The 137,500-nt window shown below is 43.0% G+C and overlaps 13 protein-coding genes across 14 annotated transcripts in view; 5 read left to right on the top strand and 8 right to left on the bottom strand.

Annotated features, from left to right (window-relative positions):
- The window catches only part of heg1 (heart development protein with EGF-like domains 1), a 12,254-nt gene extending 5,582 nt beyond the window's left edge, over positions 1–6,672 (bottom strand). The window contains exons 1-4 of the mRNA XM_080839388.1: positions 6,242–6,672; positions 1,108–2,781; positions 750–863; positions 146–268 (exon numbers count right to left, since the gene is read on the bottom strand). Coding sequence (XP_080695514.1) covers positions 146–268; positions 750–863; positions 1,108–2,781; positions 6,242–6,536 — 2,206 coding nt within the window. The 5' untranslated portion in view covers positions 6,537–6,672. The remainder of the gene's footprint in view (positions 1–145; positions 269–749; positions 864–1,107; positions 2,782–6,241) is intronic.
- Positions 6,673–7,329: 657 nt separating this feature from the next.
- On the bottom strand, positions 7,330–29,082 carry slc12a8 (solute carrier family 12 member 8; the record flags this gene model as incomplete). Its single annotated transcript, XM_080839655.1, has 14 exons — positions 7,330–7,501; positions 8,498–8,558; positions 9,226–9,343; positions 9,444–9,541; positions 9,717–10,347; positions 11,572–11,718; positions 13,187–13,274; positions 13,550–13,637; positions 14,463–14,576; positions 21,429–21,660; positions 23,694–23,885; positions 24,300–24,446; positions 24,604–24,769; positions 29,006–29,082. 14 exons carry the CDS (start codon positions 29,080–29,082, stop codon positions 7,330–7,332), a joined length of 2,331 nt encoding a protein of 776 aa, XP_080695781.1.
- A 1,546-nt stretch (positions 29,083–30,628) lies between these two features.
- Positions 30,629–34,654, bottom strand: znf148 (zinc finger protein 148; the record flags this gene model as incomplete). The annotated part of the gene is made up of 6 exons (XM_080838617.1): positions 30,629–32,224; positions 32,804–32,922; positions 33,074–33,157; positions 33,355–33,478; positions 33,646–33,771; positions 34,301–34,654. The coding sequence occupies 6 exons, from the start codon at positions 34,652–34,654 to the stop codon at positions 30,629–30,631; spliced, it is 2,403 nt and encodes an 800-aa protein (XP_080694743.1).
- A 4,047-nt stretch (positions 34,655–38,701) lies between these two features.
- snx4 (sorting nexin 4) lies at positions 38,702–50,833 on the bottom strand. Of its 2 annotated transcripts, XM_080838377.1 has the most exons (14): positions 50,733–50,833; positions 49,700–49,824; positions 46,661–46,799; positions 46,209–46,358; positions 45,432–45,479; positions 44,811–44,866; positions 44,460–44,532; positions 43,971–44,032; positions 43,664–43,729; positions 42,320–42,409; positions 41,215–41,314; positions 40,475–40,620; positions 40,102–40,216; positions 38,702–39,843 (listed from the first exon to the last, which is right to left on the bottom strand). In XM_080838377.1, the coding sequence occupies exons 1-14, from the start codon at positions 50,820–50,822 to the stop codon at positions 39,796–39,798; spliced, it is 1,308 nt and encodes a 435-aa protein (XP_080694503.1). In that variant the 5' UTR covers positions 50,823–50,833; the 3' UTR covers positions 38,702–39,795. The 2 variants fall into 2 exon arrangements, 1 of the variants encoding a protein (XP_080694503.1); XR_013968645.1 differs by lacking the exon at positions 38,702–39,843 and having other exon boundaries at positions 40,105–40,216; positions 40,369–40,620.
- An 887-nt stretch (positions 50,834–51,720) lies between these two features.
- tgfbr2l (transforming growth factor beta receptor-like) lies at positions 51,721–60,466 on the top strand (the record flags this gene model as incomplete). Its single annotated transcript, XM_080839654.1, has 7 exons — positions 51,721–51,778; positions 55,773–55,923; positions 57,341–57,543; positions 57,844–58,706; positions 59,067–59,208; positions 59,539–59,666; positions 60,092–60,466. The coding sequence occupies 7 exons, from the start codon at positions 51,721–51,723 to the stop codon at positions 60,464–60,466; spliced, it is 1,920 nt and encodes a 639-aa protein (XP_080695780.1).
- Positions 60,467–62,329: 1,863 nt separating this feature from the next.
- Positions 62,330–73,664, bottom strand: osbpl11 (oxysterol binding protein-like 11). Its single transcript, XM_080838670.1, has 13 exons — positions 73,296–73,664; positions 72,854–72,922; positions 72,548–72,723; positions 72,316–72,395; positions 71,544–71,732; positions 70,296–70,494; positions 67,940–68,085; positions 66,939–67,079; positions 65,966–66,422; positions 65,560–65,746; positions 65,081–65,263; positions 64,685–64,838; positions 62,330–64,278 (listed from the first exon to the last, which is right to left on the bottom strand). The coding sequence occupies exons 1-13, from the start codon at positions 73,412–73,414 to the stop codon at positions 64,195–64,197; spliced, it is 2,184 nt and encodes a 727-aa protein (XP_080694796.1). The 5' UTR covers positions 73,415–73,664; the 3' UTR covers positions 62,330–64,194.
- A 4,048-nt stretch (positions 73,665–77,712) lies between these two features.
- lmln (leishmanolysin-like (metallopeptidase M8 family)) lies at positions 77,713–84,938 on the bottom strand (the record flags this gene model as incomplete). Its single annotated transcript, XM_080838266.1, has 17 exons — positions 77,713–77,846; positions 78,465–78,675; positions 79,579–79,709; positions 80,059–80,218; positions 80,460–80,592; positions 80,890–81,000; positions 81,100–81,176; positions 81,410–81,517; positions 81,684–81,801; positions 82,021–82,115; positions 82,389–82,494; positions 82,786–82,964; positions 83,644–83,761; positions 83,915–83,997; positions 84,141–84,171; positions 84,284–84,381; positions 84,807–84,938. The coding sequence occupies 17 exons, from the start codon at positions 84,936–84,938 to the stop codon at positions 77,752–77,754; spliced, it is 1,986 nt and encodes a 661-aa protein (XP_080694392.1). The 3' UTR covers positions 77,713–77,751.
- Positions 84,939–87,083: 2,145 nt separating this feature from the next.
- On the top strand, positions 87,084–90,216 carry gpbar1 (G protein-coupled bile acid receptor 1; the record flags this gene model as incomplete). Its single annotated transcript, XM_080839653.1, has 2 exons — positions 87,084–87,135; positions 89,168–90,216. The coding sequence occupies 2 exons, from the start codon at positions 87,084–87,086 to the stop codon at positions 90,214–90,216; spliced, it is 1,101 nt and encodes a 366-aa protein (XP_080695779.1).
- A 2,361-nt stretch (positions 90,217–92,577) lies between these two features.
- Positions 92,578–96,715, bottom strand: LOC308366014 (keratin, type II cytoskeletal 8-like; the record flags this gene model as incomplete). Its single annotated transcript, XM_080839649.1, has 10 exons — positions 92,578–92,585; positions 92,903–92,946; positions 93,042–93,262; positions 93,420–93,545; positions 93,740–93,904; positions 94,020–94,115; positions 94,677–94,737; positions 95,061–95,269; positions 95,854–95,970; positions 96,677–96,715. The coding sequence occupies 10 exons, from the start codon at positions 96,713–96,715 to the stop codon at positions 92,578–92,580; spliced, it is 1,086 nt and encodes a 361-aa protein (XP_080695775.1).
- Positions 96,716–96,742: 27 nt separating this feature from the next.
- LOC308365464 (keratin, type I cytoskeletal 18) lies at positions 96,743–100,343 on the top strand (the record flags this gene model as incomplete). The annotated part of the gene is made up of 8 exons (XM_080838892.1): positions 96,743–97,150; positions 97,306–97,388; positions 97,649–97,805; positions 97,904–98,068; positions 98,166–98,291; positions 98,634–98,887; positions 99,280–99,314; positions 99,990–100,343. The coding sequence occupies 8 exons, from the start codon at positions 96,743–96,745 to the stop codon at positions 100,298–100,300; spliced, it is 1,539 nt and encodes a 512-aa protein (XP_080695018.1). The 3' UTR covers positions 100,301–100,343.
- A 365-nt stretch (positions 100,344–100,708) lies between these two features.
- Positions 100,709–109,439, bottom strand: arpc2 (actin related protein 2/3 complex, subunit 2). Its single transcript, XM_080839555.1, has 10 exons — positions 109,245–109,439; positions 107,866–107,900; positions 107,416–107,528; positions 106,549–106,594; positions 104,507–104,693; positions 104,146–104,239; positions 103,621–103,747; positions 102,905–103,005; positions 102,518–102,618; positions 100,709–101,118 (listed from the first exon to the last, which is right to left on the bottom strand). Exons 1-10 carry the CDS (start codon positions 109,316–109,318, stop codon positions 101,097–101,099), a joined length of 900 nt encoding a protein of 299 aa, XP_080695681.1. The 5' UTR covers positions 109,319–109,439; the 3' UTR covers positions 100,709–101,096.
- A 5,608-nt stretch (positions 109,440–115,047) lies between these two features.
- Positions 115,048–117,574, top strand: cxcr1 (chemokine (C-X-C motif) receptor 1; the record flags this gene model as incomplete). Its single annotated transcript, XM_080839648.1, has 2 exons — positions 115,048–115,054; positions 116,481–117,574. The coding sequence occupies 2 exons, from the start codon at positions 115,048–115,050 to the stop codon at positions 117,572–117,574; spliced, it is 1,101 nt and encodes a 366-aa protein (XP_080695774.1).
- Positions 117,575–119,415: 1,841 nt separating this feature from the next.
- Positions 119,416–120,447, top strand: cxcr2 (chemokine (C-X-C motif) receptor 2; the record flags this gene model as incomplete). The annotated part of the gene is made up of 1 exon (XM_080839647.1): positions 119,416–120,447. One exon carries the CDS (start codon positions 119,416–119,418, stop codon positions 120,445–120,447), a length of 1,032 nt encoding a protein of 343 aa, XP_080695773.1.
- Positions 120,448–137,500: the final 17,053 nt, after the last annotated feature.

Genomic DNA, 137,500 nt, shown 5'->3' with positions numbered 1-137,500 from the left:
TGTCTGTGTGTGTGTGTCTGTGTGTGTGTGTGTGTGTGTGTGTGTGTGTGTGTGTGTGTGTGTCTGTGTCTGTGTCTGTGTCTGTCTGTGTCTGTGTGTGTGTGTGTGTGTGTGTGTCTGTGTGTCTGCGTGTGTTTCATCTCACCATCGGTGCACTCGCGGCCATTCTCCAGGTCGGAGCCCAGGGGACACTCGCAGCTGAAGGAGCCGTTGGTGTTGACACACGTGGAGCCTGCAGGGCAGGGGTTAGTCTCGCACTCATTCACATCTGGAGGGGGAAGAGAGGATGGGGGGCATTAGAGGAGAATCACTATCAGACAGACACACTACTCACTACTCAACACCCAACAAGTCAGTGGTCAGACCCTGGACATTGCATTGCAGTGGAATGGCTGATGGTGAGCCCACCCCTTTATGCAACTTCTTGAAATACTTTGAATTCCTTTCCAGCTTGGTAAGGGTGTGCAATGTCATATGCAGTCCCATTCACTCCTATGCAGTCCATATTTGATTTAAATCCAAAGCAAAAAGGCAGATCATATATGGGATGTAATTAAATTAAATTAATTAATTAATTAACCATTCATTAACAATTCATTTAATACCAACAATACTTCAATGAAGAAATTCATTGAAACATTGAAACTGTTCATAAATAAAATGTAACGTGTTCATTTCGTAACGTTTAATAACGTTTAAAGTACTGGGGCTAGACGGTTGTTTGAAGATTGCGGCTCTCTGCAGCTCACCCTTTGTACACGTGGGTCCAGTCCACGCTGGAAGGCAGACACAGATGTCAGTGTTCCCAGCGTGCCTCACACATGTGCCCCCGTTGGCACAGAACTGCGCGCCACACGGACGCCCTGAGAGAGAGAGAACAGGATATAAGCTCCAGAGCTCCAGAGCTCCAAGGTCGATTCAAAACACAGAACCTCGTGAATCATTAATACTGACTGCAAAGGTGTCAATAGTTATAACACCTAATATCACACCAAGGCGATATGGAAATGTAATGTGGTAAGTGCCTCCTCAACAGTCTACCCATGCTATGAAAACACATTGTGAGAACAGCCGAGCGGCATGAAGTGGTATTTCTGGCAGACAGACCTAAAACGGGCGTAGTTGGCTTCACTTCCATCTGCGTGGTGGTCGCTTCGGGCTGGGTGGTGGTTGTGCGGCCCTGCGTGTGGCTGGCCGTGGTGCGTGCCCCTGGGGCCGTGGTGGGGGCGCTCTTGCTGTAGGAGGCAGTGGTGGGCCGGCCCTGGGCCGTGGTTTTGCCCGGCGTGGCCGTGCTGGTCTCCAGGTGCAGGGTGGTCACGTCCGTGGAGATGTCCCCGTCTCGGCCCACCCCCGACGGGCTGTGTGTGTGGGGGCCTCCGGTCCTGGAGGGGGGTATGTGCCGCGCCGGGGGGGAGGGTGTGCTCGGGGGTGGCCCCTGCGTGGTGTCTGTGGTGATGATGGTGGTGCGCAGGGTGGAGGTCTCCGCTGTGGTGCTAGGCTCCAGCTGGTGGGTGGTGATGGGGATGGGGGAGGTGATGGGGGTGGTGGTGGTGGTGGAGGTGGCGGGAGAAGAGGTGCTGGTGGTGAGGGCTTCTGTGGGAACCCTCTGGGTGTCCCCCTCCGTCTCTCCCCCCCTCTCTGTGTGCTGTGGCCCCTGTGTGGCCGGCTCCGATGCCGTGGAGTGCAGCACCTCGCTGGGCTCCTCAGTGGGCCCCTCAGTCTCAGGGGTGAAGGGCTGATGGCCCGACAGGAACTTGAAGAGCGCGTCCTCCACAGAGGTGGGGTCTCCCCTGGCTGCAGGAGAGGCTGTGGTCAGGCCCAGGATAGTCGTCCCCTCCTCCGTGAGAGGCTGGACCCCGTCCGTCTCCTCGCGTCTCCCCGTGCTCATGGAGCCGGTGGAAGGCTCGGACGACAGCCCGTCATCGAGGACACGCGTGACGGTCCTCTCTCCATCCTGCTGGGACGTTCCCGTGTGGCCGCTCTCCGAGGACAGGAACGGGGGCGTGGACGACGCAACGCCGCCCCCCTGCGACGGGGTGTGGGACGCCCTGCCGCCGTAGGTGTGGCTGGTGTCCGTCACGTCTGTCCCCTGGCCTGTGTGGTTGACCACGGTGAGCGGAGGCGTGGAGCTGAAGAGAACACCAGTGTGGCCGGATGTCTGCTGGAAGCCCCGCAGGGTGATGTTGGGCTGGCCTGTCTGAGACTGTGTCCACGTGGACAGATCGGGCCCTTCGGTCTCGGAGGGTCTCCCCGAAGAGCTGTTGGTGGTGCGTTGGGAGTCCGAGGTCGCGGCGGCCGTCAGTTCAGACCCGGTGGATGTGGCGGCGTGGCTGTTACTGGTCCCCCCGCCCTGGGCGGTCCCCTCTACGCTCCGCCCCCAGGTGAAGGCCTTAGAACTGGGCTCGGATGAACCGGAGTCCTCTGAGGTGTACGGAGAGGTGCTGTTGGAGGTGACGGACAGCAGGGCGCGCTCTCCAGCTCGGGTCATGGTGGACGAGACGTACGTGCTGTCGGTCTGGGAGGGGGCGTCGGGATCGGGATCGGGATCTCCGGTGGAGGGCCTGCTCACACCGGGGGTGTCCCGAACGGTCCGTGCATCGAGGGAGGGCCGGTGATTCTGGGAAAATCTGGGAAGCAGATGGGTGAAGTCTGTACGCTCTCGCTCTGTGATGGAGTCGGAAGTCCGAGTGGTGCTGGAGCTCATGGATTCTGTGGCGTGGTCGGTGGTTGTGTGGTCAGCGGTGGCTGTCTCTGGAGAGATGTAGGACTTCTGCTCTGTGGCTAAAAGACAGAGGGATGTTAGATATTAGAAAACGTTTCATTCTCCAACCATCTACCAACTCAGTAGTCAAAGGTAACTATGTTGACAGACATCGTTTTAAATTACGTTGTATTGCATCCTAACCAGAAGCAGTATCTTGTTTGCTGACGGACTGTACTGTTCAGCAGACATGCCTGTTATGTGCACAATAGCCCACAAGAGTGTGCTTGACACCGTACAGATTTAGCAGACATCAGAGATGGCAGGAGAAGATGTTTTCAGAAGTGGCTGCGGATGTAATGATTTTGGGTGGAGAACAATTGGCAGCCCAGCCTGTCTAAGCTAACAAAAGCTTGGGCCCTAAAAATGGAGGTGACTTGTTCCTATGGGAACAGCAGCTTCCTTCCTTAAGCTGACCTAGCAGAAGCCGACACTACAATAATGTCAATGCCTGCAGTTCATACACATGAGATAATTTCATGATAGGACACACAAGTATTATAATTGAATAAAGACTGCATTTTATAAACTTACAAAAGATAACTTCCTAAGGGAATTATTTAGAACTTAAAGTGACTTATTTCAGGCAACCCACATACAGATATATACTTTTGTCCAAAATATAGATATGTTATAGTATATATATACAGTACATAGAAAAGCATATTAATATCTATAAATAGCATATTAAGTTGATGAAGCAGACGAAGCACACTGACACATGTAACAAAACGACAAACTTCTCTTGTCTGAGTCAATGGTCAGTGTTTAAATTATGTCACTACCCAGGACATTTAAAAGTTAAACAATTTAGGGCTATATTCCTAGCTACTTCCCAAATGTTAAGATCTTTCATTTTATAAACAAAAGATAACTTCCTGAGGGAATTATTTAGTACTTTAAGTGACTTATTTCAGGCAACCCACATACAGAGATATACTTCATGCAAATGAGAGTTGTTTTGTCCAAAATATAAATATGTTATATATATATAGGCCTATATAAACAGTACATAGACAAGCATATTAATATCTATTAATAGCATATTAAGTTGATGACGCACACTGATACATATAACAAAACGACAGACTTTGTCTAAGTTTACCCTATATGGTCAGTGTTTAAATAACGTCACTTCCCAGGACATTTAAAAGTTAAGCAATTTATGGCTTCATTACTTGCTACTTGCCAAATGTAAAGGTCTTTCATTATTAACTCCTCTACAAATTCAACAAAGCACCAATGTGAAAAGCTGGCATTGTTTGTTGTTTGGTGTTTTGTTTTGGGTGTGTCAGGGAGGGACAGCAGTTTATAGCCCAGTGCCCTCAGCTTGGACTGGGGAGAAGCAGAGGATGTCATGCAAACCTCTCACAGCCTGGCATTCAGTACACAACCAAACAGTCAACAGTCATCGGGAGCGTAACAGAGGGACAATTAATTCACCACCGTAACCAAATGCAGATGTACCGTAGGCGGACACTGGCTTGCCACGGTTTGCGCGTGGTAAATCAACTTTCTGGATCATTACCTGAAAACTATATGGCCAAGTTTTTGTTCCGTTTTGTATTTTGTTTGTTTTGTTTAAAAAATAAAATAGGGTGCATGAAACTTGACTTTTTTTCCGATTAGGCCTCGCAACAATAAAGTAACACAAGTGTAAAAGACAGAAGTGGGACCATGACATCAGGATGCCCTTTAACATGTAGAATTATTAGCAACAGCACAGTAATGCAAAACAATTGTATGAGTCATACAGAATCTTTTTATGCGCCCCAAGTGCAAGCAGAGATATAACTGAGCCAACTCCAGACGTTACACGGAGGCCTATGACAGGGGGTCGTGTCTTCAGTGAGTCTCCAGGATTCCACATCAAGTTAACCGGTCTCTAACTGAGACAGCTATTGATTATTAGGAATCGTCAAGGCTGGCAAATGCAATGCGCAGTCTGATCAGCGCTTATCAATTTGACTGAGAATGCATCATATTGTAGAATAGAAATAGAATATTTCAATGTGTGTCATAGAAGTTATAACAACTTATCTAAAATACAGTCTGTATTAAATCTCCACATCTATTCATCAATACGCCTTTGATGGTGAGTTTGGCATGCTTAATCAGTGCTGAGACACTAGTGACCTGACATCACGTCTGAGCCCGGGCTAAAACAGAGCTTTAGAAAGTGATCTATGAGCTTAAACATTGAACCAAACTGGCCTTTAATATGGCAGTTTGGAGCGACACATCCAGTAGGACATCTTGCAGGCTCTGGCTGGGACAGATGACATTTCCCAAAAGTGGAATAGCTGAGTTGGAATGAAGTCATTGGCGTCCGCTTCTTATTCTAGCAATACAAGACAGACTCCAATATTTGTTTAAGATGTCATCCGTTTATTGCCTAGGAATTCATCTCAGTGGTGTGGACAGGAAGACAAATGTGTCCTGGAAAAACGTATATTTAACGGTAGGCTACTTTAACCCCCCACCCTCCAGTAATTCTCTAATGAACCTACTCACAAATTGAATGTGACGGCATCTGTTCGGTTCCATTACTAAGTCAATTCCAAAGTTGAAAAGGTAATCTAAAGATGACAGTTCATTAGGACATGCCAGTAATAAGAAGCAAAGCCTTTAAGGAGTGTATGTGATCCAAACTGTGCTGTGGAATTCATATATGCAACTGATTAAACCTCGAAAACCTTTTCTTTTGAAGTCCATACCATTCTTAGAAATATCCTAGGCTATTAGATTTCACTGTCTGACCATGCTCTGTGTAGGCTACAATCAATATTAGTAATATTTGTTGTATTGCTATTCATAATCAAGTAATAAACAAATGAAATGCACCAGCCTCCTTTTCCATCTCAAGAACATGAAAGTCTTACAGGTGGGGAAAATCCCTCCACTCCCAACTGTACTTTCTAATTCACCGACACCCACATTTGGATGTGGGTTTCTCTCTTTGAAACCATACTTTACTTGTAAAAATGTCAAAGGGGAAAACACTGTGTTTGAACAAGAACTTTCCATGTTTGTAGGCTGCACCCTAACAGGTGGATGAAGTCAGAGCATGGCCACAGTCACACCTGATGGGAGACCAACATTAACTTTCACCAGAAGCATCTTGCCCAATTAGATTTTTGTTTCAATTTTGTTACATGGTTTGTATTTGTTTTTAACTCTTTCAGTTTGAGGCGGTTCATTAGCCACAAGCTGTCGACCTGAACAATAACTCTACGATTTAGAAGACGATCTATAGGGAACGTTGTACATTTAAATTGCATGTATTTTCAGTAATAGCGTCCTAGCCCACATTGTTAAAAGTCCTAAAAGACATCTTCTCAAGCCAACAACAGACAACAGAATACTGCATTCAATGATTAAACCTTGAGGGGCAGCATGGTTTTCGGCCTTGCGAGGACAAGTGGCTAAGACAGTGATGGACAAATCCTAATAAATGAATGATCCCGCCGAAGTGCTTACCCGATTTCATTTCGGTGTGGAACCTCTCAGAAAAGTCCCGAGGAATATCTGTGATCCCAGCCAATGAATCCCCAAAGTTTGTGGAGGTTCCTTTAGAATACTCAGTTATGGAAGTAATCAACTCCTTTGGCAAAGCGGTTTCAGACAAATCAGTAGATACTGAAAAATAACTTCGCGAGTCCAGTGTGGAGTCCGTAGCCGTTCTCGGAGTGGAGGTTCCATCGAGACATTTTAAAAGAGTGAAAAGCACTACAAGTACGAGATGGTCTATGACTCTCAAAGTACACGTTTCCATTATAACGACGACCGTGAGGCGGCGGACAGCAAACTCTTAATAAGCAAAACGGCAAAGTGTCAAGGTCCACCATCGGAAACTGGGTTCTCTGTCAATTTAGGATCGCAAAAATCTCAGGATAACTTAAGGAGCCATTTAGCGGTATAGCGGGATTTATTTCAATGCACGCTTCCAGAGGCTGAATCAGAAGCCCGTATCACATCCGAAACAGCAGACTCCTCCCCCAGACACAGACGATAGCGGTTTCCACCCAATTCCGCTGTAGGCTACTTTCCTCAGTCCGACTGCCTTGCGATTTATTATTGATGGTGAGGTCTACCATAATTTACTTGCATTGCGTAGGCCTATTGTAATCTGCAAAAACAAGCAAACGCAGAGTACTTTACTAGCTGGCACTTGTCATAGTCTTTCGTGAAATAAACTAGGCCTGCTCTAGATTGGAAAGCTAATGACCAGACTGTCAAAGTATAAAATAACCTTGTATGGGCTACAGATGAATATAAAAACAGAAGACTATCACAAGTAGCCTAAACACCCAAATTGATGCCAGCCCCACTACAACACTACCTCAGGTTATTGTTATTATTTCAGACTTGACAGTTGTGACATTGTTGCTGTGTGTGTTAATCCAAGAAAAACAGTGTGTCATTTAATCAGACCAATTCACATTTATCTTTCAAAAACAATGAAGGACTCCAATTCTGACACTGACCAACATAGATATCTTTGCCAAGCTTTTAATAAAAACCTGTGATATGATTTCACCCATCTCAAGACTGAGGATGGTATAAAGTCAATTGAGCTGAGAACGCACTGTTTGATCAGAGCTGGTGATAAAGGAGGAGTGGTGGTAACGGCCACGGGAGGCAAAGTCGGCATTTTCTTCTGTCAGCTGCCTGGTTTCCATGCCAATGGCTGATAAAGAGGGTGTCACGACAATCTGGTCCTGGGGGCTCTGTCCTCTCCTGAAAAAGATGCCAAGGTGGCCAGCAATCAGTCACAACGGGCTCAAAGCGCCACTCCCTGGATGGGTGGTCAACCACACACACACCACATCACGACAGAACTCTTATTTCGGTCTCCTTGGTCTCACCAAGCCTACCAGAACCCAAAAAAGCACCGGCATCTAAAGCAGATCTGGTCTGGATCCAAATCAGTACTGCTGTCAGCTGCTATCAGGGAGTGATTCTGTGATTCTGGCAAAAGATTGTTAATATTTGAGCTCAACAGCCAATTCAAATTGTACTATTCCCTTCTGTGGTCTTAAAGCAACACGTTGATTTGCTGGAATTATTTATGGCTTGTTCCATGCCATGTGTACAGACGAGTTTAAAAAAAAAAAAACTTTTTACACAGAAGAGTCAGCTGGATGACCACTAGGGGTAATTAGTTAAACTGGACCAAAAGTGTATGGGATAAGAAAGGTGGACTGTGCCTTTAATATATTATTTGTGTATATATTTACAACTGTATGTTTATACAAGAGCTTGACTGCTTGCTTAATGACTCGTGATAGTGTATTACCTTTCAACCAAATCCCTTTCATTATACAGATTCATATTACACATGGCATGTTAATTGATTTTAAAGGATTGTTGTACTTTTTTGTTCTAGTATTACATACTGAGTAAACATGGTAGGTAACTGGGGACTTATATAATCAAAGCCGTTCTCAATTGACCCCTGGGTTTTATAACCTCATAATCACTAAGGAAACTCTGGTGACATTTAATACTGCCAGGGCATATATTTGAAAAGTACATATTTGACAGGCGGACAAAGCCAGAGTAAAAGTGGAGCTCTTGGTCTGCTTTAATTTGCAGTTGAGCAGTATAGAGACAGGAAATGGCTTAATGAGGCAAAGCAAAAAAATAAAGCCATTAATCTAACACTAGACAGTTTAAGAGCTTCCTAAAAAAAACTAAGGCCCAGGGTATAATGGCATCTGTTCAGAGGCTTACCTCCATATGCTCCTCAGTGAAGACCTGATCCATTTGAAAAAACTGAACCGAGCAGCAGCACCTGGGACCAAAAGAGGGAATTGGTGAAAGTGAAAAAGTAATAATAAAAAAAAGATTTTAATACCTCTATGAAGTGTAAAAATACACAAAGCTTCCCTGTCAGCAAGAATCTGAATTGAAATAGTCAAAGCACTTGATCATAATATGCTGAATGTATGTCATATATGCTATAATTGCTATATTTATGTTGTTCTCCTATTATATAGATGATTCTTATGGACTCTTAAACAAGGTCTTTTCCATTTCTTTCCCATACTATAGAGCAATATATGACTTGCCCTCTAGCTACATATTTGTGTATGAACGCAACATTGACTTATTTAAGCCCTGACACCTGCGTGCCAAAGGGCTGCCCGCGGACTGGAGTGGCTTATGAGCTGGATCTTCCCCACTGCTCTAGTCAATAGTCAGAGGGGAATGCATGGCATTGTGGGAGGATTACATATCACAGAGTTGCCAAGCCCACCCAGCAGCTGCAAAACAGGCACGACTGAGGCGGTCACTAGAAAAACTTGAATTCTCTGGAATCATCCTGTTAGCTGTAATGTCGACTTGACTAAGAGAGAGGAGCTAAATGTGTGGAAGAATTATTTCAAAAGGAAAGTAAAGAAACGTATCCAGAAAAGCCGCTCACTTGAGTATCTTGCAGCCCACCTATATTGACCTACCTATTGGCAGCCCCGGGCTTACATTTCCAATGTAGAGGTAGAGAATTAGAGTAAGTAAAATATTCAGCAGGGCATAGATCCACTGAATTACAAACATGATCATAATGGAACAAACCGCCTGTAGAGAAAGTGGAGGCATTTATTAGGGCATGTTACGTAAGAGCCGGTAAAAATCAATAGTTGAGTAATCTGTGATCCACAGCCTGAAGCCTACTTACTCCCATTAAGGCAACCCAATGGTTGCAAAACATAGCGTAGCATGAATCTGGCATTGGTCTTATCTCCGGCTCCTCCAGTTTAGGTTTGTTCTCAGACTCTGTCAGGGGAACATAAAATAGCAACAGAAATGATTTGGTCACTTTCAAATATTTTTCACAAGCTCAAAAGGCAGTTTTCACACAGCACAGTTTTCACACAAATATGTCTCAGACAGTGTGCAAAAACACAATTAAGACTATGTATAATTCCTTTCATATAACTAATACTGTTACCAGTATTTCCATATTGGTCTTCGGGTGAACAGGCCATATCCTTTTCCACCGGGTTATTTGGTGTCTCATGCAATTTGTCATGATCTGGCAGCTGGGTGGCATCTTGTTTGGGCAGAACTGTCTGTTGTGTTGGATCTCTCTCCTCTCTGTCCTTCAGGGCGGTGGTGGTTGTGCCGTCCAGGTCCACCCCAAAACTGTCCATCAGCGTTTTCTTGGCAGGCACCTTTGACCTCTTGTCCCTGGACCTGGGGCCTGGCGCGGAGGCTCTCCCCCCTTCGGCCAGATCAGCGCTGGGCAGTGGAAATATCTGGTCCATGTCCTTGGTGAACTCCAGCAGCGTGCCGTTGCTCGCTTTTGCGATGGAGCGGGACTCGCTTCCATAGCCTGGGTGGGTGGTTGCCATGAGGGGCTTCCTTCTGCTGGGTTTCTCGGTCAGGGGCCTCGTCCTCTTGACCTGGAGGTTGTAGCTCATGGCCACACAAAAATAGGAGTAGTCAATGACGCTGTAGGTCAGCATGAAGTTGATGGTGACGATAGGAGCCAGAGTGTTGACCTGGCCTATGAAGATGAACGCCATTGAGAGCAGGCTGGTTAAACAGATGGCCGCCACTGGAGTCTTGTTGGCACCTTTCTGTAAGTGACATAGAGGGAAAATATGCATAGAGTCTGAATATATAATTTATTTCATTATTGAAGTGTTGAATGGCAAAATGGCATTGTTTTTTTAATGGATGGATGGATATTAATTTATAGCCTGGAATATATCATTTATTTCTTTATTGAAGTGTCATGAGGTGAATGGCAAAATGGCCAAATTGCATTGCTTTTTATAATGGATGAAGGATTATGAAATTAAATAAGAAGGGATGCTTGTATATTGTGCAATAGCGTGTTTCAGAGGGAAGAAAAAAATTGCTGAAATCATAAATTGTTTCTGCCAATCAGTGTTCTGCAAATCGATGGGTAGGCTTCCAATTCAAACAATCAAAAAATGTTCCTCCTGAACTTTAGCAGTGTAAACATCACCTAAGGCATTTTGTTCCACAAGGCAGGCAGCCTAAGGCCCTTTCCAAGTCCCCGACATCCAGACGGAGGCTGTCTATAACTGCAGCCCCCGACAGGCTCAAACTGCTGGCACACTCTAGCTGGACTGAGCTCCAACCTGGGCTGGCCCTGTGCTCACTTCCTGCATTTGTTCTTGGGCTTTGATACGGGGCGAGATGTCTAGAGCCTCGCTGCCTGCGGCCCTCAGAGAGGGGGTCAGACAGTGCTCAGGGCGAGGGGAAGGGCGTGTTGCTTTTTAGAAAAGGCACAGTAGTGTCACACTCTGTTCCTTGATGTTTGTCGGGTGCACTCTGTCACTCTACAATTAGAAGCCTCTTTATTTTTGTGGCCTGTCTATTCCTGACAGAAGCATTAGGAGCTAGAGGACGTCTCATTAATCAATCAGAGAAAACACAGCATTGTGAAAGGTCACACGCCGTTGCTGCAGTTCTCGATAAACCTGTAGGCTCAAATTAAGATTCCCTACATTTCCCTTCAACAGATCTACTACTACTACCACCATCACTGTTATAGAGGCAGTTACGTAGTTTATCGCTGTATGAGGTTTCATCCTGGGAATATAAGAAGCACTGTACTTCATCTTACAATTAAAATCTCTGTTCGGCGCATTTATCACTTCATTAGAACTCAATCGTTCCATGCTCGTCAAAAGGTAATCACTTAGATATTGCTGTCGATTAGGCATAGCTTTTCACAACTTATGCAAAACGTTTTTCCCCTCATAATTAATGAGAGTAGGATTAAGCTTTCCCACATGTGTTCTCTTTGGAAAAAAAAAGGTTCCACGCACCCCATGTGCGAAAATGCCCAGGGCTGGAATGACTTTCTCCTGAGCGATGCACTGGAGGATCCTGGGTGCCCCGTACAGGCCGCCCATGCATGAGGCCAGGGAGGAGATGTAGAGTCCCAGCAGAAACAGGAAGCCCACCAAGGAGACCTGGGAAAAAAACAAACAGAGAGGGGAAGAGAGTGCAGTGGGCTACACCCTAACTCAGTTCCGCTCAGCCCTTTGTGGAAAGAAAAAGTTATATTGTGTTGAAAATAAATCAACTGAAAGAATGTGTGATATAACAATGTCTGCTTACTGTTACGAAAAATGCTACCGTTTTCTAACTCACTTAAATATATGGGTTAATGCTCAATTTCCAACTAAACAATACTGTGATACAACACACTTTAAAAACACACAAAAACATGTTCCTGTAGAAAAACATGCATTTTCCTGCTGAGGAGCGCAGTTGTCAAGGTTCGCTGACTGACCATACCCTCTCAGCTCATAACTGAGTGAGACCACACTTGTGGTCTGTGGACAGAGGGACAGCTGTGGGCAGCCCGGACCCAGGCTGCAGGCCTCCTGAGGGGGGGGTCACACCCCAGCTGGGCTCCAGGCTCATCTGACACATTCACACCAGCTGGACAAATGGGGTCCACACAGCATGCATGCCTTGGACCAGAGCTCTCCTGGGGCCTGGTCCACTGAGTGTACGTGTATGAATGAGGGGACTGAAAATATGGATCTATTTGGCTTGAGCAAAAAAAGTCATGGCTTATAAGAAACTTTTCATTCAAGGCTTGTAAGAAACTTTTCTTTAGCTTTTCCTCCAACCATTCGAAGGTATAAACAATAAACAAGGCTCCCTCACTCCCCCAAAACAAACTAGATTAAAAACCACTCGTAGAGCGCAGACCTCCGCCAAGGACAGTAGTCCATTTATGTCAATAAATCTCTCACTTCTCGCAATGTTAAAGTGAAAACAAAATTCCTGGATCCTCCCCTTGATCCAAACCTGCTTCTAAAATGTAATGGGTTCATCCTTGGCCCATGCTACACCCCTTTGCCAAGTTCCATGTAAATTGGCCAGGTAGTTATTTCGTAATCCTGCAGACAGTCAAACAACGGTAATGAAAACAACCTCCTTGGCAGAGTTAATGAGGATAAAATAACAATGAGCGCTCTTCTTTATACACAGACTGAAATATTAAAGAAAGCATCTACCATGTCATCCCTTATAGATTTGCCATTCACATCCTTTTAAAATGAAAGAGAAAGTGAATACATAGTGGACATGTCTAGAAATGTAACAATCACATTCCTTTAGCAAGGGAGAAGACCACAGCTATGCTTTGGCCTATGCACAAACAGCAATGAAATGGCAAGTAGTGAAATGGGATCCTTCCACATGTGTCAGGCCGCATTATCCGCTGCTATGGCTCCGCATTAGGGAGGTTTTGACTGTACAACAGGTGTGGGTGAAGCCTAACAGCGGTAGCCGCGGTTGTTGAAACATGAAGAGCTGTGTTGCAGATACCCGGCGGAACAAGTACAAGCACATCCCACCCAAAATGACAGCTGCTCTGGGGAGAGTGGAGGGTTAAGGGTTAGGGTTTGCACTGAGGTACAGTACCTTTTCAGCTATCAAGAAGTCATTGTGCAGGGCTTCTCTGGTGCAGATGGCTCCCAGCAGGAACACAAAGACCAGATACAGGAACCACCTGTAGATTCCCACAGACCAGGAATTAGAAAAAATTAGGAAAAAGAGCCTTCTATTATTAGACAGGTATGAAACAAAAATGGCTACCAGCTCATGGCAAGAGGGGATGATAAGATTTAGGGGTTTTAGAGATAAACAGCACGGAACATCTACTCCAAAGTTGTTTGGGTTAGTATTCAGACCTTGGACAGGACTGCCATTCTTATCTACAGTTGAGAAATGTAAACAGCCCTCGCTGTCTTTCCTAAAGCTCAGGTACATGAAAGAGACCCTCACGAAGTACAGATGGCGGACAGTGTTCCCACAGGGATGTTCTGCTCGGGGCGCTGAAGATCGGAGCTCATGTTGAAGCCCGCCATGACACCTACAAATCAGAGACGGAGACAGCAGGGATAGGCGTTACTGTCTGAAATGCATCCTGACCCAAACACAGGGCACTTTTTTCCCAGCCTCCACTGCAGACACCAGCCTCCCTGTTCCAGGGTGGTGACAAATTCACTCTCCATGACCTTCATCATGAATATTTGTTTGTACAGTGGAAAGACAGAAAAATACAAAATGATCCCCTTAGGGTCTGTGTATGTATGTGTAGAGTACAAAACTACAATCCATGGGCCTGACACATTTATGGAGGCATTTTTGAATGTGAAAACACAACTTGAAAGGGACAAGGCAATGATAACAGAGGAAGCAGGGATCTTCAGCTTTTTTCCTGTGCTGAATGACTAGGCTGGGACGCGAGGAAAGCACTGGCAGGTCTCTCCTCATAAATGTCATGGTAACGTGACACTCTGGTGACTGAGCACCATTCCAGCGAGGTACCTGCCAATAAATGTGAGGGGGCTAAGAAACGCTTCCACAACAACAAACATGTACAGTATCTGAGAACAACAGGGACTACATTTATAAACATTTAAAAAAAAGATGTTTATTCATTACAAAGAATTGTTTTTGCCAGGATGGTCAGGAGACCAAAGATAACACATACATCTTTTGTAAAAACATCAAGAGACTTTTGTTTGTCTTCGAAATGTATAATGTTTAATTATGGCAATAAACAGTATACATCCATCTTCAATATATAGCTATAGCGTCAATTATAAAAAACATTCCACAGATGAGCTAGAGTACTACTCTGGTGGATTGTCAGATGTTTATAAATTACTCCATATGAAAACAGTCACGTCACCTGTGGCTGCTGGGAAGAACACCCCAAACACAGTGAAGAAGGTCTCTCCAGATGTGTAGTCCGGCAGCAGATTTTTGTGCAGCAATTTTCCTGAGTATCCGACAAACCCATGCTCTGCAAAAACACAGTCAAATTAGCCAAGCACAAAACCCCTCAACCCTTTGGAGACCCTTTAAGCCACCCCAACGTTTACCGTAAAAATCTGGCCCCCCAATGACCAGACTGGACACTCACCGGCCCCCAGGTAATTTGAGTTTGAGACACCTGCTTTAATCTGTACATTCATTCAATTCAGATTAGTTATCAAACTTCTTTTGAAGGACAATGGGTAGATTCTAAAATGCATTCAATTCACCATTTATCTCAATGCAACATGATGTCTTGAATTTTGTTTAAATATCTCATGGCCCTCTACTCATCACAATCCACATATGAAACGCAAAATATATGATACCATGACAGATGATCAGACTTCTCACAGCTTCATGAGGAATTTACAAACCCAATGAGCCAACGTCTACTGAAGCATATCCTCTTCCTCTGCTACCATATAGGTCGACACTGTACGTGCTAAATACTGGGGATGCACCAATACTGATACCAGTACTGGATCACGGGGTAATACTGTACTGGTATATCAGATACCATGCACGGATAAAGTGTTTTGGTTGCATAAGAAGTATGTCATATTTATGGTTTTGTGCGTTCTTTTTTTTTTAGCTTTCTGTTTATTTTTGGTTGGAAATAGCCTCCTCGTCTGAAAAAGGGCATCTCTACTAAATACTGTAATAGATGTGACAATACAATAGGACCAAGGGCAGACCAAATCACCCCACCTCATAGGACTCATGCGAGGGTCAGAATTAAACAGAAGGCTCCCTTGGCTCCTCATGGACCCTCAGTTAGACACATGTTTGGTGCTGCTTGTGGTAGTGAAATAGTAAAGCATGATTTCACACGAAAATGGTATATATAATGTCGTGGAACATGGCGGCCGACACCCCCTTCTGACTGCTGACTGGCTGTCCTCCAGACTCCTCCGTGGGCCGGGCCCTGGGTGTCCGCTTCGGACCGGCACGGCCCCTTACATAACTGTCCAGGGGGATGGGGGCCCCCGCCAAGATGCGTGCAAACCAAGGGCCGGGCCCTGACACCCGGGCGAGTTCGCCAAGTTCAATAGTGCGGTTGTGCCGATCTGATGCAGGGAGGGCTGCTGCCTCCGCTGCTGCTGCACAGAGCTCTGGGCGTGTTCACAGGCAAACAAAACAGGCCTCAGAACAGGCGCCCGCCGGAGGACCATTTGCACAAACAGCGGTGGGAGATATCACCGCAGTGCTGGGCGTGTGGACAAAGGCAATTTGTTAGTGAGGTCCCTATGGCTGAAATGATGCTGTAGCTCCGCACTGCAGGTAAACTAAATGATACGACATGATGTCATGAAAGAAAAGACTAATGCATGAACAAAACATTCCGCACAGCTTGCAGTAGACTTTAAAAATGTCTACTCTGATAGAAGCGAGTAAAATATATGTCTGGTCTGGATTTTATGGTTCACTCCAACACAATAGTTTTCCTCTGGATGCGCCGAGCCGAAAGCTCTGGCCAGCAGAGACAAAGCGTTAATCCAGAAAGAGTCAAATCTGGGCCCGCCTGTGCTAGAGAGCATGAACCATTTCCCTCTTGGTTATCTTGTGATGGGAAAGAATGTGTTCTCTCAGATTAATGACATGTTTATCCAAAAGGAAGTCGCCACCCTTTTCAGAAGCCCAGCCTGTTCCTACCCTTGCAAGTCACGGCACTCAGAGACGCTGCTAGCTCGGGGCCCGTGATTGTGGCTGAGGATCAAGGCCTGCCTACTCAATGCACTGCCAAAGGCAAGGCGAATCAGGCTCTCACTGCACTGGCTTATCCTAAGCCATGCCTTTCTATCAGTCACTGCAAATACTGACGAGTATTTTCCACACGAGATGAAATACATACACTTTCAAATAACTCTTCTGGAAAAAGATAATCTACGTAGTAGATGGCGTGTAACACCCACCAACGTAATAACTTCCCACCAACGTAATAACCCTGCCAACGTAATAAAAAAGTGTGCATTTCAGACGTAATAGCCCGGCCAACGTAATAATTTCCTGCCAACGTAATAATTCTTGCCTCCTGCCAACGTAATACACAGCTTCCTGCCAGCGTAATACTTATTACGTTGGCAGGAAATTATTACGTTGGTGGGAAGTGTAACACCCACCAACGTAATAACTTCCCACCAACGTAAAAATCCTGCCAACGTTATAAAAAAAAGTGTGCATTTCAGATGTTATGGTCCGGCCAAGCTTGAGAAGTCTTATATTTTGTTACATTTTGTCCCACCAATGTAATACATTTGATCATCAATAGATTCCACTGGGTAGTAAGTTTTTATTTGTATTGAAGGGGCAAAGACATGTCAGGATTCTCATCTCTTATCTGACACATTTAACCATACAGATATATGCCTCTTTTCCACTGTTTTCTGGTAGGCCTTCGATTGTGCAGGCAAAATGAGCGTTTGTGCACAAACCGCCTTTAAGATAGCCTATTTAACTTTGTGACCTTAATTGACCATAGGCTACTCAGCACCCCCTCAACATCCAAATGACTCGAAAATGGTTGGAATCGTTTGTGCTTCGTTTTTATATAATTTAACTTTTAATTTTTTGGAAGTAGGTGACGCAGCACCCCGTCAACATCCAAATGACTCAAAAATGCTTGGAATTGTTTGTGCATGTGTGTGTGGGTAAAATTAACGTTTGTGCACAAACCATTTGTATGTCACTTTGTTTGGTTTTGTCATTTTATTTATGTTAAGTCCTAAAAGTTAAATATCTTAAAGACGGTTTGTGCACAAACGCTCATTTTGCCTGCACAATCGTGCACAAACGACGCACAAACGAATCAAAATACTTTTATTCATTAACTGGGCCCTGTTTCTCGACAGGTTAGTTGCTAACTAAGTAGCAACTTAGTAAGTTGCCAATGGGACATTGCATTGCAGCCAAGTAAGTTGCTAACTTAGTTAGCAACTAACCTGTCGAGAAACAGGGCCCTGAATTAGGGTTGCATTTGCATGTAGACTTTGTTGCCATCTAAGTTAACTTTGTTGCCATCACTATTTCTTTGTATTATTGTTCAAAACTGTATAATTAAATGTGTCAGACAAGAGATGAGAATGTCATTGGGAACAAAGTCTTCAATACAAATAAGAGCTTACTGCCCAGTGGAATCTATTAAGCAAATTATCAAATGCATTACATTGGTGGGACAAAATGTAACAAAATGTAAGACTTCTCAAGCTTGGTCCAGCTATTACATCTGAAATGCACACGTTTTTATTATGTTGGCAGGGTTATTACGTTGGTGGGAAGTTATTACATTGGTGGGTGTTACACTTCCCACCAACGTAATAATTTCCTGACAATGTAATACTTATTACGTTGGCAGGAAGCTGTGTTTAACGTTGGCAGGAGGCAAGAATTATTACGTTGGCAGGAAATTATTACGTTGGCCGGGCTATTACGTCTAAAATGCACACTTTTTTATTACGTTGGCAGGGTTATTACGTTGGTGGGAAGTTATTACGTTGGTGGGTGTTACACTTCCCACCAACGTAATCATTTCCTGCCAATGTAATACTTATTACGTTGGCAGGAAGCTGTGTATTACGTTGGCAGGAGGCAAGAATTATTACGTTGGCAGGAAATGATTACGTTGGCCGGGCTATTACGTCTAAAATGCACACTTTTTTATTACGTTGGCAGGGTTATTACGTTGGTGGGAAGTTATTACGTTGGTGGGTGTTACAATGGCGGAGTACATCTTTTGCTGCACATTCATTCGAATAATACTACAGTGATTTGAGGTCAGGGATTATATATCATTTGACTCCATGTCTGATCTTTTTTGACCTTTTTTGACCAGATCTCAGATCAGATTTCAATTAGTAAAAACTCAATAGAGATTCCAACAGAACTGAAAATCTGGTTGTATGCCAAGTAAAGTGAGAGTATAAATAGAATTTTTTTTTTTAAGATATAGATCAAAGTCTCATGAAGGTCTGCTGCAGCCAAACTACTGTGTGTGGGTCTTGTCAGTGACTATGGACAGGCCTTCTCCCTTCTGTGGCCTGCAACATTATGTATCGCACAGGGGAGTATGCAGGGAGGGCTGGTGTCATGGAGACAGTCTTTTGTGACATGACTTCAAGCCCACTATTTATAGAAGGAGTTCGGATCGGAGGACTTGGACCAGGAAGTGGTGATGTGGAGGCTTCAAGAGGAGCGCTCCAATCAGCTTCCTGTCTTTTTCTTTTGTCACGGTCCAAATATGTGGGTGAGCCCGGTTAAAACCCTAAACCCAAAACCATGAACACATGTGAGCTTCCTGTTCAATCTGAGGGGTGTCAGAGCGGCGCGTGTTTAGGTCGTACCAGTGTAGGTCCGCAGCAAGTCAAATGCATATACTCCATATGTGGACACACACACAGTGAACCAAGCCTGACAGAATATGGCTGAATGAAGCAGTCTTTCCTTGGGAGGATCATAAACTCTCTAAGGTCTGCAGCCGTATTTATAAAGTGAAGGGACTTAAAAAAACAGCCTCCTGAAATAAATGTGACAGTTTGACAGTTTGAATAGAATGCTCTAGAACAGTGGTTCTCAAACGTTTCACCGTGAGTACCACCTCAGAAAATATTTGACTTTCCAAGTACCACCACAATAGGAGCTAAAAGTGTTATTACCTCATTGTAATGCCTGATCAGAAAAATGAGCATGGCTCAGATAAATAACAAACTTAAATTATTGGGATCTAGTTGCTTTAATGATTTTTTTTATATATTTAATGATTAATATCCAAGTCATTAAAAAGGGGAAAACTGCCTGGGTACCACCAAGAGGGAGCCGCGTACCACAGTTTGAGAACCACTGCTCTAGAACACCATAAACAATAGACTTCTACTTTCCCTTACACATTTCTTAATTTTCATGACATCTCGAGGGTAACCACTTTGCTTTCTCATTTAGACACCAAAACCACAGGAAGCCCTTGTCATCATGAGTCAGTAGCTACGCATCTATGTGAGGTGAGAAGGGGAAGCACAATCACATTATGAAATGAAGGTGGCTCTGGTTTTTATGGTTTGCGAAATGGATGAACCGGGAAACAACTCTATTCAACATCCCAACCGCATACGCATAGTTAAGATTTAGAAACTGGGTGTTTCGCTGTGGTGTTTTGTCAGTGATTCACATCCTTCTACGCTGAATTTCAATGGGTTACACCAACACTGTATAACCGCTATCTGTAGCTGCTTGACACAATAAGCTAAACATACGGCCAACCATAACTAAACTTTTATCCTTGTTATTCAGATGAAGACAGACTGAAGACAGACGTTGGCTTTCCAGCGCCATCCATTAAATATTCACACCATTCAAAGTACTCAGGAGCTCTCGCTGCTTCACAAAGTTCCAAAACGTCCACAGTCCCATCCCCCAACCTTCACATAAAGACAGAGAAGATGGCTTTAATATCAACATGATGGCAGTAGTCACACACAGTTCCCTGAGCTGACCGCCTGGCCTTGACAGCCTGATTGCCGGCGTTATCAAACTGTAAACACATCTGCCGCGGCAGCTTCGTTTTTCCTGCCACTGGCAGGTAACCCGCCCATGCGGCGCTCTGCCCATTGCCGAGCAGGCTCACGGCTCACTGGCCGGCCGCCAGCGGTGAGCTCACTCCGAGCACAACCAGGCCTAATTGGAAAAACCTGGAGCGTCCCACAGCGTCCGTCCCCTCTGCTTGTGGAGCACGGTGTGGGTCTGTGGGTTCCTGGAGGAGGGGAGGCGGAGGAGAGGGCCAGGAGGGGTGACAGAGGGACGTGCTGGGGTAACGTTACGTGCAGGGCAGCAGGACCACCCTGGCCACCCCACTCCGACCACCATCCCCACCCCCACCCCACCCACACCGCTGCTGCTGCTGTAGGCTGAGCTGCAGTGCTCTCTCTCTCTCTCCCACTCTCTCTCTCTCTTTTCTTTGCCCAAGCCTCGCCATAGGGAGGAACTGCCCTCATGGAAGGCTCTGCACAGAACCCTGGACAGGAAGCTGATAATCAGGAGAACAGGAAGTGCTGGAATCGACATCCTGAAGGCGCGAGTGCGGGGAGTACATACTGGCCCTGTCTGAAACATTCTGCCCCTTCCTTCAGCACAAAGGGCTTCAGAGTAAACAGACCACGGGGGCTTTGGGCGCCCCCATCACGTCTCATATACTTCCCCTCGTCTCCAACTCAGAACAATGCCACAGAATCCACTCTCTCCCTTTGTGGAGTAAATTACTCTTAAAGACCCTACAGATACTTTAAATAGCACATGGATTTGACTCAACGGATTTGGATATGAATCACGAAGGGACTAAATCGAAAGTACATTAACCATTCAATTATGAAAGGTGCTATATAAAACAGTTGACTTTAAAACATTTGAAAGCACATTCATGGATTTCCCACAATCATCAAGGGACACTTTGGCCACAACTCCAAATAAAAAAACTAATGAACAGCATGAAGCAGCCATACCAGAAAGACACAATCATGTAGACCACATTAAAAACTACAAAGTGAAAGTACAGAATAAGGCCCACAGGCTGCTCTCCAGTGGACAGACTTAAAAGGAAAATGTAATGGAGAAAAAAAAAACAGCTGTTTTGTGATCCCACAGAGACACCTACTGGTCAACAAGGACCGGAGGTTATGGGGGAAGACTTGAATGGCTAAATCCATGGAAGCCATGTAAAAATCCAGTGATTTCACTACACAAACTAGTGTCTTACCCTACATGTGTTTAATCGTGACACATATGCAAAAACAGAACCACTTGCTGAAAATCTACTGAAAAAAGGTGATTAATTCTGACAAAGATGGCCACCGACCTGGATCCAAGTGGGAGAAAGTTCCAATAACAAAGTCCAGAGTGGATACTGCAAGTATTCCCAGCAGCACCAGCTGTAGTCGGATGATCCACTTGACTCCGGCGAGGTTGATGCAGAGCAGACCCAGCAGCACAGCCACAGAGATCCCCCGCACCACCCACACGCTCTTCAGGGCCAGGACCTCTGCTATGGACTCAGAAAAGCCTGTGACGTACATAGCTCCAGCCACGCACTACAGGCCCATAACACACAAAACATTGCAGTCATACAGCTACAATGTCTGGTATTTCAATATTGATTGTGCAATATGTGTGTATGAATTATATGTATTATGTATATATACAGCCGCGGAAAAAATTAAGAGACCACTTCAAAATTATCAGTTTCTCTGGTTTTACTATTTATTGGTATGTGTTAAAGTAAAATGTACATTTTTGTTTTATTCTATAACCTACTGGCAACATTCCTACCAAATTTCAAATAAAAATATTGTCATTTAGATAATTTATTTGCAGAAAAATGACAATTGGTCAAAATAGCAAAAAAGATGCAGTGTCTTCAGATCTCGAATAATGCAAAGAAAACAAGCTCATATTCATTTTTAAACTACACAATACTAATGCTTTAACTTAGGAAGAGTTCAGAAATCAATATTTGGTGGAATAACCTTGATTTAAAATCACAACTTTCATGTGTCTTGGCATGCTCTCCACCAGTCTTTCACATTGCCGTTGGGTGACTTTATGCTACTCCTGGCGCAAGAATTTAAGCAGCTCGGCTTCTTTTCATGGCTTGTGACCATCCATCTTCCTCTTGATCACATTTCAGAGTTTTTTTTATGGGATTCAGGTCTCGAAATTGGGCTGGCCATGACAGGGTCCTGATCTGGTGATACTCCATCCACACCTTTACTGGCCTGGCTGTGTGGCATGGAGCATTGCCCTGCTGGAAAAAAACACTTCTCAGAGTTGGGGAACATTGTCAGAGCAAAAGGAAGCAAGTTTTTCTTCCGGGACAACGTTGTACTTTGCCTGGCTGAGGTTTGTAAAAGACCATAAGGATTGAACCAAAGCGGACTGGAGGGTCTCCTAGTTTGTCTTCTCTGATGAGTCCAATTTCACAGTAGGTGCAAGACTCTGTGGCTTGTAGGCCTCTCCAGGTCTCCGTCTAACCATCAGACGACCATGTGTTGGGCAAAGCTGAAAATTGGACTCATCAGAGAAGACGAACTAGGAGACCCTCCAGTCCGCTTTGGTTCAATCCTTATGGTCTTTTACAAACCTCAGCCAGGCAAAGTACAACGTTGTCCCGGAAGAAAAACTTGCTTCCTTTTGCTCTGACAATGTTCCCCAACTCTGAGAAGTGTTTTTTCCAGCAGGGCAATGCTCCATGCCACACAGCCAGGCCAGTAAAGGTGTGGATGGAGTATCACCAGATCAGGACCCTGTCATGGCCAGCCCAATTTCGAGACCTGAATCCCATAAAAAAAACTCTGAAATGTGATCAAGAGGAAGATGGATGGTCACAAGCCATGAAAAGAAGCCGAGCTGCTTAAATTCTTGCGCCAGGAGTAGCATAAAGTCACCCAACGGCAATGTGAAAGACTGGTGGAGAGCATGCCAAGACACATGAAAGTTGTGATTTTAAATCAAGGTTATTCCACCAAATATTGATTTCTGAACTCTTCCTAAGTTAAAGCATTAGTATTGTGTAGTTTAAAAATGAATATGAGCTTGTTTTCTTTGCATTATTCGAGATCTGAAGACACTGCATCTTTTTTGCTATTTTGACCAATTGTCATTTTTCTGCAAATAAATGAACTAAATGACAATATTTTTATTTGAAATTTGGTAGGAATGTTGCCAGTAGGTTATAGAATAAAACAAAAATGTACATTTTACTTTAACACATACCAATAAATAGTAAAACCAGAGAAACTGATAATTTTGAAGTGGTCTCTTAATTTTTTCCGCGGCTGTATATATATATATTTGTTTAAGGCATATTTCTTAATAAAATAATACTTTAGGTAATGAAATTTGTCATTAATATTAAAACTATTATTATAATTTGATTGTGTTTTCATTTCAATTTGTACTTTTTAAATGAATACTTTATATTGTTGTTTGTTTGTTTGTTTGTTTGTTTGTGTGTGTGTGTGTCCAAATAGGTAACACTCAAAATCTGTCACTAATAACCGTAATGGGCTGTATTAGAAGACAAAAGTAGCCTTTAATAAGAGATCCTGATTTTCACCATTCTCACCTGACCAAACACGTAGAGAAGGCCAACGGTCCCTCCCACTCGCCGTCCCAGTACCGTGGAGATCATGGAGTACACTCCCCCACCACCCACCCTGCAGCGCTCACACACCCCGAGCCCTGACATCACAGTCACCAGGGCCACCAGCACCACCAAAGACACCAGCAGCATGCCTAGCAATACACCAGCGTTGCCCTGGCAACAAGATGGAGATAATAGCGTTAAGGCTTACTTTATTGTCTCAAATGACATTAAAATGTCTTGGATTAAAGAGCCGCTCAAAGTGCATAAAAAGGAAACAACATATGTCAAGAGGCAAAAAAAAAAGGTGGCCCTTTGCAACAGTCATGCTGTCACTTACTCTGCCAGCCAAGAATGTTTTGTTTTGTTTTTGATCAATGACAGATCTTTAAACGAGGTGAAAAAGGCTCAGTTTTACCATTTTAGTTGTTGACAATTTGGGAAAAGATGTAATGTAAATACGTGCAGTCATAAGTGATTTTATCATTTGAAAAGCCATTCATCTAGAAATAGAATAGAGCTTACTGAAGATTACCAGCATTGACTGCACTATTTGCTCTTTCCAACCGGTCACAAGTGCAAACTCACCACCAGCCATCCTGTTCGAAGGAAGAGAACTACACCAAAGATGTTTATCATACAGGTGGTGAAAACACCATCCCACGTGCCAAAGAGCACAGGCTCCCAGACAAACAGTGTCACTTTCCACCATGGCTGTGTATGACTCTGAGACACCTGCAAAGAGACAAGACACAATTGTTTTCCATCCCATATTCCCATAGCGGTTTCATGGCGAACAGGACTATCACAGCGAGCAACTCAGTATCAAAATCTTAAGAACAGACCCTGTAAGTTGCCAAAGGTGGTTTATGTAATGTTACCATATTCTGACCTGGGCATTTTCATGAAAAAGATCCTGAACATGGCTAGAGGCACTGCTTCTCCTTGAGTCACTGTTGCCATCCCATGACTTCAGGGGGACATTGTTGTCCTCAACAGAGGGCCTGGTTAGGGTCCATGAGTAAGATGGGTCTTCCATGGAAAGCATTTTAGGAAACCTTAACGACAGACATTATTTAAGTTCGAAGGGTTACCCAATACCCGCCTTTAATAGTTAAACATTGCGTAACTGTTCTGTTCATTAAGCAGGTAGTTTATCGCTCCAGTAACAAACTGCAGTCATGTGACTACCAGTTTAGTTAATATTTTATATTGAAAAAGGAATGGTTTGCTATGGTCACCACCATAAACACCATGCCTCGTTGCTCACTTGTCAAATTAGACTTAAGACTGAACAAAGGAATTGTAACAGGCTACGAGAAATGTAGGCTTAACATCTACATCTTTTCAGAAAAATGTAAACATCCTATTCACCAATGCTTTTCAAACAAAAAGACAAACAATCTCTATTCCTGTCTGCCTTAGCAGTCAAGCGGACCATGACAGGTGCATGGGCATGGCATGACCGTATGTTAATTAGGTGGTCATGTGATCAGGATACGTGTCGGGATGTTTATGACATTTCAATATCAGGGAGAGCAACTCACTAATATAGTCCTCTTAAAAGTAGCTAACTGGAAACAACTAGGGTCTTTGACGTTTTAATGAGGCAGCAATGTGAGGACATTAATGAAATGGAGCACTAGTCCAAAACATAATTTCAAACATAACCAGCAGCATAACCATCATTTTATGCTATTTATTCGTAAAATCTATCAGACACGTTTTCCCCCAAAACTTCCTAGCAAATGTTCACTTACTTCACGTCAACAAGAGATCACTGCCATCCTCCTCTTCTGACGTCTCATTTGCGCTTCCTTAAGTGAGGATATTAAAAATATTTTTTAAAAAGCCACCCTAAATTCCTATCTTTTAGATAATAACATTTAGCTACAAATGCACTGAAGAGCAACAAGCTGGTGTGTTATCTTGTGCGCTATTAAAAAAAGTATGCGACGTGTTCAATAATAACGTCATTAAACAGATTTTAGTTCTGACCAATACCTACCAAGGTGTGTTTCTATCCCTCGAAAAGTCACACCCCAGCCATGTGGTTGTTAGTTTTGGCCAACCTTCAAATGGGAGGGCAGGTGCTTGTTGGTCATGTCATCATAACCTAAGAAAAATTACACCAAGCCTATAACGAAGAAGATTTAGCAGAGGCATCCTGTTCCTAAATCACAGGAAACCACGCAGAATTTAAACAGAATCCTACTATATAGGAAGATTATTTTTTTTTTTTTTAAACCTCACCTCAAAGAAGCACCTCACTAGCTTTTTAATCAAGTTGGAGTTGCCGTTTCTTAAGCCACGATGTTTACAAAAGGAAAGCCAAAGGCTATTGACATAAGGCAGGCAGAGTTCAAATTCCTTGACACGGCCCGGGTAAGTATGAAAGACCAGGAACTACTGACCTTTCAAGCGGACTGCAGGCATATAAAACGAATTTATAAAATAAACAACCAATGCACAATCATTTTGTTTATATTTGGAAAGACAAAGTAACACACAAAAAGACAATCAGAAACCCAACAATATTCAGTTGAAATCAATTTTCACTTGTCATACAGTACACATAATATTGCATAAATGTAATGGTATTCTAAATGAAATAATTCAGCTACAATACAAATATGCATACATTACATACAAAAATATAACCAGTGTACAAAAACTGACAGATCAGGGGACATGCAGCTCCCCAGGAATGGAATATATCAGAATGTAGGCATGAAAAGGGTTAGGAAACCTTTCAATTTAAATGGAAATTTTCAAAAAATCTCTCTCAACATAACTGACACTAACTTTCTAAATTATGGTTACTCTGTTCAAAGTATGCGAATGATCAATCACAGGACTGTTGAATTTTAAATGTACAATGACTTTTACAAGCAGCAGTAAAATATCTCAAATATCTCACACAAGGTAGGCTATAGGTTGAAAAGAGGAAAAAGTTACATTTTTGTTGTTCACTCTCTACAGACCAGAAGTTATTCTCTCATCCTCGCTCATTTGAAGGGCACTTATGGTCAGAACTTGGCAAAAGAACCAAGTTGTTTTGTGGAGCAGAAATTGTGATATGACATTGTATTGGCATAAAACAATGTCTTATCTTTCACATAAAACTCTGAAGCACTTGATTTTCCTTCATGGTATGCCCTCTCTTGACAGTTCTTTAAAAAAAATAAAAAAAAATAAATCATTCTTTAAAACAATTTTTTTTTTGCTGCATAAAAATCCAAAATGGCCAAAATCAACAGTTAGCTGAGGATTCTGCATCAAGAGTAAAATTAAATCATAGACATAATTGCCCAGATAAACTCTGACTTCACTTCTCAAAACACAAATTATTGTTCAATCATTTAAAATACAACAGGTGGTCTATCCCAAAATGATACTTGGTAATAATCCTATGCGAAAAAGAATCAAACATGATCACTTATTGCTGACAGATGTTTGAGAGAGTTGTGCCAGATGTTCATTAAGAGGAGAAAAAAAGGCTGGGCCAGGATCTATAGCTTCATAAAAGTTAGCAAATGTATTACCAGCAGATATATCAGCACATTACCACCATGTTACATAATAATTATCCAGCTTATTAAGTAATGAGTTACCAAATCATCATCATCAAATAGAGATGAAAACTATGTTCTCCTTTCTGACAGATCCCTGGTTGATTTATCCACATCTCTGGAACAGTAAGCCACAAATATAACAAAGATGCAATGTGATCTATAGCAGACTGATAGCTAATTATCCCCTGATCCAATGAACCATATTTAGAGAACACAATCTAGGAGGTTATACAATAAAAAATACACTGAAGATCCAAAATGATTCTGTACTTTCCCAAAAATACTGTTCTCTAAACAAGGCTATACAGTTCAAAATGTACAATGTATTTACAGTAGGAGCAAGCTTTCAATCAAAACACCATCAAACAAAGGAATGCTTACACAAACTGTGAAGAATAACTGCAGTTCAAAGTGAAGGTGGTTTTCCCTGATTGTCAACAGAACTTGGCTATTGAGAATCAAGAAATATCACCACCATGTTTGGCTTAAACCAGAAATCTAAACGTCACAGCATTAGATAAACCAGACAGCACGCTGGCAGTTTCATGCAGGTGACCCATTCTGCCACGTCCATAACCCTGATGTTTGCAAAGGTATCCGTAAGGCACACCAGAATATAATATTTTACCTACATGATGTAACCTTATGTTGACAAATGCTCAAACTATCCACTCGCATATTACAGCTTATATATGCAAATAAGCAACATGTCAGTGTTTTGGAGGTGACGTGAAGTTCACCATTGCATGGAACTGCCCAGATTTAAAAGAAAAGAAAAAAATATGCAATGTAATCTACATTTTCAAATGATCATCTCACAAATACAAGGATTGGAGTAGCTATGAGCACAATACATAATATTATTCTCAAAGAGCAAGTTAGAATAAGAGCACAACAGTACCAGACAGGGGAAAGTTCATGCACTGGTCAAAATCAAACAACAATTATAAGCCTGTTCTATGAACATTACTGTGTGGAACATGTTTAGTGAAATGTATATTGTACACTATTCAAAAACAATGATTTCAACATGATTTTTTGTTGTCGTTTTATATTTGTGCCTTTAAACTATCCAAACATCTTCTTTACTTACTAGAAGGCCACTATGCACTGCCGAGACGAAAGCCAACCATGTCAGACCATATTTAGGGAAATCGGGAGGGAAATGATGACCCCAAGAGAAGTGCATCAGGTGAAATGAGCACAGGACATGGCATTATAAGAAAAAAGTGCTTTAAAAACAAATATAGAAAAGAAATGTAACTAGTAAGCTGTGCAAGTCCCAAGGACACTGAAACTTGAGAAGCTTTAGCTTTACAACCACAAGTACAGAGTGCAAAAAAGTGGACTAGTTTTAACCATCCAAAGGGAAAAGCAATTCAGAAAAGAAGACGGTTTACACACTGATAGACTAGTGACTACCTCACCTCAAGTCATCGCTCTTTCCACTAATCAATGATACATGATGGTTTCGGATTATCAAAATTCATGATAAATGACAGAGACTCAGGTCAATCAAAACCTGATTACATATCACATCTCAAGTTCCAAGTATATAAAACGTCAGGGGAGGTAATGTAGACATTAAGGTTGTAATATGACAACATCTTCAAAAGACATTCCCTATTATGGAAAGTGTGCAAAGTTTATAACATTTGGATTGGATCCACAGACTGCATTCAACTGCCAACATTCCCAAGATTCCTTGAGGTATAGTACCTTTTGATTTTCCCCTCGTTGTAGCCGTCACTAGTTTTGAAAAGATTAAGTTGGTCTGTATTTACAAATGTGTCCATGTTTGCAGAGGTAAGACACTATTTGCATGCAACAATCTCTCAGCCTGACAAGTTTAAGTTCAATGTGCAAAAATAGTTTCGGATATCTCGATTTATGTTTAAAAAACTATACATTTGGGCTATTGGTCAATTGAGTTTGTAAAAGGGATGACTCGCATAAACAGCGCAATAAAAAAGGAAAATTAAGTTTAAAATGTCAATCAACTTAACTTACAGACTCAGAGCCCATATAACTATCTTGAGATGGCTGGCATTTTAGATCTTCAGATACCATCTTAAAGCCATACCTAAACTGGACCCACATTACAGTTTAATGAGAAGCTGGATTCATAGGGGCAAGACCAGTGAGCCTGTACAGGTTTCAAAAGAAACACCTCTTACTCACCGTCAACCAGAGGGCAATATACAAATTTACAGCCATTTTTTTTTTTTTTAAATGAAAATATGAAACGTTAGGTTGAACTACTTCGATGAGTCACATGTTCAACTCCGGCGACATTTTGACATAGCGTGCGGCTTCCTTGAGACAGTTCCTGAAAATGCTGCATAATGAGCATTTGTCACAGACATTAAACCTTACTTGGAAAAAAATGGGTTTAAAAAAAAAAAAAAACTTCAAATTGAATGCCAGTAGAGCTGATGTTATCTGTTAAAATTGATTGCATTTGTTTCAAAATGTCATATTGTTACTGTAATGTTAATCTCCTAACAATGTACCATTTATACTTGGCTGATTATAGTTAGTCATTATTAGCATTATGTTATACACAACAATTAGATGACATATTGAAAAGAAATAACAGAGGAAGAAGTTATCTAATACAAGCTGAGAAAAGAGCCAACAAAAATATCTTATTCCTGTTAAAAAAAACTAGAATCTCTGATCGAATCAGAGGCTAATTCAATTGTAAGTGCCATAACAGTTTAACTGAAATACATAATTGTGTACATAATTAACAAGGACCTTTCTAGAAGGGGTGCAGAAAATGGGGTCTCAGAAATACTGAAAGTGCTTGGGTCTACATGTCAAAAACAAAGACCACTGTACTAAACCCATTTCTGGCATGTTTCACAGTCAGTCAGTGCTTACCCTACACACTTTCAGTACCTGACCCAAAATGTTATACCTATTTTTCCTAGGTAGCCCATCTTCAAAAGCTTCACTAATGACAGGGGTTGATGGAGGCACTCCTTGTTTGAATTAACAAAGCTTAAGTTATTTGGCTTCCCCTTATTTTTTACACACTATGTTATATAATAAAGTATTAATATTATACTTCAAAAGTGCTAGAAAACTGATTCAATTCAAATGTGTAAGTACTGTTTCTATCTGTGCCAGTAAAGGACTTTTTTCTCATGATCAGTTACAAGGTGACAATGATAAAGAATAACAACACCTAAAATGAAGCATACATTGGCAAAATACAAGAAATGAATGTTATAAAGTGCCTTGCAAACAATTGAAAAATATGTATATATGTGTATCTATATATATATATATATATATATATATATATATATATGCACATAAACACATGTCTTCCGATCAGCCAAAGGTCTGGCTGCTTGAATGATCAGGGGAAGAAGTCATCTGTGTTCTGGTCTCCGTTACACTAACCAGCGGGAACTCTGAGAAGTCCGCTCCTCCATGACTTCGGAGGCTGACCTGACCATTGGCAATGCTAAACTGGGAAGAGATTCCAGAGCGAGAACTCTGGAATTGAGAGCGGAAGTGCGGCTCAAACGCGGCGATCTGAAATGTCTGGCTGAGCCCCTGAGCATCTGTCTTTTTTGACGAGGTGACCTGCTCGAGAAAGTCTTCGGTGGGAGACACGGCAGACTGGTTAGTTTCGTCCCCGGAAAAGGAGAAAGAGTGCTGTGAGTCTCCCAGAAGAGCAAAGTGAGGCTTCTCCATGGTGGACCTAAGCGGAGAATTCAGGCCCGACCGGAAGCGGCTGGGTGAGGTCAGCTGTTTGTCAGTTGAGAACAATGGCTGCCCAGCCAAGCTTGGGCTGTCCGTCACAAACGTAAGACTCTGGTTGTTGAGATAGCTGTCGTTCTGACTGGTCCTCTCCAACGCCTGCTGTAAGAACTTTGAGTACTCGTGCAGGAGACTGGACTTCTCAGCTGGTGGGGCCTGTGTGCTGGTCCCGAGAGGTTCTGGCGGGCTGCTCTCGGACATGTCAGACGAGTTGATGGATATGCTGGAGGTGACCTCTGTGTCCGCCACGCTGAAGGAGATCTCGGGTTGCCCGTTGGTTTTGGTGGAGTAGTGGTCCAGCAAGGTCTGGAGAACCTCGTCAGGGAGCACATTCTTCTCATGGTTCGACTTGATCTCCACACTCATTGGCTGCGGCTCCAAGATGGTAGCAGGAACGGTCTCATCGATGACGCTGGCCACTGCCGCCTGGGTGACGGAGGGCTGCGAAGCGATGCTTCCCACGTTGAGCGCGTAGTCACGACTGAGGTTGGTGGCCGCCAGGTAACGCTTCTTCTTCAGGAACTGCATGGCATCGTCGTAGTTTGTGCTACTCGTCGCTGGTTTGGGCTGTACTATCTGAAGGGTGTCTACCGACTCCAAGTTGTCCACATCCAACAGGCTTTGTTTGTCTACGATCTCAAACGTGTACCTGGTGACTTTGCCTTCCTCAAAGGTAGACAATGGTGACAAGCTCTGCGGCTGCTCCAAAGCCTGCATCAGATTTCTCTTACTAGGAACCTTCTTCAGGAGCAGTTTCGGAGGGTTAATTTCCTCAGGGGACACCTCTCCAAGATGCCGGTTGTCTGGAGAGGAGTCAGGGAGCTCAACGGAGTATTCCGCCACTACATACTCGTCTTTGACTTTTGAAGTCACGGCATACAGTGGCAGGCTCTCGCTTTTGGTCAACCTTTTTTCTCCCTTCTCCTCCATGCTCCCAATGCCATCTCTGTCTGTGAGAATCGTGGCAGAGCCGTGGGTCTTCTCGCAGGATTTCTGTCGTTTCTTCTTTGGCAGCGAGCACTCTTTCGCTGGGAAGGAAAAGCTCACTGTCTCGGAGGTCCGCAGCAGCCCCTCTTTAGCGGCAGCTTTGTGTGCTTTGCGGTCCTTGTTCTCGTGGCACATGCGTCTGTGCTTCAGGACTCGGTCCGTTCGGGAGAAGTACTGAGTTCAACAAAAGAATGTGAAAAACAGTGTCACAACACAACCAATGCGAACAACTCTGCTATGATAAAAGTAAGCTCTGTGAGGTTGAGTCTTGTGTTGCATTTATCTGGTTATTTATAATTTGTGCTATTTTATACTCTCCCCAGGTGGACTGAAAAATTCATCGTCTGTTCTATATTATTCCGAGTAGCCTGAAATATCCTATTCAGGACAGCCTAAAAGGTTGCATTTTTCCCATAATGCTTCAGCATTCTCTTATTACACGGCAGTGAAGATTTTTTTGTAATTGGCTGGAAGGTGTTCAATCTTTCTGAGTTAACAGACACCTAGCAAGCAGATCTGGTCAAAGGTTTAATTACCATTCTATATCAATGAATGAATGACAGAACAGTCTCAGTAAAAACGGCTTATTGACAAACTGCCAATCTATATCTTTACGCCGCTTCACATTATAGAGTTCTTATCCTCCACCTTGTCCAAAATGTTCTTATATTGGGACACCTTGGCAGTAATTCTCCTTACATATACTGGCTCTTGAGTCTAGTGCATAACATAATAAATGAATAAATAGATTACCTGATGGCAGTAGTCACATTGATAGGGCTTTTCTCCGCTGTGTGTTCTTTTGTGTCTTTCCATGTGATATTTCTGGATAAATCTCATCCCGCACTCATCACAGCGAAAAGGCTTCTCCCCTTCAGTGCACAAAACATTTAGTAGCATTAGCATACGCACCATGAAAGAACATTGTTTCATCATTTCACGTCAGTAGTTGCAAATAGGGCACAGTGTTAAGTTTGATTACTCAAAATGGATTTTCAATTTCGCACTATATTTCAACCATACCTGTATGAATCTTCTCATGCCTTTGAAGTAGGTACTTCTGAATGAAGCGCATGTCACACTGAGCGCACTGAAATGGCTTCTCTCCTGTTAGAAAGCAAATTCATCACAAGGTGAAACTCACTGCAAACAACAACTTCCCAGAGCAGGTCATCACAGTGTCCACTGGAATAAGGGCCACACCCTATCTTAGGTTCCAGCCAAGAGCAGAACTACAGAAATGATATGTAGCTTGAGCCATATCAGACAACAGTAGCTAGGTGTTGTGGCAGTATTGGTCTGACCTGTGTGAATGAAGACATGTCTCTGCAGATGGTAGTTGGTCCTAAAGGCTGCGTTGCAGTGCTCACACACGTGGGACTTCGGGCTCTGTAGCCCTAGTGATCCATCTTCATTAATGGTGAGAATCTAACAAATATATTATAAAATAAAAATAACGGTAGCCGGGACAAATCAAATACAGTATGACATTAGAATAATACCTGAGCTCTGCACATGTGCACAACAGCGCTTAAGACTGCTAACTAAATGTACTGTGTGCAATATATAAAGAGCTTTAGCTTAGCAGTTAATACCTTAGCTGGGGAGCGCTGCTTCCTTTTTTTCTTCTTATGACATTCCGAAAGGTCCCTTCCCTGTTTCTTCTCTTTCTTGGTCATCAGCAGCGAATCAGACAGCTTCATCTCCTGCTTGATACTCAACTGTTTACAAAGCAAGTTGTTTATCCCATTAGTGCACTGACAATTACACACCTTAACAGTAGATAACATGCAACTGATGAGTTCTTCATTACTGCAGAACACTAGAGAATATCTTTGCTGCAAAACAGTACAGAATATCCTTGCTGCATTCTCATTATTGCCCAACAGTTGCCTTTCCTTGGATATGCCTTTATTTTTCCTCAGTAGCATTGATACTATCATTCCATTCTCTCTGATGGGTGAATCCCTAACTTTTGCAAGGCTTGTACTACATGGGTTATCTGAATAAATGGAAGGAGGAGTCCTGTGCTCAATTCAGAGTGTATGTTCACAGGCATGTGAAGAGTGTATACCCATAGGCATGTGCAAGTGTATACTCACAGACATGTGCAAGTGTATACTCACAGGCATGTGAAGAGTGTATACTCACAAGCATGTGAAGAGTGTATACCCATAGGCATGTGAAGAGTGTATACTCACAAGCATGTGCAAGTGTATACTCACAAGCATGTGAAGAGTGTATACTCACAGGCATGTGAAGAGTGTATGGCAGTTTTGGAGGAAGCCTTTGGGAGAACTCAGGGTCTTCCTCTCCATCATTCTTAACCGTCTCCTCGTGGACCATCAGCTCATCGTGTGAGATGAGGTGTTGCGTGCTCAGCGTTGCCTCTGCTAGGTCCTCATCCTCATCTTCATCCTCTGCCAGCAGGGGGTGGTTGGCCAGTGCCCGCTCACCCATTGGCATGTCATCCAAACCACCGCTGCCGCCCAAACCCCTGCCATCCACTCCTGTGCTTCCCAGGGCTCTGGAGGAGTGGTGATGCAGACCTGCCGGCCCACTGCACTTCAACAGCATCCCATCCAGTTTCTCATCGATGTTCATCTTTGACAGCAGGAGAGGAGGATTTGGGCTAAGATTTAAAAAAAAATATTGAAATATTATGTCTATTTAAGCATCAATACTTTTTAAAAAAGTAGATAGGCCTACAAACATGAGCAAAGGGGGAAGTGTGATAAATATCACCCTATGTCTTGACTAAAGATGGACAATGAAAAACAAATAATAAGAATAACAATTGAAAATACAAAACTAAATTAAAATTACTGACATACCTACATACTTTCTGTAGGGCCAAGGCCTTTCCAAATCCAACCCACAGATCAATATGGATGATCAGATTTTAACTCACATACAAGGCCTAAAGAGGGATGGTTTACTCGTGCACGTTACGCATCAGTGGAAGATTTTTTTTTTAAACTGTACGCTGTATGCTGACCTCGGTTTTAACAGTGCGAGATAAAACTCGGTCGGAATTCGTGATGTAACGTTAACTGCGCTAGCTTATTGCTACTGCTATATCAACAGCTTCATTTGACAGACGCATACAGTTAACTACACGACACAAACACCAAACATTTCAAGCTGTGAATGCACGGTAATGACAGTGTTATAAAAAAAAAAAAAAAGCACTGACGAATGATGGCTTGAGAGGGCAACTTCTGTTCCATCCACGGCCCTCACATTTTAATACTGTCCAAGATCAGGCTGTCTAACGTTAGCTAACTCGCTATTCTAGATAGCTAAATTAAGTTAACATGACTCAACTAACGTTACTAAGCGTGACGGCTATCGACTTTGGCAGACTTAACACATCTAAGCCTGTCTCTTGGTTAGAAGGCTAGGAGGCTAACAGTTGGACGATTAACGCTAGCTATCTTAATACACAAGCTGTTGTTACCTGTGACACATACGAGCTAAACTAGCATACTACAATCGATTGCAATGACTAAATGTGCCTGATAGTAGCCAGTTTAGGGTTGTTGGCAGATTGACTGAGCGCTTGTCATGCATACACGGCAAAGTGTCGAATGTATTTTTGGCAAGCAACTTTCGGACGGGTATGCATTTGTTGCAACTCCGTGTTATTTCGCCATGACTGCAGAATTGAACAACTTAAAGCTAGCTACCAAGCTAGAGAACTGTTAGCCCACTAGCTACCTGTCTGTGATAATGAGAAGGCCTGATCAGTCAAACTGTACCGAGATTAACGATTTGAAGTCCAGTGATGACTTCGAAACCAAAAGCCAAATTAGGCCCGTGTACTTAGAACATTGCACAAATATTGTAAAAAATGCATCTTTACTTACCAACACCTGCTATTACTGGACCGGTAGGGTCATCATGGTCTGTTTGCAAAAGTTTTTGTCGCTGTGACAGCCAGAAGCGTAGCGTACCTTGCTAGCTCCCTAGCTCACTGCATTCCTTCTCCAGTAGTTTTCAGTGGTGCATCATGGGAAAGTGGTTAACGCAGTTGCTGCACACAGCTCTCCTGACCACAAGCGGCTAGTAAATGGTGAGTTGCAGGCTATTACAAACAACATATGTAGAGGCATTTTTAGGCGACTCTGGTTGTTTGGACGAGATAAAACGGACATCTGAAAGTGAAGCATACGCCGCGACAGGTATTTTTGGCAATAGTCATCCATACCTGTCAGCCGCAATTTGCTGTCCAGAAAAAAATGTGACGGAGTCACTGTGAGAAAATGGGGATTACTCTGTTGAGCGACAGAGCACCCTGTTGCCTCGATGAAAGATGTGGTCAAGGGACCAGAAATTCGGGATTCCCCTCATGAAGCTATGACCACGTTGACATACGAGTTTGTTTAGTGGAGACAGATAATCAATTTTGTCATGGCGTCAAATGACTAAAAAAAATTACACATCACTCCACACAGTTTGCAACGGATACGGATGGCAATGTTTCGAATAAAGTAGTAGGATTTGGCTACAAACTATTCACACTATATCCCTTTTCTTTGTAACAACCTACCCTCAAGCTGTGCTGTTCACAGGGATGACACAGCTTGGCCTAATGTAGGCAATGTGGTCGTTAGTACTGAACTGATTGCACCCGGTAGACTAAATCAAAGTGCCTTGCTTGTATGTGACAGCACTAAGCTCACAGCAGAGACTCAGCCACATAGTGCATGACATGAAAGTCAAATTAAAGCAACTGTAAAAATAGCCCACAAACTTTATCCCGGGAGAGTATGATCTGCTTTAAAACTATGCCACCTATGGCTTGGCGGGGAGAATGGCATTCCAGCTACTCCCATGAGGGCAGAATGTTGTGAACTACAGTACAGGTGTGAAGTGTTTATTTGCATTGGGCAGTTTTGAATGGAGAAACACATTTTTTGCACGCTCAAATTTATATAATTTTTAGAGAATGTATTCTCCTGCAGAGAAAAAACAGTTTTTGAACCCGAATGTTGAACGTTCAACTTCCATTGCATGTCTACCACCTAGAATTTCTCTCACACTCCCTTGCCGTCTCTTTGTGCGCGCTCAACTTAGCGTGCACAAGCTCAGCCAATCACAGAACAGAGACAGTGTATCAAAACGAGCGTAAATCTGACCCACAGTATGACCAGTTGACTATTTTCGTCAGTATTTTTAATGTGTTCTCATGTCACCTTACCTTTTATTATTTTCACATGATCTGTCAAATATTTATTTAATAATATCCATCTATAGTAACGATCCTTTGCGGGATTTTTGTTGTTGTTGAGCAATTGTAAAGGTAACGCAATGGTAATAGAGCAAGGACAACTACGCAACAATCCGTGTGCGCTTCCGCACGCCAGTATTATCAAGGCCTTGGTCCACTTTTGGGTTGTCGTGTGCTTGTTCATTGTGTCTGGAAAACACTCAGTGCATTTATGTTTTGCAGTGGAGCTTTTCCCCACCCACGTTGTAGCTTTGTCTGATGGACAACTCTGGTAACTGGTAATTATCAACGAATATGGAACATTTTCCTGCAGCCCTTTCTCATTGTTGCTGTATTGTGAAGCTACTTTGTTGTATAAAGCTGTTGACATGTTTTGTCTAATGTTTTTTTTATTATTTCTCTGAAAACAATACTAACATTATACACATGGCAAAAAGATGACAGCCTGCGTTCTGAAAGAACGGAAAATGGATGCCTTCAACCATGGAATCATTTGAGGATAAAACCTACACAAAAAGTCAATAATAGACAGCTACCCGTGTCTAAGTACTCTCCAGTCTCCCAAGCCCACGGATATTCCGACCACATTATTACACCCTGGTGCTGGCTTTGTAGTGAACGCATAGGCCTAGCAGCGCTGCAGAGAACACAAGATGGCAGCATTTGTGTAGCTTCTTCCACTTGTATGTGTTCTAGAAGGCAGGGTTTTTTTTTCTAGATGTTTTTTGTTTCTTTGTAATATGAGAATCAGCGACTCTTGAACTATATTCTTCTTAAGATAATGGTTCAGATTTCATCCTGATATACCCTCCACATTTGTGTGATTGTGGTGTGATTAAACAAACCAGCCAGGATAGGAGAGGAATTGAGCCTGAAATATTTCTTGCTCAGATTACCTCAGAGAGTTGTGGTTGATTTAAAAGCAGGCCTGCATGTTGCTGTGCACATGTGCAGTGGAAAATCCATGACAACCTTTTCTCGCTAGCGTCTATTTATTTTTCAGTTAACTGCAAATATAAATGCTGTCACCTTATGGCTGTAGTTTCACTGTACTTTTGATGGCAGTATATGGTGATTGCTCTATGTAATAGTTTGTATTCTTTGGGAAACATATTTTAGAAATAACAAAAAATAACTAAATGTAACATAGTGCATAAATTGCTGTGAAATCACGCTGGCCACAGCAAGTTACACACGCGGCACTTTACTGCGGAAATTATTATATCCTGCCATTCCTGCGTGACCTTCCTGTTCCTCCGGCCAGATTTATATCAAAACACTGACCCACCCATCCATCACAAATGACAAATCTGCCATTCATGAGCAAATATGCAACATTAGGTCTACAGGGAAAGAAAACCATAAACAAGTTATAATTTTTCCATTTAATGAAGCCATATAAAAGAAAGTTTGTGGTTTCAAAAGTGTGAACGTTGTGAAAGTGTGAACCAAACTGGTTAAAAAGTACTGTAAAAAGTACTTAACGCTGTGGTGACGAATGCCTGGCAGGCACACTCTTTTGGCAGTGGGCGAGGATGGAGCGGTCACCTTCGCCTTCAGTAAGGCTTGAGGTGAACAGGGGTGTTTGTTGAGGCTTGTTAGCAGAGTGCGGTCCGGCTTCGCAACACTCTCTTGCGACTGGATGTTGGAGGACTTAACCTTTGCTTCTCGCATAGATCCAGCTCTGTTTTCTCAGGAAATCGGAGACTGAACATTGACTCCTCTGTACAGGTGATTAAGATCACTTTACACCCCGGTCTAATTTCAACGGAGGAGATGCATTCCAGATGAGGTGAAAAACATAGAGCAAAAAAAGCACAGGGAATAGTGTCGAGTGGAATTTCACCAAACTGTTATCTTTGACGAGCGCTCCAGCCAAAGCAAGGCAATCACTACCAACACTCACAACGGATGAATCGAGTCATTCAGTCGTGTGTCAGCGCTGCCAATTCTGTGAAAAAAAAGAGACAATATGGTGCAGAATAGGAAAATGCTCGGAAGAGTGTATAATAAAACATCAAAAAAGGAATGATGAAAGCATGAAAAAAAAAATATATATATGACTTGTCACCCAAAACAGTTGGATGACAATTCTGAAAACCTCATAAAAATCTAGAAGATAATAGAGAAAGGCCACTTCAGGCATGTGTCCTCATTATGTTATCAAGTCCTTGATGTTTGGCAAAAGAAATCTTGTAAAAAGCACTTTAAAGTGGCTATTAAAGGAATCGGCATGGGTGGCTACTAAGGCATCTGGTTAAATTAAGGCCACAGGCAGCTTTGGCAGACAATAAATAAAACAATGGATTTTTTGCTTCAAAATTATTTTCTCATTCTTAGTGTTGAACATTAGACAAAAAGCACTCATGCTCTGCGCTCTGGGTGCTGTGCTGTGTTGTGTTGTGAAGGTCCCGGGTAGTGGATGCTGGTGCCAATCACCATGGCAGTTCAAGGCGTACAGGTGAGATGGACTGATCTCTCAGCAGTCTGGTCTGGAATGTACATGGGAGCATCACATTTTGTTGAAGCACTCTTTTGCATTGGTCCACACTTGTATTCCCTGAGGAGGAGAGATAAACCACACAGTTGTTGTTGAAGGAGAAGAGAGAGAACTGGCGTTTGCTGGCATAACTGCTACAAGATCTGATGTTTAAAAAACTTTATTATTACAACAAGTTAAGATAATAAATGGGCTAAAGAGAACGACTGCTCTTCTTTCTATACATATTAAATGTGGGGTGTGTAAAGGTATAGATGAACGACTGCTCTTCTCTCTGTACACATTAAATGTGGGGTGTGTAAAGGTAGACTCGCCCACCTTTTTGCACATGCTGATCTGCATAATGGCGTAGCTGATCAAAGCCTCCTTCAGGTCATGGTTCTTCTGATCCTTAAACCTCTCAATGTCCAACCAGGCACCTCTTACAAACTCACTGGACAAGTGGCACAAAACATCTTTTAGTCCTTGGCTTAAGCCAGTGACAACTTAATTAATTGAGTGTTTGATCATTCAAACCTAACTGAAACAATAACATGTAGAGCAGCACACAGTGTAAAAGCAGCAGTGTTGATAAAGGCATGTTACCTTTTGAAAAAACACAGCTGGGCTCTGCCCACATCTGTGGGAATCAAGCAAGGTGGAAAGTTTTAGTAACTCGAGTAAAAGATGGAAAAATGAGGTCTCCTCTTACTCGCACTCCGTGTTCTTGTCTTTGAGGGACTCCTCATCCTCCTGAATCTGCCCTTCCAGAGCTTTCATCTTGGCCTCTCTCTGCTCGGGGGTCTCCTGGCCGAAGAGCTTACTGGTCATCCCCTTCAGCGAGAAGGTGCGCACCGTCTGCACAGGGGGAGGGAATAAAATGAAGAACAAACAACTTCGAATTCCTAAAGTTATTTCCTCCCTCCCCCCTTTATGTTTCACACTGGAATCTCACTGGCCTGGAAGTAAAGCTCTGCATTACGGAGTTCAGGATGTGAACCCAAGACCCATATTCTCCTGATCTAAAAGCATGTGTGACTCAGTGGTCTCAGTGAGTGGGTGAAACAATACTGAAGGTAAAAACGTCAGACAAGAGAGACCATTCAGACAATATACCTATTTAGACAATTAAGACCACATTCAAATCAACTATATTTCTGCTGATGTTCAGTATGTTCCTACATAAATGGATTCTAGACATGACATCCTGTTGGCTTTACCTGAGATTTTTCTGATTAATGTATGTACAACACCAGCTTTCTAAATAATATTTTTTGAGGCATGTGAAATGACTTGGGTTTATAGAGACTGCTTCTCTGTATCAATGTGTACCTCACTCTCCGAGTGAGGAAAAAAGATGTTGAAAAACCATATTGCTTTCTGTAAAGTTTCCATTTCCAGCGTATGGCTCATCTCTTCCCTCTATGAGGGCTCCCACAGACAGACACGCACCCCTGTGGCGAGCTCCTCCTGCTGCTGTTTCTTGGTACTCAGGTCCTGTGCTGCCATCTCCAACTCAAACTGCATCAGCTCATGCTTCCTGCACACCGCCCTGAAACAAACACAGCCGATTGGACAAACCAGTCACTGTACAATCTGCCAATCACACACAAAAACAAATACACACACAAAAACACACGCACACACACACACACACACACACACAAAACAGATTGCAGATGTCCTATACCACCAAAACACTGGCAATGTTCTTTTGACAAAAGTATGTTGTGGGAGTCTGTTTATGTCATATAATACAGAGAGGATTACAGAAAAGCCAAATTGCAAATCTGCCTCCACAACTAATGCACAACGCAGAGCATCAGTGCTTGTAAGAGACTTCATAACACAGTTATGAATGGATTCCAGTTCATTTAAAAGTACATCCATATGCCCCAAAGATGCATTGATAATGCACAGCCACAAGGGAGGCTCTTGTGCTGTAATTAATTGGCTGGAGGGATTTCATTTCAGATGGCAACGAAGCAAGGGGTCTGGCACCATGACCGCCCAGTGGAGCCAACACCACAACCCCAAATCCCTGGCAGGAGTTGTGGGGCTTGCGTGAGGAGGAGTCCTCTTATGACAGCAGCAGTCTAAGACCAGCGCTGCCCCTGGAATTCTGGCTGCCAGTGGGGATCCACGGGCTCCCCGGCGGACCGCTGGCCACTTCAAGGCCAGGACTCCTCCATTTCCGCCCGCTCAGGCAACCATGACCATGGCTAATCAGGAGCCCTGGGCTCGGGGCAGGCCGATGAGCACCACCACCTCTACAAACAACTCGCCCCGTTGTCAAAAACCCTCACTGGGTTATCAAAACAAAACCTTTTTTTTTTTTTTTTTTCATGCTGTTGTTCACAAAAAACAGCAGTTTTAGCTTAAGTAAGGCCAGTGTGGAAGAAAATAAGAAATGCAAGGATGTAATTACATTGATGTTATTATCTAAATACCAGGAACTGCTTCTTGAAAACAATGTTAAAGTGAGGCTATCTAGTTACCGGTGACTTGTAAGGCGCTACATGAATAAATGTAAATGTAAACCCCTGTCCAAACCTACCTCAGAGCCTCAGTGTAGAAGAGGTACTCCTTGAGTTGGTCCGCATAGTGTTCCTCCTCCTCAAGGATGTCATCCACTGATGCTGCATAGCTACAGTAATAGAACATTTTGAGTTATTGCTCAATGGACGCAGCTGGGTAAGACATTATCAAATATCTACTGACGAATACAGGCTCTTTTAATTAACAGGGCTGTTAGCCAAAAGGAAAAATATATATATATCTCCTGTGTTTACAATAGAAAACCCTGTCAAAATAAACTTGTAACTCTGTTATACATCACAGGTTTCTCTTTCTCTGATGACTAAAACAGAAAGTGCTAAAGACAACAGTGGGAGACCACAATCTACAACAGTAATGACAATTACATTCCTGACGTGTTTTTTTTTCTCCTTCGGTAAGTGTGACACGTGTCTGTCAAATGTCCCAAGGGCATGTCAGCGAGCTGATGTTGACGGACAGGCTGCTTTAAAGGCTGGTGTCCGTGGAGACGCACAGCTGACGCAGCTCTCCTTCAGCAGCCCATGGACCCGGTGCCCTGTGACCCCAAGGCAGCGAGAGAGGCAATCTGGAAGTCATCACAGAGCGTCCCAGATCGGGGTGGGGGGTGGGTGTGGGATGGGGTGCAGCCAAGAGAGGTGGGGGTGTGGACAACGTAACTGTGGCAGGCAATGCGCCACAAAACGCTGTGAATCTCTGAGGCCGTTATTGCAGCCGTTTCAGGGGAGTGAGTTAGGTTGAGGGGGAGTAGTAGGAGGCGGTGGGGGGGGTGTTTTGGTCGTTTGCCAATCAGGCCCAAAACCCAAAACCTCCCCAGGGCCCCCCCCCTAACCCCCACCCCTTTCCCCAGAAACCCTTTTAGCTACTTGTTACCAGAGACCCTCTATCCGAAACCTTTCGGGCTTTCAAACCACTCCGGCCCATGTGTTTTACAGCTCTGGACAGAGGGCACGCACATGTACGGTCAGCCAGGCGGGTGGGGGGGCTGTGGGGGTGAAATCAGGCAACACCTTTATTTTTCAGCTCGCTTGATGAGGTCTCGGAGGGTAATGGGAGAACCCGACAGAGGGAGAGGGCAGTGGTCGGTGGAGGGGGGGGGAAATACAGTGAAAACGGTTGCAACACGATCCCGCACTAATCCTATCAAGGTTGTTCCAAAACATCATCAAAGTGACAAAGCAAAGCTCCCACCCAATTCTTCCCAGTTTGATTTTTAGTGAGTTAAGGAAGTTAAGTGGAGTTATATATACTGTGCATATATAGGGTATGCATGTTAGGGTGTACATGTTGCTCTTTTTTTCAGTGTGTGTGTGTGTGTGTGTGTGTCAGTGTGGGAGAAACTCACGCGTCCATGTGATGGCCAGCACTCTGCAGTCCATCCCCCATCTCTTTCTCTATGGCACTCCACTCACTGTCAAGCAAAGACAATCAAAGCAACTTCAGCAGTAGCCCCAGCCCAGAGCTCACCATTAAAGCCATGACGCTACAAGAGGATGAGGCACGTGGGCAGAAAGCCACGCTATCACCTTCAGATGCTCATTAGCCATTGGCTGGTGTCTGATTACATAAGTAATAAATCACATCAAACACGCATTTACAAATAAGTGGCTGACTGCATCATCGTCATACATAGACAAAGGCTTGACTCCCACCTGAAGACTCTGCCGTAATTCCCATGCACTTTGTATACTCCATACAGGCGATCAGCTACCCTCTAGGGTGGAGAGCAGAGGTCAGTGTGCGAAACCCAAGAGCGAGCATGTTTTCATAGAGCCCTGTGCTCAAAACTGCGGCGGTGTGCAGAAATATGATATAATGACTCCAAATGACAACAAAAAACTGCAAGCTTGTGGTAGAATCCTAAAAAAAAGCACTGGGCTGCATGTTTGCCAAGAGGCGTTACACGCTTCCTCCCCTATCCCTGAATTGGATTTTGACACTTAAAGTGTTTTGCATGTTTGCCGTCTGCTGACAACAGACTATTATGCTCCAAAATAGAGAAACCACTAGGAGTGGGTCTGAGCATCCGCGTGTGTTTGTGTGAGGTGTGCTGGTGTAAATGTACTTTTGTGTGTGTGTGTGTGTGTGTGTGTGTGTATGCTGGTGAGGACCTGTGGTGCTGGGCAGCTGTGTGGACTCACCGCTCGAACTCGCAGCAGCTGGGAGATGACAGACTGCAGCTCATCGCTATAGTGCTTCATTTCAGCAAACCTCCTGCAACACAGGAGAGGGACAGACAGAGAGACAGACAGCAAGAGACAGAGTGAGGGAGAGAGGGAGAGATAGACAGAGAGAGAGAGAGAGAGACAGCAAGAAACAGAGTGAGGGAGAGACAGAGAGAGAGAGAGAGAGAGACAGGGTAAAACAAAGGGAAAGAATGAGAAAGAGAGTGAGAGGAAGAAATGACACTGCATCTTGTTCACCAAACGCTGAGCATTCATCAAGTACACCCCGCACTACTTAGAGGGGTTTCGAAGGAGCGAATGACCTACTTATCTGGGTTTTTCACCCGGAACGTCGCATTCAGAGCCTTCAACCTTGAATCCGCCTAGGGAGAAACAGGAGTGAGGGGGGGGGGGGGGGGGGAGGTGGGGGGTATGTTAAGTGCTCATGAATATTTTGATTGCACTTCTGAACTGTTGAACTTCTAAGATTTCTCTGAAACAACATTTTAAAACTGAGATAAGTGTCCGCACACAACAGTGCTGCCATCACTTTTCCTAACCCTAGTCATTGGAGTTCGTTTCTTCACACTTTTACCTCAACTGCTCTAGAATAGAATGCCTTCACACGATCATCATTTACTACCCTGGTACACAAGCAACCACAGACACACACACACACACACACACACACACACACACAAACACCAACCACCCCCTTGCATGAGACAGCATGGGCATGACAAACTATTGTATGTATGTAAGAAACAGTTGATGAAAAGTAGCAGGACAGGGACATACAAGTACCATGGGTTTGGGGCGACAGTAGGTAGAGAAGTCGCCTAGTAATCAGAAGGCTGCTAGTTCGATTCCCTGTCGAAGTGTCCTTGAATGACTAAATGTAAATGTAATGGGTTTGAAGAGAGTAAAGCAAGAGTGCTGATGGAGTACCTTTGCCTGAAATCCTGTCTCAAACACCATTTCCTTCCAGCCGTTTTCCTGTGGGGCGACACAGAGGACAGTGGCTTGAGTTTGACAAAGACCATCACCAACATGACAGCCCCTTCAAAGCGGGCCACTCGAGGAAGCAGCACACAATTGGAGCGCGAAGGGGAGATATCAACCGAGTGAGGTTATTTGGTTTTGAAAGTCTTTGAAGAAGCACGTCATCCCAGTTCAAGACTTCATCCTTCCTATAAGCAAACAAAGACTGACTAGGGGTTTATAGAGGTAATTCTGACACAGTTACAGTATAGTCATCCCAACAGGGGAAAGTGTGTGGGTGTGTGTGGGTGAGTGTGCGTGTGAGACACATAAAGAAACTGTGTTAGTGTATGTGTGTGAGAGAGAGAAAGAGAGAGAAAATGTGTGCATGCGTGAGAGAGAGGGGAAAGTGTGTGCGTGTGTATGTTTGTGTGTGTGTGTGTGTGTGTGTGTGTGTGTGTGTGTGTGTGTGTGCGAGAGAGAAAGAGAGATAAAGAGCGGGAAAAAGGCAAAAGGTGTCATTTTGACAACTTTCAGAGAGAGCCCAGGGGTAATGTCCTCCATGAGTAATTGCTGTTCTGGCCAGAGGGACATCCTGTCCACTTCTATGTACAGTGCGTCTGGCTACTGCTTTGTGTTTGCTTAGGGTGCGGGTGCGGGTGGGGATGGGGGCTGGCCTTCACACTCTGATCGGAGGAAAGGGCCCCTTCAGCGGACACCGAGGCTGCCGCGGCTCGCACCTACCTCGGTGAGGAAGGTGAAGAAGACGTTGTCCGTGGACAGGATGGGATGGGATGACACCCGGAGCAGGAAGTTCTCCAGGCCGACCCGGCGCCTCTCCACAAAGTCCGGGTCCATGTTATCTGCCGACAGCTTGTGCCACACGAACTCCGCCTGGAAATGACCAGAAATAAAAAAAAATTAAATGAGACAATGAAAATGAGAGACTCGTAAAGCTTTGGTGCAAAAATGTGACACTCTTTAAAAATAAAATAAAAATAAAAATAGGAATTTAGAAATATTTAGGAATGTCATATTTATATGTTCATGCAAGAATGTTATTATACATGCTGCAGATAATTGTAGGGGTCTTTATATGATAAATAGAATGATTACATGTACATATAGAAGATTTACAAAGACTGTCCATGGCACAATTAAGTACACTGTTCAAACAGGAGGTTGATTTCACTCACTCGCTTTTCTGGAAGAGGAGGGACAACCAAGTGGGGGTAGGTAACGAGTAAGAAGTTTCGGAGGATCTCAAATTCACTATAGCGTCTCCACAGGGAATCTGGAGCGGGGTTGGTCCCCTCAGCGGCAGCATCCGCCGGGCTGTTATGGGGGGGGATAATTATACATTAGGATTCAGGACAAAAAAAGAAGATCTCCTTAACCTCAGTAATGTTTTCATGTAGGTAATGTTCAGAATTTTTGTACCACAATTATTGTTGATGGGTTAAAGATGGAAAGTTATAAATTACAAAAAACTATAAGAGAAACAGATGTGTGTCATGCTTTAAACAAATGCTCAACCTCACATTAAAACCCAGCCAACATAAACAGAAACGTGGTCTGAAAGTTCTTTAAAAAGAAATAAAGCAACAAACATACAAATAAATAAATAACCACACATTTCATGTTACCCTCACCACCATATTGGCTTGTTCAATATTCAATCATTTTGCTAATAACATGAACTACAAATGTAGGTCTCCTTCTCATGGAGGACGGCTTTAAAAGTAATCACAACACAGCGCCCCTTTATTAAAAATAACTCCTCTCTGAAGGAGATGACTCAAATTCTTCCATGGCCTCTGCCCCCAAACCTTCTCCAAAAATATTCTCCGTTAATTGCCAGCACCAGATAGCATAATCAAAATGTCAACATTAATAGTCAAGTACGGTCTCTGTAAAACAACGCATTGCCAAACTGCGGTGGTCTGTTGATGTTACCATCATCCATTTGACATTGCAGGACAATATTTCAGTAGAGCATACCCAACTGCTGACTGCTGAGGTAAATATTGGGCATAAAATGTTAACCTCACTTTTTTTGTTATATATTTTTTTTTAAATCACCCCAAATGAAAATACCCCCTGTGCAGGCTCCAGAAGAGCTCTCCGGTTACATTGGCTGGGGGAGCAGCAGACCTCCGAAGCGGCCACGCGCACCATGCCAAGAGTTAAACAGCGACTATCTCCATGAGCCACCCATGCCAGGAACCTCGGGCAGGGGCAGACTCAAGAGTGCACTGGAAACATATGCAGGCTGCTGTGGCCAGATAGACGGGAATCCCAAAATCAATAAAAACATCCCACTAAAACATGGAGGCACTGCAGCTTGCACTTAGGAAAGAGTGAGCCTTCGTCAGATAGGGAGAGAGGGAGGAAGAACAGTGGGCGTCATAAGGAAAAGATAAAGGATGGGATGAGGAGCGAGAGAGAGTACTGAAGAAAGAGAGAGAACAGAGGGTGAATGAGGGGAGAGAAAGATAGAGAGAAAAAGTGAGGAGAATGGAGGACAAGTTAAGAGAGCGAGAGAGAGAGAGAGAGAGAGACAGAGAGAGAGGGAGAGTGTGGTGGACAAGAAAAAAAGGGAGGGAAGAGAGGGCCTAAGAAATAGGAGTTGTGAATACAGTGGACCTGAGGGAGGAAATGAGAGCTCATAATGGTCTCTACACTAATAATCCATGCTGGAATCACAAAGGGGAGCGCGGCTCCACCGACGCTGGGGGGCATTCTCCAGCCCAACAGCGGGACTGCATGCTCTGAGCCTGAGCCTGCGTCGCACCGCGCTCTCCTCTCCAAGACCCGTGGTAAACAAAGACCAGTTTGCGTGTGTGTGTATGTGTATGTGTGTGTGTATAATAGCATGCGCCTTTCGGGTCCCAACCAAAACATGTGTTTCCTTTTACGGGATAGGCCAACAATACAGCACTGTGCTCAGCGCTCTAAGCAGCCCGACACTGGGACGACTCTTTCTGGTCCTCTGAGGTGCTGGGGAACCCGAGGAAGGTGAGGCAGGCATTGTCCATTCAGTGTTTATACACACACACACACACACACACACACACACACACACACACCTCTGACAGATACAGTTACTGTAATGTTTTTTGAATATACAAAACAGGGGAGCTGATGCAAATCCTAACGCTCATGTTCCTACATAAAGCCAACAGTCACCACTGCACAGTACAGCAGGAAAAGTAGTCATCTTTCTTTGCGTACAGCAACTTCACCTTAAGCTGTTGCATAAAAGCTGTTGTTTGAGAACAGGGATTGTCTCTGTGGCTGTTGTGTTGGCAAGCTGTTTTCAGTCATTACTTTCAACCTTCCCATACTAAGGGGCTGTGTTTTCGTTTCAGGGATGCCTCATCTTGGCAGAGAGTTAAGGATCAACTCATTATTGATAACATTTCCACCGCCTACGTAAACACGGAGAAGGGAGTATGGCGGGGATTTCTTTTTTTCCTTCTTTTTTAGAAGTGGGAAGGGGGAGATCCTTCTCTCCAACTCTTGTGTTAAGTTTCACAGCTCCAGCACAGGGCTGGAGCAGCTCTGAGTACAGCTTATGGCCTTTTCCTGACCTCTGCTGTCGCTGCTGTGGGCGTAGCTGGGAAATAAAACTGATGTTGTCGATAGGCAGGAATATGATAGTCACATGGTCTCAAGCTTGTTTTATTTAGGAGTTATAAAACATAGAGGTTGCTTCTCTCTTTTTTCCATCTGATGATTTTTTTTTGTCCCCAATCAACCTTTCCTTTCTCTGGTCCCAGTATCAAACTGATCGTAGCTGTCTGAGTGTCATCCAGATGGAAGAGGAAGTTCACAAAGGGAAGCTGGCAGCTAAGTGGAACACATGTGCAATTTTGTAACATAATGACATAACTATAACTTATTAGGACATAAAGTTTCTTGATGAACATTTGATTGGTATTTGAAGCTGCTTTTAAGACGTGTGTGAACACTTTTTTGAAGTCTTTAAATAGAACCCAGATAGCACATGCTTAAAATGCATAACCTACATGATTTTAAGGTGTGCCCCATTTAAACTAATGTACACACATTTAAGGAATCATTCAGGTAAGGGCAAGGGGAGTCACACAAAAGAGATTGCATACGTATTGTATTTCCTTTGACACACCTTCTTAGGGAACTTCATTTTCAAACCAGAAAGGCTACAGTTGCTGCTTTACATGTATGTGTGTGGGTGTGTAAAAACATTGTACCGTGTCTCGATGAGGTAAACAGTGTAGGTCTCCTGCATGTTGACGGCATTCTTCACAGTTCTCTTTTCTGCTTCAGCTACATTGATCTCCATCTTCCTAAAAAGGACCGTCCCCTTTTCACCCATCTGGTGAAAGGGTGGGGGGTGAGGTGGAGGTCAAGACCATTTCAGTACTTGTATTCACGTAATAATTAAACTTATCATATTATAACTTTAAATCTCATTAAATGGGCAGACAGTCGCAACATATTAAAAGTAAAATCAATGGGATACAGCCGTTGTTCATTCTGCAGCTCCCCACGAATAGATATAGACAGGGAAAGCGCCGGGTGATTCGGCAAACTGTGTACATGCGCACCTGGTCATGTTTAGCCAAAGAAAACAAGGATAGTTCTGACAACTCACAATACTTGTCCACATATTTCGGGAAGCAATATAATTGACCATTGGTGGTGAACCAGTGTGACAGATCACGAGATGTCTACGTCAGACTTTATGTGTTACATTTTTGGCAGAGCCCTTTTGTTACTTTCTTACGTATAAACGCCTTAACAAAAAAGTAGATGAAAAGCGTATGTGAAGAACAAAAGTCAACGGCAACTTTACATAGATGGCACATCCAAATACACTGCTGGCTAGCAAACGCTCAGACTTTGGAGATAGCAGATAAACTCGGAAGTTTGTAGTCTCTCCAACTTTGTTAAAAGTCAGTTGCAGCACCAGCAATTCACATAATTTAACTAGCTTAAAGTGACTGAATGCAACTCGGACGCAGTGAATTTTTAAAACAGAAAAACTCCTGCTCGTAGCCCAAGTAAGAAAGTTGATAACAACAACCAAAGCTCAGCTGATCCGGTTGCGGCTAATAAACATTGGCTAACTAGCAGCATCGAACTTCGGATGGCTACGCAACTCCGGGGACTAAAAATGGCCTGGCAGTAAAGGAAATCGAGATATATAGCATTGGACGTCCGCATTCAAGTAGCACGTTAACATGCCATTGTCTTTATCGGTGGTGTATCAGCAAAGTTTACCGTGTTTTTCATGTTGTTTTCTATCTCCCCAGGAGTGAGGTCGGTATTTCCAATCACCGCTACTTCTTCGCTTCCCGTATCCGCCATCATTCTGACTTGTGTCCACCTCACCGCATGCGCAGTTCTGATTTAATTTCCTTTCCTTAAATCATAATTGACACCTGGTGATTTGTAACCATTGTCGTTATAAGCTATGATACGAACATATAGGTCAATAATCAGCCCTTGCATTTGTTTTTCGTGTTAGTATGTATTTCCCTTTCTATGTTATCGACTCGGCTTCACATAGTTTTTAAACTATGCATCTCAAATAGTCTTTCCTGCATTTTAATGTTTAGCATCTTTTCAACATACATAAGTCACCACAACCTATCACGCTTTGCTGCTATACGTATGAATTGTTCATTGAGCTTTCTGACCTTCTGCAGCTATCAACCTTCTTATTTTGTATTAGTTAATTAGGATATCCTATTATTCTTATTCTTTTTATTTTTATTTAGCCTAATTCTTAATTTTTAACCAAAGGCTTCTGGCCTAATCAACTAGGTAGCCTAACGTGTTTATATATTTTTTATTTTGGTGCTAGTAGGCTAAGGCTTAATAATTTAGAACCTACATTACCTATTTACAAACATTTGACAAAGTTTGAAAACAAATTGATTTGGCATTTGAAAACACCCAGATCATATCCGAAACTAAGTAGTAAACATTCTAAACAAATCTGCGTTCGTGCAATCGTTTTGAATTTGTTATTAATGAACTCCAGTTCCTGGGCGGACCCTAGCTCTACACAGCTGGATTAAAAACATCTGGATCCGCCTACACGGAACTCCTGCCAAAAATATTCTGCCCAAGAAGCTGTTGTCGCAGCGCATACTGCCTTAATACATGTCCCCCCGACAATATCCTCTCAGTACATTAAGAAAAACTAAGATTTGCAGTCACCGAAAACTTTGGAACTTTGTCTACATCTTTTTCTGTCATGATTATGGGACGCAGGCGGTGGAGTCGTTTCGCTCTCACATCTGTTCTCCTTATATCGCTCTGTGAGTATTACAATTGCTCGCCTCGCTCCGTCTACACTTTTTTAAGTGTCCATTGTTTGTAGGCTTTTGCTGAGGTGGCTTGGTGTAGCCTATCCATAAACTAGACTACAAATTTAAAATTGACCAGGCCTAGACGATTCTTTTAATACCATTTGAGAGAACGTTTAGATAATCTTCGGTCTTTATGTAGGCTAAGCTTCCGAAAACTATTCGTAAACATTTATGAAAACAAATAGCCTAAAGCCTATCCCATATGGATTACCTTCGCATCATTCCAAACGTTTTATAAATTAAAGGCAGTCATCTGGTAAAGTAGCGTAATCTGACAATTCCAGTATCTCAGAATTCCAACCATTTCTGATAGAGTAAAAAAAAATATTAGAAAGTGTGTGCACAAGAGATAGCCTATAGCAGAGTTTTCCCGTGCAGAACAACAGAAGACAGTCCAACTGTATTCAAGCACGCTTTCATGGGGCCTCATAATAATATGACTGGTGAAATAAATTATTTGGGAAGCAGGGAGAGGATTTGGGCCTTGGTAATCTTCACTCTCTCTTCACTCTCAACTGTATTTTCATTAAAGACAACCGTCATGCGTCAGATGATCGAACCTAAAAAGTTCCCTAATATGCAGGCCTGGTTTGGTTGACGATTATCAAGCACTAAATATAATTCATAATGTGTGATAATAGGCCTATGTTGTATTAATATCTAGAGCTATCTATGAGCAATGCGTTAGAAATGCTTTTTGTATAGCTTCACGATCTCAAATACAAGCTCAGCCTACTGATGGAAAATAAGAATTTACATGCCAAAATTCCATGCCTTGTAAATGTGACATTTCGTTTGTTTGAATAAACAAACTAAATCCTTAGATAAAATGGAAACAACAGGAAGCAGTAGGCCCCCAATTGCACAATGTACAACTGTAAACAAATTCCAAATAATTCTAAATTAAACAGCAAATTCGTATGTATGCAATACATGTATTTATGTTTTGTCCATATTTTAAAATGTCATATTTTAAAACTTTTTTCTAATAACACTGGAGTTAATGTTGCTATTTGTATAGTCTAGATGACAACCTGACTGACTATAAAGACAGATATTTAGCTTGAGTCTAAAATACATAAAGGCCAACCAATATCTTTTCATATGCATGTCACGAGCTATTTAATGTATATTAGTGCATGTAATGTATTTGTGTAACTATTGTGTACTGAATTTGTCCAGAACTTATGGCTAAGGCACCAAACCATTAGATCCTATGATTTGATACAGCACAAATGTGTACATAAATATAAACAAATTAAGTCTCACAAATCACGAAAGGATTTGAGCCCACCAGTGGACCCTTTAGCTCTGTTGACTGAGAAGCAAGAAAAAGACGCATTCAATCACATTCAAATGTCAGTGCCACATGTCATGGAAACTTCATTCAGGAAACCCATAGTGAGGCTTCAAATGATCACTGCTTGCAGGGACACTTTCGGTGTGGAGGGACTGAATGGAGGGGCTGCATGCATGCACAATACTGAGACATGTCATACTGTAGGATGGGCTGGGAACTCCCTTTCCTCACAAAATATCCCAGAATCATTTACTTTCCTTTTAGAACCAACCCCAATCTTTGGTCTTTTGAGTCTTACTCTACAGGCGTCACAAATCCATGAGTGTATTTTTTTATAGTTTTAAACAAACGCAGAAGTGCTAAGTGACAGAACAGAAGGGCAGTGGTGACATGTGCTTGGTGCCAACCCTGCCACCATCACCAGGCACAATGGCAATATTGTTTTAATTCAAAGAGAGGATATGATGCTGACAATCCTGAACACACTGTTGTGCGTGTGTGTGTGTGTGTGTGTGTGTGTGTGTGCATGTGTGCATGTGTGTGTGTGCATGTGTGTATGTGTGTGCGCACGCGTGTGTGTGTGTGTGTGTGTGTTGAACCTCTGATTGGCACTCACCGAGGACAGACACGTCTTGTGTTTATCTCTCGGCCTCCTTGAGGCAGTTCCAAGAGCTTGGTGTCATCTTGGGGCGAGGGTAGAGCGTGGTACTCATGGAAGGGAGGAGAGTGTTTTGTGTCAGGATAAATGGCCATTGATTGTTTGGCATTAGATAATAGTGCATTGCCCCAACCATGGCAAGCACTACCCCTTCTTTTGTTGCTCTTGTTTCAATTTGGCCTCTCCCAAAGATACCGAGGGGTGTGCATGAGTAATGGCAATGAGAACATCGACCCCTCTCATCATGAGGAGTGAGCTCATCTTTGCACCCCTGGTTTGGGTTCAGACGTTTAAACGGATTGATTATTAGCGTGGAAAATCTGGATGGCAGCGAATATGTGAGTGCCTCCAAATTAAACAGTCTTTGCCAAGCAGAATATTCTCGTAGTACTGTTGCTGGTTTATTTAGCAAAACACGTGTCAGGAGTTGTGTTTGGAGAGAGAGGCCTAAGAGAGATGAAAGAAACGCCACCCAGTGGTTGCATCCCACAACTGCAGTCTGTCAGACAACAGCTGGCTCGGAATGAAAGCAAGAGTTCTGATTCTTTTTCACTTTCCTATGAAAAGAATAAAGCAGTAGGCCCTTTCTGTTTTCCTTCACTTAGTGTGACCATCCTAAACACACAGTTAAAGCCATAGGGAATGAACTGCTTTCCAATCCAGATAGGGATTTGAGACATAGTATTCAATTTCCTTTACATGAAACCTAAACATACCTTATGGACCATGGAGAGTCTTGATTTTCCACAGAGAAAAATCACGATGCCATACTGTGTCTTTTTCTATTTCTCCTGTGTCTCAGTCAGTAGTGGCTCACGGCACCAAGACACACCTAAATAACAGCAAACGTTGCTCAACAGGAAAAAAAGCGAATGAATCCTGCCCTGCATCTCTAGGCCTCCCGTAAGCATACAGCCTTTGGATTTCCCATAAGCACAGAGGGGCTGTGCTTCAGTCTTGGCTTGGGCGAATGCTTCTGGCTTCAATTTATTTCTGGAGCAGTCACTGCTGATTTTAATTACTTTAAAGTTTGCAGAGGGGGCTTTTTTTGCTTATCCAGCCTTTCCCCTCCTCCTCCTCCCCCTTCTCTCTTTGTCTTTTTTTTTTCTGGTGTATATTTTGATGGTTGGCATTGACCAACATCTGGAAGCCTTTGAGAAATATGTGTGTGTCGCTTCTTTTAATGTTTGAGTAGTTTCTGTGAGATCACCATGCTCTTCGAGTGAGGAAGGAGAGGGAGATAAAAAAGGGGGTCATCTGGTTTCAATCAACAATTAATATTGTTGTGATGTGGCAGCATAAGGATAACAGAGGCAAGATGCGTGGGAAGGAATGCACACACTACTGCACCGCACCACAGACCCCACCCTCTCTCTCTCTCTCTCTCTCTCTCTCTCTCTCTCACTCTCTCTCACTCTGTCTCTCTCTCTCCTTCTCTTTCTCCCTCTCACAAACACACACACACACACACACACACACACACACACACACACACACACACACACACACACACACACACACACACACACACACACACACACACACACATTAGTAGGAAACAAACTCACGTATTATTTGTCATCCAAGTCCACTCAACTATTTATACATTCCAGATGGACCACTACACCCAGGAAGGCTAACCCTAAATACTAGCTTGATTGCAGATGCTATTATGACTTTTATCCCTGTCACTATTTCACACTGCAATCATCCTCATTTTCTTCATTATGGTATTACTGTTAACTGGAGCCCTTAATCAAGTGAAAGGCTGCTATATTGGCAGGAGGATCATGGTTCTCTTTTCCAAAACTGGAGGCTTAAAATCACTGACCTTTGGCACAATTTTGAGAACAGAGTTGACGTTATTTTAATCCATACACTTACAATTATACTCCAAATTGCATAATATATCTTCTATTCTTTCTTTTATTTGTCATGTTTTTCTTTATACCCAATAAGTATTTTTGTACATGTGTTTATTTCAGTTGCTGAGGTCCCAGCGTTCACACACATAAGGACAAACTTATGTAAATGGTGTGACTACTCCAGCCCTGTGTGTGAAGACAATGTGTGTTCAAGCAACTGCAATCTAACATCCTTCTGCAGTCTGTCTGAGGAGGTGTGTGTGGCTATCTGGTAAGTTTACCATCTAGCTATTCACATACATTGGTATGTAATTACCATCTTGCAACAACCACTGCAGTTAAACAAAGCCTTTAATAAATGTAAATACATGTAAATATTATTTCATCAGTTATGTTGCCACTGACTTCATAATACTTGGTTAAAATAATAAAGAATAGAACATAATTGTAAAAATTACGCTGCACTGTAAAATGAGCTGAACTGCTTCTCTTCACTTTTACAATTAGCCTCAAGCTGTCCCTTCAGCCATCCTCAGAACTAACCAGACACACATTTGTTCAGAGACAAATATAGTGAGGACGTGCTGTTTGCCTGTTTTTAAATTGAATGAGAGTAAGTTGAATTAGACGCATATTTGGTCTGTGCTTGTTATAATGAGCTCCCTTTCAAAGGATTTCCCCTAAGACAGTTCCACCCTCCGGGGCCTGGGAGGAACGTTTCTGTGAAGTTAATCAAACTGACCTCTGAGTGACTATTCCAAAACAACTGGGTGTTGAGAGAGCTGCTTCTCTGGGGTGGGGGGGGGGGGGGGATGGGGATGGGGGGAGGCTTGAAAAACGAGAAGAAGGAAAAACTCCCTTTCTGTGGTAATAGAAAGCAAATACTAAACATATTTAGCAGCATCAAACGAAGGGGCTGATGGGTGAGCGGGGCGCACATGAGGGCTTCCCCTTCTCGGGTTTCCTTGATATGACATGGCTGAGGCATGACTAACTCTGCTTATCTTCGCCAGAGCGCATACACAGAATTTACGATAAAGAAATACAACAGTAAATCACGAGAGATTGTCTAATAAAAATACCTAGCCAAGATAAAAACAGTCACTTTTATAATGTTTCTGTTTATACTATTAAATATCATGTCCCTTTTTTGCTGACTACAAGTCTGACGGGTGCCATTACCCGAAGGTTCACAGCAGTACTGCACTTGTGTAAGAAACTCTTTGGGTGGATGTGAGACTGCCGACCTCTCTCCCTTTGGCCCTGGTTATTTAAGAGAAACTGCTGTTTGGGATCATTTTCAACAAAACATCAAATGTAACCTTGCAAAGTCAGTAATATGTGGAGTGTTGTGGATAAAAAGATAACATGAACTAGAGACCCTCTAACTGATTCAAAACATTTTCAGTACCAGTTTTTGGTTTTGTGCATTCATATTCATTTTTGAAATTGTGTTCATCTAATGAGAGTATGAAGGCTATATTTTGTTTCTGTGTGCCACACAGAAACAAAATATAGCCTTCATACTCTCATTAATTCATAGCATGCACGTTAGACATGAAGAACTTCAGTTATTAATAGTAAATATTACAATAGCTATTAAGTTATTAATAGTTAATATAACATTATTAGCATAACGTGAAGTGTTCATGCTTGTGTGTGTGTGTGTGTGTGTGTGTGTGTCACAGGAGGAAAGACAACGAGACGGTGAGTGTGCGCACACTGTGCCACCACCCTCAGCAGGCGCTGGACAACATCGTGCTGACCAACTACTCCTCCACAGACTGCACCATGCTGCCCCAGCCCTCGGAGGACGGCCTGCTCTTCGTCTGCGGCTGCGTCGGCGATCATGAGTGCAACGACAAACTCATCTTTGACAAAGGAGCCCACGGTAAGGAGTCTGCTGATGACAGTACACTTTGCTCTGGAAGTCCACTTTGTGATATTTCAGTGTGGGATTTTCCTGGTGTGGTTGTACTGCTTCACCAAAATGAACAAACGCACAACGTTTCAGACTGATGCAATAAATAAATAAATAAATAAATGCAATCAATAATGATTCAATATTGAATTTGTTCTCTTCAGTCTGTTTCACCTTCTCAACATACCAATGCAAATGTTGTTAATAATATTAACAGTCACAATTAAATCCAAGAGCATTAATAGTAACTGTTGGTGGTTTGTTTTGCAGGCTACTCAAAGCTCAAAAGTAAAGACGTGATTCCTGTGGTGGTGATCAGTCTGGTTCCTCCATTGCTTGTGGCTGTACTGGCCACGATTGCCTTCTACTGCTACCGTACCAGGCATCTCAGCAAGCAGCCCAAAGACTGGGCTCCCAAGCGCACCCACTACCAGTCTCTGGACCGGCCCGAGGGTCGCTCCGGGTGCAACGGCAGCTACCCCGGCAAGCTCACCCTTCTCGGGGACGACGGCAACTCTGACCTTTCCTCCACCCGGGCCAACAGCCTGAACCACAACACCGAGCAGCTGCCCATCCAGCTGGAGGCGCTGGTGGGGAAGGGCCGCTTCGCCGAGGTGTGGCGGGCCCGTCTCAACCACAGCGAGGGCCAGTACGAGTCGGTGGCCGTCAAGATCTTCCCCGCCGTGGAGTACGTGTCCTGGCGCAACGAGCGCTTCATCTTCTCCGACGCCAACCTCAAGCACGAGAACGTGGTGCAGTTCCTGACGGCGGAGGAGCGGGGTGGTGGGGGCGGCGGTGCGGTCGGAGGTGGTGGAGGTGGAGGCGCCCCCCAGAGGCAGTACTGGCTCATCATGGCCTACCACAGCCTGGGCAACCTGCAGGACTACCTGGCCAGCCACGTGCTGAGCTGGACGGAGCTGTGCACGCTGGCGTGGTCGGTGGCGCGGGGCCTGGCCCACCTCCACAGCGACACCACGCCCTGCGGCACGCCCAAGGTGCCGGTGTCGCACCGGGACCTGAAGAGCAGCAACATCGTGGTGAAGGACAACCATGAGTGTGCCCTGTGTGATTTTGGCCTGGCTATGCGGCTGGATCTTTCGCTCACTGTAGATGACTTTGCCAACAGCGGCCAGGTGAGAGAGATGGAGGCACTGTATTGTAGCAAGGGGGATGCTATTTTGGTTGTGATGCCCTTTAAGTTTTGACAACATTATTCCATAGCCTGTTGCTGTAGTTTCTTACTGCCTGTAACTTTACTGCAGTGTCCTTAGCAGTTAGTGTAATGCTCAAGTACAAAGTTTTAGTGATCCCAAGCTGATTGATTTCAAAACAAAAGTAATCCATACAGTTTACTTAATGTCAACTGCAGAAATATGACATTGGAACTTAAGATAAGACACGTAATCACAAAATGATTATGTGGTTTAAAGTTATTGATCTTTGATATCAATAGTTTGTGTGAAAGTGCATTTCTGGCTGTGTCCATCTGGCAGGTTGGCACGGCACGCTACATGGCCCCAGAGGTGCTGGAGTCTCGAGTCAATCTGGAGGACCTGGAGTCCTTCAAACAGATGGATGTCTACTCCATGGCCCTGATCATGTGGGAGATGGTGTCTCGCTGTGAAGTCATAGGAGGTAAAACATAACCTGAACCTAAATAGACAGAGTCAACAGAGTGTAACACTTACCAAAAATAGGGGGACACATTCTAAAATATATGTTAAACTTTTGTTTTTGTGTGAAGTGATATGTTATATAAGTGAATATAGTAAAGCAAAACATGTCACGTATGTGTACAGTGCAAGGTATGCTGTATTAATGTATTGCGATCCCTGACTCACGTTAGTATGGAAGAAAAAAAGAGAGACATTATACAAACCTGCAAAGGGTAGTCTATAAAAAGTTCCACGTGCATGTATTTGACTTATTATGAACACCAGCGCTGTCTTTATTTCATCGTGACAGAGGTGAGGAGCTACGAGCCACCCTTTGGCTCCAAAGTGTGCGAGCAGCCCTGCGTGGACAGCATGAGAGATTTGGTGCTGAGAGACAGAGGCCGGCCTGACATCCCCACCAGCTGGACCACACACCAGGTAGGTGGATCGTGTGTCCTGGACGGAGGCCCAGATTGAAGGCAAACGACCTGTAACACACATGATCCAGCGTGTTTCCAGCATACCCAGAAGAGTGCATGTTTATTTGATTGGATGCAGATCCGTATCGCAAAATGCTGTGATGTTTTTTTTCCGTGATATCCAACGAGAACGTTTTTTTTTTTATTTTTTTTTTTAAAGCCAACGTTAACCGATGCTTATGCGTATAAAGTTACAGAGGCTACATCATCACATGATATCACGTGTTTCCAGGACTGAACCCCTAACAGATTTAATTTCTCGAGTCAGAAAATGCCACAGAGGAAAACCTTAAGTCTCATCAGCCCCACCGACAGAAGCACAGTGATTACTGAAGCTACATTACTCTCTTTGACTCTCTTGACTGGCCCTTGTGTGTCCAACAGGGGATGCAGCTGCTGTGCGCCACCATCACTGAGTGCTGGGACCACGACCCGGAGGCCCGTCTGACGGCCCACTGCGTGGTGGAGCGCTTCAAAACCATGGCCCAGGACGAGGAGGAGAGCAGACTCCTGAGCTCCATGATAGACAGCACCACAGACCACCAGCAGCAAGAGGAACCGCAGCAGGAGCAGCAGCAGGAGCAGGAGCAAGAGCAGGAACAGGAACAGGAGCAGGGGCTGTCCGTCTCGTCCACCCCTCCCTCCCCCCGAGCAGAGCGTGACACGGACACGGACACGGACAGGGACACCCCCTCCCTTCTTCCGCTAGTCTCAGACACGCAAGCCTCAGAGCCTTCAAAGGCACAGGCGGAAGTATGACAGCTTCAGAAGAATAGCAGTGACAATTCAAACGATTGGACTATTTGGAATATGGAACTTGTTTGTATATTGGTTCCCACGACGGAGCTGGCCTCCGTGATTTTTTGTTTTGTTTTTGTGAATTTGTCTGCCATGTTTTTGGTTGATGACTGTGCACTTCTCATACTTTCTGTGCCACTGAAGGAGCCCCCGTCCTCTGTCAGAAGTGATAGAGTATATACTCTTGGGACCAAGGAAAAGATACTGAAGTACTGAAATCCCTGTGCATCAAACTATTGTTATGTAATTCATCCCCATAGGACCCTTATAGTGATGCATCTGATACGAAACATCTCTTCCTCATCTTAGTAACTCACCGCCATAAAATGGTCGCATGAAGTCAGTTGGTTTCGGTGTGACAGAAACTGGTGAGATATAAGCACCCTCTTGAATTCTAAAGGTTCTCGGGGCTTGTTTGTCGAAACTCTACGGCTTGGAGATGTTTTTCAAGTCTGTTTACCGCACACTATTTCCTCATTTGAGTTTTTCCACAGCCTTCTCCGAAGCCACGAACAACGCTGTAGTCATCTGAAAAAGTTGGAGCGGTTTTTGAAGGCTTTCAATTTCATTAACCACAGGCAGTAACTGAAAATATTTGGGAAAGGAACACAACTCGAGCTGCTGAAGTTGAAAGAGATGAAAGAGAATCAAAGAGTATTTTATTGCTCCTCGGAACTGATCAAGACTTTTTTTTTTCTCTCTCTCTTCTGGCCCCTTTCCAGTGTTCATGTACTTTATTCTGAGCGGTTATGCACTACGCCTTGGAAGTGGATGTTTTTTTTTTATGTTTATGCTTGAGCTCAAAGACCTAACAATTTTAATTCGTAATTATAAATCTCGTAGAATTCTCCGAAGAAATTTACGATGCAATATTTTAAATTATACTTAACATAACAGGACATAAAAATGACCTGGACTTAAATAGACATTTGTCAAGATCACACTAAGGGTCCAAAAGGAAGGGATCACTTTATGGTCGGCAGTGAAATCAAATTAAAGGACCCTGGGAAAAAAAACCTCTGGCTGCTGAGCTGTCCAAGGCAGACAGGAAGAGTGACTTTAATCCCTGCAAACTCAATAACGCTCACCCTGTTAGACAAAATGTAGAGGCCTTTCATCAGACCTACCATGCAGACTCAATCCAGCCAGTTACACTGATTGAATGAAGCTATTAAGCGATTTGATACGATCAGTCTGATGAACTGACATCTCTCACCAGTTCAACTGCAACCGGTTTTAATTAAAGGAGGTGTGACAGGACTTTGTATATTCCTATGATGGGGATTGGTTTGACCAACTGACTAGAATATTGCCAGTAAATCTGAAAAAAAAGGAAAAACCTCTATGACCGAGTCTAAAGTCTAATCAAAATTTAGTAATCTGTGTTGTCAATTATTAGGCCAAAAAAGAGAATTGAATGTTTTCTCTAATTGTGGCCATTAAGAGTTCAAACCATGCACTGATAACATTCTATTTATTGGGTAAACTTCCAATATGTACTGAAGAGCATTCCATTTGCTAGTGACCTGAGGAAAATCTGACACAAATCTATGAGGTTCTGTGAATTCTGATGAAGGACCAGATTTTATGAACCTAATGAGCCACTGTGTTGTTATTGTGAACTGGTGTCACAAATGTATGGATTATATATATATATATATATATATTATATATGCATATTCATCTCATAAAGTGTTGTACATTAAATATCAACTTGCTTTTGTGAGAATCATTTATTGGACGACTCATAGATGTCACACCCAACTACTAATCAACCAATCGAAATGAAAAACCAAATAAGAAAAACAGAGACAAGAACTCCTCAACAAATATATTAGCAATTTTATTCATTCATCAGGATCTCAGGCTACAGGGAGTGTTGTTAAAATATCAGTGCAATTCACAGCTCAGCAAGATATACAGGTCGAATGGAGAACACAAAAAGGGAGGGGGGGGGGGGGGGGAGAAAAAAAGGTCATCATGTCACACCTTACAATCCTGAAGTAGAGAGAATGCATCCTCAGCTCTAAGGAGCCCAGGAGGGATAGGTACACATAGACGGCGGGTGGTTGTGTGTGTGTGTGTGTGTGTGTGTGTAGTAGGTACCTCTCAGTTTGTACTATCTCATGAGAAAAACTGAGGGGGAGAGATGGAGAGATTGAATGCGATGGAGGAGTGGGGTTGGAAGACGAAATACAAATAAGGCACCACAAGTTTCTCAACATCCTGCTTTCACGCCATGTGTTGCTAAACTGGGAGCAAGCTCGCTTCAAACAGATACCAGAGAAATGCTAACCGCACTGTGAGCTAGTGGGCCTCCGTTAGCTCGAAACACATGATGCACAACGTTCCGATTATTTTCAAAAAAGCAATTCTTTGTCCATAGTGTTTACTTGATCCAGTTACAATTTGGGTTACAAACCAACAAAAATGGAAAGAGAGAGGAGGAGAAAGTAAGGGAAAGCCAAACCCAAAATCCACACAAGCTTTCTTCCAAACGTTTGATTGCCCTTGAGACGATGGCTCGAGACGAGGTAGATTCATACCAGCGAGAGAGCATAGATGAGCGCTCACATGCATAATGCAAAGTGGGTGACGAGATAAGGGGGGGGGGGGGGGGGGTGGGGGGGCGATGTCAGGGGTGTGCTAGTGAGGCTCCCGAACTACGGCAACCAATCAGAGGAGGTTTCCAGAGAAGTCTGCCCTCTCCAAGAGGAAGCCCTCTAAGCTTTCACAGGGGAATGTGGGGGTCTTTGGCTCTCGCTGGTGGCCCTCTTTATAGACTAGCCTTAGACTTAACCTCCCTGTGTCTTTCCTATCGGTCAAGCTGTACTCTGGGCATGTGGACATGATAACACCACTGCTGCACAGGCCCAGTCAGAGGAGCCATGCAGCCGTCTGGTTGGTCACATCACAGCTTCACACTTCAGAGTCCAGCAGCACACTTCAGCAGCATCTTTATGCATAACCATTTCAGAACGCATTCAAAGCCAGAGCCTTGCCTGCTCACACGCAGTCTTTAGTCAGGGTTCCCTTGCATCCTGCGACAAGAAAATAAAGCGTTCCCTCTGATGCCAATGATCCTCTCATTTGTCATATCCATTAGCACATCACTTACTTTAATCGATAGGTTATTTATTTATTTTTAATTAAAAACTATATTTTCTAGTTTAAAACCGAACTGGTGCCACATCAGTGTTAAACGTAGCACCAGCTCAGATGGGAGAGGAAAACAAACAAACAAACAAACAACAACAACAAAAACAATCAATCAAACAAACAAACAAACAAACGACCAGGTCCAACCACCACCCTAAAGCAAACCATCACTCATTGCACATAAACAACAAGCACATCTCATTTAAGGCAACATCAGCAAAGGATATCTGTGTGTACTCGGGGACTGTCCACAGAGCATTCAGCATTGAAATGATACAAAAAGAAAAAAATAAACAAGAGGAAGTATCCGAATAAGGGGATGCAGAGAAATCACGAGCGCCTCACTCTGCCAGGAGAGCGGGATCCACCATTCCATAACGCACAACAGTCTTACAACCTGAATAAGCAAATCATCTTAAGAGTCGGTATGGGCAGGGAGGGGATGGGAGGGGCGGGGGAGTTTGTCCATAGAGTGAAGAGATGGAATATGTAATGGGGGTAGAGGGGGAGCGATGAGCCACATGGGGGGCTCAGAGACTGGTCTGAGAGGTGCTCAGCGTGGGGCTCTGGTTGCCCGTCTTCCACAGCGGCTGGTAGTACACCCAGCCTTCACCCTGTGGAGAGGAGCGGAGAGGAGATGAGAGAGATTAGAGCAGAATAGTCACAGGGAATCAAATCCTTAACTTCAGGCGACATTTTTTCAGTTTTACACGATAGAATCACCACACGCATCGTTACTTTGGTAGACTATGACCAGCGTGCGATCGCACGATTTTCACACAGGTGTGGTGAAAATGTATGCGTCTCTCATTTCTTGGTTATCTAGCCGATAGAGATTACTAATGCAGAATAGCCCTTTTAGACCACTTATTCACTCCCATATACTAGAGCTGGAGTAGAACTGTATTACTTGGTTAATGTGCAGTGCAAAATTCCCATTCCACGCTTTAAATTAAATAAACTATATAACTTTATTTTCTATGCGTCTGCCATATCCATTAAGCTAGGACTGATGCCTACTTGTCTCTCAAAGCACTTGGTCCTCCAGGGTGTCTGGGTCTCTGTGCGATGCCTCTCCTCGGTCCTCTGACGCTCCTCCAGGAAGCGCTTGTGCTCCGTGGCCGTCTCGATGTCCCTCTGCTTCAGGGACTCGCTCACGTGCTGCCACAGACGCCTGCAGGCACACCAGTCACAGGTCAGCCCCACTCACCCCACACTGAGCACTGAGGGGCTACACAAAGCTAACTGTGCTCCTCGATAAATCAACTCGAAACTGACTTGTCTTAGAGAAGCAGTGCTTCAACCAGGAGGTGACAACACTCAAACAAACAAAAACAATAATATCCTTTTCTTATTGTATCATAATTGCATTGTTTAACACACAACTTCCTCTCCCTCCTCTTCCTCTGCTCTTACCTGGACTCGTACGGTCCCTGCCTCTGGATGGGGCGGACGCGTTTGCGGGTGATGGGCAGCTTGGTGACGTCGATGACGCGGGTCTCGCCGCTGCTGTAGGTGAACTCTAGCGCGCCGTTCCACTCGCCTTGCACCCGGCACACCACTGCGTTGGTGGGGTTGTGTTTCACCTCGGCGCTCACTCTGCCGGGAGCACCGAAACAACAAACTCCAGGTTATGCACCTTTGCCGTTTACATTTATAATGACACTGCTTTGGCATCAGTACACGGGCGAAATCTATTTAAAGTCCAAAGTTCCATTTGGCATGGCCAGAGATATGGTGGTGGACATCATTGGGTTTGGTGGACAGGCTTGGTAGTGTTGGGTGTATTGAGGTTATGTATGTGGCTAGACTTTTACCTGTGCAGTTTGAGGTTATGTGTGTGGCTAGACGTTTACCTGTGCAGTTTGAGGTTATGTGTGTAGCTAGCCTGTTACCTGTGCAGTTTGCCACCATAGAAGGGCTTGGTCTGGAATGTGATAGCAGCAGAGTAGCCCGACTTGGCGCAGTTAACGTTGATCTTTCCCCCCAACTCCACCCAGGGGACCGTGAGGATGGAGCGGGCATAAGCCGAGGGCAGCGTGAAGGTGTACTCTTCATCATGCTCCAGCAGATGCAGGACACCTAAAATCAAACACACACACACACACACACACACCTCAATTAAAGGACTGTTTTCACCCAAAGTGTCTAACATTGAAGATAACTGACATAACCACACACCAACATGTGTTATTAAATACCCTGCACATTCCACACAATTTAGCTCACAAGGCTAAATCTTTCACACTAAAAAAGCCTTCACTGTTCCTTTCGATGCAAAATGGCAGCAGTCGGCCTTACCTTCCCCCACCATGGACACCCCAATGGACATGCCCATGAACTTGCTCTTGGTCCACACGTGGGTGTTGACGCAGATCCGTCTCTCCTGGCACTCGGCGTAGAAGCCAGAGACGGGCGGGTGGTGGGACACCTGCTCAGCCACGTAGCGCAGCAGGTAAGAGTCTGAGGCCCCTGGGTCCGGTGGGGTGCCAGTGCCGGGGGTGGCGCCGGTGGAGGACTTGGGCACCTCCCAGGAGCAGTTGAAGGTTTCGCCGATGATGGGGTTGTAGGGCTTCTTGGCGATGGCGCCCTTGCGGCCCTCGTGGAAGGAGGTCAGGTAGTACTCCACGAAGCGCACCATGCGCTCCAGGGGGCTGGGCCCGTCCGTGATGGCCACAAACAGGTCCGGGTGGGACATGAAGTCGGCGTACATCTCCAGCAGCGAGCGCTTCTCCAGGATGAACGTGGGCAGCACCACCTGGAGGATTAGCAGGGTTTGGGTCAGAAGGCAGCATTCTTTTTTTTTTTTTTTTTTAAAGTTTTATATATGGGTTTTTTAACCTTAACCGTACAGTGAAGTATTTGGGACAGGAAGTGAGGAGGAGTGGGGGGAAGATCGGGAAAGGACGGCAGGCTGGAATCGAACCTGTGTCACCGCGGGCATTGTAGCCCGAAAATGGGGGGCTTATTTTAGTAATAAGGGAGACCGCAATAAAAGCTCCCAAGTAAAGGCACCAAGTCATATTGATATTAATACAATTCAGTCATATTGATATTAACACAATTCAGTCATATTGACATTAATACAATTCAGTCATATTGATATTAACACAATACAGTCATATTGATATTAATACAATTCAGTCATATTGACATTAATACAATACAGTCATATTGATATTAACACAATTCAAAGTTGTAAGAGGGGGGTAAGTGGGGTGAGGGGGGTGAGAGGGGCGAGGGGGGTAAGTGGGGTGAGAGGGGAAGGGCCCACCCTGGTGAGGTCCATGCCCAGTTTCAGCTGGGACAGGAGGTGCAGGATGACACTGCGCTCCTCTTCCATGGCCTCAAGCTCCTCCTCCTCGTCAGGCGCCGAGTCCTCCAGCTCCTCGTCAGCATTTATCTCCTCCTGCTCCTGAGGGGACACACAGCGCGCACACACACACACACACACACACACACACACACACACACACACACACACACACACACACACACACACACACACACACACACACCCCTCAGCAGTCTGTGAGAGCCCTGAGGACTCAACGTCCTCCAGTGCACCTCAATGAATTGATGTGGCCATCAGAAAAACTAAACAAAAAACACCCAAAGTCCAGCCTTAGCCTGGGGATAGACCTCTCTCTTTGTTTTTCCTAGGCCTGTTTTGCCTGATGATAAGCATCAGGGTGAGGTTTTTGGGAGCTGCATCATTGGCTGCCTCATCTGATCCAATGTGATTTGATGAAGAGCCTGGCTGCTTGCCAACAACCAGAGTTTCCTTTAAAGCCGAATTAGCAAACTTCTGTTTCAATTTCTCTCACTCTCACTCTCTCTCTCTCTCTCTCTCATTGGAACATGCGTAAAAGGGTGTTCTATTCCACAGCAGAGGTGTTCATGTAACAGACGTAATTAAGATCAGACGATAAGAGACGAACTCTTGAGAGCCCGAGGCAGTGGAAGGCTATGTCACAGACACTGCCACATGTGTTTTGCCTCAACTTCACAAAGAACCTTTACAGGATATGTTTTTCCAACACATTACATAACACACACTCCACAACGTAATAAAGTCACACTCTGTGAGATATAAAGTCTGTTAAATTAAAGGTCCTTTGCCCTTTGCCTTTTGTGAACACAGCACACAGCTTCAGCAGTCGTTTTCATGGATAATTCTTTTATGATGTGTGTGTGTGTGCGTGTGTGTGTGTGTGTGTGTTTGTTTGTCTCAAAGAGTCAGCTGATAGCTTGATAGCTCTCTGCTGGTCTTACCCCGGCGGCGGAGCATAGGTCCATCTCCAGGTTCTCGGGCGCGCCTCCCTCCGACTTGCTGGAGCTGTCTTTGGTGCTGCTGAGCGGCGAGCCCCCATTCTTCAGGATGTCTGGCAGCTTGGGCTCCAGCCACTCTATGGTGGGCCCTGCAGGAAACATGGAGCTGGTCTGAGAGGCGCTCATGTCCCCCCACCCCACCCGTACGGGCCCCTCCCCCACCCAACAGCACACTCACTCCGCGTCCGTAGTCCCTCGCGCCCACACACACACTCACACACACACACAGATCGCACCACCGATGCCGGCCTGACCGCTGTTACAGCTCCTGCCTGCTGCGACCGAATGTAGCAGTGGCAGCGCGTGCGGAGGGAGGCATCGGCAGCGCCGTTGAGCGGTTGCTCAGTTGCCCGCGGACGCGCTCCAGAGCTCGCCGACTGCAACCTGAGCCGCCAGGTCATCGTCTCCAAACACACTCCGCCCATACCTGCTCCCCCCACCCCCCCCCCTCCCATGGAGGCTCATGTGTTTTAAGGGGTGAGGGGTAAGTGACCCTAGTTTCTTTGACTCGGCCGACAGCGCCTTTGTTTGGGAGAGAAAAAAAAAAACTCAACCAAACAAACAAAAAGGAAAAAAAAAATCAATCAAACAAGCAAAGGCTGCTGATATCTACCGTGTGTGTCCTTCAAACACAAAAACAACACTCCAGCCACAACGCTATCAAGTGTCTATATGCTCCTCTGAATGATAAAAAATGCATGCCATGGTAACTAGATGCCTATTCCTTCAAACACAAAGACAGGACAGGAAAACAAACAAACCCACAACTCTGGCCATCACTGTGTGGCCTGAAAGCGATTCCCTGGATTTCCATGCAATACACAGAAATAGGGGGGGAATCTGGGAGATTGAAGGGAAGAATGATGGCTGGCTGACGACAAGAGACAGAGGACACCTTTATGCATTAGTAACAGCTTCTGTTCCAAGAACAGACAGCGACGCGGCGGTACAATTTGGGAGAGATGTCAACACAGCGGCTACCTAGCGGCTCTGGTTTCAGCCGCCGGCCTATCAGAGGGGGATCCTGTTCCTCATCCATAATGAAACAATATTCCACTGGCTGGCACGGAGCAGAGGTCACATATTCTGCCAAAGAGAACATGACCTAGGATTAGCCAGCGGGCGCTAGCGTGCCAAAGCTAATGAACGTGCATGGCAGGTGAGTGGGCAAGTTCTTTTGTTTCTTCTCTGTAAGTCCCATCACTGCCTATGCTTGGCCCCCTTGGGCGGACAGGTGTACATCAGGTTTCAGCCGAATCTTAATTACCTGGCTACAACATGGTGCCCCTGTGAGGCTCTGTGTCCATGCGATTTAAGGTGTTCAATAACTGAGCGGGAGGTGATTTTGGCCAAGGCTACATATCTTGTTTACGGAGTGAGTCAAGTTATATAAATAATCTTTCAATCAAGCAGCACCAACAACTGCTTACTGATGAAGATGTACATTAAAATATATATCAATGTTTAAAATGTTAACCCACATAACGGTAATGGTATAAAATGGTTTTAATAATAAATGAGCAAACCTTCCGGTCAACAATATCCCTACCATCCTCTTATTTTGCTCAAGCTTCTATCATAGTATGAAACCCATGAGATTATGTATTTAATGTGTATGGTTAACCTCACTATCAATACCATATTTCAAACATATATTTCATTACTTTGTGATTTCTACTCTTCTGTATCCCTTCACTTATTCAGAGGAGTGATTGGGCTAACTGGTGGATGGATCCAAGTAACCCAATCCAGCGTCTGTATACAAAAGCAGCCAATCCATTACCAGATTGTGCAAGGGTGTAATTCCTTCATCAGGAGAAGTAACAAAAACAAGGCGGCAAAACATTCCTCTGCACTCACAGGCTAAAGGCAAAAGCTCACAATTATGGTTGAGTTATTATTCATAGGGTGAAGATCACATGTGCAATTTGGATAGGTGCAATGCAGTCAAGCAGTCCAACATAGCAGCAAGGAGACAACCTGGAGTCATTACAGTAACTGACACGGGATGATGCCTGCACCAAAAGCATGCCATGGAAATGCACATCACACCATAATGGAGGAGTCAGAAGCGTTCTCAATGAAACCTTAGCCCTAAGTTAGAGCCTTCAGTAGGCGTCACGGTCAGGGACACAGAAAAGGATGATCCGACTGTAAGACACTTTTGTCTGTATTATTCTGTTTTTTAGTTGTGCTGAGACCCACTTAGTGCTATCCTGAATTATTCCATAATTCCCCCGAGTACCCAGGATGAAGTAGGCCAAGCAAACAGGCACAAACAAAGCCTTCCATCTCTCACCTCCCAGGGGAATCCTCTGGCGTGCCACCTGCTGCAGCTGGAGGATCTGCAGGCAGTCGCTCAGGCAGGTCATGGTGGCCAGAGAGGTGGCCTTCAGCAGCAGGAGGTCCTGGTCCAAAGGAGAGGGGCCAGCGGATGACGGCAGGCCCTCGATGCTAAGGATCAAGTCCCGGTGTTGCCCCTGAGCCTGATGCATCATCTGGGGTGAGGGAGAGAGGGGAGAGAGGGTCTCAGAATGTCATTGGGTTTAGGAGTTGGTCGGGAAAACTGAAAAGCTGCTAATTGTTATGAGCCGTCCTAATGCGGTATACTGATTCAGAGCTCAAAATGCTTGCCATGCATTATGTCAGTGATGTCCAAGATTGTTTTTATTCCAACTCACGAATACAGAAGGTTTTCATTCAAATACACAAATCAGACATTTTACGGTTCAATATAGTATCTAGCATTCTAATCTCTCTTAGACCCATCAAAAGTTACTTTCAAGTGCAGTTTGCGGTTCTAATCTAATATTTTTTTTTTGTCAAATTCAGCAAATTGTTCCTCACAGTACTCTAGCTGTCTGTTCTGAGTGTGCGCTAAAACTATGTCTGTTCGTTCAGTCCTAGCTCTGTAATTAAGAAAACATAGTCGCTCGGATCATCAAACCATAAACAATTCCAGCCAATCAACACTTTCAGGAGCATGGAAAGAAGGGACGTAATTTGTTTGGCTGTTGAGCTCAAATACCAACTACATTTAGCTACAATCACAAGCTCTACCTTTAAGGCCCTAAGGTTTTATCAGAGGATGTGCGCTCTGTGTTTTGTTTGGAAACAAATGGTAAGCTATAGTACTTCAAGTCCAGATAACAGGGTCATTCAACGCAAAATCACCTAGAGCCTCACAGATCATGTCATGGATGTTCTGAGGCGAAACTTTTTGCTGCGCTGATAAGTTTAACTGAGCTATGGAATTAAGTAGAACAGGACATGTTTCATGAATGAGCGTGCAATCATCAGTCATTCAAGGGCACTACATTTAAAATATTTTGGGGATTTTTTGGGAATTTGCACATTTACTTTTATAAAATAAATATATGTCCCTGACTTTTTTTTCATGAAACTCCATGCCATGGCCTGTGAGGCTCTATGTGTTTTGCTGTGGAGTGACCCAATAGCATAGTGACCTGTGAGGCTCTAGGTGTTTTGCCGTGGAGTGACCCAATAGCATAGTGACTTGGCAGTATGGCAATAAATGGCGCCTCACCTCTCTGGCCTCAAGCAGGTGGTCTGGTAACAGCGACCGTTTACTGGAGTACGGGGAGTTGGAGCCGAGGTGCATCTGGGAGATGCCCAACAGGGAGCCGGGGTTCTGGCTGATGCGGCGCTGCGAGCTGGGGGAGCAGCTGCCCTGGGAGGCCACCGACAGGCTGCGAGCCTTCAGGGGTGGGTTGGTCTGAAAGGGAACAGGGGCGACAGTGTTACAGGAGGTACAGAAGTCGCTTAGTAATCAAAAATTTGTTAGTTCAATTCCCTGTCGAAGCGTCCTTGAGCAAGACACTGAACCCCTAATTGCTCCTGATGTGCAATTGCCATCAGTGGAAATGTAAAATGTATACATTGTAAGTCGCTTTGGATAGAAGCGTAAGCGTCTGCTAAATGACTAAATGTAACAGCAGCAGAGGGAGATGACCACAACGTCTCAATCATGAAGGGCCAAACAACTGTACAGCAACTGATATTTTTGTCTTCAATATCTGGAATGTCTTGAATTACCATATCGGTATGGACCAAAGATGCTCTAGACAGCTTTGGCTTTCAGGTTTTACAACAATTAACATAATCTGGTAGATACTGTAAATCTAGCTTTTTTGCCGTCTTATTCAGCCAGGACTTTATAGTCATCAACGAATTCAGACTCCCACCGACTTATTTTTCTCTAAGTATGGATTCTTGTTTTTGGGGTCAAATCATCAAATATATGATTCATATAAATATAATGATCATTATCAGACATAAACACACACATAAATAACTACCTTTCCCATGGCTTCGGTGTGATGCTGTGTGCATATCTGTAGCCGGCTCACCCAGTGCTGTCTCTCTTTGGCATCGGCAGCTGTGGCGTACCAGATTGGAAAGTGGAAAACATTCACAAGTGCAGTATACCTAATCAATACATTTGGTTATATATTTTGGTAAATGCATAAATTCGTGTGTGTGTGTGTGTGTGTGTGTGTGTGTGTGTGTGTGTGTGTGTGTGGTAGGTACCTCTAAGTTTGTACTGTTCCCCACTGATGGCATTAACGGTGAACGTGTGTGAGTCCTCATCACTGGGGGAGATAACTGCACCCCCCAGAGGTAATGTTCCTCGTGGCTTCTGAGACCGTGACTGTTCAGTGACAAAGTACTCCAAAAGCCCCAATTCATTGTTCAAGACAAAGAACCTTAACAGTGAGAAAGAGTAAGTTAGCTTTGCTGTGCTATGGGATTCCAAGCAATATATATACACCTTGAAAGACATCAGAAATAACTGAGCAGTGTAATCACCACAGCTGTAACGTTATCAAGGCTCACCTGTATTGCCACCCAGTGACCAGGTTGGTATACTTCATCAGATAACCATCGACATTTTCCATATGGTCACTGTAAAGACAACCAAGACATGATGATACAACACCAAGCTATTACGGGACTTGCCATTAGTGTTAGCCAAGATATGCGCAGGTATCAGATAGCCAGCAACAGTCACTAAGAATCAATGCGAATCCAGTCTAAGCCAGCTGTTTTTACGATACAAACGACTTCAAGATGTTGCCAATTACGTGCGGAATGTCATGATCCAACACAGACGAACACATAGCCAACCCTCTCGCATCTTAAAATGGCACTACGTTTACTGACTGAGCATTAAGATTAAGCACAATCGGATGGCATCCAGAGCAGAAGCACTGATTTGTGACAAGTACTTAATGTGGTGGGTGGCTAACATTAGCAATAGCAAACGAGGGCAAATCACCTGTATTGCCAACTTTTCGAGCTCCCTCTTGTAATGGAACCCGGCACCCTGTTCTGCGTGAGGCCATCGAGTTTTCCTTCGCTCTCAGAAATTCGTATTCCTGTGGTTTCACCTTGCATTGTTGCCCTCCCGGCCTCCCGGAGAATGTCAGAGATTAGATGGGTTTTGCAACGCGAATGCTATCTAGCTTCCTATGCTAGGACAATATGACGCTAACCATAGAGATGTCTTGACTTTATACGGCAAAGACAAACGTTCTGATTGTTAACGTTAACATTTATAAAAGTCATACACCAAGGAGGCACGTTGTAGCTGGCCTTTCTATGTTAATAGTCTTTAAAATATATATTGTCTCGTTAAAACATCATTAGGGCAAGTGTTTACTCCGCTACAGGTCCTAAGACCGCCATGCCTGACGTGCGTAAAGTAGGAAGTCAACGCACCCTCGGATCACGATAACATTAACACTCTATCACAATAAAAGTCTCCATATGAACATTGCGACCAGCAGCACGCCCTTGATAGGATGTGGCCGACCAGAGATGTATTGGGCAGAGATGACAGACCCAGCTGAACGCCGGCGATAGACGGGACAGACGGGGCATCTCTAGTCTGGCGAGTAACATGCGGTCCAAAGGTATACCGTGGAAGCGGCATACCAGGTTGAGACTCATGGGACGTCATTTTCACAGCTTTTATTCTGACATAGTATGTTATGGTCATGTGGCGCTACCACTGAAAGCATGATGACAAATTGTTTTTCTCAACTTTGTGCCATGTTATATTACCCAGCTAAAATGTTATGCTTAGATAAATGCTGTTTCTGTGAAGTGCCTCTTTTAAAAATACGAATTTAATATTTCCATCAGCGAAATACACAAAGCAAGTATAATAATTGAAAGCCACTCCTCTCTATGTTCCTCAATAATGTAAAGGTATATAATAACACAATTCAAACCCTTTAAAAGCTTTAAAAAATGGCCCTCCTCCTCCATTTTTATGTCTGTGGGTGTACTGGTTATCAAATAAAATAAAATGTTGTTGTCATTATTTCAGCTACTAAAACATTTTGTTGAATGCTAGGTAGACTCCATTTATATACTTATCTTGTGTCCCATCCCTCCCCCTCAAATAAAACCATACAGGAAAATGCTATTAATGTTTTTCCAAAATTTTATTTTTGAAATACAAAAAATACAGTAAAATGTTTTCAAGTCTTCATTCAAAGCAGTCTAACAACGACTACGTGATAAAATGTTTTGCTCCAAGATAAATAATAACAAATAGTCGTAGTTGTAACTTGCACGCGCGTCTAGGCCTACTGCACACTGTTTAGTTTATCAGAACGTCATCTATGAAGTCAATGATATGCAATCGGATTAACATTATTGTGTATAATAGAGGGCTACAACCTGCATATAAATGTCTTTGGTGTGACACATATGTATGCTATACATTAATTATGCAAATATATGTGTTAATAGGTTCATTTTCAATCAAATTGCAAAGAAATGATTAGCAGTATAGACTCAAAGTTTGTAGTGTTAAAATGTTGTTAGACTATAGGAATGACACCTTGCTTTACATTCATTCGATGCATCACATTGGTTAACATTTGTTGCTTTTTTCCAGAGAAAATATTCAAATGGTTGGAATGCCTCTTCTGATTCAGTTAGAAAGATCCAAACAAAGACTGAGGAACTGAAGAACACTCTTAAATGGCTGTTTGAAACTATAGAATGATTTGTCTTGGTCTCAAAGAATGCCTGAGAAAATGTTAATTTTATTAGTTTGATAATTATTTCAAATATTTGCAATCTATACAGTAAAGAAAAGCTTATACCTTTCCTCTTCAAGTTACTGTTAGACTATCAAGGAAGCAAACAAGTCTACCGGCCACAAAGACCGTCAAGTGACATTTTTTGTTTCAAAACAGCCTATAAACAAAGTAAGATATCATGTAAATGTTACACATATATCAAGTACAATGTAAGAGAGACAAATGTACTAAACCCTTAAAGTATATATATAAAAAGGTTTGTACCGTACACACACACACGCACAGACACACACACCTTTTGTTACAAATGCTTCAATGAAATACAGTTTCACAATTGTCATCAGAGGTTATGGTATATTCATTAGTTTTGCCAGTTCAGGGATAATATTATAATTCACTTCATTGCCAAACAAGAATAACATGTAAAACACTGCATATGAGTTTGTATCCTGAATTGAACCAACTGGAGGGGAATAAAACTTATATAGCAATCTCCATAGCAATTATTATATGATGTAACAGGATAGGAGGTCAGTGTTGAATGAACATAATCAGATGTCAAACTATTAAGTGTTTTTATACCTTACACCTTTCAACTAATCCACATAAATATTTAAACAGATGCACCAATACAAAACAGGAAAACATATACCACACTGAATTCATCTCAGTGAACTACACTGTACATGATAATGTTGTCCTTCTATTCGACAAGTCACATAGACGGACACCCCCTTCATCATTTAATAATTTCTTATTTTAAAACAAAACACAACAGACAAACTATGGGTTCAGAACCTACCACATTACCATTTTTTTTAGAAATAAAAAAAATGATGTAATGATTGGTAGGCATTGTGGTGCAGAATTCATAAATAATTCAGGACTGGGATCCTGGCACCTTAAGGCTCATCTGCTCTGTACGATCACTACTGGCATAGCAGGAGCAGACGGAACGACATAAATACATATATAGACATAAACACAATAAATCAATACAAATATCATACCAGCCCTTCTCAAAAAAATCAATTACTGCTGCGATTAAAAAATAAATAATCAATACACACAATTAAAAAGTAGCATTTCTGATGATCTGTGCAACTTATGCAACTGGGCCTCCTGACCAATTGTTAACAGTTCAGGAATAGTGCCTTCCACTAAAATCAACATAAACATATTATAGTATGCTAGCATAGCTGCCACAGCATATCCAACTGTATATCTTCATTGGGTTTCTAAAAATATTGACTCTTGACATTATCAAGTTTAATATAAGGGTGAAAAAGGTAAAGATTCAAACAGTCTGCAAGGAAGAGTTAGTTGAATGTTTTGTAAACAAACAGCAGAAGCGTAAAGCATCTGCAGTTTAACTTCATTCGAAAGTGAGGGAACTGAAAAGTTTAACACCTAATCCTTCCGCCAACAATAAACTCACCATACTGATTATACTTCACAGTACATTTGCAGGCAATGATCCTCACACTGATTCATTTTTAATTCAAGCTAAATTGGGGGGGGTGGAGGGTCCAAGGTAAATTCCGCTCATGAAATGTCCGGCAGTTTAAAACATTTTAAGTCTTCATATCCGGTATGGAATTGAGTGTAGGATAATGATTTTTTTTTTCAGCCAACTGGACTGAACAAAACAATCAAGCTACAGATAAACGTAACTATGCATTTCGGGGGAAAAGTACAGATATATGGACATACCCTCCTTAAGCAAGGTAAAATGTATGATATATCCCAGCACAAGCTTGACAGAAACCTTTCTGCCATCTCTCATTGCCACACAACATAATGATATGGTTAAATAGAACTACTGGTGGACCACACAAGGAAACATGAGGAACCATGAATCATCCATCCGGGAACCATCTCTTTTCCCCCACATATGGTTACCAAAATGTTCCTTATGCACAAAAATAATGTCTCGTTTGTAGCTAAACTTAATAAATTATGTCCTCCACATATTTGTTTGACAGTACTCGCCTAATCTCAGACACACAGCTCACACACGCATATTCCACTTGAGTTTCCAGACCAAACGCAAACATCAAACATTTTCAAAAACTCGGCACATTTTAAAGTCTTAACTATACATTTCCTTTACTCTATGCACCTTAAAGGAAATAGAAAAAAACATTCATAGCAATCCATCACTTTCAAAGAAAACAAAAAGGTGCGTCTACTTATCCCAAAACAGAAAAAAGCACCACTCTTGGTCTGCGGGAGGACAGAGTATTTGCCTGACATGCCCCCCAGTACTGTAGAAAATGCTACCTTCTCACTGGGGATGGACAGACAGTTGGACATTTAGCACCTCGCACGCCATGAGAACACCTGCATCTCTCCAGCTCTGGAGCCTATGGCTTCGGACAGGTAAGTATAACATACTGGCACTTAGCTAGATAATAAAGGAGTGCAATCAATGGCTTATCCCACACAGCATCTCTCCCACGGGCTCTGCAGGATGTTCCTCCCTGTTTTATTACAGTAGTTGAGCCATGGATGTAGCTGCTGCTGCTGCTCCTTGAGGAGTTCCTGCCGTTCCTCCTCAGGTTCTCCCCCTCGCCAGAACAGTGCCCCAGCGGAGAAGTGAGGTCCATTGGCTGGGAGCTGGTAAGTCTACACTGGGTCGGACTCCCTCCAGGCTTTATGAGATGAATAACCCTATTAGCCACATAGGATGAACCCGGCCAGGAGGGGGATGAGGTTTAACAGCAGCAGCCAGAGGGTTATCACCAGGCCAGAGCAGCTGGAGCAGGGGTCTGGGAAAGGGAGACAGTGGTACAGGAGGTAGAGAAGTCGTTTAGTAATGAGAAGGTTGCTAGTTTGATACCCTGTCGAAGCGTCCTTGAGCAAGACACTGAACCTCTAATTGCTCCTGACGTGCAGTGTGCCATCAGTGTAAAATGTGTATACATCCTTGTAAGTTGCTTAAAAGTTGCTTGGATAAAAGCGTCTGCTAAATGACTAAATGTATATGTAAATGAGATATAGAGAGGAGTCCACGCCATGCTCATTAGAAATGCTCATTCCTTAATGCACTGTACGCAAATCTGAATTGCATCCATCATTATCAGTGGTGAGTGCAATTTGGATGACAGAAGTAGAACAGCAGAGCAGAATAGTTTTCCTATTTAATTTTTTTATCAAATTTGTATTTTTGTGATCTAATTGTTTTGTTTCTGTTTTCTATTTGTTTTGATGTGTTTTATTTTATTGTGATTTAACCGTACAGCACTTTGGTCAGCGTGAGCTGTTTTCAAATGTGCTTTATAAATACATTTGACTTGACTTGACACAGTGAAATTTTGGCATCACAGCACCCCCTTAGTTGGTACTACAGTATTCACTTGTGGAGGAGAGACTGACAGGACACTCACCAATCTTAGCCGTCTGTGTGTTGTTGATCTGGGGGAGCTGGTGTGGCAGGGGGCAGGAGCTGCAGAAGTCTGTGCAGGCAGGACAGACCAGCGCGCCGCTGTACACCCAGCCGTTGAAGCGCACGTTGACGTTGAGCAGCTGGCCGGCTCGCACACACAAGAAAGGCTGCTCCTGCACCCACACTATTAGCCCTTGGTCAGAGCAGGACATCTGCAGGAGCACAAACACACAAAAACACCCACACCATCAGCCCTTGGTCAGAGCAGGACATCTGCAGGAGCACAAACACACACACACCCACAACTGAGGCTTGACCTAAAACACTGGAGGTCCTGCTTCATGCCTTACTTCTCATGGCCTAGATGGGTGCTGCTTGTCAAAAAATGTTTAAAATTATTTGTTATTATTATTATTATTATTATTATATAGTTTTAGTATAGTATAGTATATTTATAGTAAGAGTTTTAGCTGACCTTAAGAAAGCAGTATTATACGTAGTCACTCCTCAGGAGGCCAAACAACACTGCAGTCTTCTCCCTGGACTGACCTAACTTACTCACATTATGAGTTTGGACATCAAGTGATGACTATCTTTTGCTACAAAATCCTCAACAGAGAATATAAAAAAATTCCCGCACACACAAAAGGCTGCTCCTGCACCCACACCATTAGCCCTTGATCAGAGCAGGACATCTGCAGGAGCACAAACACACACACACCCACAACTGAGGCTTGACCTAGAATACTGGAGGTCCTGCTTCATGCCTTGCTTCTCATGGCCTAGATGGGTGCTGCTTGTCAAAAATGTTTAAAATTATTTGTTATTATTATTATCATTATTATTATATAGTTATAAGAGTTTTAGCTGACCGTAAGAAGGCAGTATTATACGTAGTCACTCCTCAGGAGCCCAAACAACATTGCAGTCTTCTCCCTGGACTGACCTAACTTACTCACATTATGAGTTTGGACATCAAGTGATGACTATCTTTTGCTACAAAATCCTCAACAGAGAATAAGAAAGTCCACTAAAGCAGAACGGCCACAAAGTCGTGTCAAGGCTTTCCGCTGCGGGTGAAACCAGAGACCTGCAGGCTGTGGATGTTGGTGTACCTTGTAGCAGCCGCTGCCCCAGTCTGGATAGGTCATGCGTCTGGTGCACTGCTCCATGGTGAAGGGTGACCTCTGATACAGACACACTGAGCTTGGGCCGTACTCTTCCGCACCATAATTTCTCCATGCATCTGCAAAGGCAGTGGTTGTTCCAATCAAAATTAGACAGGGAGCACACTAATAAGAGTAAAAGTTTACGCTACAGTTAACACCTGTATTTGTTTAGTGACTAGTACAGACACTGCACACATTTGTCTGAATACATCTTTGCTTTTGGTTGTTCAAACCAAATTAATCAGGGAGCACACGTACGTATAAGAGTAGAAGTTTACACTACAGTAAACACCTGTATTTGTTTAGTGACTAGTACCAAGACTGCACACATTTGACTGAATACATCTTTGCTTTTGACTTCTCCACCCAATAAGCTGCAGAGGCATGGAGCCTGAGGATATTCAGCAGCGTGCTAAAGTCAGCTACCTGGCTGGTTGCCCTGGATCCGGCAGTAGGAACTGCGCTGGTACTCTCCACTCAGGTGCCAGCTGAACTCCTGACTGAAGGGGCAAAAGTCTGCGATCTCCACGGCGCCACCGTACGAGGGCAGCTCCAACGACGGCACGCCACCGATTTGGTCAAAATACTGCAGGGGGGTCAGATGTTTTGGTTCAAGATGAAGGTGAGCTATTGTGCATCTACTGTATGTCAATAACCAACTCTTATTTGCATTGATTGGTACTTTACAATGAAATCCACCATTTTGGTAGCTAAATGTCTATTGCAAACAATGGCGTGCTGATCAAGCTTTCTTGGAACAAACCAATTAGGTGTTCCCTTCTGTTTCTAGCACATGCGGGGGCAGTAGTGTGCTCCGTCCTCTTTACCTGGTACTCCAGGGGGAGGGCCTGTGGGTATTTCTGCAGGTTGCACACAGCCACGGCCAGCTGGTCCTGCCTGCAGGTGAGCTGGAGGGGGGTGCTCCTCACAGAGTCACAGTATGGGGTCTGGCTACGCCTCCTGGGACAAACCAAAGCAGGCATGAAACACAACAGGAAAACAATGCCCTCTAGGGGCCAAAGGGTGAATTACAAGCCAACACAGGGTGGAATCCGAGGTCAGGGTTAGCCAGTGGTTCTTCTGGGGTGGATATCCTCCTATAGGCTTAGTCAAAGCTTTATATAGCCAACACGCTCCTGTATTAGTGCATTGCACCAGGCCTACCCAACGCATTACTAGTCAGTCATCATTAACATGTTGTTTATCGTTTGGTCCTCCTAGATTTTTGCAAGCTTATGAAGCCATGAGGGGTCTTACGTCTGCCGCTGACGGTCCATCCAGAATTTGCAGCTCTTCATGACAAAGTCACAGCCCAGTCCTTTGCCCCATTCCAAGTCCTCCGCCATGCTGTAGTTTGCTCTGTACCACCTGAGGACAAAAGGCATCAGTAAAACATGAGGAATGAGCAGACAGTTTCACAATTACAACTGTTAGAAGAGTGGGTCAAAATCTGTAGGTAATCCTTACCCCGTGTCCTCCATGATGGCTAGTGTTATTCTTGAGAACACTCGGTTCTGCGTGTGAGATCCAGTCATTGCTTCATTCTGTAGTGAAGTAACACAGTTTCTTAGAATTCTATTGACCAATTGGATATTCAGACTCTATTTATAATTGATTCTTAATTTCTCATAACAATTAGGTGACCTAAAGATCAAGCAACTTCTGCGTCAGGCTTATCTGACAGTTATCCATAGCAATGGATAACGCAACCCTTAACCGCACATTTTTCTCAGATGCCAGAAGTTTGTTCATTCTGGCAGCCTCCAACAGCCCTCACCTCCAGCAGCCTCTTCTCCCAGTGGTTCAGTTCCGTGCCCATCCCCCCCTGGTTCTCCAGCTCCATGCCCTCGAGGATGGGGCAGTCAAAGTGTCTCCTGGCCTCCGCCTGGAAACACATGGACAGGACCATGAGATGGAATGGCTTTGAGTGGGAATGAGTTTTTTTGATTTAGCATGACTAAAATGCAGAATGAGTACCATTTAGCTATATGCTCAGGCCAGCAAGAGCTGGATAAAGAAGTTGCTTTGCTGAACATTAAAAGAGGCCTCACCACCACGCGTGGGGTCACCAAGAGGTGGACTTCGTGCCGGACCATTCTCTTGCCACTGATGTCCCATAGTCGCGTGGCCCTCCGAATCACCTTATCACTCCACTGGAACAATCCTAGGCTGAAAGAACAGGCAATGGTGTTATTCAAACAAGCAATGCCAAGTTTGACAGATAATGATCACTATCTATACAAAACAAATTATGTAAATTTAAGATGTCTATATGTAAAGTTGCAATCAAAGGTTTGGAGACAACAGTGAACATTTCTGAGGCAAGGGTTAATATTTTTTAACATTTTTTTTTTCTAATAACGGAAAAAGGTAAAAGAAATGGACAACCTCTCGTTGAAGGCTGGTAAGCCACTGGCAAAGCGCTGGGTCAGTGGAATCCCATTATCATCGTGATAGAATGCAAAGAGTCCTGCTGAAAAACCCTGTCAAAACAAACAGACAGCGATCACAGAGCCATCACCCACTTAGCTTCACTGCAATGACCAGATGACAGAACACAATGTGTTTTCAGATGGAAGTGCACCTCTGTACGTGTATCTGTATGTTTTTACTTAGTATTAGGTAATGTCTTGTCTTATCTGTTGTGCCTGTGCACTTTATATGTTTCACCGTGGGAGAGTGGGAAACGTCCTATCGATTCCTTGGTCAATAAAGCTACTTTGACTTTGACCTCATGGGATGGTAAGGGCATTTACCAGGGCGTGGATGATCTCATGTTTGACTGTGGACAGCATGCCGTTAAACTCCAGAGGTTGGGTGGAGATCATCCGGGGGCACAGATTGGCATAACCAGCGACAGGCCTTCCAGTGTTCAGAACAAAAACACAGCACCATGAAGTTTCAGCTTGTGGTAGTGACAGCAGATAAGGACAGAGCAATATCAAATTACAAAAACATCAGCAACAAAAAAACAAACCATGGTATGGCATGTTACAGGTTGCAAAGGTCAGAACAAGGTTCAGTTTAATTATAAACACTAATAAAATGCATGTCTTGCATTGTCCAAAATGCCACAGAGGGATAAAAACAAGACATCTATTTAGGCTTTGTGTCCGCTCCATGTGCATCTTGTATCTCCATGCTTTGGTGTACCTGTCCAGTTCCGACTCCAGCTGGCAGTAGGCTGCGTAGGCCACGATGTTCTCCTGTCCGCAGCGCTCCGTGGTAACCGCGCTCACATACAGCACGAAGTCTGCCCCCTCCGCCCCCTCTCCGTCAGGAGGCCCGGCCGGCCCGCACGACTTCCCTGTCTCGCTGCACACTTTGCATTGCTGGAGAAAGGGCACAAGAGGTATGCTTTCATTTCAACCTAATCAGACGCGGAATTAGATATATGAGGGGGGCACTGTGGCACAACCAGTAGCTCGACCACATTTGAGCTTGACGCTCATGGAGGACACAGGTTCGAATCCGGCCTGATGTAATTTCTCCTGTCCACTCCCCACCTCTTCTCCCTCTCATTTCCTGTCCCACTCTTAACTGTACTAACAATTAAAGGCATAAAAAGCACAAAAATAAATCCTATAAAATTTTTTAAAAAGACCTAGACATGTGCTCAGGGTGCGTAATGGTAGAAGCAAACATGCTTCCATATGCTATTGGACTGGATGAGATGAGGATGAGGTAATGCCTCAATATCCTTTAAAGATGCTGACTGAATGAAATGACTACACTGAGCATATGGCCAATGTCACCACCCCCCCCATCATCCGGCTCAGTCTAAATGCCTGATCTGATTAGCTGTCGCAAGGCGGATGGCTTCGGCTGTAACAACAGGCAGTCTTATGCACAGCTGAAATGGCTTTCTTGACTATGCAAAAAAATACGGACCTAACGGTACAGAAAGCTTTGGATAATAAACGTGATTATCAGAGCTCTACCAATTCTTTGGCACTAATAACTAGTGAAGATGCTTGTCTATGGGGCAGGTCATGGGTGGGTGATGCTCACCTGCAAATGGTGCTCAGGCACGACAACTGGTCCACATCTGGTGACCACGGCACATGCTCCTTGGCAGTAACGATGGGGGTCATCTCTCTTCCGCAAGTACTGATTGGTTGCACATTGTCTAATTGGGGACAATTCATGCATAATTGAGACAACCAAATCTAAACCTTACTTGTCTGCCACGATATTACAACAAACAGTGTAAGTACAAGGAAAGGCGTGAGAGAGTGAATTAGTGAGTGTGAGAGAGACAGAGCGAGAGAGAGAGAATCACCTGCTGAGTAGCACAGGGCCTGCTCGTCTTCGGACTCTGAACGCTTTCTGAAGATAATCAATCGCTTGAGGAAATAGCATTTCCTATAGAGACAAACAAACAATTTGCAACCTACATATAACATGGACATCTAGCCAGGTTTTCAATCATTACTTGAAAGTGCTAAGAAGTATTTGACAAGTTGTAGCCTATGGGTCTGCTTTGCATTAACGGTCTACCACCATACCTTCACAAGTGTCCCTTGGTCCTCAGGTAGCCTAGTAAAATGACATTGACATTCAGATTAATCAATTAGAAAAACCAGGGACAGCCTAATGTATCATCCATCCATCTTATCTAGACGGCTGACAATACGGATACAGTACTCACCTATCAACACTCTGGTCATAAATTATGTTTACATTCAATTGCTGATCGATGCTCCTTTTAGTAAGCCTTTCTGGTTTTAGATGCACTTTGTGAATGACCTACGAAGAACATAAATTAAGCCAATGAACGTGTCATTAACATAGAGGAAACTAAACTAGAAAACTAAAATCAAAACAACGTCCAAATTCCCACATTTGACAAGCAAGTGTACTGACAAGTCTCCACAATTACTCTAAATATTCAAGGTGAACTAACTTAGTCGTAAAGTAAATTACGATACAAGACAGCACGTCCGGAGAAAATCAAAACGCTACAGTGAACCAGGGAAACCAGTAGCAGCGTTGAACCGGAGCCCGTCTAAATTAATATCTGGTTGAATCCTTGAGTTAGCTATTTAGCTATCAAGCTAGCAATGGCAAGCTGATTGTCATAACAAGAATTAGCTGCAGTTATATCCAAGCTTGGATTAAAGCGTTTAAACACAAAACCATTTTGAAAGTACATTTACAATAAGCTGACATACCTCTGAAGGATGAGGTACTTGATGCTTACAAATATGACACTGTACAACTAAAAATAGGAGAGAAAAAGTACAAATCCAGCTAACGTTAACAGATCCAAAGGTCTTCCCGTAGCAGATCAGCCTTGTCGCCATCGTATGAGCCTGGCAGCAGCTGGCTAACACGCGACGTCAACACCGGTAATTCACTTGCTGCTTGCACGACAAGGGAACCTATCCAATTCATACCTCAAATAACGTTACTTTGACGTGTAGCAAAATCCTGTCTTTATGAAAAAGTATCAAAAGTGAAGCACCTCATCAATTGAGAGCGCCCTATCCAAATGCGACGTCACTTCCCTAACAACACATCTCAGCTGAGCAGAGCCCAAACAGCCCCCATCAGCGTACAGCTGAGCTCTCTGGGCCCTCCCCCACCCCCTGCCGAGGAGTTGACATCCATCCAACCGAGTTCATACCAATAGAAATAGACCTAGAAATGTGAATAATGTAATGGCACTCTATACCAAGCTTATGACTGCACCACGGTCACTTAATATATGAAGTAGCTAGGTCTAGCGTATGGAAAAACGAAAACTAGAAAATAGATCTTAAGCAGCTGTTGTTTCTACTGTTGGCAAACTGTTGGCAAACTTTTGGCTAGACGATAATAAATTATGCTATAAAACAATACATTCATTGTCTGAAAAAAGACACCACGCCGTCACTGAAAAAAAAATGTCCACAAGGGGGCACAATATATTTTCAGGATCAACTGTAGTGTTGCTTGTTACAAACCTGGTTAAGTTCACTCAGAATATGCCTGAGTGCCAAATATCCTTAAAGAAGAGACCTGTGCCTCTCTTTTTTTTTTGAATGCAGGTTTGTCATTAAACCACAAACTAGGAATTAGGTGAGCCTAGCAAAATACATAATTGACAGGACACTGACTTGCCCCTCCCAGTTGGTACCACTCTAGGTTGTCTAGTTGAAATGTGACTTACACTCTTACGGTTTTCGGTAGGCCAAGTTATGCGGATGTCCCCCATCTAAATTTCTTTTGGGCGTGTATAAAATCGTATGGATTTTTGGTTCAAAATGTATTGTGTGTTTGAACACATGAACACACTGTGTAGGCCCTAACTGAATAATACCAAGAGAATGTAACTATGGGGATATGACTGTTACCTATCTAAAATGGGTCAAGATTTATTTAAGTTGAAATGGACTTTTTATAGTTGGGTCCTTTATTTTTTTGTTGCTAGGAAATGAAGTCATTAAGTGGCCTAAGAGTGCACTGAAGGGGCAGCATTTCCTGTCCTTAGTGCAGGTGCATGTGATTAGCATGAATAAAATTCAGTCAAAAACATTTAACAGGTTAAATAGCTTTTGGTAGTATTTTTTTGTTTGAGTAGCCTTTTATGAGCCAGAACCATACATTCATGTTTTTATGACCAGAGCCAAACGGCTTTCTAAGGTTTTGCCGTTGTCACAAATATGCTGCTTGAATTTGACTCTTCAATGTAGGCTAACTGATATTGACTTACGGGTTATCCTCAAGTAGCACTGAAAGTCCCATCAGTGCAGACCAGCAGGAAATCAGCCCTGGGCACTTAGAACCCAGGTGCTGATGTTTTCCCCGTGGTAAAGAGTGTTTTTTCCTATTTTCCAAGAACATCTTTCTACCTCTGAGACGTCATCACATTTATCTGGCTTTATCTAACTGCATTTCAGAAGATTTCATATGAGGTTTCTTATGAGAAACATCATTCAAACCAGTGTGTCCAAGCTAAGCCTAGAGCTATCTCACTTTTGACCTAGTTTGTAGAAGTCTGTCACATAAACACTGTGTGTGTCAAATTTTATACAAAAAAGGTCAGAGGTTATGTTCACAAAAAAAATGTTCAAATAAACATTTCTTTCTATCACACATCACAGTTCCCAGATGTCTTTGGGGAATCCGCTTCTTTCACCTTATCATGGGAGGTGTAGCACCAGTCATCCTTTAATTTGCGCAGCTACCTCCTCCATGATTTGTGTGTTTGCAAAGATTGTTCAGAGAATACCATGGTCCAGATGGCAAGGCCAGGGAAGCCAAGTGCCAGAAAATGATCAAGTGCTTCCATCCCAGATAACGTTCTTCCCCCTCTGCATCCCTTAGGAAGGGCATTGCGTCCGTCACAACCTAAGTGTTTCTTTCCTGCTGCACATGTCTCTCTTGCCCCCAGAATTAGCTTTGCAGGACAACAGCCCAGTCTGCAGTGATATTAACCTGTCCTCCTAGCCCAAACCACCTCCAGCATGGCAAACAATTCAGAGGGAGAGGGACTGCTGGAGGCTGCCATTGTGACAGGTTAGGTGATGCATTAAATCTGGATGAGGTGGTCACACAGGCGCAGGTGTGGAGGTGAGACAAGAGGTGATGAATCTGTTTGCTCAGTCTCTAAATGGGAGAAAACAAGCCAGCAGCTCATCCCAACTGATCCAATCCTTCTCTGGGATGAGTCATGCTTTTTCAAAAGAATCATGTGCGCTTGATACACTAAGATTACTTCGTGGGTGTATAATATTATGTGAGTAGGTGAGGTTAATTTGTGGGTATATAAGAGTATGTATGTAAGTAAGTGAGGTCAATGTGTGGGTATATAAGAGTATGTGCTGTATGAGTAAGTGAGGTTAATTTGTGGGATAAAAGAGTATGTGTATGTGAGTAAGAGTTTGTAACATAATAGTGACGAGAGAAAAGACCCACTCACTCTCACACACACACACACACACACACACACACACACACACACACACACACACACACACAGCAGCAGTATGTGTTGCCCGTCTTATCTATGATGCATCCAAGTTGCGGAGGTCCGCCCCCTGAAGAGACATCCTACAAAGCCACCGCCTTTCACTTCGGCTTCCACTTTCACAGGCAAACAGTAAAGAACAACTATTTACTACACACAAGATGTCACGGCATAATCCTCTTAGTTAAAGAGAAGTTAATAGCCCAGAGCTTAGTCAGTAAAACCGGCATGGAAACAGCTGGCTGATGGAGGTGAGTTTGAAAGAGTTTAAACTTCTCTCTATGACAGCACAGCCATTTATTTTTAGCTTGTGGTTCAACCATATTGCCTGTAAAGAAGCGTTATGGTTATTAAGAAACTTTTTCAACAGTCGTGTTGCATGATGGGAGGGTAGAAACAGCATATCTTAAAGAGGCAGCACAATCTCTTTCCTGTGTTAAATACCACTCATTTCAAGCTCCTGTTTGAAGTGTCCGGTTTGTTCCTATGTGTTTCCAATGATGGAGCAAAGTAGTTTTCATTAATAGTGTGCTGTGGACACCTAATAATCCTCTTCCCTCTCAAACAATTGATTAAGACTGTTGTCAGTCAACACATCATAATGTCAAACCTTCTGAGGATTTTAGACAGTTTTGGGGTCAGAGACTTAACTCATCTACTGGTTTAGTGCAGTACTTCAACAATGTCTTTGAGCACACATAATTAAAAGCAAAATAAACCGATGTAAATATTTAAATTTTAATAATAATAAACATTTGTTGAACACTTAGGGCACAATGCATGTGCCTTTACCTTATTAAGCCCTGGTGCAGAGGATTACATGGTACAGATAGTTCAGATGAATTCCTTTACAAAACAACAGCAGTAAAAGAGATCTTGTGCTTGTGCTCGTGCATATTTAACAGTTGCCTTTTTTTGTAGTTATATAGTTAAGTAGTTCTTTGAAAAATAACAGAATACGGAATGTGAATTTCTTTAAATGAAAGTGATCACATGCACAGACATCCCTTTTCCTGTAAATCCCTACCATTAATGCCTAATGACATATTCATGAAACGAGAATGAGGTTCCCATTTTCTTAACCTTTACTCTATCAGGAGGGACCCATGAAGTAAGGGCATGTGAAGTAAGAACCGCAAGTGTTCTTGCAAAATTGGAAAAAAAATGTGTCCCAAACGTGGATTCCACAAACGTAATGTCCATCAGGCAGTAGCAGCTTATCTGTCAATGTACACCACAGGGAGATGCACCCTCTGCATATCACACAGTAGTTTACAACTGTTTAGTTCATATTTAAACAACAAATGGGCTGACATGATCAGGCTACACGTTGCCAAAACCTGACATAAATGTTTAGGCATATCATGCTAATGTTTACCTTTTAGTTTACCTTAGGGTTTGCAGACCACCCCTGCTGCCGGTTTTCCAAGAAATGTATGCAATAGAACACATAGGACTCCGATATAAATTCTTATATAAATAATATAATGTAAACAATGTACTTCTTTTATTGTAGTGTGGACGGTGAACTACATGGCAGCTCTTATTGCAGACCACACGACTCAAAACATCACTGAGGAGTAATCGTGAGGCGTTTGGCCATGGATGGCGATGACGATGATCGTCTCCAGGAGGATGAGTGGCTCATCTCCTGCATCACGATCCCCCTGTCCTCAGCCATCATCCTTGCCAACCTGGTCATCATCGTGGGCATCGTCTGCAACCGCCAGCTCCACAACACGCCCAACTACTTCTTCCTGAGCCTCCTGGTGGCCGACCTGTGCACGGGCATCGCTCTGCCCTTCATCCCGCGCATGGGCCTGGAGCAGAGCCTGGACTTCCAGACGTGCCTCCTGGTCCACACCTTCCCCAACTTCCTCTTCCTGTCCTATCTCTTCAACCTGGTGATGGTGCATTACGAGCGTTACCTGTGCATCGTCAGCCCCTTGCACTACAACCAGTTCTGGGTCCATCGCTGCTTCCCAGTGGCACTGCTGGCAGCGTGGGTGCCCCCTCTTCTCTATGCCTCCCTGCCCGCCTTTGGCTGGAATGAGTGGAACAACGACAACGACACCGACAACGCCAACAGCACCCTCAACCACACCGTGGGGTCGTCCGGGTATGCGGCAGACCCTCTGGGCGACGGCGAAGTATGCTCCTACAAGAAGGTCTTCCCCGTGCCCTACATCTACCTGGAGGTGTACGGCATCCTGCTGCCGGCCATCGTCCTCATCGCCGGGATGACGGGAAGGGTGCTGTGGATCACCAGGAAGCAGATGAAGGTCATCTGCAAGCTCCACCGGGCCGTGGACCGCTACCAGACCACCGACAGCGAGCACCGTCTGAACCTGCGCTACGCTAAGTGCCTGGCGGCCGTCTCCTTGATCTTCCTTCTCTGCTGGGTGCCCTACATCACCTATGTGAACCTGGCCCTGGGGTGGCTGAAGGGCAATGGGCAATCCCGGAACAGCACCCTGCACATCATCCTCTCCTGCACGGGGATCGGGAGCATGGCCATCATCCCGATCATCTTAGGGCTGGCCAACAGGCAGTACACAGACCCTGCTCGCAAAGTGCTGCTGAAAATGCGAGACTGCTGGCGTGGGATGCGTGGTAGCACAGACACGTAGCATACTAATTAACCTTCTGAGGCACATTCAGTATGGAGGCTCTTTCGTGAGAATTTATGTGCATTTTATGGAGGAAATGTGAACGTTGCAAACCTTTTCAGACTTCGAGAAATTCTTTTAGGCTACTCAAGAAAAGTCGAACATAACATTTGAACATGTCTCTCCAGGTTTAAGGGTTATGCCACAAACTCTGTGTATTGCAATTCTGTCATTATATGGTCAATGTTGTTTATATAGAGAGACACGCAAAGTGATTCAGCTTTCTTTGCATGAGGCATGACAGGAAAGCATGGTTGGGACTTCCAGCTGGATCAGGAATAAACTACATTTTTCTCACCATTGTCACCACTTCGTTTAGATGTTTTCCCTTGTGATATTTGTATAAGAAGGTTCAACATGTTACATTTACTTCACAACCAGTGCCAAAGGTCACTTTAGTCACTAGAGTCCTCTAAAAAGAAGGGAATGTTTTGTGTCCGGTGTCTGTCATCAGCCATATCCTGCACACTCATCTGTATTTACAAACAAAGAATCTTTTTAAAAATCCTATTAAAGTTGGCTACATACGTATCACAGTGTTCTACCAGCATAAAACCAGCAACTCTGCCAAATCATTAGAAACCACAGCAGGTGTAATGTATATGCTATGCACCAGTACTGATGGGCAGAAAACCTGTTATGGCTCCATACTATCAACAAAGAACAGGCTGGTATTAAAGATATATTGGTCATTTTTTTTTTCTTTGTTCAATGGTCCTTTTTATGATACAAAAATGGCTTTTCTGTGTCTGTTTCAGAGTTGAGAAAGAACTCCATGGTAACACTTCCTGCTGTTTAAGATGCTCTATACAGAAACCCCACAAAGAGCAATGGGGTTTCTTCCGTATACTTCAAAATCATGACCTATTTTCTCAAATTTCACTGCAATGATGTTGCTGTCAGCTGAAACCTCACTGGACTGATTCAACTAAATACATCTGATTAGAATATGATGAAGCCTCAATCACTCTAACTCATGTTTAGCACAACCATAGTAGAAAAGAAACTTGAGATTAGATTCCTATCTGATGTTAAAATTAGTTCAGCCGTGGTTTATCAAGCATGTATCAGTTTGTGTATTTCCTGGATGAAGACTGGAGCATTTGATAAATCTATGTTTAAAGACGTGTGCACTTTGTGTCTGCAACAGAGATGCGTCAGCAGCAAAAGGTCTAGCGAGTGAGCCGGGCAGTCTCCCAGCGTCCACATCGACAATCTGTTATCCCCTTATCATCCCATCACTATTCCCAGCAGCTCCCCCTATGGTGACGTCCCACTGAGTAATGGTGACTGTGGGAAATCTTTTCTCAAACACCAGCACAGATGGAAAATTCTCTCTCTAACGCTGGACCGCGACTGCCTTTTGCAAAGGGATAAAAATATCAACCCCATAGAAAAATGGTGCATGTACTGTATAAGACTAAGATAAAAGGGCTTAATGTCATATGAGTGTGTATCACATTAATAACACATTTACAATTTCATTATACGTGTCATTCTCGCTTAATTAATCAGGCCAAGTGCCATGTCCCAGTTCATTTAGCTCTAAACAATCCAGACTGCTTAGACTCTTGGCGAGAAGGTCTTCCTTATTTGACCACTTCAAAAATTCAAACACCACAACTGATGAACTATACCAGTTGAAAATAAAGGCCAAATGCTCAAATGTTCCAATACTTTGGTATGTTGGTCAATAATTAAAGGCCTTTTGTGTTTTTTAAAGTGCAAAAGTTTTTGATCCTTCACTTTGAATGTGGCACTATTGTTCAGTCTGTTTTTACATTTTCATTTAAAACATATGTATGGCCCACAATTGTATAGTGAATTCTACGATGGTTTAATCCTTTATGAAAGAGGAGTGACTGATGTTTATTGAGGATGCCGAAGAAGATGGAATGGAAAAAGGGACAGTTGGGAGACATCTTTATTTCCAGACATAAATACAGAGAACTCAGAGTACATATAATTCTGCCCACGAAAAAAGGTTCCCTTTAAAAGAAACAGAAGACAATCTTAAAGATAAATAATGTCCAACCCCGAAGTCCTACAGTAGTAACAGTTGTGTATGAGGAGTCTAAAAAAGCGGGGTTTATCAGTGAGAGCCTGGACTCTGAGCCACTACTCCTTAGACATATGGGAGCTCTCAGAGATTACTTGGCCGTCCTGTGTCTCAATTGTTTTGATGAGGATTCCTTTTTTGGGACCAGGTTTGTGCAAGACAGGAGAGGAAGGTGAAGGTGGCTTCTGACTCTGGGATGTTTGTATAAGGTCGTCTGCGTAAGTAAGGCAGGGTGTTGTTTTTTTTTGTATTGTTTGTATGGTTTAGAAATCTGAGCAAAAGATGAGACAGTTCACTTTTAGAGTGGCATTCACATAAATAATAGCAGCTTTCCCCTCCACCAAGGAAAACAAAAGTAGCAACATGCTTTCAGTCATACATTTGTGAAGTGAATGCACACACTGTAAGTGTTGACCAATGTTGTGTTAAATAAAGAAAAACACTTAAAGACGTTGATATGTTTGGCTTTTTAAGCTCTCTTAGCAAATACCCATTTTGTAATAAAGTGAGTATAGAATGGAGTTTGGATCATTTTTAATGCAAAGAATATATGTGTTGTTGACTTGAGCAAAAATAAACAATAATTACCAGATTTCTTGGCTGCTTCATTAGGTGTGGCTTTAGCAGTCATTCTGCAGGAAACAAAAGAAATATTTGATATTAGATATCCCTCTGTGCCTCAGATGTCCCAGTTTATAATTCCCTACCAATTCTAAAAACAACTTACCTCATCTCCTCCCCTTCCAGAAGCTTCTTGTACGTCGCTATCTCGATGTCCAAGGCCAGTTTGACATTGAGCACCTCCTGGTACTCACGGAACTGATAGGTCATTTGTTCCTTGGCTTTCTTCAGTGCTGCCTCCAGCTGAGCGATCTTCTCCTGGGCCTCCTCGCTGGCCTTCTCCCCCCTCTCCTCACAGTCGGATATATCATTCACCATATTCACTTTCTGAAAATACACCAATGGAACAAAATATAAGAGGTGAAAGGTCACACTCAAAGTGGAGACAAATTTAGTTGTTTATTAACATGTAGTTGCTTTTAAGATTTTGCCTTTGCCTTTGCCTGCCCAGTGGTTTTGGGCCTGGGGACTGAGAGATGCTCACCTGTTTATTGAGGATCTCCAGCTCTGTTTTCAGCCTCTGAATCTGTCGGATGAGCTCGGCTATCTCGTTCTTTTGATCTTTGACACCCTGTTCACGTTTTACTGCCTCTTGCATCATATCCTCCATCTAAATGCAGAAAGACCAGAAGCCGGAGAAATTACAGAAGAATCACCACAGTGGCGGAATGCAGTGCACTTGGTGAACAGAAGGGTAATTAGTGTGCTGTGTGTGATGTTATTCAAGGCAGTTAAGAAATGTGACATAGTAAACTCCTCCAGGATGAAATAGTGAGCCAAATGCTGAATGCTGTGCTGACCTACCTTCTGTTGGTTCAGTTGCTCTGTATCCTCACGGGCCTGGGCAGCCATGTCCTCATACTGGGCCTTCACCTTGTCCAGGATGTCTTTCATGTCCAGCTCTGGGGGCGTCTCCATCTCCAAGACGACAGTGGCATTCTGCACCAGGGACTCCAGCTCCTTAATTTCCTATGGGACGGGATGGGGAATCAAATTAAAATGACAGAAACTGTCATAGTCTGGGATGAAGTGAAATGAGAAATGAATTCAAATAAATCAGTCATATTTTTGAGCGTGGACAAACCTCCTCGTAGCCCTTCTTTAGGAACTCCAGCTCACTAAGCAACTCCTCCAGCTCCAGTTCAAGTTTAACCTTCTGCAGGTAGCCGTCATCCACAATCTGAAATCCCAAAACTCATTTATCTTGTTTGGCCAGACAAACAGGAGAGCAGACCTCAAAGCAAATTTGCAAAACTGCTGACTGTCATAAAATGCAGTCACAGAGTTTTGCAAAATGACATGAAAAGGTCAAATATGCATGTTAGTGGTGGGAAGGAGGCAAGGTAATGGCAGTGGTATGGTATACATTTACAGTACATTTAGCAGACGCTTTTGTCCAAAGCAACGTACAAGGGAGACAATTAGAACATTATTCTTCAGGAGACAGACTTCTCTGCTTTGTTAAGGGCTCCAGTAATGATAGTCTCAGTCACAAGTCTGTGGGACCTGTGTCGACGGTAAGTTAATTAGAGGGTGCCAAATATCCACAGTTCGAGATTCTTCAAAATGGAGGTGTTAAGGGTCAAGGATGGGAGGGTGGGGGGCGGCTCTATTGTGAAAGCATTGCCTTTAGGCCAAGAAGTGTTAGAATGAAAATTGCTTCCAAAAACATTTGCATGAGAGGAATTGAGAGAAATGTCATGTATGTAACTAAATTACATGTGTGGTACAATTCACATACCTTTTTGCTGATCACAAAATCATTCTCCACCTCAGTCTTCTTTTCAACCTCCTTCTCATACCTTAATGACAGTTCAAAGGTGTAGAGTAAGAAGGACTTTAGAGAGAGGACAACCACAGGGGCGTGAATTTCATGTCACAGAGCTTTTCTTCCTTTGAAGAAGAGGAAGACGACATTGTCTTCACAGCAGTGAGATCTATGCTTCAGGCATCTGTACTGGTGGAGAAAAACCAGACTATAGACCAAAGCTAATTTGCAAGGCACCGCCCAACTATCCGACCCGGAGTTTGAGTACCCTAACAGCGCCTTAAGCTGAGATCAGCAGAGCAAGCATTCCCTGCCTCTGCTGACCGTAAAAAAAAAAACCTGCTTTGGAGAACTTACTTCCCCCTGGATCGTTCAACCTCGTCCTCAGCCCGCACCAGCTCCTGCTGTAGCTTCTCGTGGTCCAGGGCTAACCGCTCTATTTGCCTCGTCAGGTTGTTTTTCAGCTCCTCCACAGTTTCATCAATGTTGGCCTTGTAGGGCTCCTTTTCAAGTAGGATGCTCAGTCGGGTTCCCAGGACTTTGTTCTGATCCTGTAGACCACGCACCTATGGCAGATATTAACGCTCTTTTCAGAAACACGGTGGTTTGGCGAAATGTGTAACAGGACTTCTGTAGCCAATCAAATTCACAATAATTATGAGCACCCACAGCACAGAATGACTGTGTTTTCCTTTGGCCCGAGGAACAGTGTAATTATGCCTGCTCAAGCTAGAGCAAATAACAGAGTTTAAGGTCATAGGTCAATGATTAAGACTGAGGATAACAACAAATGTTCCCGCACAACACTGGCAATGTACGAAACCCAAAGTTGGCAAAGTTAGGTATTACTCAGCAGAGTTACTGTACTTTTATTAAGATACTGTTGACAGTTGAGAGTTTCATGTACTTTGCAATGGATAATAAACTAAACTTAAACATTGGAAGTGGATAATTTCGTGCATATGAATTAGATGGTTATGTCAAAGCCTATGTTCTACATGTTCTATCCTATCCTAAATTACCACTGATCTTTCCATTTATTATTATACCATTAATCGCATATAAAAGTATGTTCTATACATCGAGAAAAATGCATAAATAAATAAAATAATACATAAATATGCATATACATCCATTGGTGAATACTTACCTTGTCAATCAGCCCCACGAATTTGTCATTTAAACCTACGATGGCCCCCTTGTCTTTCTCTTTGTTAAGTTCGCGCGGAGTTGCTTCGGACTTCGTGCTCGCCATTCTGTAGGTTAACTACAAGAAAGAATGATGGGCATGAACACAAGCAGGGTTTGAGAGTGTAGCAATGAGGTTTGAAAGTGTATATGAGGTTTAAGGACGTGTATTTAAAGACCGACCTGCTCCGCCCCTCCTGAATAATGCAGTAGTTCTGGACCAGGTATGTCGACAGATGTGCGATCTCACCTGTCCAAATGACGAGGGAAGGAGTGAAGCAGGCCTAAATGACAACTGCCCACTAGAGGGAGATGAACTCTTGGAAATGCGAGATCAAGCGCCCCGGTCAGAATTTATGGCCACTGAATCGCAGATATATCTCACTTAGACAAGTGTTGCTAGTGTATGGTAGTGGTTTTGGTGATGATTGTGATTACGATGTTGTTGATGTTGACACATCTTTTCTTTGTATGAATAACTTAATTTGACTATTTGAGATGCATAGTCGGAAATACGTTCCTATTGTCTATGTCTATATTTTTGGTATTTCTATACACCCAAATCGTTTTACGGGACACAAAAAATAGGTGATCTGGTTTAAAAACCAGCCTCAAGTAAAAAAAAATTTCACCCCTAATGATTAGACACTTGCATGGTTACACCTCTGCACCTTTAGAGTGTAGCAGTTGAGCCACGTTTTTCAACCAATCCGCTTTCACAAACAAAACGATGCGCACTAGCACATCGGCTACCTGTATAAATAGGACTCCCCTTCGTACCACACCTGTACAGGTGAGGACGTAGGCTCTTCACCATTATCCATTGTTCGCATCTAGACTCATATAGAATAATGTCGTACTTTGTGAGATCTAGCACTGCTCCAAGGAACTTCTCCAGCTCAAGCGCTTCGGGCAACCTTGGGCAACGAGGGGTCCGGTCTAGTGCGGCTAGTGTGTTCGGGGGAGCTGGAGGCATTGGCTCCCGCATCTCCACTGCAAATGTTCGGAATCTCTCCGATATGCTGCGCCCTAATGTGCAGCTGGATAACGGGCGACCAGTTATTTCTCCAGCGAATGAGAAAGAAACAATGCGGGGCCTCAACGACCGCCTTGCTGGATACCTCTCCAAGGTGCGAACGCTGGAGGAGTCCAATAGCAAATTGGAGGATCGAATTAAAGCGGTAATGAAGACAAGAGGCACTGGCACTGAGAGAGACTGGAGCAAATATGAGCAGCCACTTGCTGCCCTGAAGGAGCAGGTAATGTTATAATTTGTTTTTCAGTTTTTTCTGTAACTTCCTGTCTATGAAATTCTCTTGAAAACACAGAAAAAGTTGTGGATGGTGAAAAAAAAAATGAATAGCTTTTCATTGTAAGCCTATGCTCAAATATTTCTTAATTCTGTTTGATGAAGCTCCAAGATATGACAATGGAAAATGCCCGACTCTTGCTGCAGATTGATAATGCAAGGTTGGCTGCTGATGACTTCAAAGTAAAGTAAGAAAAGAATAATACGTTCATTGATTGATTGATTTACTCACATAGCTATTTATTTTCTTATTTATAAAAATGTTCCAGTTAAATTGTGGAGTCGTAAAGGATTGTGTATACTCCTGACACTTTAAGTTGTAGGAGCCACACACATAAAAAGAATATTGAGTCAATTTGAAGTGTATTATTCTGGAGCTGTAGCCTGCAAATAAACAGTCTGTGTATGTTGACACTTTTGTAGACTTAACAAATATGTTCTTTTACAGGTCTGAGACTGAGCAGAACATGCGCCAGGGCGTGGAGCAGGACATCGCAGGCTTGCGCAAACTCGTTGATGAAACCCAGCTGAGCCGCATGCAACTGGAGGGTCAGATCGAATCGATGAGGGAAGAGCTGCTGTTCCTCAGGAAGAACCACGAGGAGGTACTGTATAGGTTTCAGAGCAAGCTCCCCCATCAGCCACAGACAGAATCCCTGCCTTGCCTTCCCACTCTGGTGTAACACAAGTTTCTTCCTCACAGGATGTCGACGAGCTGAAAGGCCAAATCAACAACTCCAGCGTGTCTGTAGAAATGGACAACCGCAAGGGCGAAGATCTCAACGAGACCATCACCAAGATCCGTAAGGACTACGAAAAAGTTGCTCAGAAGAAGCGTGAGGAGACAGAGGCCTGGTATCAGTCTAAGGTTGGTTTTAACCAGGAGAGGATGCATGACTGATGTATGAGCACAGCCCTCTCCTATATGAAGTAGTAAACTATGGAGGTTTTTGTCTATTTGACAGTTTGACAACATAACCGCCGAGGTGAGCAAGAACACTGAGGCACTGCAGACAGGCAAAAGTGAGCTGAATGATCTGCGCAGACAGAAGCAGTCCTTGGAGATCGACGCTCAAGGTTTACACAACATGGTACTGTATAGACTCCTATATATACTATATATGCACCCCCGCCCATGTCGGGCTCAGTCTATGCCTGCCTATGACTAATCCTTCAAGACCACAAAGGAATTATCAGTGTACGACTGAACAAAATGTTCTGTCCGCTGCCATTGCTCAACTGTTCCTTTAACTGTCTCACATCCAGCTCAATTACACAATTGAGCTTAAACATGTCTCACTTCCAACTACGATGCCATGTTTTCTTTCACAGAACAGGATCATTGAAAATGTACAAAACATCTTCCTTCTATATGGTGTATATGTTCAATTACTCTCAAACTGTTCTTCTGTTCATATCTTTGTTACTTCCAGAACCGCTCCCTAGAGGACACTCTGAATGACACGCAGAATCGCACGTCCCAGGAGTTGAACCAATACAACAAGATCATCCTGCAGCTGGAAGATGAGTTGGGCCAGCTGCGGGCCCAGGCTGAGCGGCAGGGGTTGGAGTACCAGACTCTGCTCAACCTCAAGATGAAGCTGGAGGCTGAGATTAACACCTACCATTGCTTGCTGGAGGGCGATGGTGCTGATTATGACAATGATTATGACAATGCTGACGACAAGTAAGGCAGCAAACATAACTGCTTTTCAGTACCGACAAAATCCAGAGTGTTTAACACAGAGCATGCACTCATCAGCTAAACCCCAACAGTCTGTTTTCTCACAATATACAGTATTTATCCATACTAAGGTTTTACAATATGGCCATATAAGGTAACAGACTGAGGAGAATGACTTGTAAATGCATGTGTGAGTGGTGAATCCCCAGAGAGAGTTTTTCCACCACAGTGTGAGTGCTGTGGTAAGGGCTTCACACAGGCCCTGGCAAGTCACAGCAAGCCGCAGTCCACCGTGATAACACACACATAGAAACCCTATCTTCTGTTCCTTTATACTACTAGTTTGTCTTCCTCCCCCTGCCACTCTCTCTCACTTCTCTCCATTCCTCCCACAGAGTGAATTTTTCTTTAGAGCAGGCATTACAGGCCGGTAAGTACTGTGTCAAGTAGAAGTGCCACAAGTTTAGCAGTTCCTGTCTCTGTCAAAACGTAGCATGCCTTAATCACTAACCTTGTTTTATTATGTTAACATTCACCACCACCTTTCTTATGGTAGCTTGATTTCTGCTTTCCAAATCTGCATGCTAAGTACAAGCTTCATTAGGTACTTTATTTCATCATGATAGTACTACTGAAAACCATACAAGGTATTCTTTAGGTTGGCAATGTTCTGTTATCACGGACATTTTCACATCACAATGACCAGGCATTGTGCCAGGGATATGCACTCTTAGAAGAAAGATATGCAAAAACAAAAAATATTGTTTGCTAAAACTAGCATCAACTTGCCTCTACAAGAACCATGTTTGTGCTCATGCATCATTTGGATAGAAGATAACTGAAGAAAAAAAGAACAAACAAAAAACCGCTTGGCACAAAATGTTCTCTGTTAGAGTCAAGTTCCTTTCTAAGAGTGAAGAAACAGAATAGATGGTGCAAAAAAGTAAATGGCTTTCGAAATGAGGATATAGCGAGTGAAGATGGCTGACTTGGCTGAGGTGAAGGTGTATTGCACAATGGGTATTGATCAGGTGTGTTGCACAATAAACTTGTCCCTTTAATCTAATGTGATCGCCAATCTGAGACTCGCTCCTTGTCTTTCCAGCTCCGCCACCCGCCGCTCTTAAGAAGGTTCTCATCATTAACCAGGAGATGGTGGATGGGGAGGTGGTCTCTCAGACCGAACATGAGACTATGCCCACAAATGGTGACAAGACCCAGGAGGAAGAGGAGTGGGAGGAGGAGGAAGAACCAGATGTATCAGAACGCCAGAGCGCCAGCCCAGCTGTGGAGCACGGAGGAGAGGATAGTGACACCGTAAACCAGCAACCAGAAGAGGGGGAGGATGCAGAGGGGGGACAAGCCCCCAACACCCCACCGCTGGAGGACGAGGCCGTCCAAGATGAGGAAGAATAGAAGGATTGCGCTTTCAACACCTGGCTCCACCCAACCCCACATACCTCTCCCTCCCCCACCGTAACACAGCTGCATTCCTCTTCTTGTGCCTACTCCCCTCAGTATCTGATAGCCCTGGAGACCGATTTACCACTCTCACTGTACCCTCAATGCAATAAACTAAGCATCTTAAACCAATATCTTTTTTGTGTTATTCACTTGTGAGATTTGCTGATATTCATTTCTGAACCGAGTTTGAAATAGTATGGCTACACTATCTGCATAAGATTCTAATCGTCATGATGCAAAACATGGAAACAGCACAGCCTTTCAATGATGTCTTATTTAGATATTTATAGGCGTCACTTGTTTTAAGTCTGGTTAAAAAAAAAAAAAGACAAGAGATTATTGTTTTTTGTAACAAGACTGGTTTATTCTTTACCATCACATGATTCCAAAACGGGACAGGTGAATTAGAGCGAATAGAATGAGAGGAGCAAGTTTGGTGGATACTGCGTTGTTAAAACAAAACACCCATCTAAGAAGAATGCAAGGCAAGAGTACCAAATGGAATACAAGGTCATATTGTATCAAAAAATTCATTTGTTCATAATGTCATATAATTGCATCAAATATTTATCCTAGGAATGCAAAGCAACAAATTGTAGAGTCCTCCCTTGTGGAGAGAGGACTTCTCTTAGAGGACTCAAAGCACTGGCCAGAGATTAAGGGAGTTTGATCTAGTCCAGTGAGGCATGAAACTGCGGATGCTTGTCTCGCCGTGTCCCCATGCGTGTTCAGGTTAGCACACGTGTCCTTAGCGAGTGAAGGTCTTACCCCTGCAAGGATACAATCAACATGAGCATTGGATTTAGGCCTCTCAACACAATTCAAAGTGGTTCAAGCGATGATTCAAACAGTACAATAAGGTCATTCTGCTATAAATGAATAAAAAGCAGCCACTGAAGTGCAGTTGGGATATTAGCTAAAAGCTAACTTGTAGTTCCCCTACAATCTCAAACACCTCTGTTTAAGTAGCATGTAAAAACAAAGTGCACACCGTTCAAAAGAATGCACTGTTAATTGGTCCCTTATAATCTAAGCACCCTATAATCTCTGTTCAGAGTCTATGGTAATAGCCCATTTTCCTAGGTATGCCTAAATACAGTCACGGACAAAAGTTGAAGACCAATCTTGAGAAAATGTACTTTTTTCTTCTACACGCAGTGATTGCTTCAGAAATGAAATCAATTGCATGAGATTGGTTCATCCTTTCGACAGCCAACTGTTGTCTCCTTTCAACTGACGTAAACACACGCCATTAAGCTTTTTCTAAAACCACCGAAATGGGTACGAAGCCGTCACTGCGGACGCTCTGACTGCTTTCTACCCGTCATTGCAAATATCACAACTGCATTGTGACCAGGAGTATTGCTACACTTAAAAGTCGCTCGTTCAGAAAATCCTTCCTGGCGAGGAATCATAATTTGTGCCCTCTTGACCTCCATTTTCATGGGTTTTTAAAGAAAGGCCCATCAGTAAAATACTACATATTGACATGTTACTGCGTGATTGTCAACTGAAAAGTGACTACAATAGGCTGTCGTAAGGATAAGACCATCTCATACAATCGGTTTCATTTCTGATGCGATCATTGCATTCATAAGAGAAAAAAAAGTACATTCTCCCAACTTTTGTTCATGACTGTAGTCCACTTGCGAAGAGGAAGAGGTCAGCAATCTTGACCACACGATCACAAAAATACACTAAAGAAAATAGCTCCTTCTTCTGCACTAAAACTTATTTAACTCACCAAACCAATGGAACCAAGCATCCATTCAGATCAAGTTCTAAAGGATGTGGACCATGAAGGCAATAAATATTGATCTGCCATCAATTCAAAGATGGAACTCTTATCAAATCAAAGGTGTAGTAATAACCTCTGGCAAAGGATTTCAGCTTAGCATGTAAGGTTTAACATCTATAAAGTTTGATTTTTAAAAAGGAGAACAACTCGTTCCCTGTGTTGTTTTTCAGAAGTTGATATCCTGGGGTGCTGTACTTCCCTGCCAATCTGTAATATCTAATAAGGTTTGAACACAGGCCATTTTCAACTTGCACAAGAAACCACAATCATCTTTAAACCATGCTGTGTCAAGCTTCATTTCACCCTGAGGGAGGGATGCCTCACACACACACACACACACACACACACACACACACACAGACGATACTCACGAGATAGTTTTCATCTCTTTCTTCTCAGCATCGGGACGGGCGCGGTTCAGAACCTTTAAGAAGTCGGAAGTCTTGGCTCTCATGCGTGTGTGAATGTAGGCCTGTGTATAGAGAGACGCACAAATAAGACTCTCCAACGGGAATGTTTTCAGGAAACAAGGCCACATAGTTGGGATCACACATTAACTCTGGGAAGTTATTAAAAGGGCAAGCACACATACACACACACCCCCACAAGAGAGATGAATGAGCTGGATGTATGCAAACAGAACATTACTCACACACAGTACACAGAGCCCACCCACTGTTTAAAAAAAAAAAAGGGCAGAACCAGTGACCCCACTCTTGTGCAAGAGCCGTTAAGAGCACTGTTGGCCAGGCGCATACCTTGGAGCACTTTATGTGGTAATGCAGATAGTCTCGGAAGGTGTGGATGAGGTTGATGGTGTTGTCTCTGGCGTTGGCGCTGGTGTGGCGGGGGAACAGAACTGGTGAAAAGAAAGACAGAAATATTATCAGGGGGGGGGGGGTCTCGTTCCCCCCATAAACAAGAACTAGCATGAGATTCAGGGGGGGAGTCAGACAGTCAGACAGTCAGACAGTCAGCAGTTCATTTCTGTGGTTGGGTGGGTGGGTGTGCAACATCAGCTGCTGCCAACTGTTGTCGGTCTGGTTGATGGTTTTGTACTGAAAAGGTGTGGCATTGTTTATACTAGCGCCTGAGTAAATGCAAATATTCAAACAGTAGACTTTTGTTTACATACAGACATCTGTCACAGGTGAATCCATGTCTCAGGTTTTGAAGTCATAAAACTATTTGTTTGATGTAGCGACTAACTAAGAGCAAGTCTTTTGAGGGCGTGGCTGTAAGAAAGAAAGAGACATATGCCAACAGGAGCCTACACCGGATTGCATACTGTGCAATTAGCTCAGTCGCTAAAAATACCACCAAATAAATGGGTAATATAAAATAATAAATGTGTGATTAATGATATTTATTGTATGTTGTATATGGTAAAATTAAAGTGCGTTATGGAAAAACTCCATCAAGCTTGAAAGCATGGATTACTGCTGAAGTTCCTAGCACAGTTCAGAGAACACACCAAACGTGATGTAGCCGATGTTGTCTCCCACGGCGGCGTCGGTGTCCTTCAGCTCCAGGGGAGGCTCTCTGTGGTTGAAGAGCACCTGGGGGGCCGTGTGGCTGGCACGGCGGCCCTCCTTAAACTCCTGAGGAGACACAAGCAGACGTCTGAGAACAGCATAGCAGGCCACACCAGGAGCAAGAACGTAAGGGGTTCAATGACAGAGGGAGACCGCTTCAAAGTTGGACGGGGTCAACAATCCGTGACCTTTCACAGAGGGCGCGGCAAGAAAGCCTGAGAAAACTGGACCAGGTTTGGTTTCAAACAGATTACCAAACAGATGCAGTGACCAATAAAAACACTCATTTCATAATGTTCAGTAAACTGTTGTATAAAAGAGTCATGATGTGATTTAATATCACTGCTCTAATACAGTTTGATTTTGTGAAGCAGTACTTGCGTGAAGCATGATACTGAAAGTCTACCTGAAAGGCCATTCCCGGTGAGAACTTGACGGTGCGAACATTATGTCAAAACACAAACCTGCATGAACACTTTCCCAATGACGACATCGTCATCATCCTTGAACACTGTGCTGAAGACCACTGTGACTCGGTCTTTCTTCGCTTCAAGGTACCTGAGAATGATCAAAAGGGAGAGGAGGAAATAACATTTGAGAATACAGGTTTGAGTCGATTAAGTCAGAGCATTAGATTTCAGATACGCTTCAGGACAAAAGAAGGACTGGTTGAAACAAACCAGTGTCATTTAATAGTAGGGGTCAGAAGGTCAGAAGGCAGAACCGAAAACAGCAGTGAAGTCATTATCTTCACTTTAAGACGACAAAGAAGGGGTAAGTGCATGTTAACTGCGGAGAAGCAGCTTCGAGGGAGTGGCCACCTACATGGTCTCATCCTCCCTGTAGTGGACCACAGCTCTCCTCTCGCCCTCTTTCCCCTCCTCCTGGAACTTGAAGTACTTCTCGAACACGGAGGCGAAGCAGTTCCTCTTCAGCATGCCTGCTTGGTGGGTCATCTCATCTTTGTTAGGAGGCACATTGTCCAAGTCAAAGAGCAGGGACACATTGTAGCCTGATGGTGACACAAAAGGGAAAGATTAAATCATCCATCCTGAAAGCTTAATATGTCTTTGAGGCAATGAGAACAATCTAGGGACACAGTGTGGATACATCTACATTCAGGCCCAGAAGGGGTCAGAGACAATGTTATTGTTTCAGTGAAATATAAATCAAATTGAATTGAATTGAATCTACAAGATACCAAGTTAGTAGAGCTGGGTTTCGATTCAAATTTCAAGAATCGATTCGATTCCGATTTTTAAGTTTCAGAATCGATTTTTTCCGATTTTCTCAGATTCCATCCGATTCCATTCGATTTCGATCTGATTTCCGATTCGATCCGATTTCGATTCGATCCGGGGGTTAATGTTATTAAAAATGAAAAATATATTTGAACCGTTTCTTTCACTTCATGACTGTGTAGAGAAGCAACATATTAAAACTAGTATTATATCAATATTAAACAGCAAATCTTACAAGTATTGGTAGTTACTGATGGCTTGAAGACTGATGAAAAGGTTAAGGGTCAATCTACCTTCAAGAAAGATAATTCAGGACAATAAATGGAGGACATCATTGAGGTGACTATATCTGCAACAGTGGATTCCTACTGGGACACTAACCAGTGCATCATTATTATGCTTAAAAAATAAAAAAATTAAAAATTAAAATTAAAACAAAAATCAAAACATTTTTTTTTTTTTTAAATCGATCTTTGGACGTACGAATCGATAATCGGTCATTAATATGCTAATCGATTGAAAATCGGAAAATCTGTCTCTGGTCGCTGTCACAGCATTGAGAAATACTATAGTTATTATGAGTAAATCCTCTCTGGTCGCTGTCACAGAATGGAGGAATACTATAATTATTATGAGTAAGACCTCTCTGATCGCTCTCACAGCATTGAGGAATACTATAGTTATTATGAGTAAGACCTAAGCTGCTGTCACAGCATAGAGGAATACTATAGTTATTATGAGTAAGACCTCTCTGGTCACTGTCACAGCATAGAGGAATACTATAATATTATGAGTAAGACCTCTCTGATCGCTCTCAAAGCATTGAGGAATACTATAGTTATTATGGGTAAGACCTAAGCTGCTGTCACAGCATAGAGGAATACTATAGTTATTATGAGTAAGACCTCTCTGGTCGCTGTCACAGCATAGAGGAATACTATAATTATTATGAGTAAGACCTCTCTGATCGCTCTCACAGCATTGAGGAATACTATAGTTATTATGAGTAAGACCTAAGCTGCTGTCACAGCATAGAGGAATACTATAGTTATTATGAGTAAGACCTCTCTGGTCGCTGTCACAGCATAGAGGAATACTATAATTATTATGAGTAAGACCTCTCTGATCGCTCTCACAGCATTGAGGAATACTATAGTTATTATGAGTAAGACCTAAGCTGCTGTCACAGCATAGAGGAATACTATAGTTATTATGAGTAAGACCTCTCTGGTTGCTCTCACAGCATAGAGGAATACTATAATTATTATGAGTCAAACCTCTCTGATCACTCTCACCGCATAGAGGAATACTATAGTTATCATGAGTAAGACCTAAGCTGCTCTCACAGCATAAAGAAATACTATATCTATTATGAGTAAGACCTCTCCGGTCGCTCTCACAGCATAAAGGAATACTATAGTTATTATGAGTAAAACCTAGGTCGCCCTCACAGCATAGAGGAGTACTATAGGACTGACTTTGCTCACAGGTTCTAAAGACACTATTTTCTTTGGTGTACAAGTATCATCATTCTCTTCAATTTCACTTGTTTGGTCAGCTTTAGCTAATATGTTGGTGTGTGTGTGTGTGCGTGTGCGTGCATATTTCTAGACATGTTCCATGTACCTGACTCAGGTGCCACCATGTAATCTCCATACACCCTCTTCAGCAGCTAAAACAAACAACATGGAACTCAAGTCACACAAACTATCACAACACAGTATGATCAAGCAGTCTTTTAAGTCAATAACATTCTTATTCATCTAAAGTTTAGATATAAGCGTGAAAACATTTATTATACATGTGATTCAGTTTGAATCTTTGAGATGGGTGATGAAACAAGCGTCAGAATCACAGCAGGACCGTGGGTGCCACGGGATAGGAGCAGTCCCACAACCTACTCTGACCACTTCCACATTTTCATATGCTTTGCATCGACCCCGTGAGGTTCCTGCAAACGCCAGGGTGGTGGCTGAGGGAGATTTGAATGTTCATTTGGATGTGGAAGAGAGATGATTGTGACTGATCACACCATAATAATAAAAAAAAAAAAACAATGTCTGTGTGCTTCGGATCATGCCTAAGTCACAAGAGCTCCTCTGTGCATGCGGCACGAGCTGAACTGGGGAAGCTTGCTCGGTCTGCAACCATCTATTTTGAAGTCCATTACTTCCTACAAAAGAGGTGAGTCACCCTCACTTCCTGTTTTAGTGAGAAACCACTGAGCCTTGTTGCTCCCCTATATGGTGACAAAACCATCTCATGACAGACATCAGTTAATGTCAAGAGAGAAAGCAAAAAAGAATACATGTAAGAGATGTAAGGACTGAACTCCTTTGTTATGCAATTATTCAAGACATACTTACTACCTCTGGCAATGGACAAGGACGGTAAAGAATGTTGATTGGGTCCCTTTTTTTTTTTTAATCTAAGCACAGAAAAAAAAAACATCCCCTATAAAGATCTTAAGATAATCATGGAGGCCACCCCTACCTCATCTGCTCCATGGTCCGCCAACTCCTTGTAGAACTTCAGAGAAATGCTGACCATCACTTTGGTCTTGTCCCCATCAGGATTGGAGATATGGTAAAGGACCCCATCAAAATCTGTGGAAGATGACAAGTCTTAATAAGGACTATATTTTCTGAATTGCATTACTAACAGAAAAGACGCAGTGGGAAAATTCAAACCAGCAATACATTCAGAGAACCTTGGACAAATAAAACAAAGAAAGTAATAAGGCAATTTGACAGCCATCCAAGGTCAGCATGCAGGATATCAGTGCTTGTTGGAAAGCATAAAAACTAACTATATATATCTATTATCTCTATGGCAAACAGAATGGTTGCACAAAAAGAGTGAACACCTACAACAAAAACTAAGGATGCATGGCCTAATGATGGAAGAACGGTGATGGGTTTAAACTCAGATTCTGCCACATACCTGCAAATGTAACTTCTACTGCCTCAGGCTTGTTCCTGCAAGCAAAACAAAGCAGGAGGTACAAGAAGTAATGGTTACCACATAGCCTTTATGCGTTCAGTCACATAGCCTAGTTATTTACATGGTAGGAAAATGTTTTCTAAAAAAAATGTTATCATAGAACTGGGTTGCAGTATCAAAGAACTGCAACAGAGTAACATTTTAGAATCGGGAGGATATTCTGGTGCCAAGCAGCTTTGCTTCTTTTGGACCTAGTTCAACTTCCTGCGGCCTAAAAGAGCAGCAGCTTCAAGTCTTCTACAAAGAAGTCTTTTAGTCAGCACATTAATTGCTGTCGCAGCAAGTACTCTGAAGTGGTCCTTCCATCTGCGGATACTCATAATAGCCAACTTAACGTTACAACGAGCCTACGATAGGTCTTGCCATTAGATTCAAGGCGACTCTGAACGGAGCCTTGTACGATGCGCGAAACTGACGGTTCAGTAGAGTGAAGGGAACTGGTGAATGCGGAAATAACTTAGTGGCTCCATTACATTACGTGAAGGCAGCAAACTATGCAGTGCATGTTCCTACTTGTCGAGTGGAGGAAAAACTGGCATACGTTATGCATACGACCATTACAATTTAATATGATGCATTCAAGTAGCTTCCTAGGGTTCCCCAAATACGGCTTTCCAAGGCCACAGATATAAAAGAAACCTGTCCCAGATAACAGCTGGATAATGGTCTAAGCTCCGGAAGCCACGTAGCTAGCTAGCTAACGTATCGATAGCTAACTAGATAACAACCAATGCATCCAATCCATGCTATCTTAACGCCAGTTCAATACTACACATATGCAGTTATATAGTCAGGCAGACCCAAATCAGACAGTCACAACATGTACTGACAAGCTGAACTGATTGGGTCGACACTAGCCTTAAACTGTGGCTAATATTGTACTAGCAAGCTAACGTTTCATGACAAGCTATCGTTAGGCTAGTGATAAAACAATTACGTTTTCCTGTGGCCAAATGATTGCTTCCAACAAAAGGCAAGGGATGACAGATAAGCAATTAAAGAATATTATAAAAGGAAATGATTGCTTGTTCTAAAAAGCCGAACTGGATAGGAACAAAGATTTTAGAATTTCTCCGTGATTGAATGGCTATGACACACCCCATCCTTGGATGCCAGAAACGGCTTGACCAACTCTCAAACCTCAGCAAGGATATAATAATTAACGTTAGTTTGTGCACAACACGAGACGGCGATGGTATATACACCCAAATATTAACCCATGTTAAAAGCTTTAACAGCAACTCAATTCACAGTTGTGAAATGTTAGCTGGGAAAGGTTAGCTCTCTGGCTATCCAGATTGCTATTACCCATTGCTCACCCGTTGGATGCACTCTCAAATTTAAGAGATAACGTTTCTTCTATGATCCGATTATTTATCTCCAACAAAATCATGATGACTGTTTCAGCGGTGTTTTTTTTTTTATAGCAAAATATCGGTTTAAACGTTTATATTGTCCAATTTGTGGTCGTTGAAGTTTTCCTCCCCTGTAGGGCTTTCCGATCTGTCACGTCTTCCGCATTGGTATGTAGGACCCTTCTACAGTTGGTCGCAATAATGCCTGCGCTACACAAACTGAGCAGCTTTAGTTACATCTAGATTCAATTAATTGTTTCTGTATCCTTAAAAAGATATATCGACCCAGCATCCATAGGACATACGCATATACAATGACAAAAAAACAAAGGGTGGATGAAAAGAAATGTGCCCACTTTCTTTGTTTTGCCCATTCTCTGGTCACCCGCAGTCACTGACAGGTGATACTTTAAGAAAGAAGATGCCAATGGGGCATGCCAGTGATGGCAACCAAACTCTATGAAGTCCAAACAAGCGGTTGGAGGATCAGGTACAATGTATTTGTGTTGTCACATTGATGGTGGTTTTGGACTCTGTCTTGCCAATATGGTCCATCTCCATTTTTCTTTCCCTGGACTTCTCCATCATCTCATCCTACATTTGCTTGTTTTGTGTTGTGAAATCTAACGTGATGGCCATGTTCTAGGAAAAAGCAGCAACCACCTATAATAAGAACAGACAACACACAGTAAGGATGGCGGATGAAACATTGGTATCCCACTATCCCTCCCCCGAAACACCAAACCTCTAGGAGTTGTACACATAAAGAGCCAGGAAACAGGGAATGTATATAATCCTTGTCTTTTCATACCACTACCTCTTCCACTGTTATTTACCAGAATAAAAGGTGGCCCAATGCTATTTGCATTTCTGCACCCAGGTGCACTTTATGCATATTATTTATATATTTAATTAACTGTATATTATCTGTAAATTGCCGGTATTTTATATACTGTCTGTATGACATGTGTGTTGTCTTTCCTTTGAGAGACACCATTAACAAGAGCCAAATACGGTATGTTGACGTGCCTAGCTTGTTTCTGATTTTAATTGTGGTGAAAATGTTTACACTCACGTCATTTGTAATGTAGGGGGACATTAAAAGAGTTGCTTCTATTCTCCTAATGGATTTAGATAAATAAACCCTGCCTACACCAAACCGATGTAACCAGGGCAAAACACCATTTTCTGCATATGCCTATTTCTTCTCACTCACTGTCCCACACATTCCTTAACAATGGCATCATCCCTGTAATTAGAAAATTCCCCCGACTGAAAGTAGACCTATTCTATGGCTTTAAACGGTCCCTGATTACAGGTAGGTTTAATGACACAGCTTCATTAGCTGCTGTCTCACCAGCGTCTGGCGTTCCTCCATCTCTACTAAAACCCTGATAATGAAAGTTCTAACCTCCAAAGACATCTGTTTTCAGATTGTTCGTGTGTCATCTGCTGACAGATAAACAATGCTTGTATATAGAGGTATTAAACAGATGGTAATGACAGTGAGAGTTTTTAAAACTGTCAGTCAAGGAGCATGTCATTTGAGACATTACCAGGTTTAGCTAGAACAAATCTTGGTCTTCTTGTAGCACACCTAAGCAGCACACTCTATACATAATGTCAGCATTTAATAGGACTAATTAATTTGATTTTGGCTGCATTTAGTCAACATTCATTAGTGTGTAGAATAAACAGTGTTGATTGCCTTTTCATATTGACACACAAAGAGCAAGACTTGGGACTGATATCTGTGTTTTGCTTCCATTAGAATTCACCCTGGAAATCTTACATGTTTTGTTTAAAATCTACGAAGCTATACATTGTACTGAGACTTTTTATGGTGGGACCATATACATTACAGTGCCCTACAGATTTATAAGCACTCTTTAGTAAAAAATGAACAAAACGAGATGCAAAAGAACATTTCTCATGATCTTTCTTTCAAAATATTCACAAAAATTGAACCTTGAAGTAATAATTGAAAGAAAAAATGAATTCTTATCATGAAATATTTTTCTCAAAACTATGTGTGCCACAATTATTGGCACCCTTTCATTTACTATTTTGTGCAGCCTCCCTGTTCCAAGATAATATAACTCCAAGGCCTGAGTCTTCTTATATAATGTGTGATGAAGTTGGTGAACAAATGGCACGTTATTTGAAACCATTCATCCATACAGTATCTCTCCAGGTCCTTCAGATTTTGAGGTTGACACTTGTGGAAACTCCTCTTCAGCTCATTCCACACATTTTCAATGGGGTTTAGGTTGGGGAACTGTGATGGCCATGGCAAAAGCTTTATTGTGTGGTCGGCGAACCATTTTTCTGTAGATTTTGTGGTGTGCTTCGAATCATTGTCCTGCTGGATGTCCAACCACGACACATTTAAGCTTCCTGGCAGGGGCTGTTAGGTTTTCAAAAATATATGTAATATTTGGCAAACTGTAGGCGCTTTAGTTTGTTGTTGACAACTTTTGGGGATTTAGGTTAGTAGTTTCGGAGACTTTCTGACCCCAAGACTCAACTAACTTCTGCAATTCTCCAGTTGTTATCCTTGAAGATTCTTTTGCCAGTCGAACCATTCTCCTCACGGTGCGTGGGGTCAATGTGCACACAGGTCTTCTTCCAGGCTGATGCTTAACCTCTCCTTTAAACTTTTTATTTATTGCCATGATAGTGGAAATGGGTATTTTAAACAGTTTAAAGATTTTCTTATATCCATTTCCTGATTTGTGCAGCTCAAAAACAAAGTCACTGTGTTCTTGGTTCTTTCCCATAGTGATGAACGACTATGGGAATTTGGCCTGTGTCACCTCATAGTTATGTACTTCATTGAAACAGGAAGTCACGGTTGACCACTTAAGAGTTCCGTGTCAAACAGGTGAACTTAAAAATGTAAAACATGCTTTGAAATAAACTCCAGTTAGATTTTAGAAAAATATTTATTTATCATCAACATTCTTTTTTTCCTTCAATGAAAAGACAGGATTTTTTTGAATATTTTGAGTGAACCACCAAGAGGATAAACAGCAAAAAAAAAATCTTTTCATAGACCTTGACTCATATTCACTAAGGGTGCCAATAACTCTGGAGGGCACTGTATGTCTGTCCTCTAGAGCCTTCAGAAGGAGGGTTTCTGCCACTGAAGATACAAAGACAATATTTATTAGGTGCTTCTCTACTCTGTCCAAACATGCCATCAGAGTTTCTTTGTTCTCAATCCGCCAATTTCAAGGTGGCACAGAAAGAGCTGTGACTTCATACCTAGACTGACTTCATGGCAGTGGTATTTTGGCAGCCGTGGAAACAAACGGCAGAGTCCTTGTTATGTTTATGGGAACATTGTCAAGGTTTGTGTCCATTGTGCAACTGACAAAATATATATATTTTAAAATGGAAACAGACTATTATTTTTGTGCCTGTCATCAGAACCACCTGTCACAAAAATATTTCAGACAAAGTTGTACAATAAAACTCCAGTGGAAAGATTGGTCAACAACTTCAAAACATCAAGTAGTTTTTGAAATGTATTGTTTACTTTGCCATCAACCTAGTGCACTACCATTGCTCTTTCTTTCACTGTGTTTAAGTATTGCTTAACAATGTTGCCTAAAGGAATGATGCATATTGCATTATATCTAGTAGAAAAAGGTGCTATGAAAGCCATGGCCATGAGTTTGATACCCTGAGAGTGTTCTGGAAATATGTGTATCTATACTGTAAACTGAAAACATGTGTATCTATACTGTAAACTGAAAATATGTGTATCTATACTGTAAACTGAAAATATGTGTATCTATACTGATTAAAGCTCCTAGATACATAAATGTAGGCATTTAATAAAACACATTATTGATGTTTTGGCAACTGATTTTCCACATACATCACAGAGAGATAAACTCAAGAGTGGCTCTAACGGTGATATGAAGTTACTGTTAGAACTGTGCAGTCAGGGCATTTCCCTCCTGGTCATGCATTTGGTCTTGCTCCGCACCGTTTTCAAACCATGTTAGTCATTAAAGGGTATTGGAAACAATCACATGCAATGATTCTACTGTACTCTTAACTGTTGAATGTTAATGTTATATGTTATATGTTATATTGTTATATTGTTATAATGTCATAGTGTTACAGAGATATATGTCGTTCTTTAAATTGTTGTATGTTAATGTTACATTTTATATGTTTTATTGTCATAGTGTTATAGAGTTTTGATAGAGATTATTTCCAAACACTGTTAATGACTTAAGAATATAATAATCAAGTGACTTGTTTGAATACATTCCTGTGAATTATGTGCTTATGAAAGCAGGAGCATGGCTTTTCTCTCTGTGTGTGTAACTAGAATATTAGGTGCCACTAAGTCTGCATATGAACAAGAGCATGTTTAGACCAGAGGAGATAAGAAAGGAACTGTGCTTCTTCCGACCTTGTGCAAAACTGCCATCCTTGCAAGACAGGGAGCCTCGGACGTGAGAAATCCACCACGTGATCATCCCTGCTCAAAGCTAAACTTCTGACTATATAAACTTTGCGCAAAGAGTTTATCAGGGCTTCACTGTCAGCCTCGGCTGGTAGGGGAGCCCAATTGCAATTGTTGTTGTTTGTCTGTCTAATAAATATACTTTCATGCAGCTCCGGAGTCCTGAACTAACTAGGGTGATTTTTCACCTATCAAGTTTTATGTTATTTTTTGGTATATGTTATATGTATGACGTCTACTGCGTAGATGAATGATGCTTGCCAAGTCGTAAGAATTTTGCTGTGCTGAAGCAATTTGGTACATGCAATAATAAACACACTTTGACTTTTTGACTTTGATTGCTTCTTGGCAAAAGTCCCTGCTTGTTGACCCATATCCTTGTTTGCACATATGTGTGCAATGACTGGGACATCAACACTTTCCCAGCACTGACAGAGTGTTTTACAACAGGGCTGTCTGTTAAGTTTCCTCTTGATGATGTGGAAACCTTTAGGGTTCATATACGCGACAAAGTAGAACGTGGAAGTTGATGGACTTGCCGGACGCATGGTGAAACTCTAATCTGTCTTCAGATCATACTCAGTCCAATAAGTTCCTTATCGTAGGCATATTGTAGGCATATGTTAGTGTGTTCTGAGATAGCGAGATACATTGTGGACTGAGGTAAAATTATTGAATTTGTCTGAGAAAAATAACACCAATTAGCCTTGTGAAATCTTTCAGGTATCTAAAAGGGGTTATTTGATTACAGGAAATACTGTAATACAAAAAAAACCCTGTTGTTTTTGTTGTCATGCCATTTGGATCACAAGGCTCTCCCATGATGCTCTTGGTTTTACTTTCAATGTTAAGTCACGATGACAGGGCCATGGGTACATATGTTATGTTTTTTTTTAACATAACTGACCATCTTGTGACTGACTAGTCGAACTTCCTCCAGTGCTCACATCTTTTAAACTACTTATTGGCCCTTCTGGTTTTTCTGTAAAAGATACCCATCCATTTGGTTAAGTCTTATATTAGTTATATTTTGGATTCCTATCTAAAACAGGTTTACCACATTATAATACCCAACAACAAATCCATTCATGTCATATATAGAATATAGTGGTTTTGGAGGAGCTGTGGTTTGCATGTGGTTACACGGATCACTCTGCTGATTGGGAAAACAGGAAATATCGTCACATCTCTAAAGGATAAAGAGAGAGACTCTCACAGCATGACATCTCTGATTACATTTTAATCTCTGAGCCTCTGAAGACTGCCACATCAAGCAACACAATGACAGGTAGGCATATTAAGACCATTTCAATATTTTATGTATAATATTTACATTATTCATATATTTTACAGGCATTTTCTATAATTATCTAATTCATAATTGAATGGAATTGTTATTTAAATCATGTAACCAGGCATCACAGAGGTGTAGTGTATTATAAATGTTGTCAATGATGATGATGTTTAATACGAAGTAAGCACTCAAAGTGTGTTACATCTTTTATGTGTTGTGAAGCTTGACATTACATAGCTATAGCAGATCTGACTAATAAGGCATACATTGAATATGGTTATGGTTAAAGTTTTTACCAGATGCTTTTGTCCCAAGCGACTTACAAAACATTAGAACATGTGACACACAGCAAAATTATCCATTTAAAATAGAAATGTTTATACAATTTATACAATCAACAAATAATAATTATAATAACCATTCCAAATATCCAAACTATTATTATATTTATAAAGTTTGCTTCAAATAAAATAACTAATTAGACAGATGTTTAAAAGTGTTAGTTTTTAAAATCTTTTTAAATGTGCCAAGTCTGTCACTGGAACAGACAGCACCAGGCAGATCATTCAACCAGTCCACCATGTACCACGAGTCTTGACTGTAAGCTTTTGCTGCTGAGAGAAGGTAAAGCTAACAGACACTCATCAGTGCCCATCCAGTGGCTGTCCTATCAGCGAGAGTGAGGGACTTACATTTACTTTTAGCAGCTACAGAGAATCAGTGAATGGTGACAAGCAGAGGAGTTACACGTGTCAAAGACCGAGCGCTCTCATGACACATGAAGGCAGGCCCATTAAAAATTGAATTGCAAAAGTGTAGTTTTGAACTAACGAGGGTCTGCACAAGAAGTTGTGTAGCATATTGTGTGAGATAGGGTCTAAACCTTTGAATATTATGAAGTGTATACCGACAAGACAGAAGACAGAGGCTACATGCTCAGAGAAATTAAGAGGTTCATCAATTATAAGATTGGTTTAGTTGGGGTCAATTCATTAATAAATATAATTACATTATAATAGATGTCTGTTCACACTATGAGGCCTTTCAATGATGACGTAGTGGTAGTATTCTAATGTATTATCATCCTTTGTGCTTTGAGCCTAACACTGCAGTATGATAGCAGTCTAGGACCTATTATGACATGCTTTCACTATGATTCATCGACCCACCTGAAATAGTTTGATTCAGAAAATGATGTATGATGTACTAAAAAGAGGACTGTAAAATCTCACTATGTAATTGCTTAACTGAGTAAACGGATGTGAACATTTGATACAGTGATTATTTAAGATGAATAAGCTGTACTCACAAATCTGACAACAGCTTGCAAACAGTGCTTACTTTCACGTTACAATCCATACCACTTTCCATTCACCTTACCATTTTCTTTCTTTCTCTCTCTTTATTTCTCCCTGTACAGACCCAAACACTTCCCTTTTGTTTGATGACTTCAGTGACTTATACGATGAACTCAGTGAGGAGCTGAACTACACTGACAGTTTCTTCACAGGAAACTTCACAGTGAATAAGCGGACAGAGAGCTGTGAGCCTTTCACCTTTGCTCCGGCTGTGACTATCGCAACGTGTGTGTTCTACGTGCTTATATTCCTGTTGGCCATTCCCGGAAACCTCATCGTTGGGCTGGTGATTGGCTCGAAGTGGCGGGTTCTCTCCGCGTCGGATGTCTACCTGTTTCACCTGATGATGGCTGACATCGTGCTGGCCCTGTGCCTGCCCTTCTACGCAACGTCCATAATGCGCGACTGGATATTCGGTGACGCCATGTGCAAGTTGATCAGCATACTGACGGAGGTGAGCTTCTACAGCAGCATTCTCTTCCTGGTGTGCATCAGTGTGGACCGCTACCAGGTCATCGTGTGTGCCATGGAGATCCGCAAAGGCAAGTGGCGCGTGAGAAGCTGTGTCATCTGCCTGTGCGTCTGGGGCCTGGGCGTGATGCTCTCGCTGCCCGCCCTCTACAACGAAGCCTTCGTGCGGAAGGACGGTGTTAAGATGTGCACGGAGCATTACGATACGGAGAGCTCCGACGAGTGGCGCCTGGCCACGCGCGTGCTCCGACACCTGCTTGGCTTCCTGCTGCCGCTGGCCGCCATGTTGGGCTGTTACGGGGTCACGCTGGCGCGGCTGCTGCGCACGAATGGCTTCAAGCGGCAGAGGGCCATGCGCGTGATCGTGGCGGTTGTGGCCGGCTTCCTGCTCTGCTGGAGCCCCTACCACGTGGCCTTGATGGCCGACACCCTGCTGCGTACCAAGGCGCTGCTGCACGACTGCCGCACGCGCGTGGCCGTCGACGTGGCCCTGTTCGCCACACAGAACCTGGCTCGGCTGCACTGCTGCGTCAACCCTGTGCTCTACGCCTTCGTGGGACAGAAGTTCCGCAGCAACCTCATGGAGCTGCTCTACAGGAAGGGCGTGCTGGAGAGGGCCTCGCCGGTCAGCCGGAGCAGCCGATCCACGTCCCAAATGTCCGACCACCCCTCTACTGTCCTGTGAACCCCCTGCTGGGCTCAGGACTCAGAATTTTGAGAAGGGAGAAATTATTTTCTTAAACTCATAAATTGGGAAGGAACACTGCCCACTTGTGGCAACCTAAAAACCCTGTACAGACTAACACATTGCCAAAGGAAACCTTGAGGATTGGGATTTGCCCTCTTTTCACTCTTCTTATTAGTAGCCAAGGAGTGTTTTAAATGAAATAAGTTTCTAGAATATTTAAGAGAAGTGGTATGATCTGTTTTGCTCTGTGAAAAATGTCATTGGTGTATTACAATATAGTGTAACTTTTAGTTTGTAGTTTTTAATGCTAGGTTGACACCTTGTGGTGAAAACATTCATTGTCATGTAAGCGGCAGGCAAGACTGGACCATGTAGAACAAAAAGCACTTTACGTTTTCCCCAACATTAAGACAAGATTTGATATTTTACAGTGCATAGTGGTGAGAAGCATTATGCATTGCAAAATTACACATATGAAGACTCATCCTGACTGCAGATAATTTAGTTTGGAATGCAATCACAACTACACCCAACAACAATACACAGTATGTTTGAGAAGCATGCTAATATATACAATTTTCCATTTTGCACATAGGCTGACACACATACTCACCCTCCCTCAAACAAAACTCTTGCACACACGCGCACACACACACAATAGTGAGAGCAATAGAGAGAGAGAATGTGTTTTCCACACCTGTGGGGGCGTGTTTTTGTTTTTGACTGAGAGATTAAATCTAGAGCCACCCCACACGTCTTCTGCTACATAATGCTGTTCCCATGCCATTGAGGAAGTTTTTGCATCAGACCATGAATAAGATGTTCAAAAAAAGACGCTAACCTGCAGATAACAAGCTGACTGCTGCTGCACATCTCGATCTGGAGACAGTTCTCCCTCAATTTGACTTCTTCAGCTCACACTATTACAAAAAAGGTAAGTTTAATTGAAAGTTTCAATCAGGTAAAGGTCGACTTCCTTTTTTTTACAATCGTTTTCACACTTGTCCACTTTTTCAAAATACTTTGTGAACTAACTTTCTGTACTTTTGCATGCTTTGATACAAAATGGATTTGATGGCCACTTTTTCCTAAATTCATGGATACCTGTCTCAATATTCGGTACAACTACAGCAAATTAAGATTCTCCGTTCAAAACAGTTTACTTTCAGTTCAAAACTGGGAAACAATGTGATCACTCTAAGTTGAAATATGCTGCACTTTGACAGACAAATGAAACTATGCAATTGAAATACATAACTCAGATTTTGGATGAAAAAGATTTCTGTTTTTGCCTTGTTTTATTTGTTTGTAACCTTGTTACCAACTATACAAAAGCAGTAAAACAGCATTTGCATTGAACTGTGCACCTATGTAGAAAAAATATATAGATGTTGTTGTCACTGAAGAGAATTTTCCACTATTACTGCTGTATATGTAAATAATGAAGTTTTGATGGTGGTGGTGCATTTTGCGTGAAAGATAAGCTGACGTGCTGAGGTGTGTGTTTGTAAAGAATTAAGAGGAAGTGGACATGGTATTGAGACAAGTGTGAAAATTACTGCAAAAAAATGTAAAGGACCTAGAGATATATTTTTAAACTTCTGAAAACCTTACTCTGAGAACTTAATAATTGTTAGAATTCAAATGCATAAACTCTTGGAATTTACTTGATCAATTCTAGTATTCACATATACTGAATATGAAGTTAACTGGTCAATAGTTATGGCCACCTAGTTCTTTTAACATTAGTTGAATACATCTAGAGAAGACGTAATTTTCAAATTGTTTGCATAAAGCTCAAAACTGACACCTGTGATGTGTCATCTGTGACATTTAGGATGGCGGGTAACTTTACTACTGTTACTACGCCTGACAACTACTACGACGAAGATGACTACAGCCCCTGCGAGCGTCCAAGCTTGGACGGCTTTGCTCTGATGATCACATTCTTCATCGTGTTCGTCCTGAGCCTGCTGGGCAACAGTGTGGTGGTGTTTGTGGTCTGCACCATGGTGAAGCGCAGGACCTCCACTGACGTCTACCTGATGCACCTAGCCGTGGCCGACCTCCTCTTCTCCCTCACCCTCCCGTTCTGGGCCGTCTCCATGACCAACGGGTGGGTCTTCGGTACCTTCCTGTGCAAGCTGATCTCCGGCATCCAGGACACAGCCTTATACAGCTGCGTCTTCCTCCTCGCCTGCATCGCCATTGACCGCTACCTGGCCATCGTCAGGGCCACGCAGGCGGTGTTCAGACGCCGGCACCTGGTGAAGTCGGTGTGCGGTTTGGTGTGGCTGGCGGCCACTCTTCTAGCTCTGCCCTCCGTGGTAAATCGCGAGGCTTTCATGCCCGTTGGCCACAACTCGATGATGTGCCACGAGAACCTGACCGAGAGCATGGACGCCTGGCGCACGGGCACGCGGATGACCCGCCACACCCTGGGCTTCTTCCTGCCCCTGCTGATCATGCTCGTGTGCTACGGCTGCACAGTGTGCACCCTCTGCCACGCCCGCAACAGCCAGAAGCACAAGGCCATGCGTGTCATCTTCTCGGTGATGCTGGCCTTCCTGATCTGCTGGCTCCCCATCAACGTCACCCTTCTGGTGGACACGCTCGTGCGCAGCAAGATTCTAACCGGGGGATGTGACCAGGAGAATCAGGTGGACCTCGCGCTCCAGGTCACGGGGGTCTTGTTCTTCCTGCACTGCGCCATCAATCCCATCCTCTACGCCTTCATCGGGAAGAAGTTCCGCAATCAGCTCCTCCACACTCTCTACCAAAAGGGTGTGATCGGAAAGTATTCCCATGCCATGTTTAGGAAGGGCTCTCAAACCTCTATAAGCTCCAGGGTCACATCTATCACACTGTAGAGTGTTCAAAGGTTATCACATAGGACTGTTGGAGTGGGCCTTTCAGTTCAGCCACCCATGTTCATTCCTCTTAACAGTGTACACAGATGGTCTGTGAAGTATGGCATTAGAAATGTCGGTTATTAAAATTCACAATATGTAACCTACCTGTAATTACCCTTTTCAGATAATGTATAAAGCTTCAACACTTTAAGCTTAAGATTGGGACCCAATTTCTTGCCATTCGGAAACCATGTAGTTGTATATTTGTGTACTGTCTGAAAATTGAAGGTATTGTGAATTTCAATGTACATTTTTTTGGGAGTCAATGCAAACATGCCACTGCAGCCTCTGTGGATATATGTTTGATTTGCTCATATGTAAGCATGACTGAAGAATCTAAATGCGTTTTTAAAAACTGATGTGTTGTTTCCATTGATACAGTGTTTAAATAAAAACAGACTGAGCAATATGTTTCAAGTTGAGAGCAAGTAAAATGTGAATTGCTGTAAAGACTTTCCATTATACTAATAAAAACATAATTGCCGGTAGGTTTACTAAAATACCAGCTGAAAGAGAAATTCTACAATCCATTAGATTCATCAGAACAGAAACACTCAGGTTGTTTATCACAGAGGAAGTTTGATAACCATCTATAACCATATTCACAGGCGTGCTTCAGGTGGCCCGGATACCACAGTCTTTTTCTAATGAAATATTCATGTTAAAAACGCAGTAGCAATTTTGAACAGTTCTGCTGTTTCCTTCATGAGAGCAGTACATTGTAATTCTGCATAGCTTTATCTTCAGTAAACATATCAGGACCTCTACTAGATGAAACCTCACCACAGATGGTGAAAGGCCTTCAAGTTCCTCTCAGTCTGCAGTCTGTGGTTAGAATTGTGCAACATCAGTTCTCAAAATTGAAGCTTAGGATGTAGTAGTTTTGAAGTGGACACTATACCACAACCTTAAATATCTGAAGTAACAGGAGATCAAATATTATTGACGTATCATTGACCCATAAGGGGGCATGAATGTTCAACTGTCTCAGACAGAGCTATCGAACTAGAGAGGTCAAGAAATGTCACAGAACTGCCAAAAATGTTTGTCAAATTTCTGCTGAATATTATATTAATATAATTATATTAATATTATATTAATATTATATTATATGCTCTAGTCTACAGCATATAATTAGGCATAATAGAACTTCATCTTTTCAGATTATTAAAGCCCCTTTACGCGATAATTGGTATTTTTTGCAACTGAGCTCCTCCTAAAATCCTGTTCTTCAGTAAATCCTGAGGTCCTTATAGACCCCCCCCCCCCCCCCTCCCAATCCCCCCCCCCCCCCCCAATCCCCCCACCCCCACCATCCTTTGACTTCCACATGTCAATCCAAACCTCCAGAGAGCAGTGCCTCAGGTGCAGCACTACCACACATCCTGGTTGGTTGAGGTTGGCTGATGATGATTCAGGGGAGCCCTGGAGCAATGAAGGGAGATGTTTGAGTGGCTTGCTCTTTTCACCATGTGTAAGCTACTGGATTCTGGGCTGCTCGGAACAACAAAGAGACCATGCCATTAAGGGGGTTTCTCTCCAGTAGTGATAAATGCAACTATGTAGGTGGTGGTGCTTATTGTAGAACTTCAGAAGTCATGGCTCACTCTGTTTGAATAGCTTGTTGTGGGAAAACATCAAACAACGCTGATCAGAGAGAGAGAGAGAGAGCGAGAGAAAAGCAATAGGCAATCGGAGGATTATTAGTAGAAAACACAAGCGTCTCAGTTGGGTGTTCGCATGGGAAGGAGCAAGCAGCTGCTGTTTGACCGCCACCCACTGGAAACTCACTGCCACACTATAGGGGTTGAGCTTTTCTTTCCCCGCCGGAGATCACAGGGAATCTCAGAGCCTATTTTTGCTACACTGCTTCCCAGAGGGCCAGACCCACGCATGTGTTTTCCCTCACAGTGGGCATGTGCTTGATTATGGGACCGGTCCTTTTGTTCTTTCCTGATGAAAGGGATATCTCAAAGGTCAATGTCAATTTTTGGACCTTGGAAAAGACTCCCCAATGTTCAACTTGAGTGGATCTACTTAGGGTTCTGTCTTAATCTGGGCATCTATTGACGTTCTTATTCTCATGACACGGCTTGTCCTCAGTGACTGCATTCTCACTTGACAAACAAAAGGAGATGTTGACATACATGTTGACTGACAAACAAAAGGAAATGTTGACATACACGTTGACTTCACAACTGTATGACTTGCGTTCTTGCGTCTCAAATATCTTATCAAACTTCCTACAGATGGCAGAGTGTCTTTTGGTGACCTGTTGGCTGAGGTCAAAGTCTAGGAAATAGTATTACAAATGTCCAGTAGAACAACATTTCAGATGTAGTATTTTGCCCATGAGCCACAAAGAATTATCTCACAGCAATTTGGCTTTTCACAAAACCAAAGAATACCACATAAATATAATATAACAGTGTTTGTTGGACTTGCAGAGGCACTTCAAGTTTCACCATGTTTCCTTTAACAACTCTGCATTTGTTTATTGTCGTAGCACTGACAAGTACATTCCCAGAGCTATCAGGGTGGTTAAGCATTTACGCTCCGAGGCTGTCTCTGGGGAAGCTTAAGTGAGCTGTAGCTTAGTGTAAGACTGAGTGGGAGAGAAAGTGTAACTGGAAAGTGGAAAGCCTGTCTTAGCACAAAATGCTTCTTTCTTTGTCTCATGGTTGCCTGCCAAGACTGTTACATTAAAAGACACCTGTATCGCAAAGATAATCACTAATGTTTAATACATTACAACCACTAGCTACGTAATACTTCAAATATTTGATTCAGTATTGCTATCCCATTCCCTGTGTATCATACCATCCTTACTTCATGCATCAAATGGAAACATGAAGGGGAAGTCCTATACAACTACAGTACATCATGACAATACTGATCCAAGACACATCACTGGGTAAACCCTCCCCTCCAACCTGTAACTGTAGTAAGGATAGCACAGCCTTTTCTAATAAGCCATTTCCGTATCGTATGGCACCCGGGGAATGCAGGAAGGCTGTAGCGGAGCATGCGGACGCACCCACTCAGCACCTGTGGCTTTAAGTGGCCGAGTGAGCACCATCACGCCGCAGGGACACAGGAGACGCCCTGGTCACGGCCTGCTCTCCGAGCGAGCACAGAGCAGCTTTTGTGCCCCGCTGGCTCCTGCTGCATAGGGCCCTCGGCGGGTACCCTGGCTTGTATCCGAAAGGCATTTCCTCTCGTCCCAGCGTCGTTCTCAGATTACATCAGGGGGTCACGGAAGAGGTCCGAGTGTGAGGCTGGGTTTGGGTTCTGGGCACGGGCTGAAGGACAGAGGCAGAAAAAAGGCCCTGCAAGCCCCTGCCTTATTTACATATACACTTAGTGAGCAGACGCTTTTATCCAAAGCGACTTACAAGGGTGTCTACACATTTTACATTTACACACTGCACATCAGGAGCAATAAGGGGTTCTGTGTCTAGCTCAAGGACACTTCGACCGGGAATCGAACTTGCAACCTTCTGATTACTAAATGAGTTCTCTACCTCCAGTACCACTGTCGCCCCACAAACGACCCTTATGCTTCCACAAAGACCTGACAAAGTATATACTTCAGCATAAGGATTCTGTTGTCCATTAAGGGAAGGAACGATTCATTCTATTTGGTGTTACACTAATGGATTCTTTTCCCTCTGGGTCCCCCCTGCCACCCCCCAATGTCTTCCTCGTATCTGTGAATCACCGAAACATGTTTTGTTTTCAGTCTGAGGATTGGATTTCAGTTTTTGTTTTTTAGTCAGTGGAACTGGTAGGCCTCCCCTTCTGGCAGGCTTTTTTTGTGTGATACGTGTGGCAGTTTGTAACACAAAAAAATGCTATGCCAATATGATTCAGCATTGTGGTAAGGGAGAGGAAAAGGCACTGTTGATATTGTGCAATGCCTTTTTGCACATTTGGAGAGGGCCATGGGAAGAAATGATTTAGCTTACCACAGCTCACAAAAGATCCACACAAATATATTTGAACTCAGTAACCTCTGAGAGAAAAACACAGGTCTTTTTAGTGTGTTTTTACAGATGTCTTTTCACATGCGGTCTAAGCGGTAGACATTGAGATATGTTGATCTAACTTAAACTAAACCAGTGCTTAAGACAATTCTGAAAACAGGGGATCAGTGGGACTGAGCATTTACCGTATGGATAATGTATGGATAATGTATGGATAATGTATGGATAATGTATGGATAATGCACGGCTGTGAGCAAGGTCATTTGGATCATCATTCCATGACACTGTATGCTCTAAACAGTCTTAAGTTTGATTTGTTGTAAAGGATGATTACCTCACCCCAGATAGAAACAGATAAATATAATGACCCTAATCAAAAACCAGCTGAATATGCATTCCTCTGCATTTAAATTTCCTATTTCAATATCAATATACAGACTTGACTGATGTGGGGGGACGAAATGTACCTTCCCAATCATTGCTGTAATAGTGGCTTCAAGCCCTGCATCACCTTCCTCACCACCCATTACAGGATTATCCACTTTTATAATGGAGGGGTAGGGGTCTGCCTACAGTGCTGCTTGCAGAGACATTATCTCAGTGCGCTGGCAGGCTCATGCAGGGAGGCACTGCCACTTGCCTCTCCAGCTGGCATGGAGTATCAAAACCTGTCAATGTCCAAACAAATATGGACACAACGATGAGAGAGGCACCATTACTGATGCTCATGAATAGAATGGCTGTGCTTAAAGGGAAATGGCATCAGAATTTGAATCCAAAACGTGGTCTATGGCCATGCAACATTGATACACTGACACAGGGGTGTCAAACTCATTTTCACCCTGGGCCACATCAGCATTATGGTTGCCCTCAAAGGGCCAGTTGTAACTGGAAGAGGCTTTAACCCTTCAAACCAACATCTGAAAACATGTCATTTTTCAAAATGAAAGGATTTTCAGAGCTGAGCAGTCCTCATCCCCTCCATCCATCTGGGCATCTGTGAAAACACAGGAAGGCCTACAGCAGACTCCTTGGCTAGCTGAGCTGCATCCATAGCAAACAGATGACACACCTTCAGCTGGCAACTCTGCTGTTTCTTCTTGGAAAGGCTCAGAGACGAAGTGTTCCTTACTTATAGATGGATGCACAGTGCAACCTCTTGGAATTCCCACTGGCTTAGCCTTATATGGACCCCTTGATGGGAACCTTACACAATAAGGTTGCATTCAGAGGTGTTTCTACGGAAAATAGCGCCTATGGCTAGGACTGAAATTGTGACAAACATTTGACACCCATTTTATAACTTAAACATATAGTTCTAGGTTCGAGGTACACCACAGGTCTACGCGGTCAAAACAAATTGGAGAGGTTACGGATGTCTGCACAGAACCTCGCGTACACCCTCTGATGACCTTGAGGTCCCTCGCTTATTTGCAAAGTAACTCGGAATACTGATTGGATCTTTTGTTGATTTAGGGACTGGTTGGCTAATTCATCACCGTGAGGGTTCACTTGTGTTTCTAAGACTTTTGATTATTCTGCCAAACACATATCAAATGTAAAAGGACTGCTTGTGCGTTATGAGGTCCAAGTGTGTCACTGATCACAGAAGGTTTCAGAATGTCCATCCCCTCACTTCTCAAGCGTGTTTTGAATAAGCAATTCATATTGGCTAGGGGTGTCAATGGGCAACTGTTGGACACACTGGGGCCACTCTAAATGTCAGTATACATGGAAAGCTACTCTGTCCGCTCTTTTTTCTATGTCATTTCTACCCTAGAGTATGACATGTGACACAGAGCGGACGTGGTAGCTTTTACGATGGTTTTATTTTAGATTTCAAGCAATGGTCCAACCCAAACCACGTAAATGAGTGCTTGGAACAGGAAGTACATGTTGTGCGTGCGGCCACACAGAATGGGTTGCTGGGCTTGGACTTTCAGTCTCGCCATCATGCTGTTCTAGACAGAGAGCAATGGGAAAGTATCCAAAGTTTAGTTCACATAGTCCACTGATATAGTGAAAGCTGAAGAGAAATCAATGCATAACAGTTTCTGTTCCCTTCCAGATGCCTCAACCCCTCTTCTTGGGTTATAAGCAAACAAGGGGGATCTAGTCTATCATATATCATATCTAAAATTTAGTTTTTAAACAATTTGTTCCACAATCTGTATTACAAAGGAGGTAAGACCCACTGGTCAATTGTATTTGGTGATGTGACTTTGGCCGCTGGAATCACAGTGTTTTCTGGGTCTGGGTAGTGTTGATGTTCCAAAGAGGACTGAATGAAATAAGTAGCAATTACACTTGCAGCGTTTTTCAGGGGTTTGCCCCCGATGCAGTCAGGACCAGGACCTTTCCTCTCCTTGATAAGGCTGAAGGAATTCTATACTGTGGCTTTGGCAAAAAAGCCTGTGCATTAAACCTCAGATAGAACTTATTTAACTACTTTACCAATTTGGAGTCAGATATATCAAAGCCAGTCACATTTCTCTTGTTATTCTGCATTTCAATTAGCTTGACGTTGCCATACTCATAATTTTAGTCAGAATATGAGTCTGATACTGCTCCATTGGGCTGTGATTATGGGGCGTGTTTCAACCGAACGAGGAAAAGATGCCTCTTCGCTCAATTGGATAGACATACAACCAATCAGAGCAATCAGAGCGACCATCGGGCCAGCTGATAAATTAAACTTTTACCGAATCCTGTAGGAAGGACGAGAATCTACACATCTCAGTTCTCCAGCGGCAGCTATGTATGTTGAAAACAAATTCAACCAAAAGCTCTCTTTGGTGACGTGGTTCATTACGCTACTGTTGATCATCTGTCCATCATCGTATAAAGCCGGCCCTGACAATTTGATTGGTACGAACAGCTCTGGTGCATGCATAGTTCCGCCCCAACGGAGCAATTCCAGACCGAACTTCCCGCCCTCAAATGTTGTGGGTGGGGCCAAGTTCGGCTGGCACCCAGGCTACATTCCAACCACATATCTCAGTTCCCCCTCCACTTTATTTTTATACTTAAGTTTGGCTAGTTTTATCTCCCCTTAACACCCTTCTGGACCTCTTTTTTTAGTGCTGTTCCCCCAGATAAAAAAATTGTGTCACCTGGTTCAATGGTTGTTTAAAGGGTTTACTAATCCCAGACTTATTATTGGTAAAGATTGCATATGTTTTGTAATAAATTGCCGTATTTTCAGACCAGAACTAGATGAACAAAACTGTGACCAGAGGTGCCTAGAGGATCTCTGCACTATGATTGGTTGGCTCCTCTGATGGTTCCATAACACAAGTCCAGCACCTTTCATTGTCTTGTGGAACAGTACTGGAAGAAGTATCTGAATGTGATATAGTGGGTGGATGCATGGGCTGGAACAGAAAGGGCCGTAAACCCTACAGTACACCAGATGACACTACAGTCCAGTACACCAGATGACACTACAGTCCAGTACACCAGATGACACTACAGTCCAGTACACCAGATGACACTACAGTCCAGTACACCAGATGACAATACAGTCAAGTACACCAGATGACACTACAGTCCAGTACACCAGATGACACTACAGTCCAGTACACCAGATGACATTACAGTCCAGTACACCAGATTACACTACAGTCAAGTACACCAGATGACACTACAGTCCAGTACACCAGATGACACTACAGTCCAGTACACCAGATGACACTACAGTCAAGTACACCAGATGACACTACAGTCCAGTACACCAGATGACACTACAGTCAAGTACACCAGATGACACTACAGTCCAGTACACCAGATGACACTACAGTCCAGTACACCAGATGACACTACAGTCAAGTACACCAGATGACACTACAGTCCAGTACACCAGATGACACTACAGTCAAGTACACCAGATTACACTACAGTCAAGTACACCAGATGTTAGACTTCACTTAAATAAAACGTGTCAGCCCTGCATCAGAGGAGGCACAGCAAACAGTGCACTCTGCAGGTCACTGCAGTCATGTTGGAATGTATCTCCACCGAAGAAATCTGTACAACTCAAAGCAACCAAATTATGATGCCCAATCTCATGTACAGCAAAGGTTTACATTTCTGTAAATATATTCCACTGACATATTTGTCAAATGCACACACATAAATATACGTTAGCAGTGGTTTGCATTATCCTGGATAATGTTGATGTGTACAGGAGCCTCTGACTTCACCCATGAGGCATAAGGATGTTATGGTTAATATTTTACTTTTTTTTTTTGTTTGTCTATTTGCTAAGTTGTGTTACCAGCATAACTACAAGCCAGGAACATCCATTAACCAATGGTTAATTAGATGCATTTTTGATACTAATGTAGCAATTTCAGGAAGTCAGGCGTGTCTTTGGTTTTCTTGCCGTTTATTGAAGACAGACAAAATCATTCAGACAATGATACAGACTGGCAAAATGGAGCAGGCTTATATACGTAAGCACATTTAGCAGGTTCAGGGTAGACAAAGATGCTAAAACAACAGGATAATTACACAAGGGCACTTATACAACACTCTGACTCTTAATTGCTAACTCAAAATAGACGTAGATATTAACAGCAATCTCTCCAATTGAGAACATGCATGAATGCTGATGTCGTCAGAATTCAGTATAAATGTTCTTAATTGGAGAGATTGCTGTTAATGTCTACGTCTATTTTTAGTTAGCAATTAAGAGTCAGAGTGTTGTATAAGTGCCCTAGTGTAATGTCTACGTCTATTTTTAGTTAGCAATTAAGAGTCAGTGTGTTGTATAAGTACCCTAGTGTAATTATCCTGGCTTGTAGAATACCGGGAGACACCACATAATAAACACAAGGATGTACACAGTTATTCACACATCACTCTTAATAACAATACCAAATACCCCCTTGTCAAATGTTAGCAAAAGTGTTAGCTGTTCTAGGATCAGTAGACATTTTTGTGAACAAATGACAGCTGCACAATAGCTGCTTTTGGACAGTTTTAAATTTCCACAGCAGAATTACTACTCCTGCCTGAGAGATCAAAGGTTGTTCTAACTGTAGAACTCCTTGAGCTCAAATGCGTAGGGACAGTTCTCGTTCTCTTTTTTTGGTGAGGGAAGTGTTAGATTCCGACCCCTCTCGAGGTTTAGTTCATACTCTGCGGGTGAGGCGATCGACAGCATCATTTCCTTATTCTCCCGTGTATTCTCTTCAATCAAACCTTCAGCACAGGTCTGTTTGTTTTGAGGGGCCACAATCCACTTTAGAACCTTATGCAGAGAGTCCACTTTCGGACGTTTGATGTGTAACAGTCAGCACTCACCTTGTTTAAACCGACAAACTGGTTCGGATTTAATTGAGAGGTGGCACAAGCCCGTCTGTTTTTATATCCCATGTGGGCCTCCCTCTTCCGTTCAGTTTCGGCCTGCAAGGCGATGGAGATTTTTCAAGTTGTCCGCTGTGTCAGTTTAACTGATGTTTTGGCTTCCTTCCCTTTCCCCAACCCTCCTCTGATATTATGCACGAGGACTGAGGGTTTCATAAAATTGTGCACCTTTAGGCCTTTTAGACCGAACTGTTAATCTAGTTTTAGGAACGGATTTGCTTGGTAATGTTAAGATGTTAGCAGTAGGTCTGTCCCCCTGGTAGACTGGTGAACCATAATGGTGGTCAAAAGTGGCACTGGCATTATGGGTGGTTGATGGTGATTCTACCAGGTCCCTGGGCCGATGGCCGACTGCCCATGAGAGAGTTGGCAGTGGTGGAAGAAGTATTCAGGTTTGGGTTTCCTGATAACTGTGTGTCTTAGCATTTTATGAAGACTTGAAACAAATACCTTACTAAAGTTGTTAACTTTTCTGTGCATGTTTCCTAAACCATCACTTAAGAGTTGCCGTATGTATACTTTAAGTAAATTAAATCCATGTTTCTGGAATCAATTACTGCCAATCACGTAGGTTTGATAATGAGATGATGACTCAGACCGGATCAGTATTAGAAAGCACATCAACAAGAAATCCTGTGCATAAGGATGGCTGGAGGTTAGATGCTACCAATACCAATATTCGCATGGGAGTAAAAATGAACAGCCAATTTATTCATAGCAATGTTTTTATTTTTTAAACAAATTAATGAAGCAAAAAAAAATGCAACACATCTTGGTCTTACATCACAGTAGGTGCATATGTCCAAATATTAACACAACATTTTTAAGCTTTACAACATTTGTTTTATCTGGAAATGGTGTTCAGACCAATCTTATGAACGTATCTCTTATACAGAAGGTATGTTTCTGGGAGACACCTCAAAACTTGAGTAAATGTAATTACCTTTCAGCACAGTTGGCTGGAGAAGGGGTCTGGATGGAGTGCAGATGCAGACCAGGATGGCTACAGAAATCAGAAAGAGCTGGGAATGGCAGGGCCGTCTGTGGTTGTTTATCTGGTTCTGCTGAATACAAAAAAATCGTTCCATTTAAATGTCAATAATCATTATTTATTTGCTTTAATGTTGTCAGGAGATCTGGTGATATTTCAGTTAGTCCTGCCGCCTCAGGAAAATCAAGAGGAACTAAATTACTAAAAGTGAAATTCAGACACTTCTGAATAACAGATTGGCAGTGTCAATGTTTAGGACTGCTCTGATGTGAGATATACTGTACATAAAATCCTTCCTACAGAAGCTTTGCTACTGTATTCATTCATCCTTGCATGGCAGGGTTTGGGTAAATTGCCAGAAAAAGAGCACATCTCACACCGTAAGCATGACAGACCCTACAAACTCCACAACCTACCCTTGATCCGTTTGAACTCCATGAATAATTTGTTAACTTACAATGCAGGACATGGGCTAATACCTAAATCCATCTTCAAAATGGAAAAAAAAAAAAACTGAGGGTGAAGGACAAATTGCAGGGAATGGCGATGATGTTCCAATAAGGGTAAGTTGCTTTCAAAGCATGATCAGGCTTCACCCTCCCACGATCCTTATCAGAGCCTCACAGATGCTTTCTCTCAACTCAACCATTCCCAGATTATTCAGTGAGTGTACACTGACAGATGTGTGACACTGGCAGTGGTGATATTCCTGGGAAGCTGATTGGGATCCTGTGAATCCGTTCAGTCAGTGTGTTCAAAGGATATTCGACTGTAAAAGGACAAGTTTTCAGTCAGCCGAGGCTGGAGATGCTTAGGCACTAGAAGGTCTCATAAAGCAGTAGGTGTGGCTCCAGAAAATAACACAAATTTGAAAAGCCCCCATCTGATGGATGACTCTCTCTCTCCCTTCTTACATTGGGAATATCTAAAGTCGAACGGAAATTGATCAATGACAGTTAAAAGACCTTTGCACCGATTCATTGATTCAACTTCACCCTTGGAGTTGCATCTATTTTAAAACAAACAAATGGTGCAGGTGCAGAGACAGATTTCTTAAATTTAGTTCCACTGTGCAGGAGTTGGCGCCTGGGAGACCAATCCTTTGAAGGTCAGAGCCAGCTGTGTCATAATACAAGTGCCATTAGGAAGGAAGTCATTATTTAGGCTGTTCTTATCAGGCCTTGTTGTAGGACTAATCACTACAAATGGTCGGCTAAGTCCTGTGGATAGGCTACTTCACACTGCAGGCTTCACAACTTGCATTAGGTGAAGCATGAGTCAAGTGCTGGCCTGAAATAAGCCTTACCAATGGCATCAAATATACAGCGTCGGGGACTAACTTCTTATATGTACCAGAGTTACGAAATGAAATGTTAATGGAATTTCTAAATAAATGTGATGGCAATCCGATACAGTTACTGAGAAAAAAAATGTGTTATTAAATTATAGTTACTAAACAATGTTGATGATTTAAAAAGGGGTTACATCAGAATGTATTATTTTCTGTCAAAATCTTTTAAGATTTAATGTACAATATAATGTTCATTCTTTATCTTTCTGCTGTCTAGATAGGCTCCATTTATTTGGCAGTATGTGTTGTTTTTGATTGGTTCTCTTCTTTGAATTTGCACTGCCTCTCGTCTGTCAATCAAAAAGTAACTGAAAGTAGTTCATAGTTAGATTACTTATTACATTTTTAACAGAGTAACTACTAATCTGTAACCTATTACATTTCAAAAGTAACCTGTGTATGTGACATTAAAAGTGCTAATATATTACATATATATTATGCATGGAATTATCTTTCTTATGGTAGTGAAACACTATCTAAACCAGGATAAACACTATGTTCTTTGGTAAAGGCAAACATATAAGCACTCTCAGCAGTATGACTGTAGGCAATTGAAGTAATACTTCATGTTACAGTACCTTTTTACGACATTTGAATTACCTCAGCTGAAGACAGTTGCTGTTTTGTTGAGAGGTATAGATGTGAGGTTTATTATGTAATGATATCATATATGTTTAAATGCTATTATTCAGCTCCATTCCCCCTCTTTGATTCTCCAATGATCGTCTGTTGTTGCTGCCTTCTCTCAGTAGCAAAAGCTCATTTAATTCGTGGTACCTCGGATGAATAACCTACCTAGGGCTATCCGTTCCAGGGACAGCCTTGGGAAAATCAAAAAGCATCGAAAAACGAACCTTTTGAAACAGCATTTGTCTAATTAGTTTGTTTGTTTTGGTATTCTTCTTATTATTATTCTTATTATTATAGTAATAGATAATGGTATACTTTTAAATGAATCATCATATTGTTTCTCATTGTTTTTGATCTGGTGTTTCATAAGTCGCTTTGAACAAAAGCATCTGCTAAATATGTTATCTACATATAACTACATATTCCTCCCCTCCCCTCCCAACCCAAAACCCATTCATCCGATTTAATTAAAGCCACATGGCATTGCATCCCATCCCAGCTATTACCTCACCATGAATTCACACTGTGGGTGTGGAGACACAGATGCAGACACTGACTGTTACTGATCACTCTGGAGTATGGGACTGGAATTCATCTTAGTTTCAAAATACCCTCACACAACAGTCAACCCTTCCCCAAGGGTGATGACCTTTGATGTGAAGGGGGGGGGGGAAGTCTCACATTATGGGTGGCAAGTTTGCAACTTTATGAAGGGCTGTTCCACCTCTGACAAGATAAGGGCTCTTATCTAAATGCAAAGCTCTGTAAAAGTTTTCAGCAATAAAATGTTACTATAAGCAGTAACTTATCGCTATTTTATTGAAAATTACGAAAGGTTTTAATGTATAACTTGTATTATGCTTCCGTTTAGAGTGATCTCCGGTATTCCCTCAAGAGGGGCATTAATATATGCTTGGTAATTGGATTCGAGGCAACTGTGCTTATTTGATGTCCTGTCAAAAACGGAAGGAGACGTTTTTCGCTGGAATTTACTGTGTACACACGTGCCTGTGTGTATGTAAGCCCAAGTTTAGGCGCGTCTCTCCTTTGAGACGCTGCGTATAAGCAGGGAGAGGGAGGGTGAGGGAGAGTTAAATTACACACATCCAAACTTCTTGTCCCATTCTCGAATCCTTCCCCTTCCTGAACAGCGGGAGCGCGGCTGAATGGGAATGTATGCATGGGAGCTAGCAGGAAAAGAGGAAATCGGTTTTGGCCATGGTCTAGTGATATGAGAGATAACCTATTAAAATGTCGGTTTCAACTCATTTACACAATGTATGGCCGATGCTGAAATCACAGCTCTGATCATTCGGAGAGCCACTTCTGTAGCCCAGTCTTACCTGTCGGAGAGAAATAGAGTAGCAATTGAAGATTTGCGGCTCTTTCCCTCTGGAAGGACTTCAGGTGGACTATATTTTAGTTTCAACGTTTGCATGGGTCATCAGATCATTCATCTGAATTTGCCTGGATGGGATGCACTGTGAGTTTTATCTGTTGCGAAGACGACCTCCTTCTAATGCCTTTAGACCAACATGTGGAAACGAAGAAAGAGGAAAAGAAACCTTTATCCAAGGTATGTAATGGTCACATATGTGTGGTCAAGGGCAGGATCAAGGCAACGTGCCCTTGACTCCGTATCTTGCACTTGACAGTGGATGAAACGGAGGAGGTCGGTGAGAAGGAGTTTGTTTACCTGCGCATACAAAGTCAACCTTCTTTGTTTACATGTGTTCCTTTCTCCAAAGTCGCATTGACAGATCGTCGGCTCTTAACAGTGTAATTGCACAGCCTGTTTTAGTGCCTAAAGTTAGCTACCACATCTTTGGCAGTTTACTAAGATGTATTAAAACCACGTGGTATACTTTTATGAAGAACGTGCAGCATTAACAACGGCCTGAGGTCTTATGCAATTTCTTTCTTGTGTGTGACAATTTTCATGTTAGGGGAGTAAGCTCTGGCCTCTGGCCAGGATATTACTTTCATGAGAGACAAGTAAGTATTAGCCTATCTTTAGTGTCTTCCTAGGTTGTGTATTCTCCAAGAATGACTGAAGGATGCCTGGAATTCCCAAGGAAAGTACAAATGTACACAAATTCTGTGGCAAAGGATAGAAATGATTTTATCTTTATCTTTAAATTGGCCACCAAAAAGAGGGCAGTTGTGTTTTGGGTGATGTTTGATTTCAGATTAATTGGTGTTTGCATGGGCTATAGTACATACAACTTTGAACCTGTTCCTTTCTTCACATCTGACTATCTGACCTTGGTGCCCACAAGAAAGATGCCCTCAATAGATCCCCCTATGCTGTATATGTTACTCTGACAGGTAGATTGTGGGCTGACCCTTTAAGTCTATGGTGTCTGGAGATTAGGGAAGAACTTAGGCTCTGACGGTCGGTGGGGTGGTCTGCAGCTGAAGGATGGGGGTAGTGTTCAGACGGTTGGGTGTTGGGGTTGGGGGTAGCTGAGGATTGGCACTGGAGCTTGAGGAACAGGGTCTGCTTTGTGGTGGCTGTGGTGCGGAGCTAGCCGTCTGGGAGGAATGCAGCTGTAGACCTGTGTGGTGATTACCATCTCTCATATCTGTTAGGGGAGAGGAGATGGACAGCCCACTTTAGGAGGGTTCACTTGATCTTTGAGTTTACTCATTTATTTTCTCTCCAAAAGCAGATCTGATATCTGTACTATACACAGAGAAGACCAATAACATTTCTAACACGGGGTAAATGTCCATCGTCAGCCATTTTCTGCATTCACGTGCGTTTTCCTTGTGAGTCAGATTTTATTTGTGAAGTTATAATAGTTTGTACTGATGTGTAATGTCCATCCCATTATCTGACATTCAGTGAGAGGACTTTCTGTGTTTGAGACAGAGGGGTGTGTGCTTTGCCGTTTGTGGCACAGGTAGCGCAGAGAGTTGGTGTACTGCATGCACATCATTACCCACAAGGCCTCCACTAATAACATTTGGTTTCCTGTTGTTAAACTAATCAAGGATTGTTTGAGAGCAGTTCGGAAACTCCCACCTGACTGTGACAGTGGTCTATAATGGCATCAAGATGTACTCCCAGATGATAATGGAGTGAAATTAACTCAATGATTGCCAGGGGGGCTTAAGGGTGCAGCAGAGTGCACAATTTTCAGTCAGCGAGTGGTGGAATTAGGCTGTCCAGTTCTGTGTAGTTGTCATTATTGTTATTTGAGATGATTATGGTTTTTTTATAAGTATAGCCAGTGGTCTGTACAGGCCTTTTTGAGGCTCACAGCCAAGGGTCTAATTAGGAACTCAGTGATTTATGGCAGCAAAGGTCCTTCCCTTTCATTCATCCCAGTGTCCATCACCTCCAGCCCTTTGGGTGGTATACAAGTCCATCATGTGTGTGTGTGTGTGTGTGTATGTCCATCATGTGTGTGTGTGTGTGTGTGTGTGTGTGTGTGTGTGTCTGTGTGTGTGTGTCTGTGTGTGTGTGTGTGTCTGTGTCTGTGTCTGTGTCTGTGTGTGTGTGTGTGTGTGTGTGTGTGTGTGTGTGTGTGTGTGTGCGTGTGTGTGTGTGTGTGTGTGCGTGTGCGTGTTTGTGTGTGTGTCTGTGTGTGTGTGTCTGTGTATGTGCCTGTGTGTGTGTGGGACCACCTTGGGTGCCCCTCTGAACAGAGATGTCAGGCTTGTCCTTTCATTACTGCCTTGGCTGCCCTGCGTCAGTCACGAGAAGTGATCTGCGATGGTCATCTGCCCGATGGCTCTAGAGGTGATGGGACCCAGTGGAGATTGGAGAAGCTGATAATCCTTACGAGACACAAGCCACATGCCCAAAAAGGGCATTTGTCAAAGGCATGAATGAGACCACAGAGAGAAATCTTTGATGTGAGGTTGGACATTTGACATTTTGTCTTCTGTTAATCATGTGCTCAATGTTTGCGTTGTGTTTGCGCCTGACCCCCCCAGTCACTTTTACCCTGACAAATCACATGCCATTGTTCTCAGACAAGCTGTACTTTTCAAGTCAATTATTGTAACCAGATACAAAATCTACTAGGGGATTCATACCAATGTATTTGCCCCTAAACGGAGGTCATGGTGAAAAAACAGTGTGGCTGACAAGAGGCCGGCACTGCCGCGGGAGTACCGCGGGTCAACTGCAAAAAAAGAAATTGTGGGGTGGGACTACTTTGTATTGGGGAGTGCGGATGGGAAGAAACTGATGTGTGAGCAGGAGTGGGAGAAAGAGATGATAAAATATAGATATGAATATATGCATACAATGAAATAAAAGTAGATGTGTTGTTTCTTAAATTTCAGAATATTTATCATGTTTGGAAGAGAGCAGTGAGAAATAACACAAACAGGCACAGGATCATGCATGGCACATTTGAATAGGAGGAGGCACGAGCACGAGCGCGACTGAACAACCCATTCCCTTTAAATGACCACCTGCAGGATTTTGTGTGCGGGAGTGAGATGAAAGACGTGAAAGATGCGGACAGGACAAAATATTACATACTCTTGCAGGAGCGGGACGGAAAAATCCATCCTGAGCAGAACCTTATTTTTATTTTTTTTCATAAAAACTCTTATAAAAGCGTAAAAAGGAAAAGTCAAAGAATGAAGCGAACCATTTGAATTGTGTTCTACAAATGAAAAATCCTTTCAAAATGCTAGTGTTCATTAAAAGCCTTGAGCAGC

The sequence above is a fragment of the Sprattus sprattus genome (assembly GCF_963457725.1).
Source record: "Sprattus sprattus genome assembly, chromosome: 5".
Classification (NCBI taxonomy): Eukaryota; Metazoa; Chordata; class Actinopteri; order Clupeiformes; family Clupeidae; genus Sprattus; species Sprattus sprattus.
The sequence above is the reverse complement of the archived record's forward strand: the minus strand, read 5'-3'. Positions and strand labels throughout refer to the sequence as shown.

Bases quoted from the DNA above. Each gene is read 5' to 3' on its own strand.
- arpc2 (XM_080839555.1), bottom strand. From the start codon at position 109,318: ATGATTTTGTTGGAGATAAATAATCGGATCATAGAAGAAACGTTATCT. The intron at 104,240-104,506 runs GTAGGTGGCCAC...GATCATTCTCAG, and splicing joins TACAGGGAGGATGAGACCAT to GTACCTTGAAGCGAAGAAAG. The intron at 103,748-104,145 runs GTTTGTGTTTTG...GTGTCTCCTCAG, and splicing joins TTGGGAAAGTGTTCATGCAG to GAGTTTAAGGAGGGCCGCCG.
- snx4 (XM_080838377.1), bottom strand. From the start codon at position 50,822: ATGATGGCGGATACGGGAAGCGAAGAAGTAGCGGTGATTGGAAATACC. The intron at 43,730-43,970 runs GTGGGAGTCAAG...TTTGCTTGACAG, and splicing joins AATTACGGCAGAGTCTTCAG to TGAGTGGAGTGCCATAGAGA. The intron at 40,217-40,474 runs GTAAGAGGAGAC...CCACTTGTCCAG, and splicing joins GACAAGAACACGGAGTGCGA to TGAGTTTGTAAGAGGTGCCT.
- osbpl11 (XM_080838670.1), bottom strand. From the start codon at position 73,414: ATGCAAGGTGAAACCACAGGAATACGAATTTCTGAGAGCGAAGGAAAA. The intron at 72,396-72,547 runs GTACCTACCACA...GGTACGCCACAG, and splicing joins GGAACAGTACAAACTTAGAG to CTGCCGATGCCAAAGAGAGA. The intron at 71,733-72,315 runs GTAGTTATTTAT...GTTCCCTTTCAG, and splicing joins ACACCGAAGCCATGGGAAAG to ACCAACCCACCCCTGAAGGC.